General features: G+C 44.8%; 4 protein-coding genes and 1 long non-coding RNA gene across 9 annotated transcripts in view; 2 read left to right on the top strand and 3 right to left on the bottom strand.

The window, feature by feature from the left end:
* Positions 1-15,191, bottom strand: part of LOC308281843 (uncharacterized protein) — a 20,871-nt gene extending 5,680 nt beyond the window's left edge. The window contains exons 1-15 of the mRNA XM_080722165.1: positions 14,966-15,191; positions 12,227-12,246; positions 11,618-11,754; positions 11,192-11,318; positions 10,104-10,279; positions 8,853-9,012; positions 8,638-8,754; positions 7,657-7,821; positions 6,308-6,367; positions 5,173-5,319; positions 4,030-4,166; positions 3,497-3,623; positions 2,517-2,692; positions 1,220-1,379; positions 1,008-1,121 (exon numbers count right to left, since the gene is read on the bottom strand). Coding sequence (XP_080578291.1) covers positions 1,008-1,121; positions 1,220-1,379; positions 2,517-2,692; positions 3,497-3,623; positions 4,030-4,166; positions 5,173-5,319; positions 6,308-6,367; positions 7,657-7,821; positions 8,638-8,754; positions 8,853-9,012; positions 10,104-10,279; positions 11,192-11,318; positions 11,618-11,754; positions 12,227-12,239 — 1,816 coding nt within the window. The 5' untranslated portion in view covers positions 12,240-12,246; positions 14,966-15,191. The remainder of the gene's footprint in view (positions 1-1,007; positions 1,122-1,219; positions 1,380-2,516; positions 2,693-3,496; positions 3,624-4,029; positions 4,167-5,172; positions 5,320-6,307; positions 6,368-7,656; positions 7,822-8,637; positions 8,755-8,852; positions 9,013-10,103; positions 10,280-11,191; positions 11,319-11,617; positions 11,755-12,226; positions 12,247-14,965) is intronic.
* A 6,175-nt stretch (positions 15,192-21,366) lies between these two features.
* Positions 21,367-30,844, bottom strand: LOC308281847 (plasminogen-like). Its single transcript, XM_080722170.1, has 14 exons — positions 30,285-30,844; positions 29,789-29,937; positions 29,093-29,206; positions 28,691-28,989; positions 27,739-27,903; positions 26,442-26,577; positions 26,159-26,280; positions 25,409-25,544; positions 25,185-25,309; positions 23,697-23,832; positions 23,463-23,590; positions 22,863-22,998; positions 22,593-22,708; positions 21,367-21,893 (listed from the first exon to the last, which is right to left on the bottom strand). The coding sequence occupies exons 1-13, from the start codon at positions 30,393-30,395 to the stop codon at positions 22,594-22,596; spliced, it is 1,872 nt and encodes a 623-aa protein (XP_080578296.1). The 5' UTR covers positions 30,396-30,844; the 3' UTR covers positions 21,367-21,893; position 22,593.
* Positions 30,845-33,664: 2,820 nt separating this feature from the next.
* On the top strand, positions 33,665-69,338 carry LOC308281320 (apolipoprotein(a)-like). Of its 4 annotated transcripts, none has more exons than XM_080721471.1 (34): positions 33,665-33,813; positions 35,258-35,560; positions 35,679-35,984; positions 37,003-37,305; positions 39,214-39,519; positions 39,612-39,905; positions 40,196-40,531; positions 46,100-46,262; positions 46,387-46,511; positions 47,072-47,207; positions 47,804-47,928; positions 48,782-48,917; positions 49,038-49,162; positions 50,048-50,183; positions 50,893-51,017; positions 51,824-51,959; positions 52,075-52,199; positions 53,419-53,554; positions 54,743-54,867; positions 55,678-55,813; positions 55,929-56,053; positions 56,960-57,095; positions 58,271-58,416; positions 60,354-60,504; positions 60,647-60,771; positions 61,681-61,816; positions 61,987-62,111; positions 64,154-64,289; positions 64,968-65,086; positions 65,350-65,485; positions 66,785-66,909; positions 68,363-68,498; positions 68,640-68,764; positions 69,004-69,338. In XM_080721471.1, the coding sequence occupies exons 1-33, from the start codon at positions 33,744-33,746 to the stop codon at positions 68,758-68,760; spliced, it is 5,364 nt and encodes a 1,787-aa protein (XP_080577597.1). In that variant the 5' UTR covers positions 33,665-33,743; the 3' UTR covers positions 68,761-68,764; positions 69,004-69,338. The 4 variants fall into 4 exon arrangements, with proteins under 4 accessions (XP_080577597.1, XP_080577598.1, XP_080577599.1 ...); XM_080721472.1 differs by having other exon boundaries at positions 58,271-58,395; XM_080721473.1 differs by having other exon boundaries at positions 58,271-58,395; positions 60,369-60,504.
* A 1,110-nt stretch (positions 69,339-70,448) lies between these two features.
* LOC308281321 (scavenger receptor cysteine-rich type 1 protein M130-like) lies at positions 70,449-79,276 on the bottom strand. 2 transcript variants are annotated; one of them, XM_080721475.1, is made up of 7 exons: positions 77,099-77,231; positions 73,070-73,372; positions 72,400-72,705; positions 71,972-72,277; positions 71,475-71,780; positions 71,082-71,378; positions 70,449-70,861 (listed from the first exon to the last, which is right to left on the bottom strand). In XM_080721475.1, the coding sequence occupies exons 1-7, from the start codon at positions 77,163-77,165 to the stop codon at positions 70,851-70,853; spliced, it is 1,596 nt and encodes a 531-aa protein (XP_080577601.1). In that variant the 5' UTR covers positions 77,166-77,231; the 3' UTR covers positions 70,449-70,850. The 2 variants fall into 2 exon arrangements, with proteins under 2 accessions (XP_080577601.1, XP_080577602.1); XM_080721476.1 differs by lacking the exons at positions 73,070-73,372; positions 77,099-77,231 and adding an exon at positions 79,210-79,276.
* Positions 79,277-85,862: 6,586 nt separating this feature from the next.
* LOC308281268 lies at positions 85,863-89,751 on the top strand. Its single transcript, XR_013961828.1, has 7 exons — positions 85,863-85,970; positions 86,748-86,948; positions 87,084-87,248; positions 87,363-87,491; positions 88,088-88,204; positions 88,505-88,680; positions 89,189-89,751. It is a non-coding gene; the product is annotated as an uncharacterized lncRNA (long non-coding RNA).
* Positions 89,752-144,179: the final 54,428 nt, after the last annotated feature.

Below are 144,179 nucleotides of genomic sequence, written 5' to 3' on the forward strand. Positions count from 1 at the left end.
CAACTGTTACATACAGATCGCTTACAATAACTAAACCATATATATTGGTTAAAATAATGACTTTATAAAGGGGTAGTTCACTCAAATACAACTTTATAAACTCCAACTTTCGCACCTCGCCGTGCATGTGTAGCTCAATCAGAGCTCAGTCCCATGCTGTGCGCTAGGAGCGTTTTGCATCTGATCGCTGAACTGAAGCCATTTTATTTTGCTATGGTTATATTCCAACACTGTAAAAACAATGACACAAGAGTAAACAATACAAAGTACATGTAAGCTGAAATTTGGAGTTAAACAGATTTTTCATTAAGTTTCACTTTCAAGTTTGATCCCCGTTTGCTTCCATTAACACTTGGGGAGCCAAACTCGTTCAGGGACGAGTTAAGGCCACTAGATGTCACTGTGCCAAAAGGAAGTTATCTCGTTTACAGACGAGGCAACGAAGAGTTAACTCTACGAGCCTGCAGCTGCCCTCTGAATGACCCGAGTCCATTACGTCACCCGGGAGCTGCAGGCAGTTAGAATGGGGGAGAAATTGCGGAAGCACTTAACATTGCTTTAGATTCTACTTTGAAACATAAGAACGGCTTTATCTAAGAATGAGATGAAAACAGCCCCAGGGAAGCAGAGAGCTGATTGTTTTCACGGCGACACTTTACCGCGATGGTCGGTCCCGGTTTGGATTTTAGTTTCGCGAGCGTTTGTAAACAAATGGATTATCCTCCTCAATCTTCTCTGGACACGCACGTGCACACGCTCGAAGCTTGCGAGGCACGTCAAAACAAAGCGTAAGTCAATGGTGGCACCAGCAACAGCTATAAATGTTATAACCTTAGCAGCCCATGTGTTAAACACGTGAAGAATGTTGCCTTCTCTAATAGCTGTAAAGCGCGGGCTATACATTAACCCACAATCTGAGCGCATAAAGCCCCTCTCAGGATAAGTCAATGATTCATTCAAAGTCGTATTTGGGTAAATAAGTAAATAAGTCCTTGAGACATACTTACTGTATTTTTGGCTGAAAAGTGCTGTCACTTTTTTACTGAGATCACTTCTCTCTGATTTGGAACTTGCAGTTGCAGTTGAAAATGAAGCTGAAGTCGCAGATGGGAAGAGAACTCCTAGGAAATGCAATGGAGAAGAAAAATAAATGAGAAATGAAGAAACTCCCCCATAATTTTAGTTTCATTTGTCTGAATGAATATATCTCTCTACCAACCTTTACAATATGCAGCAAAATCATCCGAGGCGCCAGTTGCCTTGAGGAAACCCTCTCCTTTATTGGTAACGATCGTTTGTAGCGCCCTGATTGGATTTTGATTTTGAGGGTCAAATGCTAGTACCACAACCTCCATACCCACTGCCCGCAGCCCGGACACCTTAAATCACATTTAGAACAAAAAACATGAAATAAATCATAACAGTTCTGGGCAAAATACCAACAGAAGTATTATAGGTGTGCACGAGAGTTACCTGATTGTAGAAGTATTATAGGATTGAGGTTACTGGGAACCTTAGCATGTGTATGAAATAACCCCTGGCTTATAATAAAAAATCTGTTTATATGTGTATTGTGTATTGTGTATTGTGATTTAGTGCCATTCCCGCGATATCTCGTGAAAAGTACTCGAGTATTAGTAGTGCCGATCCCGAGATATCTTGTGAAAAGTAATATATTACTGTAACGGCGAGTACAATACCGAGTACAATGGCGGAAGGTCCGGAGACGAAATCCGTCGCTGATTTGTCATCATCACGGCTCCACGAGCACAAAATAGTCATTCCATAACATTGAGGTGGACGGGGGATCTCATCTTTAATGTCCATTATCTCAAAACTACACTTTAGAAGCGAAGATGGAGGCAGATGCTCGCTTATATAACACATGTATAAAAGCTCCGATCCGGCCGCCATTACACCACGTAAACAAAGATCGGTTCCGGCGCAGGATGCGATGACGTCAGACCGGAAGTGTTTACGCTATGGACTTCTGGCCTTCAAAATAAGATAGTGGCCGTTAATGGGGCCGGGGGGGGGGGGGGGGGGGGGGGCACTCTAGATATTTTAATCCGTTAATTTCTGAGGCTTTTAATGAGTTAACTCATTGATTGCCATTTTCAAAATGGCCGCCAAGTTCCTCACTGCCACGTTCCTAAATTTCTAGTGCACAGATCAATTTCTAGTGCACGGATCGTGCACGCCCATGCCTAGATGATGCACCATATGTGTAGTACTTTTTAACAGCTTTCAAACAAAAAAATCCGCTTGGAAATCCGTTCAGGCATTCATGAGATAGAAGCCTTCAAAGTCAGACAAAACAAACATTTTGCCATTTTGAAAGGGTCCTCGAAGTGTGTGTGTGTGTGTGTGTGTGTGTGTGTGTTATTGTGTGACCAACAGCAACAACATGGGATGGCATCAGCCTCGGTTTTCAAAGCAAGTCCTGGCTTATTCAAAGAATTTATATTTCCACAGACGTATCAGTAAGCATAGATATCTATCTGTTGATTTCAAACCTCTATGTCGATCTGGTTGAGGTGCCTTTTCACTTTACGATGTCTGTCAGCGGGGCTAAGGGGATGTGTGGGCTCTGCAGCTTTCACCTCCGCAGCCCTCTGCCGATAGAGACATTTATTGGCATCATCTAACGATGACCACTTAAAGGCCGCCTCATCAAAAGTATTGCTTCTGCCTGAGAATGAAGGGGAAAAGCACATTTAAGGATGTCTATGAAGTGCTAGTTTGACAGACAGAAGCATGACAGTTAAGTCTGAATATAAAGTAGATTTGAACACATACAACAAATAAATTACAGGAAGCAGTTAAATTTACTTTTCATAAAAAAGAAAAGAAAAGGAGGAGAGGAGCTTAAAGTTCTATAAAACCGACATGTTTCGACCTTACGGTCTTCATCAGGGCAAGAACTGAAGAAGAACTGCGCTGATGAAGACTGTAAGGAAACATGTCGGTTTTAACTTTAAGCTCCTCTCCTCCTTATTCTGAGTGCTCGGGTCCCCTCGTCCTTTTTTTTACTTTTCATTACGATGAACAAATGGTGACATGATGGCTTTATAGGGCTGGGCAATATACGGTGTCTGGTATCTATCCTGTGTTTCATGCTTACGGCAGTTGTTGGCTACTATGTTACCAGAATTTACTCTAGATATTCTTACATTCTGATTATTGTAATATTCTGATATGGTGCCATCTTCCTGGTTTAAAGGCCATATTTTGTTTGTATTTACCCAATTAATCTAGATTCACATTACTGACGATTACTTAAAGTGTTGACATTAGATTTTGTTTTATTGCCCGGTCCTACAAGAGCAGGAATGCATCTTAAAATGTTCAACAAAGGACAACAGAGACAACACACATAAGCAGTGCAATTTGTACTAAGACCAGTAGCTTTATTCCTCAATCCTTATAAACGATAATTCAAAATGGTGTATGATATGCTGCCTGCAATACACAGTTAAAAGGCTTATTCTCTCACCAGTGCTTAATTCTTCCCCAACGAAATAGTTGTAACCCGATTTGCCTTTGGTGTAAAGCAGTTTGTGTTTTGGTTTTGGCTTTGATCCAAGAGGTTTTAGGCGTCTTCTGTGATTCCCAATCCAGTTCTGAGACGACAAACAGTAGAATTAAGGCAAGTTAATACTGATTACCATTCAAAATCAAAATACACCACAGGTGAAACAGAGTGAAAGTGGACGATTTTAAGTATTTAGGGTCAATATTCCAGAACAATGGAGAGTGTAGAAAAGAGGTGAAGACAAAAAAAAAAAAAAAAGAAAAAAACACTGCAGTACAGTTAGGTTCTGTTGAGAGTGATTCCCCTGACATCACAGTGACGTCAGAGCATTATGTCGCATAGAACCACAGTGGCAGGCGTAATAGACAGAGATATATACATACGGACAAGCTGTGACCGTGACATACATACTAAACTTGCAAATAATAAGACAGTTAGGAATGCACAATTTAGATACAATAGATATATCTAATGTAACCACAGTGGAAACGTACTCTTATATGTCCAATTTCCAACCCAGTCCTCCGAGCTGCATCTTGAAGCAACTTATCGTTGGAAACACTTGACATCCCTGCTTCAAACAAGGACACCAAGATCGCCTTCTGCTCTGATGAAATTAATGTTCTACTCCCTATGGAATAATCAAGCGCGCACGCGCACACACACACACACACGCAGACACACACACACACACACACACACACACACACACACACACACACACACACACACACACACACACACACACACACACACACGCACACACGCGCGCACGCACGCACACACACACACACACACACACACACGTACTGAATAGTTAATTCACCCCCCCCAGGGTTTTTTACTTGGCCCCATCCTTGCAAGCTTGACCACAAAACTAGCCAATACAGTATCAAAGTAACAATGTAGAAACCTATTATTATGTTGATGCGGGACATGCATAACATGCTGGTGCTGGCTTCTATGGAATCCAAATCACTAGAATAATAAACAATATTATTACATATTTCACCACTCCATTATGACGACAGAATATAATAGTATAATAACTCTGTATGTTAAAAGCACAAGGACCAATGTTGAGGATTACTTGTCCAATTCCATGTTAGCAACCAATTACTAAGAAGAGGAGCCATGGCAAGCTTTGCTTCTCACCCATTGACTTGCATGTTATGACAGTTTTGTTCCCCCCATGTAAATAATCCATCATTTCAGTAGCAAAAGCTTCAAAATCTTTCCTAAATCTAGTCAACAAGGCCTGCAGTAGGCTATGCACTTGAAAATGAGCATGACATTATTTAAATAAACTAAAAACACTGGATGTACTCTGATAAAAATGGTGACCGATCGGATTAAAATTATTCTTATTAAATAATACGGAAGATAGGTAGCCTAATTCTGCTTCAGCGTACCATATTGTGACATCTGTGAGCCTTCAGTAAGTACAATCTGAACGTTTGTGGAGACGTATGTGTCGTAATGTGTCGCTAAACTGCTCAACAGCTGGTTGAGGTGGACCCACGGCGGTCGTGAGATATCAATTAAGAATGAATCCAAAACAAGCCAGCCCAGCAGCCGTCAACAAATCAGTGTATTATGATGGTGAAGTTGAGAGCGAGAGGGAGCATGAAACTTACTGGTGTCGAGGTGGTCTTCAGGTTCCTGTTTAATAGAAACGGTTCTGGTGTCCAGGAGGTCTTCAGGTTCCTGTTTAATAGAACCACTCCTGGATGGTTCTGGAGAACTCATCATCTTCTCCTGCAGACTGGACTCCACACACTGGTCTGAAATGAAAGAATTAGAATTTTTAGACTCCGACATCTTCGATGTGGATCTTCTTTTCCTTTCGGCTGTCCCCTTCAGGGGGCGCCACAGCGAATCATCTGCCTTTATATCATCCTGTCCTGTGCCTCCTCCTCTTCTTTCACACCGATTAACTTCATGTCCTCTTTCACAACATCCATAAATCTCCTCTTTGGTCTTCCTCTAGGACTCCTGCCTGGAAGTTCCAAACTCAGCATCCTTCAACCAATATACTCACTATCCCTCCTCTGTACATGTCCAAACCATTATCTCCAAAACATCTGACATGTCCCTCTAATGTACTCGTTCCTGATCCTATCCATCCTTGTTACTCCCAGAAAGAACCTCAACATTTTAGTCCTTGCCACGTCCAGCTCTGCTTCCTGTCTTTTCCTCAGTGTGACTGTCTCTAAACCATACAACATAGCTGGTCTCACCACCGTCTTTTGAGTCCTGAAGGTCAATGGTGACCATTTAGGCCTATGCTACACGAATCTGGATCTTTCTGAAACTGGACCTCTCTTTGTACGATTGGGGCTTGCAGCCACACAAAGCTGGAGATTTTGGCCTCTAAACTGGATCTTTTTGAAACCATATATGGACTGTTGGACACTCCATATGGCCAAGACAGAGTTAATTTGCAAATCAAGGCTGCTGACTATCATCACCTGGATATCCATATATGGAGCTGACCTCTATATCTGATTACCAGATGACGCCCTGTTAGGGCAACCACACTAATAGAATCCCTTTTATGCCCATCAATATTAAGACATATCTGGGAATGCCCATATTAATTCCGTCCTTGTCCCTTTTATGCCCTTATATGGAGATCCCTGCTTATATGGACACTCCAGATAGACCATCATCACTTTGGAATAACGCTAAACGCCCTTCTAACATCACCTAAATCAACCATTCAACCTAGTACAGACATGGACAATTACTACATAATAAAGAAAGACTAACCGTTGACAGGTGTCGGAACCGCCATACCAACTTCATGATTCTCCTCGGCCCACTGGTTGACTGCAAAGACACATTTAAAAAAATGTCACCAGTGCAATATAGGTTTAGATGTTTTCTCTATTGTAAAGCAGAAATAATTCTGTGTTCAGACACACCAAGAAGTCAACTACAACACCACATACAATGTGAAAATACTGAAACAGCAAGGTCTTCTCAGCTTCTTAACTCATTCTGTGCCAATGACTGCTTATGACGGTTTTTTTCCAATAGCCCTGTGTGCCAATGACGGCTTATGACGGTTTTTGTGTTTTTTACATAGAAAAAAAAAAAAAAAAAAAAAATCATTTTTTTTTTTCTAAAGATGTCAAAATGACCTGAGATCAGAGAGATGCTTTTCTCTGTTTGTGTGTTCGCTCCCTCGTTTAGCTGATAGAGAAAATGTGTGTTCATGTGTGTCCATTCTAGTGGATGGACACTTTTTTTCATTCAAACAGCTCTATCTCTGGAACCATTTGTCCGATTGCCAAAATTCTTTTTGCCACTGAATCACAACAACTGTGTCTGTTTCTGTGGGGAAAAAAATTATAAAAAAAAAAACTTTTTTTTTCATTGCATAGTAAAGAAAAACTTACAAAATCTCGGCACAGCTACCTTGGAGCCATTTTGGCATCTGGCACAGAATGAGTTAACCAACTTGGCAACTTTTTCCTTCTTACCAAGTACTGTATGTTGCAGCGTGACAGTAGTGCTATGCCCATGATAAACATTCTGTGAAATGTGTACCCAGATGTGCAGAAAAACCGTACTCATGTTGACGTAAGCATAAGGCGGCAATATAGTTTATTTCAGGGTCTAAGTTTATCAAGTCTGTAAATCAGGGGTCTTCAACAGGGGGTCTGGGACCCTTAGGGGGTCCTCAGAGTTACTACAGGGGGTCCTCCATAACTGAGTGATAGTGATTGAGTGTGATTGATAGTGATGAGTGATTTTTATATTAACCACTTGAACTCTAGTGTCCATATTCTGAGAACTTTTGCCAAAAATAGCCAATCTACAAGCTCACAACGCTTGTAGATCAGCTATTTTCATTCAGCAAAGAGGTTTGGTGTAGAGGGGAAAAAGAGCAGACTAAGTACAGAATGAAAGGTCAAGTTTATTAAGTATTGACGGTTCAAGTGGTTAAATATCTGAAAACACAAATTGACATGAATCCAAAACACACTGATGATTGTGCTGTCAAACATTGAAACTATATGGAAGCTATGAAAAGGTTATGGGGGTCTCTCCACTAAAGGGTCCTTGGCCTGAAAAGGTTGAAGACCCCTGCAGTAAATGTAAAAATCACTTACCTATTTCAAAAGATATTTTGTCAGCTGCTTTCAAAATCTTCTTCAGCTGCTCACCACCATAACGGTTGGCCTTTCTCAGGTTTAGGCCATCAGGAAGTCCGTTCACCTTGAGGTAACCTTTCATGGCTTTCATGTAGGGTAACAAACCCTCCCCCCTGGCGTCCCCTAAATGACACAGACGCCACACCGAAATGTAAACATACACAATATTCTGCATGCAACAGCAGTCTTCTCCAGAAAGACAATACAAATAAATAATAACTAGCACCAAAATACAATATAGATCAGTGGTTCTCAACCTTTTCAGGCCGCGACCCCCAAAATAATCATATTTTAACCCCCCAAAATAATTTGCGGACCCCCCTGGGGGTCCCGACCCACAGGTTGAGAACCACTGTGTTATTTGACCCTGGTCTACTCTACAACCACATACCAGAGTCAAATGTTCTTGAGTGTAAGACCCCACCTCCTGTAGATGCGCTGGTTTGACCAACTGTTACATACAGATCGCTTAAAATAACTAAACTATAGATTGGTTAAAATAATGACTTTATAAAGGGGTAGTTCACTCAAATACAACTTCATCAACGTGCATGTGTGGCTCAATCATAGCTCAGTCACATGCTCTGTGCTAGGATCGTTCATGCATGCATCTGATCGCTGAACTGAAGCCATTATTTTTATTTTGATATGGTTATGTTCCAACACTGTAAAAAGAATGACACCAGAGTAAAACATATAAAGTACATATAAGCTGAAATTTGGAGTTAAACACATTTTTCATTAAGTTTCACTTTCAAGTGTCATCCCCGTTTGCTTCCATTAAACACATTTTGCCTTCTCTAATAGCTGTAAAGTGCGGGCTATACATTAACGCACACTCTGAGCGCATAAAGCCCATCTCAGGATAAGTCAATGATTCATTCAAAGTCGTATTTGGGTGAACTACTCCTTGTAAATAAGTCCTTGAGACGTACTTACTGTATTTTTGGCTGAAAAGTGCTGTCACTTTTTTACTGAGATCTTTTTTACTCTCTGATTTGGAACTTGCAGTTGCAGTTGAAAATGAAGCTGAAGTCGCAGATGGGAAGAGAACTCCTAGGAAATGCAATGGAGAAGAAAAATGAATGAGAAATGAAGTAACTCCCCCGTAATTTTAGTTTCATTTGTCTGAATGAATATATCTCTCTACCAACCTTTACAATATGCAGCAAAATCATCTGAGGCGCCAGTTGCCTTGAGGAAACCCTCTCCTTTATTGGTAACGATCGTTTGTAGCGCCCTGATTGGATTTTGGTTTTGAGGGTCAAATGCTAGTACCACCACCTCCATACCCACTGCCCGCAGCCCGGACACCTTAAATCACATTTGGAAACAAAACACATGAAATAAATCATAACAGTTCTGGGCAAAATACCAACAGAAGTATTATAGGTGTGCACGAGAGCTACCTGATTGTATAAGTATTATAGGATTGAGGTTACTGGGAACCTTAGCATGTGTATGACATAACCCCTGGCTTATAATAAAACATCTGTTTATATGTATTGTGTATTAAATACATAATGATGTATTATGTGTATAAATGAAACCACTCCAGTATATATTGTGTGTACATCTGCACCAAAATGACTTTGTTTAGCAAGTAACTGATGATGTGATGAAGCCAAATTATGACTATTAACCACTTAAACAGCATCATTTTCTTCAGGTGTCAGGCTACATTGAGTCTAAGTGCCGGCCACACCCCATAAATTGAGATGGAGTCCCTCTGGGCTCTGGCTCTATTAGCCGGGGAGCCACGGGCCCAACATTTGAGAGGACCTGTGATGTCATGACATACTTTGTATTTTTGTTTTTTCTATTAATTTGGTCAATAAGGTTACACAGAATGAGTGGCCTGCTCTGCCGGAAACACTGCGAAAAAAGGTTATGGCCATTTGTATATTCACTGTCCCATCGACTTCACTATAGACGATCTACAAGCTCATGACTCGCGAAGCTACGACTCGCTACAAGCTCTCGACCTTTCAGAAAAGATTTCCCCAAATATGAATGCTGGGGTTAGAGAGGTTTATCAGTATCTGAAAGCTACTGTATGCTTAGATTCAACTATTGTATGGTCAATTATTTTGGGATGATGATTAATAAGTTAAAGCAGGGGGGGTCCCCTCAGGGGTTCTCGAAGTGTGTGTGTGTGTGTGTGTGTGTGTGTGTGTGTGTGTGTGTGTGTGTGTGTGTGTGTGTGTGTTATTGTGTGACCAAGTAGGACTTTATTTTAATATACCGGTATTTAAATTAAAAAGGAAACGCAAGGTTTCTGACCAACAGCAACAACATGGGATGGCATCAGCCTCGGTTTTCAAAGCAAGTCCTGGCTTATTCAAAGAATTTATATTTCCACAGACGTATCAGTAAGCAGAGACATCTATCTGTTGATTTCAAACCTCTATGTCGATCTGGTTGAGGTGCCTTTTCACTTTACGATGTCTGTCAGCGGGGCTAAGGGGATGTGTGGGCTCTGCAGCTTTCACCTCCGCAGCCCTCTGCCGATAGAGACATTTATTGGCATCATCTAACGATGACCACTTAAAGGCCGCCTCATCAAAAGTATTGCTTCTACCTGAGAATGAAGGGGAAAAGCACATTTAAGGATGTCTATGAAGTGCTAGTTTGACAGACAGAAGCATGACAGTTAAGTCTGAATATAAAGTAGATTTGAACACATACAACAAATACATTACAGGAAGCAGTTCAATTTACTTTTCATTACAAAAAAAAAAAAAAAACAGAACAACCAGGTGCTCAAGGGAGATAAAAACATGTTAAAAAGTATGTGGTGCTGCCAGGATCAGTGGGAAAAACACTGTTAAAAAAGGACGAGGGGATCCAAGCACTCAGAATAAGGAGGAGAGGAGCTTAAAGTTCTATAAAACCGACATGTTTCGACCTTACGGTCTTCATCAGGGCAAGAACTGAAGCCCTGATGAAGACTGTAAGGTCGAAACATGTCGGTTTTAACTTTAAGCTCCTCTCCTCCTTATTCTGAGTGCTCGGGTCACCTCGTCCTTTTTTTACTTTTCATTACGATGAACAAATGGCTTTGACATGATGGCTTTATAGGGCTGGGCAATATACTGTGTCTGGTATCTATCCTGTGTTTCATGCTTACTGCAGTTGTTGGCTACTATGTTACCAGAATTTACTCTAGATATTCTTACATTCTGATTATTGTAATATTCTGATATGGTGCCATCTTCCTGGTTTTAAAGGCCGTATTTTGTTTGTATTTACCCAATAAATTTTATATATCTAGATTCACATTACTGACGATTACTTAAAAAAGTGTTGACATTAGATTTAGTTTTATTGCCCGGTCCTACAAGAGCATGAATGCAAATAAGCACACATAAGCAGTGCAATGTGTACTAAGACTAGTAGCTTTATTCCTCAATCCTTAAAAAAGTGAACGATAATTCAAAATGGTGTATGATATGCTGCCTACAATACACAGTTAAAAGGCTTATTCTCTCACCAGTGCTTAATTCTTCCCCAACAAAATAGTTGTAACCCGATTTGCCTTTGGTGTAAAGCAGTTTGTGTTTTGGTTTTGGCTTTGATCCAAGAGGTTTTAGGCGTCTTCTGTGATTCCCAATCCAGTTCTGAGACGACAAACAGTAGAATTAAGGCAAGTTAATACTGATTACCATTCAAAATCAAAATACACCACAGGTGAAACAGAGTGAAAGTGGACAATGGAGTGTGGAAAATCAGTGACGTCAGAGCATTATGTCGCATAGAACCACAGTGGCTGGCATAATAGATAGAGATACATACATACGGACAAGCTGTGACCGTGACATACTAAACTTGCGACCTACGGTCGCAAATAATAACACAGTTAGGAATGCACAATTTAGATACAATAGATATATCTAATGTAACCACAGTGGAAACGTACTCTTATATGTCCAATTTCCAACCCAGTCCTCCGAGCTGCATCTTGAAGCAACTCATCGTTGGAAACACTTGACATCCCTGCTTCAAACAAGGACACCAAGACCGCCTTCTGCTCTGATGAAATTAATGTTCTACTCCCTATGGAATAATCAAGACCACACACACACACACACACACACACACACACACACACACACACACACACACACACACACACACACACACACACACACACACACACACACACACACACACACACACACACACACACACACACACACACACACACACACACACACACACACACAGAATAGTTAATTCACCCCCCCAGGCCCCAGAGTTTTTTACTTGGCCCCATCCTTGCAAGCTTGACCACAATACTAGCCAATACAGTATCAAAGTAACAATGTAGAAACCTATTATTATGTTGATGCGGGACATACCTAACATGCTGGCTTCTATGGAATCCAAATCACTAGAATAACTAATTCATAGTGACTGAGGAACTTTAATCTATGTGATTTAAGACTGCACATTTTACATGTCATTGCACTTTCATGATATGACAGGATATACTATATAGCCTACACATTATTCCCAGAGATCTTACCTTTTCCTGCCATATTGGACCTAAAACATAGAAAATAGGTGGTTAGATTAAATGTTTCGGTTTTTATTGCACAGATTAGAATGATAGTTATCTTTTTTGTTAAACTTAGCCTACTGATGTGAGAAGTCATGAAACGTTACATCTTAACCACCTTCTTTCGGACAGTTGAGCTACAGTATGAAATCAGAGAACAATACAGCTAATATAATCACAGTCTTTTTAAATACACTTTAGTAGGCTATATATATCATGCTTGATGACATTGTAGAGACATGCTCTCAATTAACATGCTGTAATAATGTTTGAACCGTGGTGCACTCTGCAGTCTGGGGAACCAAGAAGCGATGCACTGATGTCGATGCCGAAAATAAACAAACCTCCGTGAGCAGTAAGGTCAGGTGGATTACAAACAATATATAGCCTAATATTTTGAATGGTAAGTGCAGCTTCAACTCCCTGCCAGGTCGTTCGACAGGACAAAAGTCATCTACTGTCGATGTGAATTTATTTCACCACCAGAGTCCGTCTAGTGTAAAATACCACTTGTCAATACCACTAGCACAGAGCTAGCCTGGGATCACTTCCAATTTCGTGCTCCTGACCCGGTTGGGAGCAAAAACAGCCTAGCCTATGTCATTTTGTAGTCTTGACGGACTACACCGTAACTACCAAACCGGAATCAGTTTTAAGGGCCTTTTAGGTCCTACCCAATTAAACCCTTGATGCGGCATAGTTGTGCTATAGTTTAGCTTTGTTTAGGCATTTTGTTCAAAACGGACCAATCCTGCAAACTTTGGAAGCCAATGTAAGCCAACTAGGATGGAATATGAAATACCAGACAGGCCAGTCTTGATCACTTGACTATAGATGCTGTACTGACTTGTGTGATTGTTGGAACACATCTGAAGGAGTAATATCAAAAAATGTGTTTTACATAAGTCTGCCTCCTGGCAGCACTATAAAAGCAGATGTGAAAAAGGCAGGGCAAAGGTTTTTCCTTGGCCTTTAGGGAGTGTGCATACAAAGTTTTACACTGATAGGTGGAGTCATTGGTAAGGCCACCATGAGGCTGATTTGAACATGTTTAAGTGTGGGAATGTGCGTGCAGGATTTCACAGAAATCACACTGTGTTCATGATTTGAGGCATTTTGTTCAAAAGGGAGCACTCTTGCAAACTTTGGAAGCTAATCAGGATGCAATAAGAACAATCTTAAAGATAGAGATACTGTGAAATGATTTGTGTGATTTTTGGACAAAATCTGTAGGAGTACAGTCCAAAATGTGTTTTGCACAAATCCACCTCCTGGTAGCGCTATAACAGGCCCTTGCAAAACAATTGGGGGCAGAGATTCTGTTCTGGCACGCAGGAAGTGTGCATGCACAGTTTTGCTCCCAACCGTGCCAGAGATTAGCTGTCCAAAGGCAGACGGAAGGACACCCATGCATGCGCCTTTCGGCCTGGCGGAGACAATAAATGTATTTATAATTCAGGGGTTGCATTTGTAGTCCTAGACGGCCATGTTGAGGACCAACACACAGGTGTTTCAATTTGTCTGATTGGCATAGAACTGATGTTCTACACCAATCAGAAGAATACCTGTGTTGGTCCTCAACATGGCCGGTGTAGGACTACAAATGCAACCCATGAATAGAACACTTGGAGCAAGAAGGGAAGCACCTTATCTTCCTTATGATCTACCTTAGCATTTGAGCATGTTGGATGTTTGGAGCAATTGGGGATCAAACAAACGGGCTCAACAACAGGAATGCCAGAAAAGTCGACCTCTTTCAAAGTCGACCCCAAACTCGTTTCCCAACGGGTCTGAGGCCTTTAGCTAGATGCAGAATAGACAAAAATCAAATATTTGCTTCTGGGGGTCCCTGGAACAAAATATTTTGTGATGGGGGTCCGTAGCCAAATACATATCATTCTGGGGGTCCTTCACATGACAAAGTTTGAGAAACACTGATGGCCACATAAGTTTTTTTCAGAAAATTGTTATGATTTAGAAGACATTTGTAGAATGTGCCTATCAGTGGTTAAGGACCCCCAAAATGTATTTTTGGCCGTGGACCCCCATCTCAAAATAGTTTGTTCCACGGATGGACCCCTATTGCTAACCTTTTTGTTCCAGGGACCCCCAGAAGCACAGATTTGATTTTAGTCAAATCTGTGGCTAATTTTAGCCACAGACCCGTTGGGAAAAGAGTCTGGGTCGACTTTGAAAGAGGTCGACTTATCTGGCTACCAACACAACGAACAACAGTCCATGCATGGGCTATATAACTTCAAAATGTAAGTCATATTACAGGCGTCATTATCACTGGTTGATGTTGGAATTCTAGATTCAACATCTTTAAAAGAGTCGCATCTTTAAAATTCGCGGCTATCGTGTCCATTGTATGCTACCAGTGAGCGCACGCCACACACACGCACGCGCGCGCACGCACACACACACACACACACACACACACACACACACACACACACTCCCACTGTCTATAGCCATGTTTATCCTAGCCTTCCCTGGCTGTGATGTGTCCATGGACTATTTGTACACGCAACGCAACAACACTGTTTTTTTTTCCCTCCTTCCATATTTGGGACAACGGAATCCAAATACAAAAGGGTAGAATGGGTTCCGATTTCCGACAAGAGGCTGAAGTTATTTTTTTCTCGCTAGGACGGGATTAGCAGCTATGCTAGCTCACTATCCACTATGCTTATGAGTGTTTACCTTCAAGCCACGGATGTTGGCCGTCAAAGCGGACCGTTTGCGCTATGAATATTCCCTGTTTGAGTCGATCCCGTCTGGATCTTTGTTCCGAAGGATAACCACGTGAACCCGTGAAAAACAAAAGTCTGGTGAAGCGAGGTTACATGATGCGTAAACCCTGAGGTGATCTCGGTCACTTCAGTCAGTGGAGTGGAGTAAAGTAACTAAAGCCCCTTTTCCACTAACATGGCCCAACACCATGGCCCAACACCACACCACTCCACACCGCCCACTTGTGCCAGTTTTCCACTACAAGGATCTGGGTAGAGAGTGGTGTTAAAGTGGTACCAAACATGGTACAAAAAAGTAGGCTATCAAATCCAGAGTAGGTCTGAGCTAGGACAAACTAGTAATGACTGATCATCACTCACTGACTTTTCATCTAGACCAGTGGTTCTCAACCTGTGGGTCGGGACCCCCAGGGTCCCCAAAATTTATTTTGGGGGGTCCCCAGATGATTAACTTCTGAAACGTTGTTTTCTCACTCAACAGTAAAAAAAACAACATAACGTTTAAGTGTGTAAGCCTATGGGGTACTAAAGTGACAATTTAAGGACTTTTTAATACCTCTAAAATGGCAAATTAAACATTGGCCAAATTGTCAAATATTAGAGGGAGAAATTAATTGTGAAAATAGCCGATCTACATGCTCATGTAGATAGGCTATTTTCACAATAGAACCGTGTTATTATACAAAATGTAATTCCGCAACTCTTAGTACTCCTAAGGTGGGTGGGGGGGTCCCCAGTTAAAATATGATTATTTTGGGGGTTGAGGCCTGAAAAGGTTGAGAACCACTGATTTAGACCACCAGGATATAGTTGTTATGATAATAGATTCTATTGTGTTATAATCACTGTTATAGTCTATTATAGTTATCATAGTAATATCTATACTATAATTTTGCGAATGTCTGAGTGAGTGAGTGAGTGAGTGTCTGTCTGTCTGTCTGTCACAGCGTTTCTCCTCGGTGGCTGGAGCAATTGATCTGAAATCGCATCACCATCAGCATATGAACACACCTGACATAACTGTGAAGCCCGTTTGTCACTTTCACAAATCGTATGCTGTATATTAGCATTTTTATGGTGTATCTATATCTATTTATAGCCTACAGTACCTTTTGTGACCACACATGTTAAGGGAGGGGCGCTGTTGTTCAGGCCATGCACAATCACACACAAACCCACACACACACACACACGGGGGGGGGGGGGGGGGGGGGGGGTTGTGCAGGCAGGCGGGGGGGGGGGGGGGGGGGGGGTTCTGGCCCTGTTACAGATGTTGTCCAAAAATCAAGCAGATCGGTACACAGTATCTCTGTAGCCGTTAAATGGAACGGGTATTTCTTACATTGATGCTCCTACATATTAGCATGCAAGCACCAGTTAAAGTTACTTTCCATCCCTCATATACTGTGTGCACAGTGCACATCCCATAACCCACACACTGCACATCATTTCGGAGCTCATATCTTTGAACGGGTAAGGGCTAGTATTAATAATTTAAAGTGTATTATATTCGCAGTTATAATCTAGCGGCTAGGATTCAGAGCTTTTACCGCCGCGGCCCGGGTTCGATTCCCGGTCAGGGGAGCAGGCCTACACAAGGAACCTTGTGTAGGCTGAATTCTATGAACTGTTGTCAGAGAACCTCACGGCACATGTATTCAGTAGAATCAGTACATACTGTACTGTTAGATATGAATTATTATACATAATTCTATGTTTGTGTTTGAGTCTCATATGACCATATAATATATATATATGAACTGAACGTACAGTATGAGACCACATTTTGGTCGGATACTGTAGGGTCAGGCTAAAGATTACAGGTCATAATAACTTTAGACTATGAAATCATGATATACTGTATAAGTCACGAGTGGTGGAAAATAACCAGCACTACGTGGCACTTTCTTCCTGTTACTTCCTTGTTATGATATAGGAACGAATCAATGAGTTCCTACTACTTCCTTGTTATGATATGGGAACAAATGAATAAGTTCCACGACTTCTTACTGTCATAACTGTACTCTTTATATACATGTTAAACTTCCATTTTGGGAGAGAGAGAATCCTCTGTCCTGCCGTTAGGGTGGGGAGAGATTTAGAACTGTTTGTCTCCTCTGTCTGACTCCTCTCAAATACAACAATCTATGGACTGTCCTTTGGCTCGTGTCTCTTATTTTGGTTATGGATTTTATCCATAATCCATATTTATTTAACATTAATAATTTACATTTCAAATGGTCCTAATCGAGCCGGGATACTGTTTGCAACATTGGCCGACTGAGGGACGGATAAGTGTTCAGGGCTGTTAGCCATTTAAAGTTCACTTTCTCTCCCCCGGTGGAACAATGTTGCAACACGTATCTGAAACCAGCCAGGAAAATCTCTATAATTGCTGTATTTTCAGACAAAGGTTTTTATTTGGACAACAGTGTTATCTTATTTTGGATTAATGTGGACCCGCGTGGACATCCATCAGCACCGGACCGTGTGACGAAGGGTTGGATATCTCCACCGATGCTACCCGTGTGCGGTGCTATGGGATCTCCACGCTCGGCAAATTCCTAAGATGATTAAGATAAGTACATATTTACTTAGTCCCCGTAACGTGTCGTGTCTGTTGAATTTTGAATTAACGATGTTAATGTAATGATAATTGATATGATTTGTGAATTATGTTCTCCCTCCGTCGGAGGAATGTTTTGGTTTGACACGCGTCGTAAATTAAACCCTTATCTATAGATACAGTTGGTCGTAAAACTCTTTTGTTTCATCTTACAAAGTTTCGGGTGGTACGTAACACCTTATCTATTTTTATCTAATTCTCTGGTTCGTGCTCTTGCTCTCTCGATGAGGAGGCAGAGACAATACTGGTTTTCAGACTTTAACTTTTTCGGTACGGTCGTCGTTTTTGTCCACAAGTTGTTGTTCAACTCGTTCTTTTGTCAGTTTGTTTGGACCCTATGAATGGTCATTATATGTTGGGCTTATAACCTAGGGCGTGTGCTTTCTAGTCAGCCTGATTAAAACCGTGCTCATAGTCAGTTTGTGGTTATAGCTTGTTATGACTGGACCATATGAAATGGTCAGTATTTGTCAGTTATCTGTTTATGTACCGATAATACTGTGTTTATTTGGGTCTCTCACTTTCATGGCTTGGCGCCAAGCCATTTGGAAATTGAGAAACAATATTTTATCTTTAAGACTATGTTACTGACCAGTTCTGTTTTCTGTAATATTAAATACTTTTAAGACGTTTTAAAATGTCTCTGAGAAATTAAAGTTAAGATTTAAGATTTAGAATAACTAACTAAAATTATTGATGCCTAAATTAATTTAAACTGTTGTAACTTTAAGACTTTAGAGCCATCCATAGGACTATGGGTCGTTTACAGTATCGATAATTCCCGTTTACTCTTATCTGTCCCTCACTCCCTTGCTGCAGTCGCGATGCAGGCAGGGGAGTCAGGAACTAGCCTAAATTAATATAATATGTTGTAACGTTAAGTTTTAAAATCCTCCAGAGGATTCTGGCTGTGTATTATACTATAATTTCATTTATTTGATGACTTTTCTGTGAGAATGAATTTACCGTACTGTGTGTGTGTGCGAGCAGAAGATTTGTGCGTGTGGGTGTAAACCCCCCCTCTCTGACTCCCATCTCTGTGAGCCTGTGTGTGCGTGTGCGTGCGTGCACTTGTGTGCCGTCCCAATAATGTATGTGTGAGTGCGGGCAAGCGCCTGTGTGTGCGTAAATGTCGCTCTGACCCATATCTCTTTCACTCCCTGAGTGCGTGCGTGAGCGTGCGTGTGACTGTGATTCATGCCTTTTGAGGTGTGTGCGTATGTGTGCCTGTCTGAGAAACCACCTGGAGCCTTCAAGGTCAGATGGTCTGTGTGTGAGAGAATTGTTTTGGGAACATGTCTGTTTAGACTTTCCTTTCTCCTATTTTTCGTAAACGTTCTGATTGTTTACTGTCTATGGTATTTTGTTTTGGTTCTATCCAGTCTTGTTATGAATACATTTACTGTTAAAACTCCATTACCCATAAAGCTCTGTTGGGAACGTCATGTCCCAGGTTACCATAACAACCAAATTAGACTCCATTGTTGAGAAGGACACAAGGTCGCTTCTCGCCCCTGAGGCGTATTACTTATCACTGACAGTTTCAACTGACTCCCCTGTGCCCAAGCTGCTACTGTACTGTACTGTAGTGCATGAATTAAAGATTTAAACAATTTAAATTATTTTATTATAACTGTTATGTCACAACTATAAGTTGTAACAAAAGGGGAGTGTTTAAGGATTCATTTTGATTTTAATTTCATTTTGATTTGATTTTAATTTATTTAATTTGGTTTTTCATCGATTTAAGATTTATTTGAAACTTAATTTGAAATATTTCTGTTTCATGGGCTGACGCTGACGGAGAGAGGAGGAAGGCAGTGTGGGGAAGGAGGAGAATCGGGTCAACTGAGAACCACCTGACTGAGATGGGGTGCAGACGAACCACGACCTGAGGCCCGGCCAGACCAGTGCACGAGCCAATCAACCGCAGCGGCACGATGTAAAAATCGTGCCTTGTCGGTGAGAATTCTGTTGCACTGTTGTTGATGCCATGTGTAGTACAAACACTATCATGATGAACTAAATTGTTGTTGAAACAGTAAACTGGCCAAGTCTTCGTCCCCCCTAGGAATCACCTGAGAGACCCAGAAGAACGACCCCACATCAACTGCATCCTGCGTCCTCCTCCCTCACGTCTCTACAATGCCCCAACGTCAACGTCAACATCACAACGTCATCATCATCACCCTCATCATCATCATCGTCATCATCGTCATCCGATCAATGGTCATCCGATCAACTCATATTTTCTTTTTTCATTTTTCATTCTTTATTCTTTATTTTTATCTGTTTATTCAATTTTAATTCTGTCTTCATTCATCTGTAAGAAACGATGAATGATGTGTCACATTTCTTTAAACTTTAAGGATTTATTCCAGTTCCCTTTTAAAAAAAATATATTACAGTCCTTTTCGAAATTTGAATTTATAAATATTATTAAAGTCTTCATAATATTATTATTATTATTACCCTGATAAAATGTTTAATATGGAGGTCATATGAACCTCATACAAAAATGAAAAGGATAGATTGTTAGATATGAATTATTATACATAATTCTATGTTTGTGTTTGAGTCTCATATGACCATATAATATATATATATGAACTGAACGTACAGTATGAGACCACATTTTGGTCGGATACTGTAGGGTCAGGCTAAAGATTACAGGTCATAATAACTTTAGACTATGAAATCATGATATACTGTATAAGTCACGAGTGGTGGAAAATAACCAGCACTACGTGGCACTTTCTTCCTGTTACTTCCTTGTTATGATATAGGAACGAATCAATGAGTTCCTACTACTTCCTTGTTATGATATGGGAACAAATGAATAAGTTCCACGACTTCTTACTGTCATAACTGTACTCTTTATATACATGTTAAACTTCCATTTTGGGAGAGAGAGAATCCTCTGTCCTGCCGTTAGGGTGGGGAGAGATTTAGAACTGTCTGTCTACCTTGTCTGTCTCTCCTCAATACAGCAATCTATGGACTGTCCTTTGGCTCGTGTCTCTTATTTTGGTTATGGATTTTATCCATAATCCATATTTATTTAACATTAATAATTTACATTTCACTGTACCATGAGCCAATGATTTGGGATGATTACATTTGGGAAACGTAGCATGTCGCGTGACTAACCTTGTTTATCGGCCTGAATTGAACCTCTTAATGTACAACAATGGCTCTACATTTCATAGGAATTGATAGCAGATTGCAATGTTTGAAAAGGATCTCCCTGATGGTCTTGTGGTTAGGATTCGGCACTTTCAGCGCCTCGGCTGAAAGTGAATTGAACTGCTGTCAGAGAACTCACGGCACATGTATTCAGTACATGCATACCGTGAGCCAATGATTTGGGCTCATTACATTCGGGAAGCGTAGCGTGACAAGCGTTGTTTATTGGCCTGAATTGAACCTCTTACTGTACAAAGGCTCTACATTTCATAGGAATTGACAGCATATTGCACTTTGTGAAAAGCATCTTCTTGATGGTCTAGTCTAGTGGCTAGGATTCGGTGCTTTCACCGCCGCGGCCTGGGTTGGATTCCTGGTCAGGGAAGCAGGAACTAAATCAATATTTGCTGCAATCAACATTGGCATAGCAAAGGTATAGGATGACAGGAGTTGGTCGTAAGGTATTTTCATATTCAAATATGGCCTCTTTGGGGAAAAAAAGAAAAAAGAAAAGAAAAGAAACAATGACACCCCTGGTGTACTAGGTTGCATCACTTTAATGAACATTTTAATTTTAATTAACTTGAACATTATTCTGTTGTTACTTTCTTTATTTGTTTGTTCATTTAGAAGGGACAATGCACATCAATGAACATTCAATACATGGAACAGCATCCCATGTTAAACATGCCAGATTTAGCTCAAAGCTAATTTCCATCTGCAGTCCCCACTCTTTCTCCAATGAATCACAAAATTGGAATGTGGAAACATTTACTTTGATTTGCAATTGACCCAAACTTGTTTTTATTTCAAAGACACATCTCTGAGAGTGTACAAATACAAATGGAACCTTGAGTATGAGTTACAGACCTTTAAGGGTACACAAAGTACTCAAAGATCCTTTTGGGTCCCCGAACCCCACTTTGAGAAGCAAGTCACCCTGGATGAGTGTCTGCCAAAGGGCTAAACTGTAAAAAAAAAAAAAATCTCTCCAACCCTAACCCAGAAATCTGCCATGTGTCGGGCTCTCCACTTCTGCTGACATGATTCCCAATCCCATTAGTGGCTGAAACATAATTAAAATGTCATCAACTTCCATTAACAATGATTAAAACAGCTTGTTGCTATGAATCATCATACAACGATATGTTTGTATGAAGGTAGCAGAAATAGCCAATCTACAAGTTTAGTTCACAATATCTCATGTTGAGACAAAGCTTGATCCACCTACAATTACAAGCCTTTTTTTTTTTTGAGAATACGGCCTACGGTTTAAAGAGGTGGTGCCATGATTTCCCCCCCCTCTAAAACATGATTATCAGGTATTATGATTATACTAGGAGGAAGATTTTCTTCCAAAAAAGTATACAGAAAGAGTTAAAATTGGATTTTTATGTTGCCACACCCCCAGTTCATTAAGTATGCATGGATGGCATGGTGGGTGGTGACCCAGCTGATATAGCCACACCCCACAGTGTTGGGTGAATGGCAATTGGGGAGGAGTTGATACCGTGTGTGTCACAGTATCTGTGTTTTTTAACTGACACTTTTGACCACAAGGGGCAGCCTCCAAGAGAAAACAAACAAATACTAAAAGAATACATCATTTCTAAAAAAAAAAAACACACATCAGGGGGTCTAATGAAGTACTTTCAACCTCCTAGACACATGAAAAACAGAAAAAGTACAAAACTATGGCACCACCTCTTTAAGAGTTATAGGGGAAAAAAAGAAGAAAACGAAATGTGTTTTGTACATCACAAACCTCATACATCACATCTGGGGACCGGGCAGATCTCCCAGCGAGTCTCTGAGTCAGTGGTGTAACACCATGGACTCCTCTCACCATCTGGATTACGGCAGTAGTTGTTGTCTAGGCCTCTGACAAAAATACATAGGTAGATACAGTAGGTAGTACATAGACAGACAGACAGACAGACAGACAGACAGACAGACAGACAGACAGACGGCTAGATAAGAATGCTAGAGAGATCGATATAGGTAGATTGACAGATATTTGCCTGGGTGTTCTTACTTGCATGGGTGGTTGCTGTGTGTGCGGTCGTGTTCGTGAGGTGTCTGGGCCGACCATCTCTGGCATGTTTTCCCAGAGATCGTCTTGGCAACCTCCCCCCGATAGTTTCTTCCGTCACCAGTGTAGCAGGTCAGCTCTGGGACGATGGAACAGTAGGTGGGCAGGAAGAAGCAGATTGATGGAGAGAGTAAACACAAGATCCAGTGTTTTAGTAGATGAGAGCAGTTTGCACCCTGTGTCAAAGTATCCCTGAGCAAGAAACCTCTAACTTTACGGTGGTCTCCATACACATACATACATAGCATGACATTTCGTCATTCTCTTAAAGGCAGAGTGCACAAGTATTTCTAATTACTCTTAGCAACCATCAATTTAACACCCAACCGATTTTACCCTAGCAATTGCCTATCAACTGTATAGTGTCATTTTTGAGTACTTGTCCTTCACTGATGTTTCCCTAGAAACCACATACTACAGCCTAGCAACAATCTGTTTTGACCACTAAACATCCTAGAAACCACCTGTTGAATGATAGCAAGCCTTCTGAATGTAATCAATAAAATCACTGTCATGAACGTAAGTGGTCAAAGGCAAAGCTACCTCGCCTGGGAGCAACATCACACGTGGGTATCGGGCAGTACTCCCATCGTTTCTCTGAGTCAGTGGTGTAGCACCATGGCATCTTCTCATTGTCTGGATTACGGCAGTAGTTGTTATTGTCCAGGCCTCTGACAAAAGATGAGGTTGGATGATGTAGACAGATGATATTATGTCCAGATAGATGGACATAGAATGTAGATCTGCATAGACAGATATTTGACAGGGTATTCTTACTTGTTTGGATGGTTTTCGGGCATGCGGTCATGTTTGTTAGGTGTCTGGGCCGACCAGCTCTGGCAGGTTTTACCAGAGATTGTCCAGGCAACCTCCCCCCGATAGTTTATTCCATCACCGTTGTAGCAGGTCAGTTCTAGGACGAGGTGGACAGGACAGGACATGACAGTAACAAGTAGGTGGATGGAGGGAGTAAACACAAGGACCATAGAAAAGTATTGTATATAATCCATGAATCATTGATAGGCCTATATCTGTCTGTCTTGTATTACATGTTACCTGCTTATGTGGAGTTCTAGCGCCCTCAAATGGGCGTTTAAATTCAGTGCATAAAATAGCAAACTGCTGGTTTTTTGGGGGGTAATAATGCAGCCTACATCATGTTTTGCCACTAATATTCCTATATTTACTTTAGAATATTAGGTGGATTAATGTCTTAGTTTGCAAGTGCAAAATTGTTGTCCTAGTAACTGGGTGATTATATATTTACTATCACATTATAAGTGGGATTTGTAGTTATTTCTTATGTTCCCTAACAGGGATGTTTAGTTAATGTCAAGGCCCGTAGCAAATGGTATTGTGCATTTGTCAGTTGGTACTTCTGTCTTCTTAGCTATGTAAAACTCTGTGTTCTGGGTATTTCTCCACCATTAACCCATTTAGGCCTAACCTATTAGGCCTAAATCAGAATTTAGCCTAAAAAAAACAAATATGTTGCAACATACTGTACATATACTGTAAGCCCCTCCCATACACTAAAATGTGTACCCGGCCTGAATGGGTTGTTTAAGAAAATCCTCTTAAGTGAGATAAGTGACCTTTTTAGTCCACATTATCGTTTTGCTAATCTGTCCCAAGGGGAGATCCGAATAATTCAATAGTGTGTGCGATTGATTCGATAATTGGACATGTATACACCCTTTACAATCATCCTGGCTAATGTAGAATAAGATAGAGTAGCAAGGTAAGCATATAGCATGACTAGTCCTTCCTCTGGCTTGCTCGCTATTTCAATCGCCATGTGGAGGGGGTGAGATTGGTGGGCCCTGATGATAGCTGTATAAGGCTCAACCCTTTAAGCTTGTAGATCTGCTATTTTTGTTGTGTTTTTATGGTGTGCTGCTACTCTGTCATTGTACTATGTCTTGTGTTTTACGTCTGAGAGTGAACCAAGACAAATTCCTATCAACTATGTTGACATGGCAATAAAGTTATTGAATCTTGAATCTATTTTGCTGTTTGTTGTAGGATCGTGTAATAGCACATATGGTAAGTTGATAAAAGACTAAAATATATAGTGCCTGGTATGTAGGCTAATCGGTTGTTGGGAAACATATGGAAACGTGTTGTCTGTATATTGTCTGTATTCTTGGGAACGTCGACATCTATTGTTTTTTTTTTTTTTTTTTTTTTCGTGCAAACAGTACAGTGAGTCACATAGAGACATGAGGGTGTGTTATTCGTCCTCAGCAGGAAATAAAAAGTTACCTGGCCCGGGAGCAACATCACATGACGGGACATGGCAGTACTCCCAGCGTTTCTGTGAGTCAGTGGTGTAGCACCATGGCATCCTCTCATTGTCTGGATTACGGCAGAGGTTGCTGTCCAGGCCTCTGACAAAAAATATGTTGTTAGGTACAGTAAATAGGTAGGTACTGATGGACAGACTGACGGACGGACAGACAGGTAAAGATTTGGCTGGGTGTTCTTACTTCTGTGGGTGGTTTTCAGGTGTACGAGTGTGTTTATGAGGTGTCTGTGCCGACCAGCTCTGGCAGTTTTTCCCAGAGATCGTCCTGGCGACCTCCCCCCGATAGTTTCTGCCATCGCAAGTGTAGCAGGTCAGATCTGGGACGATGGTAGATGGACAGGACAGGAAGAATTAGATGGATGGCGAGAGTAAACACAATTTTTGTAGAGAAGGCCTCTAGGAAGCAGAAGGTCCCCGGTCTGTGCCCTGAGCAACAAACCTATCCCTTATTTACTGCTCCCTGGTTGCTGTATTAATAGTGTTAACTGTTGCTAATATTTAGGATGGATAAATGCAGGGAGAAAATAGCACATCTACAATCTTACAACATTGTGAGCTTTTAGATCTGCTATTTTCAGCAAATATATTCAATGTAGGGGGAAAGAACATACACTATTGTAGATCCATGAGGGTCTCTGCCCCAAGAACGTATGGAGATTAAAAGGATAGTTCACCCCCAAAAGATTTTTTTTAATCGATTACTCACCCCATAGAGACTTGAATTCATGGATATTTTGCTGTTTTTGTCGTATTCCTAAGACAATAATTTGAGGAGACTATTTGTGTCTCCATAGGGAACCATGGAGGCACTTTGTGTCTCCATAGAGAACCACTGCTGGTCATCAAATTATTGGCTTATTGGAATGCGGGGGGGGGGGGGGGGGGTATTTTTGAGCAACTATCGCTTTAGGGGTTAAGTGGTCAAAGCTACCTGGATCACCATCACATCTGGGGACCTGGCAGTACTCCCATCGTGTCTCTGAGTCAGTGGTGTAGCACCATGGACTCTTCTCACCGTCTGGATTACGGCAGTAGTTGTTGTTGTCCAGGCCTCTGACAAAAATATGTAGGTAAGTACAATAGGTAGTACGTAGACAGACAGACAGACAGACAGACAGACAGACAGACAGACAGACAGACAGACAAATGGCTAGGCAGCTAGATGGATTCATACAGTATGTAGGTACTGTAGATGTTTGGCTGGCTGTTCTTACTTGCCAGGGTTGTTTTCGGGCGTACGGGTGTGTTTGTGAGGTGTCTGAGCCGACCAGCTCTGGCAGGTTTTGCCAGAGAACGTCACGGCAAGCTTCCCCCGATAGTCTCTGCCGTCGCCAGCGTAACAGGTCAGCTCTGGGAAGATGGAAGGTGGACAGAACAGGAAGAAGTAGATGGATGGAGAATACGGATCAGAAAGAATCAGCTTTATTGTCACATCAGAGGCTTACAGAAGCAAAAAGGTAGTTGAAATTCATTTTTGTGCATTGTTCCCATCATATCATTATTCCCATATAAATTGTCCTTAGAAAACATTTGTCTATTACCATAGAAAATAAATGTTATGTCCATAGAGAGAATAAACACAAGGACAAGTGATTTAGTAGAAGCCAAACAAAAGATCCCCGGTTCACACCCTGGGCAATATTTTACCTAAGAAACACAATCGGCAATTGCTAAATACTTTTGCCCACATCATTTTCCTGTAAACCTAATCCACACAATTGTGACTATTTGTTTCACCAGTTAGCCTATAGGCTAATTAAGTAAAATAAAATTTAATTGAAGGTTCTGTGTTTGCACATCACACCATTCAGTTTAATTAATACATAACCCACCCAATTGTCAACCAATTGCTACAGCATAATTCAAAGTTATCTGTATTCACATTTGGTGTATCAATTATGATTTGATTACCACTCAAATCAAATGCTATAGATTGAAAAAGAAGTGTCAGTCTTTGAGTTTACGCATGTACTGTATACACTCTCACAGAGATGCAGGGAGAGAGAGAGTGTGATGCCCTGATATTTAACTGAAAATAAAATCATGTTATTTTGATTTTAGTTTAAAAAGTACAATTGCTCCTCATACAAATCTGTTGCTCTGGCAGTGCTATGTTTTGTTTTGTTTTGTTTTGTTTTGTTTTTCAGTGTAACCATCGATATACACCATTACTGTTAAATGTATTGGAATTTGTTCTGAAAGTGTTTGGTTCGGATGTGGAACAGTTCTGTGGAACAGCAATGCTTGCGTTCTCTCAATCTGCAGTTGAGCTACAGTAGCTTTGAATTTGAGGCCAATAGCTCCTCACTCACATACCCACCCAGCTATTTTTAAGCTGGAAGAAAGACGAGAAGAATATATTTCTTGAGCCAACTGACCCACTATTATATTATGCCAGATACCCAGAAGAGGAGGAGGAGGAGAAGGAGGAAGAAAAAAGAAGAAGAAGAAGAACCCTTACAGATACAATAGAAGAACCATGTTGTCCTCAAAAGCCTGTATCAAACCCACCGTAGATGTCTTGAATCCCTCGCATGTCATCTTCTGACAGCTGGAAGTTGTCAGTCTCCACCCACTTGTAGTAGGGAAGCATGATGGACGCTGAGCTGCTGGAGTGATCCAGACCCAGGCTGTGGCCCAGCTCATGGACCGCTACCAGGAACAGATGGATGGAACCTGGATGGATGGATGGATGGATGGATGGATGGATGGAAACAGGAAGAAGGGTGGGACAAAAAACACAGAGGAATTTGAGGGATGGACAGAGATAAGTAATGTGTTACTCAATGTTCTGCACCCAAAAGTAGCTCTGGTCCATAGCGTTAGTGGAATTCTCCCTAACACTATGTTCCTGCTGCTTGGCAAAACCGGAAAGCCATCTTGTCTGGTCCGAAAATAACAAAAACTGTTTGGCCCCTCACTAAACCAAAGGTATCAGTGGGGAGTTGAAAGCTTACTCTACTGGGTGGACACAGTCTGAGCCCCCCAACACAAGCTTAAAATACATTTCGATGGCAAAATGAAAAATATGGAGGCTCTGTTTCTTCTAGTTTTTCCACTATTTGTCGTCACCATCACGGTGCCAACTCACGACTAATGGCAAATAATAGATGATGTACAATTGGCCTTAAAATGAACGAATGTTTGGGTTGGGAAGTCATCTTCTAAATCCCTTCTGAAAACTCAACTCTATGGTAAATCTAATTCTTAGTATTCTTACAATTTAGTGATTGTGTCTGTGAATCTTATATAACTGATGTTCTTTAAAGTGCTTTTTTCCCTGTTTGGAAATGTGCTATTAAAATAAATTCATTAACATTGTCACCTCAGTTAAAAACGTTATCCAGTTTAGGTGAGCGCAGCTCACTGATATTAACTCTAAATCCATTTCAATCCATTGTTAATTAGTTATGCCAATCATTTCTACAACATTGCCAATCCAGATGTCACCACCTTCTTTTACCTTGCAGGTTCTGGTCGATGATGGTCCATGACTCGTCCGAGTCGAAGTGTGCATCACCATCACTGGGATAGAAGGCATGAGCTAGGACCCCACCTGGCCCATCGAACGGAAACCTGTCACCATGGGAAGCCGAACCGAAGGCGATCATGAAGTCGGCCTCATTGCGGCGTCCATTTTTTATTTCCTCGTATGGGATTTCCTCAAAGGTCAACGGGGTGACCTTCTCCCAGACTTTGAAGGCCCTCCGGATGGTTTCGTGTGTTTCACTTTCTCCAATCTTAGGTGTGTAGTTCTGGATACTACAGAGGCAGGGGAAGAGGGAAAGAGAGTCAAACTAAGAATAAAAAGCTGTCCAACTGGAATATTAACTGCCCACTGCACCACCCGAAGTCTCCTTTTTACCTGTAAGTGAGGTGATCCTTGCCCCACTTGCGTCCGGACAGTGCGTAGCGTTTCTGCCGTCTGCTGTTGGATTTACTATTGTCAGCAATGCCACAGCGAGGTCGCTTCATGGCTCTGAGGGAAGGGAGAGGAGAGGAGGAGGAGATAATATAGAAAATTCATACTGCAGTGGAACGGCACAGATATTCTGTACAATTTAACCAATGTGTCTGTGTATTTAGTGATGCGTCTCCGTGTAATCACCCTCTAGCATTTCGTAACACTTTCGCCGCCATTTACGCCAAAACGCGTTTTCAGATATTAACTCACTTGGACGCCATAGACGACAAAACACGTAAATCTGTATTTTCATTGTTTAATATCAGACTGATACACCCCGCAGTAACGCAGGGACTCAATTTCCCAGGATCCTTCGGCCGGGAGATGAGGCCACCCGGACATCTGATTTTCCATTCTAACAAATGGTAGAAAATTCAGTATAGTGGATTTATCTCGGATTCTAGTCCCAGATTGTGTTAATCGGACCATAACTAAAGAACTGATCGTCGTGGTCGCAATTTTTGATGTGTAACAGTTTACTGTCAGTCCTCAAAAGACGATCTGCAATATATTTGATGAGACACTGAATTGGCTCATGCGGTCTCTCTCCAACTAAGGTTTCGAGAATTCTTGACAATAGGTGGAGCTATAGCATACGTGATGGTTTGCTGGTCCATTTGTCCAGTGACCTCCAGGTTGTAGAACCTCTGCATGTCACTGATGGCATCAGACAGGATCTCGGGCGTAAACAGTGTTGCATGCTCTGTACTGGCCTGGGGCAGGTAGCCATACTGTCTCAGCCATGTCTGGATAGACACACAGGAACAAAGAAGTGATTGCATGCCTTTACGTAGCTCCCTTGTTCCACCCGGCATTTAAAATTTAAGTCGTCATAAATATTGGCGATACTTGATTGGAAAGTATATCAAAAAGTCTCTTATATTTGTGCAGTGTAACACACACACACACACACACACACACACACACACACACACACACACACACACACACACACACAAACAGGAAGCGGAGAGGGGAGGGGAGAGAAGAGAGTAATGAGGATACTTTGTAGATACATTTTTAATCCCCACAAATTAAGGGGATATAGAAGGAACACAGTTTGGTATTGTTTGAGCTTGATCAATTGTTTTACCAGTGAGTCGATGTCCTGCGAGGCACACGTCCTGAACACGCAGAGCCACAGCGCTGTGAGGCAGAACCGTCTGCAGGACAACCGGAACACACTGTCCCACGAGGAGCTCATGTTCCCCAGTGCTAACGCCAGCAGTCAAATGGAAATAAATGTATAAAAACTAAACAAAACAGGCAGAGATGAACAACAATGCAACAAGGACGTGTAGCCTTTCTGTTATTTATTACCTCTAGTGTGTGTGTGTGTGTGTGTGTGTGTGTGTGTGTGTGTGTGTGTGTGTGTGTGTGTGTGTGTGTGTGTGTGTGTGTGTGTGTGTGTGTGTGTGTGTGTGTGTGTGTGTGTGTGTGTGTGTGTACACGCGCGCGCGTGAAGTATATTTGAAATGCTCCCTAATTAGACTGAATTCTGAAAAGGTCCAGGGAGGATTTGAAAGATGAATGAAGGCAGTAGAGTTATAGAGTTGTTCCATAGATGTTCATTTATTGGCAAAGTATTGGTTGGTTTCCATGAGCCCGCTGCTGGAGTCAAACTCCCAGGAAAAACGGCAGCCTTCCAGCTTGTCGCTGGCTTCTCTATACTGAGGTATATTTCTAGTTATATTTTATAACCATTACAAGTGAAAACAGAGGAGGGATTTAAAAAGCCCCTCTGTCATAGGTCAAAGGTACAGACATTTGGTCTACTGTTGCAACAGAAGAACTGGTTTACAAAACAAAAGACTTAGCCCTTCAATGTCCTAGTGTTTTCGCACCATGGAGAGACCTCTCTCTCCTACAGAAAGATTACCATGTGTCTCATATCAGTCATGATATGTCAAACCTAAAACATGGGAATTAACTCAATTACAATTTAAGTCGTAATAAATATTGGTGATAGTTGATTAGAAAGTATATCAAAAAGTCTCTTACATTTGCGCAGTGTAACGCACACACACATGCACACACACACACACACACACACACACACACACACAAACAGGAAGCGGAGAGGGGAGGGGAGAGAAGAGAGTAATGAGGATACATTTCTAATCCCCACAAATTAAGGGGATATAATTGAGCCGGCTTGATCAATTGTTTTACCAGTGAGTCGATGTCCTCATGTGAAATGTCGATGTGAAACCTTGAAAAAAAAAAAAAAAAAGAAAGAAATTAGTTTGACTTAAAAAAAGATTAATGTTTAAGTAAACATTCTTTTTAATATTTATTTCGTGGCCAGTACAATTTTGAGGTACTTTTACTTTACTGGAGTATTTCCAAATTTCAATACTTCTGCTCCACTACATCGCAGAGGCAAATATTATACTTTTACTCCACTGCAATTATTTGAAAACTTTAGTTACTAGTTACTTTGCAGATTTGTATTTATTACAAAACATACATTACCCACTTTAGCCCTACAGTATACAGTATACTGTACATTGTTGGCCAAAAAGATTTGTTACTTGTAACGAAGTATTTCTACATTGCAGTATTGATAGGCTACTTTTAGTTAAGTAAAAAAATTGCCATCAGGGGTCTTCAACAGTCCGGGCCTCAGAGATACTAGGGGGTCCGCCAAATCGTTGTATAATGGTGAAAATAGACGATCTACAAGCTCAACGCTGCGAGGCGTTGTGAGCTTGTAGATTGGCTATTTTCAGAGAGTTTGCACATAGAGGGGAAAAGGGCAGACCAAGTACAGAGCCAATTTTCAAGTTGACTAAATATTGAGGGTTTAAAAAGTGAGACCCCTGCACTACATACTTTGTTACCGGGAATCCCGCAGGTCTCTGCACTTTGTCCCCTGCTGATTTATCCCCTCTGAACCAAATATCTCAGCTGAAAATAGGCGAAAGTTCACGGTGAGTTGCAAGCCTTTAGATCTGTTACTTTCCCCAAATGTTGTAAAGCAATGGGATACTGGCACTGCTGATATGCATGTTGTTTGACAACATCAATAGTTTTTACCCCATGAATAGGGTGTTGCCCCCAGTTTCCGTGAATCTTTTTACTATTTTTACTATTTACACATTTTTCTTCTCTTTGTTGTTGAAAGGAAAGTCTTAGAATTATACTTTAGTCGTTATTTTTGTCTCGGATCTGTTGAAAATAGCGAGGGACAGAAAATGCTCTGGGGACAGATTCTCCTCTGCCTACAAAATGATGTCACGGCTTAAAAGCCCCATACAGTATCGTCATTGTCAGGTGGAAAATTTGTTAGTCCAAAACCTTCCTTTTTTGTTATTATTTTAAACACAATTTAAAATAGTGAAAAAGGATGATCTACAAGCACACAAAGCCTCTGTGTGCTTGTAGATCTGCTTTTTTCACTAGTTTTGTATGGTGAAACAGGGCTTTACTTTATGAAAAAACGTACACATTTGAAACATGGAGATACAAGGTTTCTGCCTGACAGTAAATAGAGAAATCAGGTCATTAGGTTCCCATAGACCTCAAAATGACCTGATAGTTGTTCAAACCAAACTATCTGACACCTTTGGTTACTACTAGTTTGATTATTAATACAAAACATACGGTGCATTAACCACTTAACACACAAACAAACACACACACAAACACACACACTTTAAAGGAGTAGTACACCCTTCTATTGATTACTTACTGTACGCCATGGATATATAGTAACTACCCGTTCAAAGATGTACACACACACACACACAGCTGTGTAGCCCCCCCCCCACCCCCCACCCACCCACGCAGGCGCACACACACACACACACACACACACACACACACACACACACACACACACACACACACACACACTCCTCCCAGCACACAGCTGAGTCAACAAAGGTCTTGTAATCCAAAACATTTTTCTGAAAAACATATGCTATATATCAGTGGTTCCAACTGTGCCATGTCGAGGACCCCCAAAAAGATATGTGTTTGGCCGCAGACCCCATCTCAATCTGATTTTTTTCTTCTGGGACCCCCACCCCAGAAGCAAAGATTTTGGTTACAAATGTTGCCTCATGCTAGATGCATCATGCAGCATAGATATGCCTCATGCTAGATGCAGAACAGATATGCCTCATGCTAGATGCAGAATAGATTCACCATAAAAATGCTAATATACAGTATACTATTTGTGAAAGTGACAAACGGGCTTTTCAGTTATGTCAGGTCTGTTCATATGCTAATGGTGATGCGGATTCAGATCAATAGGTCCAGCCACTGAAGAGAAACGTTGTGACAGACAGACAGACAAACAGACAGACATTTGCATAATTATTATGTTTGATATATTATATATTGTTTTGTCTTAGGAATGTGACCATGCATTGGAGAAAAAGAAAAAAATCTCTCTCTCTCTCTCTCTCTCTCTCTCTCTCTCTCTCTCTCTCTCTCTCTCTCTCTCTCTCATGGGGTTGGTGGAAGGGTAGAACACTGTCAGACTGTGACAGTTGGTGAAGGTGGTTGGTACAGAGCTCCAGCAGACACAGGATCAGGCAGCAGTATGAAGAGGGTACTGTGGCTGAGTGTGACCTCTCTACTCCTGTCTTCCTTAACCTGCATGGCCACGGATGGTATGTAAATCTAACGCAGTGGTTCTCAAAATGTATTTCAGGGGCTCTATGGATTCCTGTGGGGGGGTCTAAATTGACTGTAACTCTGACAGTGTACCAAATAACGGGTCCATTTGTACACTGTCAGAGTTGTGGTCAGACCTTGAAATTTGAAAGTTTGAGAAACACTGATGTAACACACTGCCTCTGACCTGGGATCTAAACCATTCTCGGGTTTCTGATCCAGTACAGAGCTAAAATAACTTTATGTCACCAGGATTCCCCTATTTAGTTTGGTATAATTGTTTGGTTCTAAGGCTCATATGGAACAAAAAGATTCCCATGCTATGGCCGTAATTCTACTACAGACAGAGTTCAACGAAAGAATTTAAAAGTGTGTCGGCCTTGCGTTGTGAGGCATTGTCAACTTGTAGATCGGCCTATTTCACAACATGTGTCTCTTTCTTATATAATTTGACAGTTTGCCCAATGTTTGACGAGTTTTATAGTGTGTTGATTACCTTTGATGATATAAAGGTATGTGTGTGTGTGTGTGTGTGTGTGTGTGTGTGTGTGTGTGTGTGTGTGTGTGTGTGTGTGTGTGTGTGTGTGTGTGTGTGTGTGTGTGTGTGTGTGTGTGTGTGTGTGTGTGTGTGTGTGTGTATTAAAAAGTTACAATAAATGTACCCCCATTGATTCCAAAATTTGGAATCAATGGGGGTACATTTATTGTAACTTTATTTATTGTAACCCAAATGCATTTAATGCATTTGGGTCCCCTTCCGGAATCAATGTGGGTAACTTTACTTTTATCACATTTTTGTCCTCGGAATCCGACAACTACAATATATATATATATTATTTTATTGAACTCAAGTCTCCATGGCATGAGTAATCAATAGAAAAAAAGTCACTTTAGGGGTGAACTACTCCTTTAAATGTTCACTTCAGTGTCATCTGAGGACCCCCCAAAATCATGTGGCGACTCCCTCGGGGTCCCCACAGGTTGAGAAGAACCACTGTCCTAAAGGATAGCTATACCCCCTTGGAGGTAAAGGTGACAGTGTGACCAAATCACCATAAGAACCATCCATCCTCCATTGTTTATCTTACATTCATAACGGAATAGCTTTTGATATGTTTATCTTAGATATCATACAGTTATTCGTTCATACAGTTATTCATTCTCAATGTTAGCAGTAAACAGGAGGACACAATCTCTTGTATTTGAACATATAAACCAACCTCATGTGCTTGTAGATAGGATACCGGTATGTGTACTGATGTACCGGTATGCTTTTCTTTGTCTCTTAAGCTCTTCAGGTTCAACCAACACACCACACAACAGTTGAACAAATTGAAAATGCAACAAAGAATTACAGCTATAAGCCTGAAATGTTTTTATTATATTTATTTATTTCTTTTTTCCACTTTCTTAAGTGCTTATTCTATTGTCTCTGTACAGAGCCTGATCTCAGGTTGGTGGGAGGAACCAGTAACTGTAATGGTATACTGGAGATGAGACACCAGGGAGAGTGGAGACCAGTGGGTGGACTCTCCTTCTGGAACCTGAAGTCATCATCTATAGTGTGTAAACAGCTAGACTGTGGCACTACCGTTTCAACAAAAAAGAGTAGTGATTATCCAAGTAAATCTGTGTGGAAGATGACAGCTGCCTGTGTTGGATCTGAATCTTCACTGAGGGAGTGCTTAAAAATGGAGAACTCTGAAAATACCTCCTACTTCAGAGTGGAGATCATCTGTGCAGGTAACAAACGACTTCAACTACAAAGAAAAAACTAAAGGAAAAAGGTTTGAGGGGGGAAAAAACGGCTTTGAAAATGCCTTTCTCTTGCTCTCTCGCTCTCGCTATCTCTCTCTCCTAGAGTCTGTGAGGTTGGTGAATGGTCCTAGTTCATGTTCAGGCAGAGTGGAGGTGAAGTCTAATCAGTCATGGGTCTCGGTGTGTGAAGGTGACTTTGACCAGCAGGATGCAGAGGTGGTCTGTAGGCAGCTTGGATGTGGGGCTCCTCCAGTCCTCAAGGAGGTGCTTTATGTGGAAGCGAATGCTCCATTGTGGACCAAAGAGTTCCAGTGTGAAGGCAACGAGTCTGTTCTCCTGGACTGTAGAACCTCAGACTCAACTAGAACCACCTGCTCAAGTGACAAGACTGTTGGACTCACATGTTCAGGTAAAAGACGAAAAAAAAGAAAAATATTTAGTATTTTATTGCGACCGTAAGGTCGCAGTTTAGTATGAAAACCTCCACCGTCCGTCCGTCCGTCCGTCCGTCCGTCCGTCCGTCACACACGTCACACCTTTGCCCTGCTCAATGTATACGTGTAACGCCTGATACTGAGGTGATGTGTCACTGTGACATCACAGATACTGAGGTGATGTGTCACTGTGACATCACAGGTGAGATCGCAGTGATGTCAGATACTCAGAGCAGGGATCTCCATATTTAGGCATAAACAGGTGACATCACAGTGATGTCAGATACTCAGAGCAGGTATCTCCATATATGGGCATAAAATGGATTCTGTTAGGGATCTCCATACTGTATGGGCATAAAAGGGATTAGTGATGTCAGATACTCAGAGCAGGGATCTCCATATATGGGCATAAAAGGGATTAGTGATGTCAGATACTCAGAGCAGGGATCTCCATATATGGGCATAAAAGGGATTCAGATGGAGATTCAACTTCAATGAGTAACAATGGCAAACTGTCAACTGCCCGTATGTCTTGATAATTGGTAAAACAAACTTTTGGCCTATTTGTGGCTTATCATCACATCCAACCATCTTAAGATACTCAGCTAGTGGGGAATGCTCTCTTCCCTGGTGAGAATTGCCCCTTTATATAGGGCTTGTTTGTGTATTGTATGACATCACGCCACATCATCAGCTGTGGACTCTGTGATGTCATCGTATCTCCATATATGGCCATCTCCGTATATGGAGATATAAGTCGTCCATGCCCAGGTATGGGCTGGTGAGGTCAGACTTTGTGTGATGGGTAGGTTATCTCCATATATGGAGATTCAACATTCCAGGTGTAACTATGGCTGCCCGTATGACGTGAGAGGTGGAGGCTGTGATATTTGTGGAGATAAGCGACCAACGGTCGCTTATCTCCCGATTAGGGAGTCTTACTGGTAGTCAAAATATTATAACATTTTAACTGCCTGTCTTGTCCCTGTACAGAGCCTGAACAGCCTGTCAGGTTGGTGGGTGGGGTTGGTCGCTGTGCTGGTAGACTGGAGATGAAATACCAGGGAGAGTGGAGACGAGCAGATGAAGGCTCTGACTGGAACCTGAAGGCAGCATCTGTAGTGTGTAGACAACTGGACTGTGGCTCTGCTCTTTCAACGAAATGGGGTCCTTCTTCATCATATGGAAGTGTATGGTACATAGAATCTGACTGTGTCGGATCTGAATCTTCTCTGAGGGAGTGCGTGACAACGACAGGTGATACTTCCGGATTCGGAATTGAGGTGATCTGTTCAGGTAACGAGCAATCTGTTTCTAATAACATGCATACTTTTTGGGAAGTGTGGACAAAATCTATTTATTCTTTGATAATGGTACATTTTAACAATGCAATTAAAACTAGACTGCACTCTGTCGAGGTGCCAACTTGCGCCAATGTCGTCATTTCAGTGGCATGTGCCATTGGTGCTGTGGCGCCAGCAGAGCACGCAAGTAGGATGATGATAGCTGTCTGTGGGTATTTATGTGGGTATGTAGGCCTATGTACAAATTATGTAGCCATATTTGGCTATGGGGCCATGAGGAGCAAGTAACGCTAAATAGACAATATGAGTAGATGACTAGTCTCTAGTCTCTAACTTGTATCAGGTCGCACTTGTTGGTTGGTGGTGGTACTTACATACCCACAGACAGCTATGTTAGGCCTCATTGGCTGGGCCTTTAGCCAATGAGGGAGCAGCGTTCCCTCATTGACCACATACTACTGTACATACCAAGCCCCCAAAACCACGGTAGAACTTGGAAGCAGCCATCAGCTGGTGGTCAAACATGGGACTGCAGTTAAATGCTACTGCTCGTGCATATGCTAAAGCTACTGTGTGTCCTAGTGTGCCTGCTCGGTGCTTAACACCCACGCCTTCTATTATAGACTGTTTTCCCGACGCCATTTCTGCGGTGTAAACCGCAGCCAGTGGTGGAGTAGAAGTGAAATTATTAAAAATGGTAAATACTCAAGTAAAGTACAAATACTCAAAATTGTACTTAGGTACAGTTCTTAATTAAATGTAAGCTACATGTTACTTTACACTGCTGTTAACACCGCAGAAATGGTGGGCGGCGCCCTCTACAGGGTGTCGCTCAGGAAATCGCTCTCTATATTACCTCTGGTATATATGTTACAGTCATTTTGGGTAACTCAGTGAGACTGTGGTAAGAGCGCTCGTTTTGTAGTTCACCACACACTAATCACCACCAGATGGCGACGCAGCCATTCAATAGTGAAGGCGCTGACGTCACTCGTTTGCGACTCTCTTTCTTTATTTACTAGCCTAGCCTAGCCTAGCCTAGCTTAGCCATTAGCTCCATTGTAGTCACTTGGACAGGGCATTTATCGTGGGCTTGCCCAGGCCTTACGGCCTGGGCATAAATATAACGATTGCATTCACCACGGCTTCGCCGTGGTGAATGCACGGCGAAGGTGAATGCACGGCGAATGCACGCCGTGGTGAATGCACGCCGTGGTGAATGCACGGCGCCCCCGAGCGCCGAGCAGGACCAAGGTCCGCTGGCCTTCGCGCCGCTTGCAATGTCGTGGACAATCGAGCGGCTCCGCCTGGAGGAAGTTGTTGTGGCGACCGCTTGTTCCGCCCCGTGCGCTCCGTTTCTCTATCTCACCGTTTCTCTATCTAACGGTGACATATATACCCACATATCCATTTTTGAGTGATGCTCCTGTAAGGAGCTAACCACTCCTACAGCTGGCTTATCCAATTCAATTCAATTCAAAGGAACTTTATTGGCATGATAAAACATACGTTTACATTGACAAAACAAGTGTCATAATATAATAAAAACAGTTGAAAAGGGGGAACATAATATGTTCCGCTTTTTCAACAGTTTAAAAAAAAATGATATTATGACTGATACAGTTGGAGGGGCTATAGCATTGTGTAAACAGAGCTGTGTCACATTTTGTCATTATATACATGTCGTTATATATACTACACATACACAGGGTATAGCTTTTTGGAACACATAGTAGCAATCTTTTGCAGTCGCTTTATCCATGATTGAGACACATTTTGGGTGAACAAGTCATATGAACTTCTGATGTTCTGCCCATAGGTATAACTCACGTTGGTGAAGTAGCTTGACGGGTATCTGGGCACTGATTCTGTGAGTGTCTGTCTGTCTGTCTCTGTCCAGAGTCTGTGAGGTTGGTGAATGGGACAAGTATGTGTTCAGGCAGAGTGGAGGTGAAGTCTAATCAGTCGTGGGTCTCAGTGTGTGAAGGTGACTTTGACCAGCAGGACGCAAAGGTGGTCTGTAGGGAGCTTGGCTGTAGGGCTCCTTCAGTCTTCCAGGGGGCGCTCTATGGAGAAGGGAATTCTCCAATGTTGGCCGAAGAGTTCCAGTGTGATGGCAGTGAGTCTGTTCTCAGGGACTGTGGAACCTCAGACTCAGCTAGAAAAACCTGCTCACCTGACAAGACTGTTGGGCTCACCTGCTCAGGTGAAAGACAAACTACACTTTAGGTTTTGATTATTATTTTACAATCAATGTCAGATTACATTTCAATTGCATATTATATTGTCTCTCTACAGAGCCTGATGATGTCAGGTTGGTGGGAGGAACCAGTAGCTGTGCTGGTAATCTTGAGATGAAACACCAGGGAGAGTGGAGACATGTGACAACTGTCTACAATCTAAAGACAGCATCTGTAGTGTGTAGACAGTTGGGCTGTGGCTCTACTGTTTCATCAGAATTGAGATATGGTTCTACGAAAGTACCTGTTTGGCTTGTTACAAACACCTGTTTTGGATCAGAATATTCAGTTAGGGAGTGTATGACATTAGGATCTGTTTCTTCACACTGGACACTGGAGGTGATCTGTTCAGGTAACCAACAATGACAACAGTGATCTATATTCTCTTATTTCATGTGTCTGTAACTCTGTATGTCTGTCTATTCATGTAAATGAATGTCTCCAAATTCACTTATTTGTTGTTGTTGTTGGTGGTGGTGGTGGTGGTAGTGATAGTGATGATGATGATGATGATGATGATGATGATGATGATGATGATGATGACGACAGGTACACTGGAAATGAATCTCTCTCTCTCTCTCTCTCTCTCTCTCTCTCTCTCTCTCTCTCTCTCTCTCTCTCTGTCTCTCTATCTCCCTGCAGAGCCTGAGAGGTTGGTGAATGGGCCTGCAGAGTCTGTGAGGTTGGTGAATGGGACTAGTATGTGTTCAGGCAGAGTGGAGGTGAAGTCTGATGAGTCGTGGGTCTCAGTGTGTGGAAGTGACTTTGACCAGCAGGATGCAGAGGTGGTCTGTAGGCAGCTTGGCTGTGGGCCTCCTTCAGTCCTCAGGGGGAAACTCTATGGAGAAGTGAAGGCCCCAATGTGGACCAAAGAGTTCTGGTGTGAAGGCAATGAGTCTGTCCTCTTGGACTGTAGAACCTCAAACTCACCCAGAAACACCTGCTCAAATGACACGACTGTTGAACTCACTTGCTCAGGTAAAACTTCACTTTCAGTTTGGATTATTATTTTACAATTAAAGCAAGATTACCCTTTTATTGTGTATTATATCGTCTTTGTGATGGTGATGTCAGGTTGGTGGGAGGAACCAGTAACTGTCCTGGTAATATGCAGATTAGACACCAGTGAGAGTGGAGACAATGCATGATTACTGTAAGGCATTAAATGACAGCGGGCCCTATTTTCAGCCATGTCTTACCCCTTGTGCTTAAAATTCTTTTCCTTTTTACTGTTTTGAAAATAAAAATAAAATAAAATAAAATAGTTTAACTAGCCGATCTGCATCGTCACTTTGTGAGCTTGTAGATCCCCTATTTGAAGTAATTTAAAATCTATCTATTTAGTATCTCACTTGACATTTTGATATTTTTAACTTTTTCATGTATCACATTTATTGTCTCAGTTGGTATGCAAACATAAGAATTAACACCAGCATATCTGTGTCTCTGCAGAGAATGATGAGCCTCTGATAGCCTTTGGTTGTTGCATCAGCTGAATGTAGAAGTACAGTATGCGAGTAACAGCTTCTTTAATATGAACCTTGCAGTTGAGGAACATCAATCACAGCTATAATTTGTGTACCTGAGACGAATAACAGTCCATATATATTTTTAATATCAATATTTTTTGATTTACCAGACTGTAAGCCACAAACTAGCCATTTTCAATCTGTTAAATTGTTAATGCACTCCTCCCTCATTTTGTTCAATTGTCTGTTTTAATGTTATCTGCTCCCTTTGTCTGCTGAATATTGCTTGTACGGACTTATACTGTTCCACAAACTGTTGGAGATATACCGTTTTTCCACTTTCCATAAGTATTATGTCTTATAATTCCTAATATGTATGAGTTAAGTAAAAAAAAAAAAAAAATCTAATTCACCTAAATAAGGGGGGAGTGCATTAAGAATTTAACAGATTAAAATGTTCTAGTTTGTGGTTTACAGTCTGGCAAATCAAAAAATTATCTATACTCAAAGTTTTAAAATATGGACGAATAACAGACGAATAACAGTCTGTTATTCGTCTCAGGTACTCTATTGATGAAACCTTTTCAGGATCCTCAAATCCCACCAATACCAATTTCCAGACCATAATAGAGGCCTATCTGGGCCCGCCCCTTTCCCCCCTCCCCCTGAGCGGCAGCCATGATGGAGTTACTGCTGCAGCAGTGTGTTTCTATGTCTATGTCTATGGAGATGGGACTTTTAATGAAATTAGTCATTACCAGTCCCATCTCCATGATATTTAGATCTAATTCCTTCGCCAGTTCCATCCGCATGATTTGTAGATCTAATTCTATGAGTCCCATCCCCATGATTTGTAGGTCTAATACCATCGCCAGTCCCATCCTTATGATTCGTAGATCTAATTCTGTCTGTTCCATCTCAATTATGTTTAGGTCTAATTCCATCGCCAGTTCCATCCAAATGATTTGTAAATCTAATTCTATGAGTCCCATCTCCATGATTTGTAGGTCTAATTCCATCGCCAGTCACATCCTTATGATTTGTAGATCTAATTCTATCTGTTCCATCTCAATTATGTTTAGGTCTAATTCCATCGCCAGTTCTATCCGCATGATTTGTTGATCTAATTTTATCAGATCCATCCCAATGATTTTTAGATCTAATTTCACCACCAGTTCTATCCTTATGATTTGTAGATCTAATTCCATCAGTCCCATCTCAATTATGTGTAGGTCTAATTCCATCGCCAGTTCCATCCACATGATTTGTTGATCTAATTCTATATAGTTCCATCCTCATGATTTGTAGATCTAATTCCATCGCCAGTCCCATCCTTATGATTTGTTTATCTAATTCTATCAGTCCCATCTCAATTATGTTTAGGTCTAATTCCATCGCCAGTTCCATCCCCATGATGTGTAGGTCTAATTCGATACATTCCCAACTCCATGTTCTTTAGATCTAATTCGATAGTCACATCCCCATGATTTGTAGATCTAATTCCATCACCAGTCCCATCCCCATAATGTGTAGGTCCACTTCCATCGGCAGTTTCGCCAGTTCCATCTGTATGATTTGTAGATCTAATTCCATCAGTCCCATCTCAATTATGTGTAGGTATAATTCCATCGCCAGTTCCATCCACATGATTTGTAGATCTAATTCTATACAGTTCCATCCTCATGATTTGTAGATCTAAATCCATCGCCAGTCCCATCCTTATGATTTGTAGATCTAATTCTATCAGTCCCATCTCAATTATGTGAAGGTCAAATTCTATAGCCAGTTCCATCCCCATGATTTGTAAGTCTAATTCGATACAGTCCCATCTCCATATTCTTTAGATCTAATTCCCATGATTTGTAGATCTAATTCCATCACCAGTTCCATCCCCATAATGTGTAGGTACAATTCCATCGCCAGTTTCGCCAGTTTCATCCGCATGATTTGTAGATCTAATTATATCAGATCCTTCCCAATGATTTGTAGATCTAATTCCACCGCCAGCTCTATCCTTATGATTTGTAGATCTAATTCTATTAGGCCCATCTCAATTTTGTGTAGGTCTAACTCCATAGCAAGTTCCATCCGCATGATTTGTAGATCTAATTCCATACAGTCACATCCCCATGATTTGTAGATCTAATTCCATCACCAGTTCCATCCCCATAATGTGTAGGTCTAATTCCATCACCAGTTCCATCTGCATGATTTGTAGATCTAATTCTATCTGTCCCATCCCCATCATCTGTAGGTCTAATTCCATCACCAGTTCCATCTGCATGATTTGTAGATCTAATTCTATGAATCCCATCCCCATGATTTGTTGGTCTAATTCATACATACATACATACTCACAGAGATTTGTCACATTTATTGTAAGCAGATGAATTATGTGGATGGGACTGTATCGAATTAGACCTACAAATCATGGGGATGGAACTGGCGATGGAATTAGATCTAAACATAATTGAGATGTGACTGATAGAATTAGATCTACAAATCATGCGGATGAAACTGGCGATAGAATTGGACCTACACATCATGGGGATGGGACTGGTGATGGAATTAGATCTACAAATCATGACGATGGAACTATATAGAATTAGATCTACAAATCATGCGGATAGAACTGGCGATGGAATTAGACCTAAACATAATTGAGATGGGACTGATAGAATTAGATCTACAAATCTTAAGGATGAGACTGGCGATGGTATTAGACCTACAAATCATGGGGATGGGACTCATAGAATTAGATCTACAAATCATACAGATGGAACTGGCGAAACTGCCGATGGAATTGGACCTACACATTATGGGGATGGGACTGGTGATGGAATTAGATCTACAAATCATGGGGATGTGACTATCGAATTAGATCTAAAGAACATGGAGTTGGGAATGTATCGAATTAGACCTACACATCATGGGGATGGAACTGGCGATGGAATTAGACCTAAACATAATTGAGATGGGACTGATAGAATTAGATCAACAAATCATAAGGATGGGACTGGCGATGGAATTAGATCTACAAATCATGAGGATGGAACTATATAGAATTAGATCAACAAATCGTGTGGATGGAACTGGCGATGGAATTATACCTACACATAATTGAGATGGGACTGATGGAATTAGATCTACAAATCATAAGGATAGAACTGGTGGTGAAATTAGATCTAAAAATCATTGGGATGGATCTGATAAAATTAGATCAACACATCATGCGGATAGAACTGGCGATGGAATTAGACCTAAACATAATTGAGATGGAACAGATAGAATTAGATCTACAAATCATAAGGATGGGACTGGCGATGGAATTAGACCTACAAATCATGGAGATGGGACTCAGAATTAGATTTACAAATCATTTGGATGGAACTGGCGATGGAATTAGACCTAAACATAATTGAGATGGAACAGATAGAATTAGATCTACGAATCATAATGATGGGACTGGCGATGGTATTAGACCTACAAATCATGGGGATGGGACTCATAGAATTAGATCTACAAATCATGCGGATGGAACTGGCGAAGGAATTAGATCTAAATATCATGGAGATGGGACTGGTAATGACTAATTTCATTAAAAGTCCCATCTCCATAGACATAGACATAGACACACACTGCTGCAGCAGTAACTCCATCATGGCTGCCGCTCAGGGGGAGGGGGGAAAGGGGCGGGCCCAGATAGGCCTCTATTGAGAACTATCTTCTCTTGCTCATTTGATAGGAAATGGGTCAGATTGGCTTTTTTTTTTTTTTTTTTTTCATCCATTTCAATTAAGCTAAATACCCCTGTCTGGCTTCACATACTTGGTTTGGCATCTGCACTGTAGAGCCTTGAGGAAGTTTTTGGTTTTCTCTTGGAGAGGTTGTCTTTATTCTTTGTGACCAGTTGGTTCCTAAAAATTCAGTGATCTTTTTTTTTGCCAAGGTTCTCCAGTATCTTCTGAAGCAAACATTCTCCTATTGCAGCAACATCTAAATTTACCACTTTTAAGTATACATTGATGAAATGACCTAAAAATCTTTTTCAGGGACGTCAACCAGGCTAGAACACACGACAAGGGGTTAAAGATTAATACTGAAAAAGTTGTCAGCTTCTACCCAGAGATAGCTCTTGTCTCAATATCAGCTTTAGCTTACAGACTATAGTGAACTATTAATGCTACCTGTTCAGTTTTAAGTTTTGTTTTTGCTGAGTTTAGACACTGTAGCCATTTGTATCAGAAGCAAAGCAGAAAGTCAGCAGCAGTGATGATGACATTTTATTGATCTTGACCAAGTCCTGGATTAGTTATTGTGGTCAAAGTTCTCACAGAACCCTGATTAGCCCCCCCCCCCTCTCTCTCTCCGTGTGTGTGTGTGTGTGTGTGTGTGTGTGTGTGTGTGTGTGTGTGTGTGTGTGTGTGTGTGAGAGAGCGTGTGTGCGTGCGTGTGAGAGAGAGAGAGAGAGAGTTTACCTCTCTCCTAAAGAACTCTCCGACCAACCTCCGATCAACATCAAACTCGCGAGTGTTGTGAATGGTATTGCACAAAGGGGAACACATTCCAAACAGGCATTGCCCAGGCAGCCTATCTTATCTATAAAAGCACAACATGCCTGTCTGTCTGTCTGTCTGTCTATCTGTCCCCTGCATTATGATTAATACATGTATTATTTGATTTTGAAATGGTATAGCCTAGTTATTTAATGCCCTCACATTTTTTTAACACATTTATTGGATGTTAGAGCACATTGAGCTGGTCAAAATTATAATAAACAACATTGTGTGTGCTCATTTTAGCGATGCCTCAATACATAGACAGGAGAACAATAGTGGGGTCCCAACTCCTTTGGGATATTTATGGGTTTATTTGAATTTACATGAAACGTGTCCTATCTTCTGCATTAACCCATCCTAACCCATCCTAATTAGGAGCAGTGAGCGCAATTAACGCCGGGGGAGCAGTTATGGGTTAAGTGTATTGCGGCCAGGGCGTGAAACGGGGACCTTGTGTTTTACAGGCGGCCTCTCTACCAAAACAGTGATCCTTGTCTTTCCTCTCTACCTTCCTTCAGCATCAGAGCCACCTACCATTGTCCCAGAGCTGTCCTGTTTTACTGATGATGGCAGAAACTATCGGGGGGAGGTTGCCAGGACGATCTCTGGGAAAACCTGCCAGAGATGGTCGGCCCAGACACCTCACAAACACACCCTTATGCCCGAAAACAACCCGCACAAGTAAGAGCACCCAGCCAAACATCTATCTAGAGTATGTCTCCTTATGTCTGGCTTTATATCAAGCTGTTTGTCTGTCTTTCTGTCTACTACACACCTACTGTACCTACCAACATATGTTTGTCAGAGGCCTGGACAGCAACTACTGCCGTAATCCAGACAATTCGAGGATGCCATGGTGCTACACCACTGATTCAGAGATACGCTGGGAGTACTGCCAAGTCCCCTCATGTGATGTTGCTCCTGGGCCAGGTAGCTTCGACCACTTATGTTAATTATGATGAGTGTATTGATTTACTTTAAGGACATTTCTGCAGAGGATGAATAGTCAACCCTCATGTCTATGTGACTCACTGTACAATTTGCTCAGAAAGTGGCAATGCGTTTAGCTAGATGTCGATGTTCCCAAGCTTACCATTTACTGTTCTCCAAAATAAGAATATTCTAATGTTGTGTAAAAGCAAAAACTAAAATTTGCCATGGACAAGGACCAGTCTATTGATGACCACTTTTAATATCATACATTTCATGGTAGCTTTCTAGCTAGTCTGAGTAGGGTGGTTAGCAGGTGCCTCTCTCTGCCCCCTTTCCCTGTTTGTTTACCCCATTTTACTGTATATTTGTTTGAAATAAACAGAACATTTGTCCTCAGCATTTATTTTCCCATCCTGACCTTACTATTAGAGCAGTTAATAGTATTAGGCTAACAGCACCCAGGGGTCAGTTGGGGGTTTCCTAATCAGTGACACTTATTCCTTATTTTAACTCTCTCCATCCATCGACTTCTTCCTGTCCAACTACAATCCTCTCAGAGCTGACCTGTTACACTGGTGACGGCAGAAACTATCGGGGGGAGGTTGTCCGCACGATCTCTGGGAAAACATGCCAGAGATGGTCAGCCCAGACACCTCACAAACACACCCGTACACCCGAAAACCACCCACACAGGTAAGAACATCTGGACAAATATTGATCTATCTACAGTAGCTGTCTGTCTGTCCGCCTGCCTGCCTGCCTGCCTGCCTGCCTGCCTGCCTGCCTAATAGCTTTGGTCCATAGTGTTAGTGGAGTTTTCCCTAACGCTATGTTCCTCTACCTCCGTATTCCTTGGCAAAACCCAGCTGTCTGGTCCGAAAGTAACTAAAACTGTTTCGCCCCTCACTAAACCAAAGGTATCAGTGGACAGTTGAAAGCTTACTTTACTTAGTGGACGCAGTCTGGGCGACGACAAATAGTAAAAAACTGGAAGAAATGTAGTCTCCATCCGGTGGATTATTTTTTATTTCGCCCTATAAATGTATTTTAAGTGTGTGGAGACGGGGTAAAGACTGCGTCCACTAAGTAGAGTAAGCTGTCCACTGATACCTTTGGTTTGGTGAGGGGCCAGACGGCGGGGTTTTCATTTTTTTTTTTGCCAAGGAATACGGTGGTAGAGGAACATAGCGTTAGGGAGAACTCCAATAACGCTATGGACAAGAGCTACCTGCCTGCCTGCCTGTCTACCACACAGCTACTCTACACTCTACATTACATATGTTTGTCAGGGGCCTGGTCAACAACTACTGCCGTAATCCAGACAATGAGAGGATGCCATGGTGCTACACCACTGACTCAGAGACACGCTGGGAGTACTGCCCGGTCCCCTTATGTGGTGTTGCTCCCGGGCCAGGTACCACATATTTATTAATTATGATGATTTTATGTATTACTTTCAGTACATTTCTGCTGAAGATGAATAATAAACCCTCATCTCTATGTGACTCACTGTACAGTTTGCAGAGAAAGCGGCCATGAGTTTAGCTAAATTCTGATGTTCCAAAACGTACAGTTTACTTTTATGTTACTGAGCATTAATGAGCAGCTTTAGCAGCATTCCTGACTGAGGGAAAGACAATTGTGTATACACTCATTAAGGAGCACCATATTCTATCACAGTAATTATTGCTATAGAGTGTTTGTACAGTAACAGGAGTGTCCCTGTCTCTCCAGTTCTTTGACTAACACAATGTTGGTGTTTATCTGCAGTTAACCATAGCATAACTATGTAACATGATGTTACATCTGCACAAATAACAGTGTGGTGCAGATCACATTAGCCAAGGACACAGCAGATGCATTGAGTTGTACCGTATGTAACACAATTGACATCAGCATTTGATCACAGCAGGCGGGCAAGTCAACATACTTGGTACGAATGGCGGCTTTCTAGCCAGCATAGTTACGTCTTTGGTCTGAGTTGACTTTGTCCTTTCCCTGTCTGGTTATTCGTTTGGGGCATTTTGTCTCTTTGCACATACGGGAAATGTGTCCTCTGCATTTACTCATCCTAACTATTAGGAGCAGTGAACAGTATCAGGCTTATACACCACACAGGGATCAGTTCGTGGTTTCTTGTTCAGGGACACATGTACCAGGGACCTTCTTTTTCCTAGAGGGCTTCTCTATCAAAACACTGGTCCTTGTGTTTACTCTCTCCATCCATCTACTTCTTCTTGATCTGTCCACCTATACCATCGTCCCAGAGGTGACCTGCTACACTGGTGATGGCGTAAACTATCGGGGGGAGGTTGCCAGGACAATCTCTGGGAAAACCTGCCAAAGATGGTCGGCCCAGACACCTCATAAACACACCCGTACGCCCGAAAACCACCTGCACAAGTAAGAAGTCCCAGCCAAACACCTACAGTATCTTTCTACATCTATCTAGCTATTTGTTTGTCTGTCTGTGTTGGTCTGTCTACTACCTACCTACTGTATTTACCTACATATTTTTGTCAGAGGCCTGGACAGCAACTTCTGCCGTAATCCAGACAATGAGTGGATGCCATGGTGCTACACCACTGACTCACAGACACGGTGGGAGTTCTGCCCGGTCCCCAGATGTGATGGTGCTCCCGAGCCAGGTAGCTTTGACAACTTATGTTAAGTATGATGAGTTTATTTACTACTCTCAGGGCATTTCTATTGAGGATGAATAACCAACCATCTTCTCTCTGTAACTACTCTTTGCAGATAAACTGGCCATGGGTTTAGCGATGTTCCCAAGCTTATAGTTTACTATTCTGTTACTCTAAGCAAAGCAGTAGCCTATGCCAGCTTCAGGGATAGACAAGTGTGATTCCACTAATCAACAGGGATTTCCATATATGGGCATAAAAGAGACAAGGACGGAATTATGTGTGACTCATGTCACATCAACCACACTGGTTAGACTGAAACAATATGTCCAGATATGGGCTTAATATTGATGGGCAGGGCATAGAAGGGATTCATTCTATTGTATGGGAATTCCCAGATATGGGCTTAATATTGTTGCCCATAAAAGGGATACTATTAGTGTGGTTTGCCATAAAAGGGCATCATTTGGTGATTGATTTGCAAATTAATTCTGTCTTGGCCCTATGGAACATCCATATTTGGACATTGCCAAATATGGACTTAATATTGATCAGGAATCTCCATACATGATTGCCAGAACAGGCTGTCTTGGTCATTGAGAATCAACAATGTGATGTCACAACAGGACATTGAGGCATTACCTACTCACTGACGGACAGGATCTGCCGGGTTTCATATAAACTGCTCCCTATGGTCACAATTATTTGCACACACAGGTAATGTTTCCACTGCATGTATTCATCATATTGGGAGCAGTGAACGATATTCGACTAACTCAGGGACACTTTGACACATAGCGTGGACCGGGGACCTTATATTTCCCAGAGGGCTTCTCTATCATTAATCTCTCCATTCATCTCTTTCTTTCCATCCATCTACCATCATCCCAGAGCTGACCTGCTACAATGGTGACGGCAGAAACTATCGGGGGGAGGTTGCCAGGACGATCTCTGGGAAAACATGCCAGAGGTGGTCGGCCCAGAGACCTCACAAACATGACCGCACGCCTGAAAACAACCTGCACAAGTAAGAAGACCCAGCCAAACATCTATCTTCGGCAGTGATTCTCAACCTTTTTCAGGCCGCCACCCCCCAAATAATCGAGGCGTTGTGAGCATGTAGATCGGCTATTTTCACAATTTCTGCCTCTAATACTTGACAATTCGGACAATGTTTTATTGTCATTTTAGAGGTATTAAAAAGTCCTTAAATTGTCACTTTGGAAATTGTCATATAGGCCTACCCTCTATACACTTAAACCTTATGTTGGTTACTTTACTGTTGAGTGAGAAAACAATGTTGTACATTAAGTTAATCATCTGGGGACCTCCCCCTGGGGGTCCCGACCCACAGGTTGAGAACCACTGATCTACAGTATTTATCCTTCTACCGTTGGTGCCTATTGAGCTTGGCAGATTTCACTGCTGAAGCAGCCACGGGGTGGCGCTTCAGAGTCAGCAAACAGCAGCAGTAGAGACAACTTCTCATACAGAAGTTGCATTTGTTATTGTATTTTACAGTGGAAAATCACAGAAGTCATGTGTGACATGTAGGATCTGGGCAGCTTGCCCCAGAAAATGTGCCAAGCTCAGTAGGCACCAACGGTATCTATAGCTTTACATACTGTATAGCTGTCTGTCGGTCTGTCTGTCTGTCTGTCTGTCTGTCTGTCTGTCTGTCTGTCTGTCTGTCTGTCTGTTTAGTGTTTACTGTACCTAACTACATATTTTGTCAGAGGCCTGGACAGCAACTACTGCCGTAATCCAGACGGTGAGAAGAGTCCATGGTGCTACACCACTGACTCAGAGACACGCTGGGAGTACTGCTCTGTTCCTACATGTGATGATGCTCCTGAGCCAGGTAGCTTTGACCACATGTCAAGTATGATGATTATATCAAACAAAGCCACACTTTTCCATAACATTTAAATCATGTTGAAGTTGATATTAGCTGTAGATTTCTTTCAACCCAGCAAAGTTGCAGCTCTGGTAGGATAGTTAAAAGTTCACTACGAACCCTTTCCCTGTCTGATTATGCCATTCCTTTGGGGTATTTTTGTTACTGTATATTTGCACCAGGGGTCCAGTTGTCCGGATTTAACATGAAACAAACACAGAACTAAAGGTTCCAATGAATGGCCGCTAGTTATGCTGTTCTGGTACCAAAAGCAGTACAGTATGTGCTCCATAAGATTCCATAAACTTTCCCAGAACTTTTACATTTGATTTTCTTACCTTAATAAACATTGTCATAAATACTTTATGGTTCCTGTCGCTAGTTTAAAGTCTCGTTTCAATCACCATGTTATAGATTTCATGGCGGCTTTCTAGCCAGCATAGTTACGGCTCTGGTCTGAGTAGGATGGTTCAACATACAGTTAAGAAGTTGACTTTGTCCTTTCCCTGTCTGGTTATTCCTTTGGGGCATTTTGTCTCTTTGCACATAGGGAAATGTGTCCTCTGCATTTACTCATCCTATTAGGAGCAGTGAACAGTATCAGGCTTATACAGCACACAGGGATCAGTTTGTGGTTTCTTGCTCAGGGACACATGTACCGGGGACCTACTTTTTCCTAGAGGGCTTCTCTATCAAAACACTGGTCCTTGTGTTTACTCTCTCCATCCATCTACTTCTTCTTGATCTGTCCACCTATACCATCGTCCCAGAGGTGACCTGCTACACTGGTGATGGCGTAAACTATCGGGGGGAGGTTGCCAGGGCAATCTCTGGGAAAACCTGCCAAAGATGGTCGGCCCAGACACCTCATCAACACACCCGTACGCCCGAAAACCACCTGCACAAGTAAGAAGTCCCAGCCAAACACCTATCTTTCTACATCTATCTAGCTATTTGTCTGTCTGTCTTTGTTGGTCTGTCTACTACCTACCTACTGTATTTACCTACATATGTTTGTCAGGGGCCTGGACAGCAACTTCTGCCGTAATCCAGACAATGAGTGGATGCCATGGTGCTACACCACTGACTCACAGACGCGTTGGGAGTTCTGCCCGGTCCCCAGATGTGGTGGTGCTCCCGAGCCAGGTAGCTTTGACAACTTATGTTAAGTATGATGAGTTTATTTACTACTCTCAGGGCATTTCTAATTTTCTATTGAGGATGAATAACCAACCATCTTCTCTCTGTAACTACTCTTTGCAGATAAACTGGCCATGGGTTTAGCAATGTTCCCAAGCTTATAGTTTACCAGTAAGACTCCCTAATCGGGAGATAAGCGACCGTAGGTGGCTTATCTCCACAAATAGGGCAAAAATGTGTTTTTCCCAAATCTTCCTGATCCATGTTGATGACATGAGTGTAGACATGCTGTGTAGTGATATTCGTGATTTTAGGGCAAAAACTGTAGGAGCAGTGTCCAAAAATGTGTTTTAAAAATCGGCCTGAAGGTGGCGCTAGAATAGGGCCATGTGAGAAATGAGGGGTGGGGTCTCCGCGTTGCCTTGGCGGACGAATAGGTACCGGCCCCGGCTCTCTCGGACGCTCCTAGCCCGAGTTACGGCATTTTATGTGCGCTGCAGTGGCAGGGGGTCCTCCACTGCTTCAGGGATAGACAAGTGTAATTCCACTAATCAACAGGGATTTTCATATATGGGCATACAAGGGACAAGGACGGAATTAAGTGTGACTCATGTCACATCAACCACACTGGTTAGACTGAAACAATATGTCCAGATATGGGCTTAATATTGATAGGCTTAGAAGGGATTCATTCTATTGTATGGGAATTCCCAGATATGGGCTTAATATTGATGTGCATATTGGGATTCTATTAGTGTGGTTTGCCATGAAAGAGCATCATCTGGTGACTGATTTGCAAATTAATTCTGTCTTGGCCCTATGGAACATCCATATTTGGACATTGCCAAATATGGACTTAATATTGATCAGGAATCTCCATATATGATTGCCAGAACAGGCTGTCTTGGTCATTGAGAATCAACAATGTGATGTCACAACAGGACATTGAGGCATTACCTACTCACTGACGGACATGATCTGCCGGGTTTCATATAAACTGCTCCCTATGGTCACAATTATTTGCACACACAGGAAATGTTTCCACTGCATGTATTCATCATATTGGGAGCAGTGAACGATATTCGACTAACTCAAGGACACTTTGACACATAGCGTGGACCGGGGACCTTATATTTCCCAGAGGGCTTCTCTATCAAAAACACTGGTCTTTGTGTTTAATCTCTCCATTCATCTATTTCTTCCCGTCCGTCTACCATCGTCCCAGAGCTGACCTGCTACACTGGTGACGGCAGAAACTATCGGGGGGAGGTTGCCAGGACGATATCTGGGAAAACATGCCAGAGGTGGTCGGCCCAGAGACCTCACAAACATGACCGCACGCCTGAAAACAACCTGCACAAGTAAGAAGACCCAGCCAAACATCTATCTACAACAGTGACAACATTTTTAGGCCGCAACACCCCAAATAATCGAGGCGTTGTGAGCATGTCGCAGTTTCTGTCTCTAATACTTGACAATTTGGCCAATGTTTTATTTGTTATTTTAGAGGTATTAAAAAGTCCTTCAATTGTCACTTTGGAAATTTGCATATACCCTCTATACACTTAAAGGTATATTCAGTGATTGTATTTCATTCAAATAAAAATACAATTGGTACATTTTCCATTCATTCTCCTCACTAGAATGTGTGCTGACCATATAAAGACTTCCACCATGGCCCGTGTTACGAGCATAGCTAGATTCGGTTTTCAGAGGTGGCCAGCCAGTGCTCGACCAATCAGGGTAGAGTATGGCTGTAGTTATGTTATGATGTTTAGTTATGATGGTCAAAATAAAAGTTTTGGAAACCACAGTTGCTCTGAATTAAGAACGTCTGCTAAATGCCTAGATTGTAAACTACTGAACTCATGAAATGCCACAGTCTCGTAGTAAATCAGTATCATACATATCCTGAAGCTGGAGACGTAGGCCTACCGATATTCAGTGATTGGGTCTAATGATCAAAATGACATTATAATGGTGTAAAAAATCTATAAAAAAATAAACATTTCCACGCTGTAAGGCCAGTAATGGACAAGATGACCCCCGGCCACTTTCATTATCACTGAATACACCTTTAAACTTTATGTTGGTTACTTTACTGTTGAGTGAGAAAACAATGTTGTACATTAAGTTAATCATCTGGCGACCTCCCCCTGGGGGTCCCGACCCACAGGTTGAGAACCACTGATCTACAGTATTTATCCTTCTACCGTTGGTGCCTATTGAGCTTGGGGGTCGATTTCACTGCTGAAGCAGCCACGGGGTGGCGCTTCAGAGTCAGCAAACAGCAGCAGTACAGACAACTTCTCATACAATATATTTATTGTATGAGAAGTTGGATTTGTTATTGTATTTTACAGTGGAAAATCAACATCAACATGACATGCAGGATCTGGGCAGCTTGCCCCAGAAAAGCTCAATAGGCACCAACGGTGTCTAGCTTTACATACTGTATAGCTGTCTGTCTGTCTGTCTGTCTGTCTGTCTGTCTGTCTGTCTGTCTGTCTGTCTGTTTGTTTACTGTACCTAACTACATATTTTGTCAGGGGCCTGGACAGCAACTACTGCCGTAATCCAGACGGTGAGAAGAGTCCATGGTGCTACACCACTGACTCAGAGACACGTTGGGAGTACTGCTCTGTTCCTACATGTGATGATGCTCCTGAGCCAGGTAGCTTTGACCACGTGTCAAGTATGATGATTGTATCAAACAAAGCCACACTTTTCCATAACATTTAAATCATGTTGAAGTTGATATTAGCCGTAGATTTCTTTCAACCCAGCAAAGTTGCAGCTCTGGTAGGATAGTTAAAAGTTCACTACGAACCCTTTCCCTGTCTGATTATGCCATTCCTTTGGGGTATTTTTGTTACTGTATATTTGCACCAGGGGTCCAGTTGTCCGGATTTAACATGAAACAAACACAGAACTAAAGGTTCCAATGAATGGCCGCTAGTTATGCTGTTCTGGTACCAAAAGCAGTACAGTATGTGCTCCATAAGATTCCATAAACTTTCCCAGAACTTTTACATTTGATTTTCTTACCTTAATAAACATTGTCATAAATACTTTATGGTTCCTGTCGCTAGTTTAAAGTCTCGTTTCAATCACCATGTTATAGATTTCATGGCGGCTTTCTAGCCAGCATAGTTACGGCTCTGGTCTGAGTAGGATGGTTCAACATACAGTTAAGAAGTTGACTTTGTCCTTTCCCTGTCTGGTTATTCCTTTGGGGCATTTTGTCTCTTTGCACATAGGGAAATGTGTCCTCTGCATTTACTCATCCTAACTATTAGGAGCAGTGAACAGTATCAGGCTTATACAGCACACAGGGATCAGTTTGTGGTTTCTTGCTCAGGGACACATGTACCGGGGACCTACTTTTTCCTAGAGGGCTTCTCTATCAAAACACTGGTCCTTGTGTTTACTCTCTCCATCCATCTACTTCTTCTTGATCTGTCCACCTATACCATCGTCCCAGAGGTGACCTGCTACACTGGTGATGGCGTAAACTATCGGGGGGAGGTTGCCAGGGCAATCTCTGGGAAAACCTGCCAAAGATGGTCGGCCCAGACACCTCATCAACACACCCGTACGCCCGAAAACCACCTGCACAAGTAAGAAGTCCCAGCCAAACACCTATCTTTCTACATCCATCTAGCTATTTGTCTGTCTGTCTTTGTTGGTCTGTCTACTGCCTACCTACTGTATTTACCTACATATGTTTGTCAGGGGCCTGGACAGCAACTTCTGCCGTAATCCAGACAATGAGTGGATGCCATGGTGCTACACCACTGACTCACAGACGCGTTGGGAGTTCTGCCCGGTCCCCAGATGTGGTGGTGCTCCCGAGCCAGGTAGCTTTGACAACTTATGTTAAGTATGATGAGTTTATTTACTACTCTCAGGGCATTACTAATTTTCTATTGAGGATGAATAACCAACCATCTTCTCTCTGTAACTACTCTTTGCAGATAAACTGGCCATGGGTTTAGCAATGTTCCCAAGCTTATAGTTTACTATTCTGTTACTCTAAGCAAAGCAGTAGCCTATCCCTGCTTCAGGGATAGACAAGTGTAATTCTACTAATCAACAGGGATTTTCATATATGGGCATACAAGGGACAAGGACGGAATTAAGTGTGACTCATGTCACATCAACCACACTGGTTAGACTGAAACAATATGTCCAGATATGGGCTTAATATTGATAGGCATAGAAGGGATTCATTCTATTGTATGGGAATTCCCAGATATGGGCTTAATATTGATGTGCATATTGGGATTCTATTAGTGTGGTTTGCCATGAAAGAGCATCATCTGGTGACTGATTTGCAAATTAATTCTGTCTTGGCCCTATGGAGCATCCATATTTGGACATTGCCAAATATGGACCTAATATTGATCAGGAATCTCCATACATGATTGTCAGAACAGGCTGTCTTGGTCATTGAGAATCAACAATGTGATGTCACAACAGGACATTGAGGCATTACCTACTCACTGACGGACATGATCTGCCGGGTTTCATATAAACTGCTCCCTATGGTCACAATTATTTGCACACACAGGAAATGTTTCCACTGCATGTATTCATCATATTGGGAGCAGTGAACGATATTCGACTAACTCAGGGACACTTTGACACATAGCGTGGACCGGGGACCTTATATTTCCCAGAGGGCTTCTCTATCAAAAACACTGGTCTTTGTGTTTAATCTCTCCATTCATCTATTTCTTCCCGTCCGTCTACCATCGTCCCAGAGCTGACCTGCTACACTGGTGACGGCAGAAACTATCGGGGGGAGGTTGCCAGGACGATCTCTGGGAAAACATGCCAGAGGTGGTCGGCCCAGAGACCTCACAAACATGACCGCACGCCTGAAAACAACCTGCACAAGTAAGAAGACCCAGCCAAACATCTATCTACAACAGTGACAACATTTTTAGGCCGCAACCCCCCAAATAATCGAGGCGTTGTGAGCATGTCGCAGTTTCTGTCTCTAATACTTGACAATTTGGCCAATGTTTTATTTGTTATTTTAGAGGTATTAAAAAGTCCTTCAATTGTCACTTTGGAAATTTGCATATACCCTCTATACACTTAAAGGTATATTCAGTGATTGTATTTCATTCAAATAAAAATACAATTGGTACATTTTCCATTCATTCTCCTCACTAGAATGTGTGCTGACCATATAAAGACTTCCACCATGGCCCGTGTTACGAGCATAGCTAGATTCGGTTTTCAGAGGTGGCCAGCCAGTGCTCGACCAATCAGGGTAGAGTATGGCCGTAGTTATGTTATGATGTTTAGTTATGATGGTCAAAATAAAAGTTTTGGAAACCACAGTTGCTCTGAATTAAGAACGTCTGCTAAATGCCTAGATTGTAAACTACTGAACTCATGAAATGCCACAGTCTCGTAGTAAATCAGTATCATACATATCCTGAAGCTGGAGACGTAGGCCTACCGATATTCAGTGATTGGGTCTAATGATCAAAATGACATTATAATGGTGTAAAAAATCTATAAAAAAATTAACATTTCCACGCTGTAAGGCCAGTAATGGACAAGATGACCCCCGGCCACTTTCATTATCACTGAATACACCTTTAAACTTTATGTTGGTTACTTTACTGTTGAGTGAGAAAACAATGTTGTACATTAAGTTAATCATCTGGCGACCTCCCCCTGGGGGTCCCGACCCACAGGTTGAGAACCACTGATCTACAGTATTTATCCTTCTACCGTTGGTGCCTATTGAGCTTGGGGGTCGATTTCACTGCTGAAGCAGCCACGGGGTGGCGCTTCAGAGTCAGCAAACAGCAGCAGTAGAGAGAAACTTCTCATACAATAAATATATTTATTGTATGAGAAGTTGGATTTGTTATTGTATTTTACAGTGGAAAATCTCAGAAGTCATGTGTGACATGCAGGATCTGGGCAGTTTGCCCCAGAACATGTGCCAAGCTCAGTAGGCACCAACGGTATCTATAGCTTTTCATACTGTATAGCTGTCTGTCGGTCTGTCTGTCTGTCTGTTTACTGTACCTAACTACATATTTTGTCAGAGGCCTGGACAGCAACTACTGCCGTAATCCAGACGGTGAGAAGAGTCCATGGTGCTACACCACTGACTCAGAGACACGCTGGGAGTACTGCTCTGTTCCTACATGTGATGATGCTCCTGAGCCAGGTAGCTTTGACCACATGTCAAGTATGTATGATGATTATATCAAACAAAGCCACACTTTTCCATAACATTTAAATCATGTTGAAGTTGATATTAGCAGTAGATTTCTTTCAACCCAGCAAAGTTGCAGCTCTGGTAGGATAGTTAAAAGTTCACTACGAACCCTTTCCCTGTCTGATTATGCCATTCCTTTGGGGTATTTTTGTTACTGTATATTTGCACCAGGGGTCCAGTTGTCCGGATTTAACATGAAACAAACACATAACTAAAAGTTCCAATGATTGGCCGCTAGTTGCGCTGTTCTGGTACCAGTAACAGTACAGTATGTTCTGGTAACAGTACAGTATGTTCTCCTTAAGATTCCATAAATTTTCCCAGAACTTTTACATTAGATTTTATTACCTTAATAAACATTGTCATAAATACTTTATGGTTCCTGTCGTTAGTTTAAAGTCTTGTTTCAATCACCATGATACTGTATGTGTTTTGTGAAAATATGGTCCCATTTATTTTATAATTGCTGTAGGAGGGGCGTGGCTATCTTGTGATGCTTCTGATTCAACACCTCTCAAGACAATGTCCCAAGTATCCCTGCGGTTGCACGTGACCGTTGGCAGCCAGTAACATTCCTCTGGTACCATTAAAACAATGATGGTGGCACCCATACGAGGGCTAAAAAGAAAGTAATTTTCACTCTGATAGAGTGGGTCACGTGACAGTTCCCTCCGTCCATATTTTTCACGGCCTACGATTTGCACACGCAGGAAATGCGTCCTCTGAACGTATCCATCCTACTAGGGCCAGTGAACGGTATTAGGCTTATACAGCACTCAGGGATTCCTGTGGGTTCAAACATTGGAGCAGCATTGCAGTGTGTTTGTTACCTCTGCTTATAGATAACACCCCCTAAACATTATGCTGGTGTTCATATACAGTTAACCATATCATAACTCAACTGTTCCAGATCACATTAGCCATGTAGACGCCAGCTGCATCATAGAGTTGTATATGGCATAACTGGCATCAGCACTTGATCACAGCGAGCAGACAGGTCAACTGTCTTATGATAACATATTATAGCCTAGGTAAACAGCATTCAAATGTAATCTACATATTTATTTTTAGAGTACAAAGCCACCTTTCCCTCTTAATGTTTAACTTGTTTTAAGAGGTGGTGCCATAGTTTTCAACTTTTTCTGTTTTGTATGGGTCTATGGAGATAACATTATTCTAATAGGCCACCGGTGGGGTTATAATGTGCAGATGTGTCCTCCCCTTGTGTTTACTTTACTTCCTGAAAGCTGAAAGCCTCTTAGTCAAAAGGCCCAGTTGAAAAACACAGATTAAATGACTTCATATACTCATCCCCTCCCCTTTTACCATTCACCCAACACTGTGGATGTGTCTAACTTCAGCTGGGTCACCAACCACCTGACAACCAGGCATACTTGGCAAACACAATTTTAACTCTTTCTGTACACTTTTTTTTGGAAAAGATCTTCCTCCTAGTATAATCATAGGCCTAATGCCTGATCATCATGTTTTAGGGGAGAAACAAATCATGGCACTGCATCTTTAAAGTTAATATTATAGATTTCATGGTGGCTCTCCAGCCAGCAAAGTTGCAGCTTTGGTCTGAGTAGGGTGGTTCAACATAGAGCTTAGAAGTTGTCTCTTCCCCTTTCCCTGTCTGGTTACCCCATTCCTTCAGGGTATTTTTGTTACTGTATATGCCTATACTGTATTTGCACACACAGGAAATTTCTCCTCTGCGTGTATCCATCTTATTAGGAGCAGTGAACGATATTAGACTCATATAGCATCAGTTAGTGGTTTCTTGCTCAGGGACACCAAAACAGAGTGTGGAGTGGACCAGGGACCTTTTATTTCAGAGTGCTTCTTTACCAAAAACACTGGTATTTGTGTCTACTCTCTCCATCCATCTACTTGTTCTCGTCCAGCTACCATTGTGCCAGAGCTGACCTGCTTCACCGGTGATGGCATAAACTATCGGGGGGAGGTTGCCAGGACAATCTCTGGGAAAACCTGCCAGAGATGGTCGGTCCAGAGACCTCACGAACACGACCGCACGCCTGAAAACAACCTGCACAAGTAAGAAGACCCAGTCAAACATCTACAGTATCTATCTAAAGTATTTATCCTTCTGTCTAGCTTTATATCTAGCTGTCTGTCTGTCTGCCTGCCTGCCTGCCTGTGTGCGCACCTACTGTAACTACCTACGTATGTTTATCAGAGGCCTGGATAACAACTACTGCCGTAATCCAGACAATTCGAGGATGCCATGGTGCTACACCACTGACTCAGAGACACGCTGGGAGTACTGCCCGGTCCCCTTATGTGATGTTGCTCCTGGGCCAGGTAGCTTTGACCACTTAAGTTCATTATGATGATTGTATTTATTTACTTTAAGGACATTTCTGCTGAGGATGAATAATAAACCCTCGTGTCTACAGTATGTGACAGTATGTCACTGAATAATTTGCTGAGAAACTGGCCATGAGTTTAGCTAGCCTAGATGCATGCTTACATTTTACTGTTATAGTTAGTGAGCATCTGTCGTAGCAGTATCTCTTCTTCAGGAAAATTCACAGGTGTTTCCAAAATAAGAACATTATGTAAAACCAAAAAAGAAGAAGAAGAAGAAGAAATGCCATGGAGAAGTAAAAGTCTTGTCATGGACACCAATTGAAATCAATTGACACAGATTGAAACAAGTCAAAAAGCTTTTTTGAGGTATCCTTTTAGTTGTACCAGTGTATTGTCATGAAACTACATTTTCCAATGGAAACATCTAATAGTCTGAGCAATCCATCAATCCATCAATCCATCAATCAATCAATCAATCAATCAATCAATCAATCAATCAATCAATGTCTGTGTACTGAGGTACTGAAGACCACTTTTAATATTATAGATTTCATGGTAGTTTATTAGCCAGCAAATTGCAGCTCTGGTCTGAGTAGGGTGATTACCAGGTGTCTCTGTCCCTTTCCCTGTCTGTTTACCCCATTCCTTTGGGGTATTTTTGTTACTGTATATTTGTTTTGCATACACAGGACACTTGGCATTATTTAACTATTAGAGCAGTGAATATTATTAGGCTAATACAGCACCCAGGGATCAGTTGGGGGTTTCTTAATCAGGGACACTTTGACACAGAGCGCAGACCAGGAACCTTCTGTTTCTGCGTCTCTACCAAAAACGGTGATCCTTATTTTAACTCTCTTCCTCCATCGATTTCTTCCTGGCCACCTACCATCGTCCCAGAGCCGACCTGCTACGCTGGTGACGGCAGAAACTATCGGGGGGAGGTTGCCAGTACGATATCTGGGAAAACATGCCAGAGATGGTCGGCCCAGACACCTCACAAACACACCCGTACGCCCGATAACAACAGACACAGGTACTGTAAGAACATCTGGCCAGATATCGATCTGTCTGTCTGTCTGTCTGTCTTTCTGTCTGTATGTCTGCCTGTCTGTCTGTCTGTCTGTCTGTCTGTCTGTCTGTCTGTCTGTCTGTCTGTCTGCCTGTCTACCACACCCCTACTACTGTACCTACTTTGTTTGTCAGAGGCCTGGACGGAAACTACTGCCGTAATCCAGATAGTGGGAGGATGCCATGGTGCTACACCACTGACTCCCAGACCCGTTGGGAGTATTGCCCGGTCCCTTTATGTGATGTTGCTCCCGGGCCAGGTAGCTTTGACCACTTATGATGATTTTATCTATTACTTTCAGTACATTTCTGCTGAGGATGAACAATGAACCCTCACTGACCCCCCCCCCCCCCCCCCCTTAAAACTATGCTGGTGTTTATCTGCTTTGTCATATCTGCACAAATAGCATTGTGGTGCAGATCACATTAGCCATGGCCATGGATCGAGTTGTATGTAGAATAACTTACATCTACACTTGATCAGAGCGAGAGGACATAGATTAAATGACAGAAGAACTGAACCGTCTTGAATTACATATAGCCTACAAGGCAAACAGCATAAAAAAAATAAAAAATAAAACCTCGGTTCGAAGTGAAGCGGTGAACTTTTATTCTATGTATTCTAGAGTTATGAACTCTGTGATCTATACATCTATACAGTTATGGACTCTGTGATCTATTCATTCTTTATATATTCTGAATTCTACATTCTTTATATATTCTGAATGAATATACAAAGAATGGAGGGCCAAATTATCATGTGAAGCTTGACCAATCTTCAAAGTATCCATTCATCAGACCGGGAGGGACACTACACACATATTCTGGACAGATAAAACCTGTTCATTCTGAACTGAAATGGCCATATATGGACATGGGACTTTTTGAAAAAGCCTATTCATTCTGGACTGATATTCTGGACGTACGGGACAGAAAAAACCTATTCATTCTGGACAGGAGTGACCATATAGTGTGTGCCAGCGCCTACGTCATTGTAGTCCTTAGCGGCCATTTCTTGGGTAAAAACACAGGTGTTTCAATTGTTTGATTGCATAGCACTATGCTATATAGTCTAATCAGAACACCTGTGTAAGGCTGTGTTTACCCAAGAAATGGCCGCTCTTAGAACTACATTTGGCACACCCTATATGGACATGAGGTGACATACATTGTGTTTTTGAAATACCCTGTTCATTCTGGACTGAAATGACCATATATGGGCGTGGGACACACAAAGCCACTTATAGGAAGTGGTTTTCACCGCTTCAAAAATAAATAAAGAAAGAAAAATGCAAATGTGAGTAGGCCTATATATAAACTTTTTTATACTAGTAAGACACCTCAGGGCGACGTGCTTTGCCAACTGGCCAGTGATGTATATCGGACCAGTTACCCATACATGAAGACCCCTGGTACCCATATATCCATGTACTGTGTATGGAGATATGCTGTGAGAGCCCAAAAATGCTTACTCAGTTATTCGTTATGTGAAAGTCCTATGATGTCTATGACATCTGACAACATCATACCCTTTTATGCCCATACATGGAGATCCCTGTCATGTAGAACCAGCCACACAGATATGGGCTGTCTTGGCCATCTATGGATTATGTTAGTGTGGTATGTGGCCGATGTGGCCTCCATATATGGGCATTCCCATATGAAGTCCTGTTAGTCATTATGGGCTTAATATTGATGACATCAGGGAACTCCATAATATGGGTATGGTTGCCTAAAATGTCATGTGAAGCTTGACCAATCCTCGATCAAGCTTGCATACGGGCTCTCACTTCACCTCTTCACAATTTACAATTTAGGCATTTGGCAGACGCTCTTAATCCAGAACCACTTACAATAAACAAGGTAATAATATCATCAACATCAACACACCAGCATCAATACATTGAATGCATAGAAATAGTAATCTAAGAAAAAGCGTAGGTAGGCTAAGCACCTATTCAGTAAAAACTGCTATCTAACTTACATCTCCTCTCCTCTCCTCTCCTCTCCTCTCCTCTCCTCTCCTCTCCTCTCTCCTCCTCCTCCCCGGGCATATTGGACAGACAGTCTTCGGACAGACATTTGGTCGATTAACAGTTAGGCTGGGAGCAGTGAACGGTACTAGGCTAATACAGAACCCATCGATCAGTTAGGTTTTTCTTGCTCTGGGACACTTTGACACAGAGCACGAACCAGGGACCTTCTGTTCCCGCGCGGGATTCTATATCAAAACACTGGTCCTTGTGTTTACTCTCTCCATCCATCTACTTCTTCCTGTCCTGTCCACCTACTATCGTCCCAGAGCTGACCTGCTACACTAGTGATGGCAGAAACTATCGGGGGGAGGTTGCCAGGACGATTTCTGGGAAAACCTGCCAGAGATGGTCAGCACAGACACCTCACAAACACACCCGTACGCCCGAAGACCACCTGCACAAGTAAGAAAACACAGACAAACATCTATCTTTCTACATCTATCAACCCCTACAACCCCACCTGTTCATTCAGATCAGCCAACACAGGGATGCTGACAGAACCCTCGCTAAAAACCCCAGGACAAAAATCCACTCGTCCTAGACAATTTGACCTCCTGGCCCCCCAAACTGGGGAATAAACTCCCTGTCGCCCTTATAACTGCAGACTCACTCCCTAGCTTCCGCCGTGGACTGAAGACGCACCTCTTCAGACTCCACCTAAACCCATAGCACTCGTAACACTCATTGGCCATACATGAAGCTAGTTAGCATTATTTATTTTTTTGGTTTTAGAAACGCTTTTTACTGATTATGTGCATGGCCTACCTATGTTATTGTTTTTCTAGATTGATATTCCTATGCATTTGTTATATTGTTGTTGATGTATTGACATATTATCTTGCTTATTATAGTGATGTATTAACTGCTTATTGTAAATCGCTTTGGATTAAAAGCGTCTGCTAAATGCCTAAACTGTAAACTGTAACACTTTGTCTGTCTGTCTGTCTGTCTGTCTGTCTGTCTGTCTGTCTGTCTGTCTGTCTGTCTGTCTGTCTGTCTGTATGTCTATCTGTCTCTGTCTGTGACTGTGTGTTGGTCTGTCTATTACCTACCCACTGTACCTACCTATGTGTTTCTCAGAGGCCTGGACAGCAACTACTGCCGTAATCCAGACAGTGAGAGGATGCCATGGTGCTACACCACTGACTCAGAGACACGCTGGGACTACTGCCCGGTCCGCAGATGTGATTTCGAGCCAGGTACCGGTAGCTTCTTTGACCATTTCTGTTATTGTATACCGGTATGTGCACACACTGGAAATGTGTCCTCTGCATGTATCCATCCTATTGAGAGCAGTGTACGATATTAGGCTTACATTCACCCGTGGATCAGTTAGTGATTTCATACTTAGGGACACTTTGACACAGAGTGCAGACTGGGGACCTTCTATTTCCTTTTATTTCCTTGTATTTACTCTCTTGCCATCCATCTACTTGGTCCTCTCCACCTACCATCGTCCCAGAGCTGTCCTGCTTCACTGGTAATGGCAGAAACTACCGTGGGGAGGTTGCCAGGACAAGCTCTGGGAAAACCTGCCAGAGATGGACGGCCCAGAGACCTCACAAACACGTCAACACACCCGAAAAGAACCCAAATGAGTAAGAAGACCCAGTCAAACACATATCTAGCTACAGCATTTATCCTTCTATATAGCTCTCTATTAAGGTTTGGCGATATTCCAGACATCCCAAACTAGGCTAAATGTGTTCTCATTCGTTGTCGAACTGTCAATCTGGCAAATTAATGATTGTCATTCGCTGTGGGAGATGTGGGCTTCTAAAAGTGACCAACCATTGCTCTCAGATGCATAGACTAGGCACTAGGCTCTCATTCTGCTCATAGAACAGTAAACAGTTTTGACAGGTCTTGCTTTACACATGAATAAAATAACAGTACTTTACAACTGTCGGTTCTTTTTCGCTGGACATACAACTGGACATAGCTGCGTCAGCCAGCCTGTGCGACACTCTGCATCCTGCAGGCAGGCTGTTGTGTCTCAATATGAGAGTGACAGAACTTTCTCCCAAATTGGTAAGACCTCATGCTATAAATTAAACCGATTATATTAAGTCTAAAATGGTTCTGCCGCCGTGCAGAACCGTTTTTTTTAACCTTTTTTAACCGTTTTTGGACATAGCTGCTGGACATAGCTGCGTCAGCCAGCCTGTGCGACACTCTGCATCCTGCAGGCAGGCTGTTGTGTCTCAATATGAGAGTGACAGAACTTTCTCCCAAATTGGTAAGACCTCATGCTATAAATTAAACCGATTATATTAAGTCTAAAATGGTTCTGCCGCCGTGCAGAACCGTTTTTTTTAACCGTTTTTAACCATAGAAAAAACAGGTGCACGCGCGCACCGCAAATGCTGATCTCCAAGTTGGGATGTCTGATATTAGGAAAACCTTTGATATTCGATAACGTTGTTGAATACCTCGATATGGATATTACTCACGATATTAGTAAAAACAATTGCATTATATAGTTTTTAATGTTTTTTCTGCTTTAGGTCCACTGACTGCCTAACCCAGTTAACGAATATGCACACTGCACAGTGCACATAGAATAAAGAAATTAAACGCCTTATTTCCATTTTCCAACAATAACCACACCTGGTTACAGATGGACTGCTTTTCTGCGTGCTACGTGCTCCATAGTGTGTCTTAATTAATTTGACACATACAACAATACCTACAACAATACCTTCCTTCAAGCCGTCTTCGTCGATATGTACTGTATACCTTGCATGTTGATATCTCGATATCGGTATATTTTCAATATATTGCCCAGCCTTACTCTCTATCTATCTAGCTGTCTGTCTGTCTGTCTGTCTGCCTGCCTGACTGTCTGTTGGTCTGTCTACTACGTACCTACTGTACCTACCTACATATTTTCTCAGAGGCCTGGACAACAACTACTGCCGAAATCCAGACAATGAGTTGATGCCATGGTGCTACACCGCTGACTCAGAGACACGATGGGAGTACTGCCCGGTCCCCAGATGTGATGATGCTCCTGAGCCAGGTAGCTTTAACCACATGACATGTACAGTATGATGGTTCTCTTGATTACTGTTGGGACATTTATGCTTTCTTAAATGTACCTCATATTTCCCTTATATGAAGCTATTAATTGTATGTCATTATAGAGGCGAACTGCATTCAAATAAAACCAACATCTTTATTTGTGGCAAACAAAGCCATGCTTCCCCATGACATTTAAATCATTTTGAAGTTGATTAGCTGTAGATTTCGACCCAGCAAGGTTGCAGCTCTGGTAGGATAGTTAGAAGTTCACTCCGGACCCTTTCCCTGTCTGGTTAAGCCATTCTTTTTATTACTGTACAGTATATTTGCACACACAGGAAATGTGTAATCTGCATGTATCCATCCTGTAAGGGGCAACTGGTGCTGACCTATTAGGGGCAGTGCTGTATTAGGCTTATACAGCAACCATGAATTCCTGTGGGTGCAAACATTGGAGCAGTGTGTGTTACCTATTGTATGCTAATAGGTGACGCCTTGGTCTGGGGGAGATACTAGACTTTTGAGGCTTCAAGGCTGGGGCTGCGACTCTCTCCGTCACACTCACCCCCCTTTGACCTCCTCATACAGGGAAGCCCGGATCCGCGTCACGGCACCAATGTAACGGAGGCGAATCTGAACCTCCCCACCCGGTTTCGAACCCGGGTCTCCCACGCGAAAGTCCAATATCTTAACCACTAGACCTAAGAGACATCTCTTTGGTCTGGGGGAGATACTAGACTTTTGAGGCTTCAAGGCTGGGGCTGCGACTCTCTCCGTCACATATACAGTTCACCATAGCATGACTTTGTAGCATAATGTCACATCTGTACAAATAACCTTGTGTTGCAGATCACATTAGCCATGTTAGACGACGGCTGCATCATTGAGTTGTACAGTATGTTGCATATTAACTGCAGTCAGCACTTGATCACAAGTCAAAGTCAAACGTCTTATCATAACAAATTATAGCCTATAAGGCAAACTGCATTCAAATACAACCTACATATTTCTTCTTAGAATACAAAGCCACCTTTCCCATTAAGGTTTAACTTGTTTTATAGTTAATATTATAGATTTCAGGGTGGCTTTCCAGCCAGCAAAGTTGCAGCTCTGGTCTGAGTAGGTTGGTTCAACATAGAGCATAGAAGTTGTCTCCTGCCCCTTTCCCTATCTGGTTACCCCATTCCTTTGTGTTACTGTATACTGTATGTGCACACACAGGACATGTTTCCTTTGCATGTAGCCATCCTATTAGGAGCAGTGAACAATATTAGACTAATACAGCACCCATGGATCAGTTAGTGGCTTCTTGCTCAGGGACACTGACACCGAATGCGGACCGGGGACCTTATATTTCCTAGAGGGCTTCTCTATCAAAAAACAATGGTATTTGTGTTTACTCTCTCCATTCATCTACTTCTTCCGGTCCTGTCCACCTACCATTGTCCCAGAGCTGACCTGCTTCACTGGTAATGGCAGAAACTATCGGGGGGAGGATGCCAGGACGATCTCTGGGAAAACCTGCCAGAGATGGTCGGCCCAGGCACCTCACAAACACAACCACAGGCCTGAAAAACACCTGCACAAGTAAGAGGACCCAACAAAACATATATCTACAGACTAGTATTTATCATTCTATCTAGCTTCTAGCTGTCTGTCTGCCTGCCTGCCTGTCTACCACACACCTACTGTACCTACCTACAGTAATACAGTATGTATGTTTCTCAGAGGCCTGGACAACAACTACTGCCGTAATCCAGTCAATGGGAAGATGCCATGGTGCTACACCACTGACTCAGAGACACGCTGGGAGTACTGCCAGGTCCCCAGATGTGATGTTGCTCCCTAGCCAGGTAGCATTGACCACTTATATTAACAACACTGGCCTGTATTGGAAAACCGGATTTCTTGATTGAGTTATCTCCCGTTGCATTGTAGATCATGCTCTGATTATGGTTGTGTTAATTGGATGGATGTAATATACAGTATGCTATTTAACTTGTTTGATATTTGTGTTTTTTACTCTTTTTATTATAATCGTTATTATTGGTTTTCTTTTTTTATAATTAATGTCTAATCTCCTTCTTTTTAGATATTGAAGACCTGGTCGGATGATATATATATGCAGAACTTCCTCTGTTATTTAGAGCAATAATCTGTGATGCCAGAAAAGGGTGTTGTATTTAGACACTCTTGTTATTGCTAACACCCAATATTTTTATTTTTATTTGGGTGGATCATAATATGATGGTGATTGGTGTGCCTTTGGGGGTTTGGGATTTTTTTTCTTTTTTTCGCAGCCAATGGTCTGAATGAATGATGATGATGACCTAACACACTGTAGGTGTAGCCTTTACATGCCTGGTGGTTGTTGTGCCTTGTATGAAGGTCTAACCACTGAAACGTTGAATAAAGACGATCTTTTTAGCAAGTTGTGTGGGACCATTTTCTTTGATCTGATACCAAAGATGCCTTTCCTAACATTTAGACCTCCCAGGTTGTCCTGATACATGTCCCATATGATCTTAATTGCCAGTTATGATCAGTTATATCAGTTATACAATGTCTGAGAATGTTTAAGTGCAGCCCACTAGTGTGTGACAATCTTTTGTATGGAAAGAATGGGTCGAAAAGCTTTTTTTTAATAACTAACGTTTAAGTATTTTTAGTCAATGCATTTAATTGAAGTCGTTTTAAGTAAAAAGTACCTCAATATTGAACTCAAGTACAGTACTTGATAAATGTAATACTAGTTACAGTACTTTCTGTAATGATTAGCTAGCGTTACCAGCCAATAGGTGGCACTGTGGCTTAGATAGCACATTCTGTATGTTGGGGAGAGAACTCTGAATAAACAGGTGCCAATAATTCACTCTTGAGCAGCTAATGTTGTCAGACATCCACTCATTACACTTTCCATCACTGCACAGAATGTGTGTGAAAGTGAACAATGTCTATCTAAATAACATAACTAGAATCTACCTAAAGAACAGTGCCAATAGAGAGGCAACGTACAGTAATGCATTCAGCTCAGTTACTTTATTGTCACATTAGAGGTTTACACTGGCTGCTGTGTAAAGGTGAATTATTATTTGTGTTCAATCTTCCAGTTACATTAAAACATGTGGGAACAATAAATGGGTGATTTATGAATGCAGTTCTCTGTGCTGCATGCTCCTCATTGTGGTGACTGTCCCTCTCATGCATGATGATATGTGTTATAACTATTGTGATACATACAAATGTATAAAAGCATCGCTGTGTGTGTAGAAGTGGGTTACAGAATGGACCTGCTGGGCCCCAAAGCATCAACCAAGGCCAACAAGGTCATGGGGCCCCTAAGACAAGGTATCAATTACTCATACAGTAGTTTGTGTCACATAGTCAGTGTCCAGTATGCACAGTGTACATTGTACTATTCTTTAAATGCCACCAACAAAGACCTGTCTAGCAGTGACCAGCAGGTCAACAGAAGACAACACATTAGAATGCAATAGAAGAGTAGAAGAGTAAATGTATTCAAAGCTTTTCATCAGATGCTTTTTGAAAACTCTGTGATTTTTATTTTTTTATTTTTACTCTGATTATGTTAAATGTCAGACGAGAGGCGAAATCATAAAAGGAACAGCTATCAATTAAAAAAGCTGAATTCAGTAGAATGTCCATACGTTTTCTGAATTCATGTCACTTTCATGTTTGCCTGTTCGACTGAGGTTCAAATTGTGACTTGAAAAAGGGTCATTCTGGTTACAATGAGAGAGAGGAACTCGCTCTCAGAGGAGAAGTTATGATTACAAATATTGATGTGATTGACACAGCTGTAGATTCCATGGTGTGGTCAGCTGCAGGACACAGGAAGCAGGCAGAGCGATAATATTGGCTGCAGTCCCTGCTGCCTTTGAAATCCCATTTATTGAGGCGAAGATGGTGATTGTTGGCTTAAACGGCACCTGTAACAAGACAGGAGAGACTGGCTGAAAAAGCAGCTATGTGATGATGTTATGATGATGATGGTCATCATCATCATCATCATCATCATCATCATCACCACCTCCACCAACAACACACAAGTGAATTTTGAGACATTAATTTACATGAATAGACAGACATACAGACAAATGAAATAAGAGAATGCAGATCACTGTCACTGTGGTAGTCATTGTTGGTTACCTGAACAGATCACCTCCAGTGTCAAGGTTGAAGAATCAGATCTTAATTGTAGACACTCCCTTACTGAAGATTCTGATCCAAAACAGGTGTTTGTAGCAAGCCAAACAGGTACTTTCGTAGAACCATCGACGTGATGTGATGAAACAGTAGAGCCACAGCCCAACTGTCTACACACTACAGATGCTGCCTTTAGTTTATTACAACAGTTGTGAACTTGTCTCCACTCTCCCCGGTGTTTCATCTCAAGATTACCAGTACAGCTACTGGTTCCTCCCACCAACCTGATATCATCAGGCTCTGTACAGAGAAAATAGAATATGCAATTGAAAAGTAATCTGACATTGATTGATTGTAAAATAATAATCAAAACCTAAAGTGTAGTTTGTCTTTCACCTGAGCAGGTGAGCCCAACAGTCTTGTCAGGTGAGCAGGTGATTCTAGTTGAGTCTGAGGTAACACAGTCCCGGAGAACAGACTCACTGCCATCACACTGGAACTCTTTGGCCGACATTGGGGAATTCCCTTCTCCATAGAGCGCCCCCTGGAGGACTGAAGGAGCCCTACAGCCAAGCTCCCTACAGACCACCTCTGCGTCCTGCTGGTCAAAGTCACCTTCACACACTGAGACCCACGACTGATTAGACTTCACCTCCACTCTGCCTGAACACATACTTGTGCCATTCACCAACCTCACAGACTCTGGAGAGAAAAAGACAGACAGACAGACAGACAGAGAGACAGACAGACAGACAGACAGACATTGAAAAGACGAAATTGGTGCAAATTTAGTTTTAATTGCATTGTTAAAATATTACATTATCAAAGAATAAATATCATTTGTCCACGCTTCCCATAAGTATGCATGTTTTTAGAAATAGATTGCTCGTTACCTGAACAGATCACCTCAATTCCGTAACCGGAAGAAGCACTTTCCGTTGACGTCACGCACTCCCTCAGAGAAGATTCAGATCCAACACAGTCAGCGCGCGTGTACCATACACTTCCATATGATGAAATAGGACCCCATTTCGTTGAAAGAGCTGAGCCACAGTCCAGTTGTCTACACACTACAGATGCTGCCTTCAGGTTCCAGTCATTGCTTTGATCTGCTCGTCTCCACTCTCCCTGGTATTTCGTCTCCAGTCTACCAGCACAGCGACCAACCCCGCCCACCAACCTGACAGGCTGTTCAGGCTCTGTACAGAGACAAGACAGGCAATTAAAATGTTATAATATTTTGACTATAAAATACTATATATATATATATATATATATATATATATATATATATATATATATATATATATTTGTCTTTTACCTGAACATGTGAGTCCAACAGTCTTGTCACTTGAGCAGGGGGTTCTAGTTGAGTCTGAGGTTCTACAGTCCAGGAGAACAGACTCGTTGCCTTCACACTGGAACTCTTTGGTCCACATTGGAGCATTCGCTTCCCCATAAAGCACCTCCTTGAGGACTGGAGGAGCCCCACATCCAAGCTGCCTACAGACCACCTCTGCATCCTGCTGGTCAAAGTCACCTTCACACACCGAGACCCATGACTGATTAGACTTCACCTCCACTCTGCCTGAACATGAACTAGGACCATTCACCAACCTCACAGACTCTAGGAGAGAGAGAGAGAGAGAGAGAGAGAGAGAGAGAGAGAGAGAGAGAGAGAGAGAGAGAGAGAGAGAGAGAGAGAGAGAGAGAGAGAGATGCACCAACCAAGAAGAGACAACAAACGCAAAGGGAGAAGTAGCCGATCAGAGCGCTTTGCTTGGCCCAGAGGATGCAAACTTTAGATTTAAAAAAAATCACTTGATGATTCACTCGTACAACAAAATGTGTTTTACTTGAAAAAAAAATGCTTCTCAGGTCATTAAAATGCGATTAATTGCGATTAATTAATTACAAAGCCTGTAATTAATTTGATTAATTTTTTAATCGCATCCCAGCCCTAGTTTTTTGTTGTTGAAGTTGTTTGTTACCTGCACAGATCATCTCCAATCTGAACCAGGATGTATTTTCAGAGTCCTCCATTTTTAAGCACTCCCTCAGTGAAGATTCAGATCCAACACAGGCAACTGTCATCTTCCACACAGATTTAAGTGGATGATTATAACTACTTTTTGTCGAAACCGTATTGCCACAGTCTAGATGTTTACACACTAAAGATGATGACTTCAGGTTCCAGAAGGAGGTTCCACCCACTGGTCTCCACTCTCCCTGGTGTCTCATCTCCAGTATACCATTACAGTTACTGGTTCCTCCCACCAACCTGAGATCAGGCTCTGTACAGAGACAATAGAATAAGCACTTAGGAAAAGGGAAAAAAGAAAGAAGGAAACCAGTAAGACTCCCTAAATCGGGAGATAAGCGACCATCAGGTCGCATACACAAACTTTAGAAGGCAATGGTAGCCAATCAGGAGGAAATAATGGAAATGGAACAGATCCATGTTGATGGCTTTAGAGATATTCTGTGTGTGCCGGTTGAACCTGAAGAGCTGAAACTGTCAAATGATATAAGAAAGAGACAAATGGGTGGGTGACGTGACGTAACGTTTTCGCTGTCCTCGGTGTCAAACATGTATAAATAAAAAATATATTTGTCAAAAACCTTCTGAATATTGTGCAGGACATTAAGCTTTATGTGAATTTACTCAAGATTAAAACATTTCATTCCTCATTTCTTCAGAATTTTCAACCAAACATGGCAAAACTCATATGGTGTGACTGTCCTGACCTTGTTTCTCAAAGTGGGAACTTGAATAAAACTAAGAAAAAGAATTGCTAAAAATCATTTGAAAATGAATTTAGGCTAAAAAAATGTCTATTTGTGAGCCTATATCTTTTCAAAGTCAAAGCATAATGTTTTCAGTCATTTCTGATCAAAAACATTTTGTCCCCCAAACCAAAATCATTTGGTGTGACACTAGTTTGGACAAATTAAACAGGCAATTATTTGGACACCTATTGGCTAGAGAGGTCCTTCTTCTGTAAGGCTATTCAGCACTCCCAGCACAACTGCAAGACAGGTGTCTGAGGTGAGTTATGATTTTAACATTTTCATGAAATGCCATCTTGTTGAAACTTTGACAAACTCACCACTTTGGATGTCTGTTGGTGTGACACCTTTTCATTAAAAAAAGCTTAAGTTATTTGAAGTTTTGGTCATATTTCCATGTAGATCTAGGTTGCTTTGTTATAGCTAGCATGCTGTTAGCATGCTAATGTGTACATAGTAGCCTCAAGGTAAACCTAAATGCAGAAAACGTAATATGGTGTGACACTTAATCATAATGGTGTGACATGTCTGCTTGTCACGCCATATGACTTGATTGTCACACCATATGATTTATACTGTATTTAACTACAGATATAACAATAAATAACAAAGTTCCATGTTTCTTTTGTACATTTAAACATTTGTTTTAAACATTTTTACATAAAATGTAATTTAGCTTCATTCAGTGATACTTCAAATTCATCAGACAGAGCAGAAACCCCTTCACAGAAACCTTAACATATTGTTTCAATCTAAACAATATTTTCTCTTTGTCTTAAACTATACATTCCATTTTCTTTTGTCAGCTGGAAAATGACAAGTGCTGAGAGAACAAGAAAGTACAGGGAGAAACTAAACAATGACCCAGCAAGGAGAGAGGAGCCAAAGGGGCGAGACTGCATTTTCTACGAAGAGCAGGAGGTTGTCTGTAGCATAGCAGAACCGCAACAAGGCAGCCGGTTTGCTACCCTCACCAAATACGACTGGCTGATGTACAATACAGTCTAAATGTATAATCTAATCTGATCTAATACTTTTGTACTTTCACTCACTGGACTGGACAGTGGACAGTGTTAAGGTAGGACCCGAGACAAAACTAGCGAAAATAGCTGATCTACAAGCTCTCAACACGTTGTGCTGCGAGAGCTTGTAGATCAGCTATTTTCGGAGTTGCGCAACCCAGCACTCTTTAGCTAGTGGAGATGTGGTGTAATGTCATGATTCCTAATTACATTTGTTCAACACAAAATGCTGTGTTCAAGTTCAGGAGACTTCGGAAAAAAGCAATTTACCTGAATGCTGAGTTCTGTTTCCACTAATTGGTGTTAATAAAATGTTGCCTTGGCTCCAAGTGTGGCTATGCGCCTTATTGTCTCTTTAGGATCCTTCTGCCGTGGGCCGGCAGAAGACTTAGGTGTGCGTAGCATTCCTGTGCACATCCTCATCATCCATCTACTACTACAATTCTTTCTTATCCCATGTTAAAGCCCTACAATAATATCCTGTTCAGAAATATTAAGGCCATGTTATCCTGGGTAATTGTTTAATCAATCAGTAAAGTTCAGTACTCACTAATAGGTAGGTTAAAACACAGTTTGCTTTGACACATGAAGATATGATCATACGGTGTGACACTAAATCATTTGGTGTGACATTCCAAATAGTGAAAAATCATACCTTTATTAATGATTAAACCAAAAAAATGTTTATGGATTACATAGAGAATATTATCAGGAAGAGTCACAAATATTTGTGTAATTTTAGAGAAAGTTTTGACAGAATACATTTAAAATATGTTGTAAGATCATGAACATGGGCCTCACACAGAGTGTCGATTATCGGTTAGTTATGATAATGGACTTTGATAAAGTGAGTAACTTAAGAAAGATGTACTCCATTTTCATTTTATGAACAATTATTTTCATGTCACACCATATGACGATTTTAGGCACAAGTACAACAAACTGCTGAATAAAGTCTGATTCCAATAAAATATCTAAAAACAAAATGTATTTCCATAAGGTTGAGAGTGAGTAGAACAAAAGTAAATAACTTTTATGCCTGCAATTTAAAGTTTTTTTAAAAACACATTTTTTGGGGCGTCACGTCACTGACCCAAATATTGTGAAATTAGCCAATCTACAAGCTGACAATGCCTCGAATGCGAGACCGAAACACTCTTAAATTCTTTAGTTGAACACACACACGCACACGCACACACGCGCGCGCGCACACACACACACACACACACACACACACACACACACACACACACACACACACACACACACACACACACACAGGTCAGGAGAAAGTATGAAGGTCAACTCGCCAGGGTTCTGTGTGAACTTTGAACAAATGTCCGCGGTAAACAACAAAATCAAACACAACTGAACAAATACACATCATCCCTCTGGAACATAATGGGACATTGCAAACGAATATAATAATGTACTCTTTGACCTGCATGGGTGTTATGTCAGTTTAGTGCCATTGATTGGATAGTTTCATAATTTCATAATTAAGACGGTTCCATTTGGTTCCATTTGTAAACTGTACACACTCCGAGTTAAATTAATATTGGTTTGACAATATAAATTGGGGTCCCAGAGATAGAAATGCCATTAAATTGGGTTCCGTTAATACTAGGAACGTTTCTCATTTGATACCTTCGCTTTGATCGTGATCAATATCAAGACACAATTAAGAGTTTCGAGTTAACAGTAAATTACAAAAGTCACAGGTTTGTTTTCCCTTTGTTTCCCCTTTGTCCCCGGGTAGCAGGCTAATAATCATATTTGACGTCCAATTCATCAGTTTACAGTTTACAGTTTAGGCATTTAGCAGACGCTTGTAATCCAAAGTGACTTACAATAAGCAGATAAAACATCACAACAATAAACAAGATAATATGTCAGTACATCAACAGCAATATAACAAATGCAAATGAATATCTATCTAGAAAAAAAAAAGAAAAAAAACCAATATAATCAGTAAAGAAAAAAAGGTTTCTAAAAAAGAAAGTGCTAACTAGCTTCATGTATGGTCAATGATTTTTTCAGTAGTGCTAAGGGTTTAGGTGGAGTCTGAAAAGCTGAGTCTTCAGTCTACGGCGAAAGCTAGCGAGTGAGTCCGTTGTTCTAAGTGCGACAGGGAGTTTTCTAAAACGTTTTCTAAATGATATAACCGACGCAGGATAACAGAAATTAGATTTACTACTGTTACTGTACCATCCGTCGCCATGGTTAGGGAAGACAGGAGTAGAGGGGTCACACTCAGCCACAGTGCAATCATCATCCTGCTGTCTGATCCTGGGTCTGCTGGAGCTCCACACCACAGATACCTTCACCCACTATATTCTGACACTGTGTCCTCCCCTCCCCTCCCCTCCCCTCCACTTCCCTCCCTCACCCACACCCACACACTGTCCAAAGGGGTGGCCTGAGGTGGCAGTGATATTTGAAAGAACAGAGCCCAATCGCTGATTGACGGACTGCAGATTGGTTATAGAATTCGATTGTTTAGTAGTGCTAAAGCTTAGATTTGTGAATGAAAGGATTTTGACAGTGTGGGAAAACGGAACGATCAATGCTTTGCTATATGAAAATGTTTATATAAAAAATAAATAGATTGCTAATAGTGAAAATAGTAGAACATGATGTATTGCATTTGAGCTTGTATCAAAGCAACTGGCATAAACCCTACTAAAGTTAGCCTGGCGTTGCTGGATGATGAGTCGGTCTGGCTATACTAAACAACAACAGGAAAAAAGAGTTAGGGTCGATTCACACTGTAATAAGGAGCCTAACTAATTTCGGTTCGGCAATGTCCAGACCCAAATATGGGTTTCCCCTCCCGGTTCGGGTAGGGCGTCAACCGACTAAACTCTGCTCCACGGTGCTGCCGAAATGTTGTGACCTCCCGACTTAATTTCGGTACTCAGCGGTGTCTTCTCATTCATTCAGCCCGGCTCCAAGTTCATATGCTCGGCTGTGAAGCCAAGGAAACAGCGGTCGTTTGGGAGGGAGACACGCCGACTTCCAATGCTTGTGCGGCCGTGTATTGAGCGTCGCAGAGCGGATACATTGCCAGCTGGTTCCAGGCGCGCAGATCCAAGAAAAGCATAGCGGGGGACCACTCCGCGTCCGTGCGTGTGCGGCGTGCGCGTCCGTGCGTGTGTGCGCGCCCGATTTCGTTTTTTTTGCGTGCAGAGATCGGTTTTCGGGCGGTTTTCCCCCCTCATTTTCCTTCAGATACGGGCATTAACGGTTTTATGATGTATTATTTATTTACTTTTCAAGTTATCACCACTGCAATAACCAACACAACCAAAGCTTACATGAAAACACACTTCATCAGAAAGTCACAACTTAGGGAAAAAGTAAATAGTAACTTACCATTGTTGCTTGTTGGTCAACTTGGTCCTCCCGAAATGTACAGGTCCATTTACTGTAATTCCAATAAATGTACATAGCGTCAAATGTCATTGTCCAGATCCAGAAACAAGAAACAGGCAAAACCAAAGTTTGGAAACTTTGGAATTCCAAAAGTTTGGAAACTTTGGAATTACTTTTATTAATATGCGACGTCCTCAGTCAGTAGTTAAGTGCTTTAGTCCATTCCAGCTGTCCAATGAAAAAACGGCTTCAATTAGTAGTCACGATAGAATCCTCTCCCTGGTATTTCGTCTCCAGTCTACCAGCACAGCGACCAACCCCGCCCACCAACCTGACAGGCTGTTCAGGCTCTGTACAGAGACAAGACAGGCAATTAAAATGTTATAATATTTTGACTATAAAATACTATATATATATATATATATATATATATATATATATTTGTCTTTTACCTGAACATGTGAGTCCAACAGTCTTGTCACTTGAGCAGGTGGTTCTAGTTGAGTCTGAGGTTCTACAGTTTTTTTTTTAGGGCTGGGACTTTAACTGATTAATTGCGATTAGTTAATTACAGAAAATGAACGCGATTAAAAAAAATTACGCATTTTAATTGCACTTAGTTTTTGCATCACAGAAACTTCAGTTTCGGGCATACCGATCATAGCGATGCACCAACCAAGAAGAGACAACAAACGCAAAGGGAGAAGTAGCCGATCAGAGCGCTTTGCTTGGCCCAGAGGATGCAAACTTTAGATTTGAAAAAAATCACTTGATGATTCACTCGTACAACAAAATGTGTTTTACTTGAAAAAAAAAAAGCTTCTCAGGTCAAATATCAATATGCGATTAAAATGCGGTTATTAATTACAAAGCCTGTAATTAATTTGATTAATTTTTTAATCGCATCCCAGCCCGAGTTTTTTGTTGTTGAAGTTGTTTGTTACCTGCACAGATCATCTCCAGTCTGAACGAGGAGGTACCTTCAGAGTCCTCCATTTTTAAGCACCCCCTCGGTGAAGATTCAGATCCAACACAGGCAGCTGTCATCTTCCACACAGATTTACTTGGATGATTTAACTACTTTTTGTCAAAACCGTAGTGCCACAGTCCACACACTATAGATGATGACTTCAGGTTCCAGAAGGAGGTTCTACCCACTGGTCTCCACTCACCCTGGTGTATCATCTCCAGTATACCATTACAGCCCATTCTCACCCCCTCTCCTTCACCCGTCTGACGCATTCCCAACTCGCTTTCTGCTTCACCCGTGCGAGGCTTTGGGAACGCCTACTTACGGTCAGACACGAACGGAGATTTTTAGTACACATGCGCCGACATGTGTTTACTGGAATATTTTGCGATGACGGCCGACACAGGGAATCGAACCCCGGTCTCTGGATTTGCGTAACCATGCTCTACTGACTGAGCTAACCAGACGACTGGGGAATTCCCTTTTTTTTGTGCTTTTATCTTTGACAACGTGGATGATAACGTAGTCCCTTCTTTGAGCCGTATTCGGACGCGGAAGCAGTCCCCTGGTCAAAATGTACAATTCTGTCCATAACGGCACATAATTCGGTAACGCCGCTGAGTCGGCTCATGCGCCGTTCACACCGTTCGCCGCGGCGACTCGGTCGCTACCGCTCCCTCGGCGGTGTCTCACGGGGTTCATCGGCGCCTGAGACGACATGGCTCCATTGTTTATAGTGGCGTGAGCGGTAGCGATGGGTGGCTAGTAAACCAGTAAGCTCTTCAAAGCGGTATCGAATCCCGCTTCGGGAACTACTTTCTTTTTCTTTCTTCTTAGACCACCCAATGCGTCCAACCCGTGAAACAGTAGGCAATCCCAAAGCGTCTATCGTCCGACGCAGTACAGTACTTCACAACGCGTCGGTTGTATGACGCTTTAGGGGTGAGAATGTGTTGACCATTACAGTTACTGGTTCCTCCCACCAACCTGAGATCAGGCTCTGTACAGAGACAATAGAATAAGCACTTAAGAAAAGGGAAAAAAGAAAGAAGGAAACCAGTAAGACTACTTAAATCGGGAGATAAGCGACCATCAGGTCGCATACACAAACTTTAGAAGGCAATGGTAGCCAATCAGGAGGAAATAAGGGAAATGGAACAGATCCATGTTGATGGCTTTAGAGATATTTTGTGTGTGCCAGTTGAACCTGAAGAGCTGAAGAGACAAAGAAAAGTATACATCAGTACACATATCCTATCTACAAGCACAGAAGGTTGGTTTATAATATGTTCAAATACAAGAGATTGTGTCCTCCTGTTTACCGCTAACATTGAGAATGAATAACTGTATGATATCTATCAAGATACATCTAAAGCTATTCAGTTATAAATGTAAGATGGTAACAATGGAGGATGGATGCCTCTTATAGTGATTTCAGAGGGGGTATCCTTAAAGGACCTACACCATGAATTTTCACTTTTTCTATTTTAAAACCTTTTTTGGGGGTCCCACTGGCACCTTCTATCCTCACAAAGTCCTATTTCTGACCATTGTGTCTTTCTCTGGTTTTGGGAAGACAGAGATGAAAAGCTTTCCACGGGTTCTCAGAACAGTGCTGTTCTGAGAGTTGATCCGTGTGACGTCACACGGATTCCCGTTTTTTTTTCAGAGTAAAAAAAAAATGTTTTCAAAAAAAAAAAAAAAAATTTTTTTGAATTTTTTTTTTCAAAAATTTTTTTTTTTCAAAAGTTTTTTTTTTCATTTTTTTTCAAAAAAACTTTTTTTTCAAAAAACTTTTTTTCCAAAAAAAGTTTCAAAAAAAAGTTTTTCAAAAACTTTTTTTTTTCAAAAAACTTAACTTTTTTCTTCAAAAAACTTTTTCAAAAAACTTTTTTTTTTCAAAAAACTTTTTTTTCTCAAATATTTTTTTTCAAAACATTTTTTTTTTTTTTTTTACTTTTTTTTTTATACATAAATACAATGCAGGTGGGGTTGATTGTCTAATGTAGATTAACTTTATGTAATGTCTGGTCTAGCAACGGTCGCCCTGTGTCATTTGACAGTAGGCCTATAACATACAACATAGGCCTACAGTAGGCTATAATCAGAGCTGCAACATTATCCTATTTTTGTATTGGCCCAATATTAACATTATTTGTTGTCAACGTGGGGTCCGGGGAGGAGTGAAGAGGAGGGGAGGGGGGAGGGGTGGAAAAACCCCACTAGATGCGCCCCTGAGCAAACAGAGGCCGTTTTGGTATTGCAGCTGGAGAGCCTCATTATAGTAGAGCTAGAACAAACAAAAAGAATGGTCAGAGTGTTTGTTGAGGGTTAAAACCTGTCTAAGACTCAATTTTGAGCATATATTTATACAAAAAATATAGTTTTAAAAGCATGGTGTAGGCCCTTTAAGGACAGTGTTTTTCAACATGTGGGTTGGGACCCCCAGTAGAGTCGCCACACACACACACACACACACACACGCACACGCACACACACACACACACACACACACACACACACACACACACACACACACAGTCACACACACACACACACACACACACACACACACACACACACACACACACAGAGAGAGAGAGACCATATCATCAAAGGTAATCAACAAACTATAAAAACTGGTCAAACATGGTCCAAACTGTCAAATTATATAAGACAGAGACAAATATTGTGAAATTAGCCGATCTACAAGTTGACAGTGCCTCGAATGCGAGGCCGACACACTTTTAAATTCTTTAGTTGAACACACACACGCACACGCACACACGCACACACACACACACACACACACACACACACACACACACACACACACACAACACACGGGTCAAATCAGGAGAAAGTATGAAGGTCAACTCATCAGGGTTCTGTGTGAACTTTGAACAAACGTCTGCGGTAAACAACACAAAATCAAACACAACTGAACAAATACACATCATCCCTCTGGAACATTATGGGACATTGAAAACACATTTAATAATGTACTCTTTGACCTGGGTCTTATGTCAGTTTAGTGTCATTGATTGGATAGTTTCATAATTAAGATGGGTCCATTTGGTTCCATTTGTAAACTGTACACACTCTGAGTTAAATTAACATTGGTTTGACAATATAAATTGGGGTCCCAGAGATAGAAATGCCATTAAATGGGTTTCTGTAGCATGCATGTCAAACTGGGGGTCCTTCCTCAACCATTAAAATGGTTGGGAATCACTGGCATATCTTTTCAAATGGGGGTCCGTGGGCTAATAAAGCAGCCTCAAAAGATGTGCGGCGCTTCTAGCAACAGGTCGACAGCTGTAGTTCCGGTCACAGAACTTTCTTATGTTATTTGAGAATGCCGTTTTAGTAGTGAGTAGTTCACCCCCAAAATGACTTTTTTTCTATTGATTACTCATGCCATGGAGTTCAATAATATTTTTAGTTTTTTGTCACATTCCTAAGACATAAATGTGATAACAATAAATTTACCCCCATTCATTTCGGATGGTGACCCGTTTCGAAACGGGTCACCATCCGGAATCAATGGGGGTAAATTTACTCAAATCAAATTTTTGTCTTAGGAATGTGACAAAAACCAAAAAATATTATTGAACTCTACTCTCCATGGCATGAGTAATCAATAGAAAAAAAGTAATTTTGGGGGTGAACTACTGCCATACATAATGCCTACATCTCACTTTTATTTGCAAAATAATGTGCATATAAGTTTAATATAACACAATTTATCATAGTACTGCAGGTCACCCCGGTTGCTGGGGGGCCGACTTATGGCCTTTTTAGCGTGCTGCAGTGGCAGGGGTCCACCACTAGGTGGCGGTCTACGAATGGCTGTTTCCGCACCACCGAGGCGGACGCGTGGATACCGGCCCCGGCTCTCCCGGTCGCTCCTAGGCCTAGTTACGGCATTTTATGTGCACTGCAGTGGAGGGGGTGCCTCACTAGGGGGTGCAATCACTTTTGGATCTGTTCTGGAGCAGCTGGAGTCGGTGGCCCCCCGGGAATTCCCCATGAGCAGCCCTGTTGGGGTCATTTTTGCACTTTTTGGAAGCTGGAACAGGGGGCCCCTGGAGCTCCGGGGGTCCTGGGAGGGGTGGAGGTTGTGGTTTGCCAGGCAAGGACTGTGTGTGCAAAGTTTGGCATGGATTGGGGCATCGGTGGCAGAGATATGAGTTGGGGAAAAGTGTGACGTGACGGACAGCCAGCATTTTCACGCGACGGGACCAACTACATCGGACTCAATGTAAAAAATCAAGTCAGAATAAGTATATTTTATCTGAAAAAATATATAATTGATGCCGTCCAATTTTTTTTTATATAAAACTAATTATGTATAATACAGATTTATTAATATAATTATAGGCTATTAATTATATTATTAAAATTATATAGTATGTATTATAATTATAATAGGTGTAATAATTATTGTTATTATCATTATCAATCAATTTATTATCTAATCTAATCTTTGCATACAGTAAGTGTTGTTCATCACATGAGAAACAATGCATTGTTGCATCAGCAGTTATAGGGTTAAGTGCCCAAACTTGGTTAGACCAGTGACATCACACAGTGCTTTGACAGTGCTCTGCCTCAAGTATACCTGATTGCAGACCGGAGCACGGGGCGGACTGAACGCGGCAAGGGGAGTGCACGGGGCGGACTGAACGCGGCAAGGGGAGTGAACGCGGCAAGGGGCGTAGTGAACGCGGCAAGGGGCGGAGGCGTTTGATTATTGTCCACGACACTGCAAGCGGCGCGCAGGCCAGCGGACCTTGGTCCTGCTCTTCGCCCCCGAGCGCCGCAGGCGCGAGTGGCCGCGAAGAGCGGGCCAGGGCCGCGCGGCCGGCGGAGCGCCGCGCGAGTTACGAAGCCGTGGTGAATGCAATCGTTATATTTATGCCCAGGCCGTAAGGCCTGGGCAAGCCCACGATAAACATCAGCATTGATGGCTGAATGGATAGCGTCGCCGACTTGAGTGCCAGAGATCACTAGTTCGAATCTCACCGTTGCCCCACTGCACACGTCACCGAAGCCCACGATAACCGCCGCGTTCACTACGCCCCTTGCCGCGGTCAATCCGAGAGAGAGAGAGAGAGAGAGAGAGAGAGAGAGAGAGAGAGAGAGAGCCGCGGCCTGCAATCAGGTAAGGCTCCTCTGCCTTGCAGCAGACTGAAACTGGATTGAACCGGTTTGTTTGAATCGCTTTCAGTGACTCACTGCCAGTCTGCCACTGCCAGAGTGTGAGTGCAGGCTGAAGGCTCTCTCATGGACTACATTTATGACTACATTTATATCTCCTTTTGGTAGGTGAAATTTAAACAATACATAACCACTGGATAATGTAACTGTTACATGTTTGTTAAGAATGTTGTCTGTGGTGTTTTTGTCTGTGGTTTTTCCTGAAGGGCCCATGCTAACCAGTAGACAAATACAAAGCTAATGCTAACGCTAGCTGATGCTAAAGTTATTACAATACATCCTAAAGGAACTGAATGTTCCAACTGTGTTGAATAGCTTATACTATGCCCTTTTGATAGAAGTGGCAGTTATTTTGTTTAGTGTTATCAATGCTTTGCTGTGTACTGTAGTATGTGTGGCTAACAAAGCTAACATTAGTTAGCAACTGTTCCATGTTAGCAGCATGTGTTGTTTGTAGCTAACATAGCTAATGACAATTTGCTAGTTGTTCAATGGTAGCAGAGAGTGTACAAATGGAATCAAACAACCCCTAACAGGTTAATTTGGTTCCATTTGTACACTGTTAGAGTTAAGGGGAGACCTTGACATTTTAATCTGTTGTTGACTGTTAGCCATGCAAGCCCCCAAAATAATCACATTTGAACTGCATGGGGACCTCCCAAAATATTCAAATTTTAACTGGGGACCCTCCACCCACCAAGCTGCAGTGAGCTTGTAGATCTGCTATTTTCACATTTGTTGCCTCTTTCTTATATCAGCTGACAATTTGGCCAATGTTTGACCAGTTCTTATTTAGTGTTGTTTACTTTTGATATTAGATCTTATAGTGGAGCTGATGTTAACACCACTGACACTAGCCAGACAAAATGACACACATCTGACACTCAAAGGAGGCATGTGCTTGATCCATCATCATGTGTCAGATCATTTAATTGAATTTCTGGAATCAAATTTGTGTGTGTGTGTGTGTGTGTGTGTGTGTGTGTGTGTGTGTGTGTGTGTGTGTGTGTGTGTGTGTGTGTGTGTGTGTGTGTGTGTGTGTGTGTGTGTGTGTGTGTGCACTGTAGGAAGAGTCCTTCAAGGCGTGATAAAGAGGACTACGCAAATCATTGCCTTGTTTCCATACCTGGCCGATCCCCAGGGCACTTTGGGCTATGTAAGTACATAATACAAGTCTAACTTCTTTACTCCTCACTCCTGGAATTGCTCAAAAAGACAAGAGTGCGATTTAAACTAAATCTCAACGCATTTTCTATATGCTGACCCTTTCTCCTAACCCCAACAAGTCGATCGCCACAGATGTCAGACCTGTTGACCTTGACTTTAGCAATTCTCCAGACAAGGGCATGTGTTTAGTTTTTTAAGGAGAAAAAATAAAACAGGTTCTTGTTTTTTAGGAGCAGTATTACAATCCAGCAGATGGGAGTGGGTTTCTTGCATGGAGAGTGAAAACACTTCAAAACGAAGCCTCAGGGGGACAAAAGAAGAGAAGAAACACTCAGCCACTGACAGGTATGTGATTTTGATTATAGTTAGAATTTATTTATTTTTTAATGTGCATAGGCCTATAGTGCATTTTTTGCTACTGTGGTGGGCATCGCAAGGGGGTCCAGTAAAAAGACAAGTGGCCCTCTGGTGTAAGGGGTAAAAACTGTCTCAACGTTTTTGAGAAACTAAACCCAACATCACATTGTAGCAAATCGCGTGGGTGCCCACTAGGCCACTTGTTCCCAAGCAGTGGGTCGGGATCCATATGTGGGTCGCAGACACATTTTTTAACGTCCCTTATATTTGTATTGTTTTTTACATTTTTTTTTTTTTTTCAAAACATTTTCATAAACAGTCTCCAAAAAGCTAAGGTTTTCATGAAAAAAATAAATCAATACAATGATTTTACGAAGTAATTTCATTAAAGAAAAAAAAGTAGTTAGTGAAAATGGCCTAAACTAGTGAAAACAGCAGATCTACAAGCTCACAGTGCGTCGCACCGCATTGTGAGCTTGTAGATCTGCTGTTTTCACTAGCTTGGGTCCTGGGCAAATGTCTAATTTCTCTTGAGCTAATAGTTTGGGAACCACTGCTCTAAGCCATGGCCCATTGGTCAGAACTAGTCCCAAGTCCCAACATACCTTTCTCCTAACCCCAACAAGTACATACCTTTCTCCTAACCCCAACAAGTTGATCGCCACAGATATCAGACCTGTTGACCTTGACTTTAGCAATTCTCCAGACAAGGGCATGAGTTTAGTTTTTTAAGGAGAAAAAATAAAACATGTTCTTGTTTTTTAGGAGCAGTATTACAATCCAGTATATGGGAGTGGGTTTCTTCAGCTAACGACAGAAACCCAGTGTCTTGAGGGCATCGCACTGATGATGGTCAAGGAGAAGATGAAACAGACCTTCACCCATCGCCAAACAATGGTTCATGACCCAGTGAAGTCCTCTGAAATATTCACCACCTTAACAAGATTTCTTGACATCGCAGGAATGGTATGTCGCTCTTAAACTGTCATGCCTTAAAATCAAACTGAAATGAAAAATTACTTTAAACAGATCACATCCCTGGTCATAGGGTGAACCCATTAAAATGTATGCCATGTTGTCTGTATTCCATCCTGTCTGCAGATACAGGATTTCAGTCTGATGTTTGGTGATGACATCGCTGCAGAAGTGGCCTACTTACTCACTACATGCAGTAAGTCCTTGAACAAAGCTGTGGACTCAACCAAACAGGCGACCATGTAGATCTGCTTCATAACGCTGAATCCACAACAGAAGAACTGGAAAATGGTACGCTGGAATTAAAGGAATAATACTAATGGAAGAGGGAATTGGTTTTGAAACCAAAATGTAAACATATTTTAGTAAAAATGTCTTTGTTTCCCCCCACCCTTGTATTTTCAGGATGGGACAGTGAAATGTCCTCCATCTTGCCTTATCCACCAGATGCCACCCTCACCTCAAGGCCGCAACAAGAGACCAGGAAAGCTCTCAGCCCGACAAGCCATTGACCACCTTTTGAAGTTTATCTAGGTAAGGTTACAGTTCTATTAAAGTTTAAGATGGCTCACTGTACTGTCCCTAATATTCACCCTTAAAACTATACTTTTGTGAAATTATGCGATGACCATGCTCATCTGTAATCAGCGACTGCCCTGTGATATGTGTCTGCTTCTAAATCTAAATCTAAATACTGAATGAAGAAATTCAAAAACTGTCCTGGGTGTTCCCAAAAGCCTGATTAGATGCTAAAATGACAAAAAGTCATTTTAAAATTGGAATATCTCTTTAAGTTACTCTAGACCCCCGGGTGTGTTGTTATAAATATCCCCTACCCTGGCTGGGTCACCCACCATTCACAAAAAATGAAGCATAGTGTTGCAGTTGTCAATTATGTCAGCTCATTTCTTTGTCTCACTTGAAACTTTACATTTTCTGTTTACTGGAGAGATGGGGAGAGAAGGTTGCCGTTGAACATGACAATCCCTGCTACTGAGAAAAGAAATATTCCATAGCAATGGCATAGCAATGACTGTTATCAGAATGTAGCGCTATTTAACACTTATTTGTTGTTACTCAACCTTTGAATATGTTGGGATTGTCATAATATTTTTTCCTCTTCATTCCAGGCATTGAACACCTGCAAGCTCTACAGGGACTTGTTGAGATGGTTGGGGACATGGAGATGGCAGATCCAATGTGAAAAGTTTAGGTGTTGGCCATTGAGGTGCAAGAGCTATATCCAGGTATGTATAAATGTATTATGGATTTTACATTTTTGATGATACGATTATAGTCCAGGTAAAAATTTGGGAGGTAGACGAACATGTTCAATTTACATTTCACACTACAGTGAGAAGATTAACTATCTTAACTATATCCCATACTACGCTTTGTGATCTGTTAGAGCTAGAACATGAATAGTATAATTAGATCTCACAATGGTCTGTTTCCATGGTCCACTTGAAGAGCAGAAACTTTGTGAAATGTGTTAATCATGGAATCTCTGTTCACTGGCTGTGGACTCTGTGTTCTCGTTGGAACAGGCAGCCATTCACCACAGTGCTAAGAAGGACTGCAGTCGCCTGTCTCACCAGCTGTTTGACAAATTCTTCACAACTGAAGAACTGGAAGGATGCAGTTGTCACAGGGAGGCATGGTGTTGTTCCAGAGCTCGAGGGCAAACATATGCTGGACCCCACCCAAGTGGAAAAGATTCAAAGTAAGTTTATCTTACACTTGACTTTTATGAAGTATATTCAGATATACAGTATGATGTCACCATTGCATTGGTTATGTGGGAAATATGTGTCTGATACATTGTGCAGTAGTTGGTTAAGAAATGCAGCCCAGCTTCAACTTGATGTTGCAGTGGTGAGTCTCCCAGTCTAGTCAAATACTTTTTAATGTAATATTGTAACATCCCCCACTGACTGAGCAAAGGACCGAACATGGGGAAAACAGCCCCATATAGAACCTCACCCTCCGCTGCATACCGTTGTGCTCCTCGAGATGAGGTCCTATGTGGATATCCCTGGGCTGCAGTAGAATGCCTCCACGCCGAGGTAGAGGTTCTATCCAAAAAGTAAAGGTAGTTCCATGCTCCCAGAGTATGATTTTCCATCCCGCGGTGCATAACAGTATGCAGCAGAGGTTCTATATGGGCGAGGGGAAAACATGTTTAATGTGCCATTATAGCTAATTTAATCTTCTCTGTCTCCAATCTTAAGGTACAGCACCGAAGCTGGATGGAAGGCAGTATCGGTGGAAACATCAAGACTGGTTGGACAACGCTGAGGTGATTCACCGCAAGGGGAAGAGCAGGCTGTTCTTCCTGAGAAGACTGGGATCGTTTAGCCACCAAACTGTTATGGCAGTTTTTTTATTTTATTAATGTGGAATAACGTGCTGGGGAGGAACTGAGCGAGTGACACCTTCAACTCAACAGACTGGTGAGGAAGGCGAGCTCCGTTGTTGGGTTCTCCTTGTAGGGGTGGAGGATTGACCAGGGTGCAAATGGCTAGAAAGCTGGATACAAACTTGAAGAAACCCTCCCACCCCCTCCACCTTCCTTGGATAGACAGAGGATCCGATAGATTCATCTACCCAGGACTGAGATGTGAGAGACTGGGAAAGTCCTTTGTGAATGTTATACAATGAGAGACACTGCGGTCGTTTGGACAACTGTAACTTAACTGGAATAATTGTTACTGACTGTTCCGCGGCTTTGCTGAGAGTCCAGCCCATGCCCCTTCTGCTTTTTTGCACTGACCAATGGACATTTTGCATTCTCTGTAAGTATGTGCCTGTATGTTAATTACTGCCCACACAAAATGCCACACACACACACACACACACACACACACACACACACACACACACACACACAATGTGTGGCCATTAATGTGCCAGGCTACAGCAGTCGATATGTCGTCAGTTCAGTTTTCAAATGGAACATACAGTATCAGTGTCAGTTGAGTTCTGCTTGTATGTGAATAAATGCTAATAATGACTTCAAGATTGTGTGTTTTATTTTGTATTCCTGTAGGTATATATAGAGAGTATGGTATGTGTATCATTTAACACATATATGTACATGTATGCCACACATATATGTGCATGTAGCGTCACATATATGTGTGGCATACACGCATGTATATGAGTGGCATATATGCCCATATATGGGCTGCTTACATGTACATATATGTGTGGCATATATGTGATATATATGGCCATATATGTGCTGGACATATATGAACATATATGTATATATATGCACATGTATGTACATATAGGCGCCAATTTTGGGTTATGTGCATATATGTTTATACATATATGTGGCATATATAAAAAAAAATATATGTACATATATTTTCTTTCCGTGTGGTTAAGGGACTTGTTACTATTAGACACGAACTCTTCTGAGAAATACACCTCAGGCTTAATACTAGGAACGTTTCTCATTTGATACCCTCGTTTTGATCGTGATAATCATATTTGACGTCCAATTCATCGTTTTCTAAATTATATAAGCGACGCAGGATAACAGAAATTAGATTTACTACTGTTACTGTACCATCCGTCGCCAGGGTTGGGGAAGACAGGAGTAGAGAGGTCACACTCAGCCACAGTGCAATCATCATCCTGCTGTCTGATCCTGGGTCTGCTGGAGCTCCACAGATACCTTCACCCACTATATTCTGACACTGTGTCCTCCCCTCCCCTTCGCTCCCCCACCCCCACCCACACCCACACCCACACACAGTGTCCAAAGGGGTGGCCTGAGGAGGCACAAATCTGACTGGCCGACCCAGGTGCCACCCCGTTACACATTTTTTTGGATTTGTAAATACACTCTGATTGCAAACACTGACATTGGGCGTCTGAACATGTGGGACAAAAATGATGGATAAAGTCATAGCAATAGACTAGAGCAGGGGTCTTCAAAGGTTTTCAGGCTATGGAGCCCTTAGCTGAGAGAGACGAAGCAGGGATCCCCCATAACATGGGGATACACTATCATACTGTATACAATTGTGTTCATATTGTGTGTATATTACAATTGTATATCTTTTCTTTTTTTGACCAGGCTTAGCATTTTTATTAACAGAAATGTGTTTTGACAAATCAAATAGCCTATGATTGGTGCACACACAGTGGCCACGCCAGCAGGACTTGTATTCACAGTAACCCTAAGAACAAATGGGCTTATAATCTAGGCGCCAAGGCGCCAATTATAAAAAAATATGTTATTGTATACAGTGCACTGTGCCAGTGTGCCAGAGGCAGACATAAGTCCTACATAACATGTGTGCCAGAGGCAGACATATGTCCAACATAACATGTGTGCCAGTAGGCAGACATATGTCCAATATAACATTTGCAGCAACAGTTTAGTTGGCACAGCAGCCCGGCCATCAGAACAAAATAAAATACAATATGAATGAATGAATGAATGAATTTTATTTATATAGCGCTTTTCCAAACATAGTTACAAAGTGCTTTACAGACATATTAAAACAAGAGCAAACATTAGTAAACTAAGACAAATCAGAATGAAATAAAAGAGAAATTAAAACCCACATTTAAAACATTTGAGACACCATACCCTTAGGAAAAACACTTAACATAGAGATGAGTTTTTAAAAGCGATTTAAAAGAGTGCACGACTCTGCTAGCCTAAGGTCTAAGGGCAAGGCGTTCCATAGCAGAGGTGCCCGGGCCGCAAAAGCCCGGCCCCCCCGGGTGACACAGGAGGTGGTGAGAGGTTTGAGGAGGGACTTATCCGAGGATCTGAGGGCACGTTCGGGTTTGTATGATTCCAGCATGTCTGTAATGTACGTGGGGGCCAGTCCACGTAGGGCCTTAAAAGTGATCAATAAAATCTTAAAATCTATTCTATACCTCACCGGCAGCCAGTGAAGAGCAGCTAGGACGGGGGTAATATGGTTGCGTTTTTTTGTATTGGTGAGTAGTCGTGCAGCAGAGTTCTGTATGATCTGAAGACGGGATAGGGTTTTTTTTATTGATACCTGAGTATAGGGAGTTACAATAATCCAATCGAGATGAAATGAAAGCGTGAATGACTGTTTCAAGTTCTGAATATGACAAAAATGATTTTATTTTAGCAATGTTCCTGAGTTGATAGTGGCAAGACTGGACAGTTTTTGTGACTTGGGTGTTGAAAGAGAGGTTAGGGTCAAAGATTACTCCCAGGTTCCGGGCTGTGTGTGTGACGTTTGAAGCTAAGGTGCCGAGTCCTGAGAGAAAGAAGTGGGTGGAGTCTGGAATATAGGAGCAACTGTGGCCCATCAGAACACAACAGAATACAGTACATTAGTATTTCCTTAAATGGAAACTCCACGTCGTCCTCGCCCTCGTCCTCCTCCTCCGATCACAACAACTCTACAGTCACGGACTCATCAACTCTGGTACTTGCTGCTGAAGAACTTTGTTTTGATTTAAGCCCAGCAAAGAAATCAGTTATTTCGTTTCTGAGCCATGCTGTAAACTAAACAACCCTAACAGCTGACAGGAGAGAGCTTCATGTGCCCCACGTAAACAGGGAACAGCGGAGAGGTCACAAGTGTAGTTTAAGAATATTTATTTCTAAAGTAGGCCTATTTTCTTTTATCCCCAACCCTGTCACATTTTTTATTTATATGAATAACGTGATTTTTTTCTCTTCTTCTCCCCCACTCCTGGTTGGGGGGCAACTGCCTGCCCCACACACACACACACACACACGCGCACGCACGCACACACACACACACACACACACACACACACACACACACACACACACACACACACACACACACACACACACACACACACACACACAAAACTCTTTACTGTCCTTATTCACAGTCATTGTTTTAAAGTCTGTATGTGATTGTTGATTATTATTATTGCGACTGTAGGTCGCAGTTAACTATGAAAACCGGAACATCTTCTCCGTATCCGAGTCAGTGAGTAAGTAAAGGTCTTTACACACCGGAGGCGAATTTGCGAATAATTTGCTTAAAAAAACAATGCAAGCTTCCACACCAACCGCAAATTTCAGAAAAGCAAAAAAGCAGCTGTTATTTATTCTATCTTGCAGTGGTGAAAAAAGTACTCAAATGTTTAACTTAAGTAAAAGTAGCAATACTGCAATATAGAAGTACTATTACATGTAAGTCCGGAATTAAAAATGTGCAGGGTATAGAGTCGTGTCCGATGGAGATGTAGTCAGGGAATTTTAATAAAACCTTGGAATAAATTCCTTACCAAACAATTTCTTCACCAATGTGTTCCTAAAGGTGTCTAGTAACATATTTACACAGTACAATAAGGAAAAAAATCACTCCCAAAAATATAATTTAAGAAGCATGTTAGGGGTCTAAATTTTTGGCCCACGGAATGTTTTTCGTGCAAAACAAATGTGTATAGTAAGTAAGTGAATGAGACCCATAATTACCCTAGCTGTCAAACATTTTGCTAGGGATGTTGAATGGATGCCTCTCTCTCCCTGCTGCAGGGTGTAGAGTCGTGTCAGAGGGAGATAGTGCAACAAACCGCCAGGCTCTCAACGTCAGGATGGCCGAGCGGTCTAAGGCGCTGCGTTCAGGCTGGGGAACATTCGGCCAGGTGAGAGGGGGGGAAGAAGAAAAGGAAGGGGGAAAGAGAAAGGGGAGGAAAAAGAGAGAAAGAAGGAAAAAGTGTGGCTTTTCCAACCACGTCCTTCTGATAAATACCACTGTTCACTGTCTTTGCATGTTTTTGAAAATGCAGGTTGGGATTCGAACCGGTGCTTGTGTGAAAAGCTGTGGATTTCAAAAACACGTGACCCCAGAGGCTGAAAATGACGTCACCTCAGTGATGCTACAACTTGTCCACCCGGGGGCGCTGAGACTACTTTCTTTTCTTTTTTTTAACTTTTCATGAGTTGATTGATTGAATGAAGTAAACACAATGAAGCAATATCACATAAGGTTGTGTTATATGACAAATATAGTATAGCAATATATTAGTAAATCTGGAGACCCTTATTACCCTGCTTATTGATGTACTAATGTATTACCTTGCTTATTTTAAGTCGCTCTGGATTAAGAGTTTCTGCTTAATGCCTAAATTGTAAAGACTACGTTTTATGCAACTTAAAATTAAATGGATTAAATTGAATCAAATGTTGAGATTAAATGGATCTGAATGAAATATTTCATTAATTGCAGCAATTCAACTGTATAAAGAGACAGTTTAATTGTGTTTAGTTACCTTTTGGTTGAATAAAAAAAAAAACAACACAATGAAGCAACATCACATAAGAAGGTTGTGGTATAGGGCCAGTATAGTATAAGATAGATAGCCAAGCAAAAGACCAACAAGCCCATTTGTAGTTTGATTGTAGTTTTATTGTAATTGACAAAAGTTGCACACATTACAAATATATGCTTTTAAGAAATTGAATTTTATGAGATCCTGGATATACCTTCATAAACACGAACAAGCCCAGAAAGAAGGTTGGAGCATCCTTACTTAATCACAGCATCCTTACTGCTGCCACTCATTATACATTCTGCTCATGCTCAGGTGCCCCACATTCCAATAGATACCTGGCAATGGAATTCTTAAGGCTTCTTTCCACAGGTTACTCTTTATAGAATGTTACCGCGAGCTTCAAGATTGACAAGAAATGCTGACGAGACTTTTGCTCGCCTTTTTCTTTTTTTTTTTTAAAGTTCTTTTTCTTTCTTTTTTTAAGTTATTGTCATTTAACATCACGAGGACTTGGTAAACTGTAGTAAAATGCAGTATTTGAATCCAAACATTTAGTTGTATTGCTGCTATACAACAGTGATTTATTTTCCTTTTTCTGTTTGTATGCCTCGGACACCTGCACAGTGGAACTTAAGTGCAGTCAGTGAGCCATGTCATCCATAGTACTTTGCCCCTCCCCCCTAAGTCTTAATAGAATATCCTCACTGCTCACACACACACACACATTGCTTCTACTTCTATTACACCATGGACAAGCTACCACATCTACACGCTTAGCCCCCTTCCCCCTGCTCCCCTTACTCCCGGAAGAAGATTGATTCTGAAGTCTGTCTGATGTGCACAAGCAAGCTGGAGGGTCGGAAATCCAAAGACTGAACTACAATGACTTAGGCCGCTTGGGAAACTTGACTTTCATCTCTTCCTTCCATTGCTCTTTCGTTTGGGTTTCACTGAATGGGCAATAGACTCTGCCACACCACTGGCTGTGCCCTGTTTCCTGATTGCGAAATTGTCCACACTTTTTACACTTATTCGCCTCAACAGTCCTTTGGTATGGGCGTTTTGTAGGATGAGGGGGTGCTGTGGCAGGCTGTGGAGTTGGCAGGATCATGGGTTGTGGGGTCGTGTCTGGTGGAGCTGTGAGTACAAACTGGTACACTAATGGGGAAAGTGCTGAGGGAGCTTGGGGAGGAGGAGCGGGAGCGGCTGAGAACGCAGGGCCTGGGGGGGCTGGGGGAGCTACAAACAGCTGCCTTGTCGCCTGACCTTTAGGCTTGATGGCCCGTGGTGCCTGCTGCCGGGTCTTTGCCTGGCCTGCTGTGCTCTCTGGTAGATGGTATTGATGCTCCTGATGAGCTGGGAGGGGTTCTGCCCGCAGCGGTCTTGCATCAGGAAGAGGGTCTTCGGCAACAGAGATGGCTGGTGGGACCGTGGTGCCTTGTAGCAGCACAGACAGCTCCTGTCCCTTACCCCTGCTGTGGAACCAGCTGATCAGAGTGCTCTGGTTGACCTCCACAAGTTGGATTTCAGTCTCCTGCATGACCTTAGCATTGCCCACTACACGCTGCCTGATGTGTCTGTAGGCCTGCAAAACCTGTGACCACGATGACTCAGGCTCAGGCTTATTCTTCTTCCTCTTTGGGGCAGGGAAGAGAGTGCAGAGCCTAATGAAAATGCACTCCACCAGTCGACAACAATTTGGCCACTGCGCTGGCGCACTAGATGCACCAAGGAAGCAGCGTGTGGTGCTCTCCACTCCTGGTGTCGCTGAGGGCTTTTTTGGCGTCCTGAAACGTCCAGTCAAGAGTCGCTCCTGATGTCTCGCTGCATACACCACCCGGCGCTTGTCTCTGCTGTCCAGACTTTCCCACAGGTGAATGATTGTGTCTGCCTGCTTGTTGGTGAGACAGAGAGACGTCTCATTCCGCAGCCCAACCAGGTACTCTGCGAGCCTGTCGACGTGCTGGTATCCTGGCACATTGTGGTCATCAAAGGCCTGCAGAAATAGTTACACAATAAAGATTAATATTGAACATTACACAGAAAATAGAAAATATCAGTGAAATAGCATAATACTTTTAAGGGATTTAATTAATGCTTATCCCTGACATTGCATTTATTTTAATAAAAAAATATAATTCATTCTGTATGCCCAGTCTAAAAGCATCAGAACATTACTTACCAAATCTGCATCCTCAGACAAACTGACATGCTGAGGGTTGCTGGATGCCAAGCTGGGGCTGCTAGTTGCCTGGGTGGACGTGACAGGAGCTTTAAGTGCCAGGGGGGTGCCAGGTACTGCTGGTGGTGCCAGGGAGAGGCTGGGCGCTGCCAGGGGTGTGCCAGGTGCTGCCAGGGAGAGGCTAGGCGCTGCCAGGGGTGTGCCAGGTGCTGCCAGGGAGAGGCTGGGCGCTGCTGGTGCTGCCAGGGAGAGGCTGGGCGCTGCTGGTGCTGCCAGGGAGAGGCTGGGCGCTGCCAGGGGTGTGCCAGGTGCTGCCAGGGAGAGGCTGGGCGCTGCCAGGGGTGTGCCAGGTGCTGCCAGGGAGAGGCTGGGCGCTGCCAGGGGTGTGCCAGGTGCTGCCAGGGAGACGCTGGGCGCTGCTGGTGCTGCCAGGGGTGTGCCAAGTGCTGCCAGGGAGAGGCTGGGCGCTGCTGGTGATGCCAGGGAGAGGCTGGGCGCTGCTGGTGATGCCAGGTGCTGCCAGGGAGAGGCTGGGCGCTGCTGGTGCTGCCAGGGGTGTGCCAAGTGCTGCCAGGGAGAGGCTGGGCGCTGCTGGTGCTGCCAGGGAGAGGCTGGGCGCTGCTGGTGCTGCCAGGGGTGTGCCCGGTGCTGCCAGGGAGAGGCTGGGCGACGTGGGTCCAGGAATAAAATTAGGCACGAGAGAACTTGCAGCCTAATGCAGATCTCAGTCAAGACAAGCTTTAAGTCTCACAAAACAAATTACAGCAGCAGTGTAGTTTTTACTGTCCTGACGATTCAGCTGGGTCCTCCTGGGTCGAGGCATCTTCATCGTCCCTGGGACCACATTCAGTCCAAGAGCCGACGAGGAGCTGCTGTGCCTGCGAGCAGCAGGAGAAACTGGACCCTCTCTCAACTCCAAGTCTGGCACAGTGGGGTCCTCTGTCATGTCTGCAAAGCCCTCATCTTCCTCCACATCATGTTCCTCAACTAACTGGCCAGTCTCCACTGAGTCGGGGTTCATATCCTGCAGAGCCTTGCCAGTCTGCCGGAACAGATACTGAACCCCTATGAGCTCACCTGAAAGAAGTAGTATGAAGAGTTAGGCACAATAAAGGGAAATTCCTTAAGCAGTTCAATGAAATAAAATTCCCGGGCAAGACAGACGCAGTATTTGAGTATTTCATAGTAATATTAATGTCATGCATCTCATATGTAATATGATGACTGCACAATGGACACAGTTCTATTTCACAATTACTTTATCATTAAATTAACATTGGATGGGTCTCCCAAAGGAAAAAAGCACGTACTTAGCCTACGCACGTGCTTTGTGTCCATGCATCCCAATGGGCACAAAGCACGTGCGTAGGCCAAGTATGTGCTTTTTTCCTTTCGGAAACCCATCCAATGTTTTTACAGCATTCTTACCAGTGTAGCAGGCAGGAGGAGTAAACTCCTGTACCACCTTGCTGCCAAACAGCCGTTGATAATTTTGGTTCACACAGTGCACCAGGTCACTGGAGTAGCTCCTCAGCGCAGATGGCTCTGTGGCGAGTGCAGCAACACGCCGGTCCTGGTTCCATCTGTGAAGCCCTTCTAGCAGGTAAGCCTGAAAATTCAGGCTGTTGGCACTGGTCCCTGAATGTACATTGAAATATCATAAATGACACATCAGCGATTACCATGGGGAACACTTTTAAGCTACAAAAACATAACACTTGTCAGACACAAACCTGGAATGAAGCGAGCCAAGTTCAGATGAAACGACTCCAAGGATGTGGAGCCTCTCGCACACCTGTACACAGGGAGCCGAACACCTCCTTTCGTTAGCTCGCCTGTCTTGGTGTAGAGTTGAAGACCGGGGGGGTCCTGAATGCACTTCACATGCTTTCTTTGGACTCGCCAAATGTGCGCCATTCGCGCCGAGTCGAACAGCGGTACGCCCGCGGAGTCGTTGCCTTGTTGACCCGAGAGGGATTGCAACAGCTCCTCCAACTGTTGCACTGTGGTTTCCTCTCCCCTTGTCCTCCGCCGGCAGTGAAGTGCCATCTCATTCTTGTGGATATGCCTAGACAGACAGACAGACAGACTAAATAAGTATAAGGCACATGGCACACACACATACAAGAAAACAGTACCATTGCGATAAAACCAATGTTTGTGTACCAGATCAAAGGAATAGAAGCTGATAAAATTGGGCAAGGTAAAAGCTAAAACAACCAATACATTTAAAACCCAGAGTCCATCATGCACACACTGAGCATTCTCAGGTCAATGGAATATACCTGTCCACATTGTCAGTAGGGATGTCTTGGGATTGAAGCTGCTGTTTCTTCGCCTGCCGCAGCAGTGCCAAATCAGATGCATCCCACTCAAAAATGCATGCAGAGAGGCGCTGCATGAAAAGTGGGTACAATTGATGGGCATCGGTGCTGCATCCGAGGGCCATTCGCCGCATAAAATGCCAGATGTCGAGTCTGACGATGAGCCTCACCCAACCACTGAACCTCGCCTTCAGCTTTGTGGTGTCAGCCTTCTCAGCACAGCACCCACAGTCGACATACAGGGCAACAGGAGGATCCACACCAGCCTGCTGGTACCTACAGATGGAATGTAGCTTTAAGCAAAATCTGGTACACCAATCATTAAGGTTTTTTATCAACTAAATAATAACTTAAATTAACACACCAGCCTCATACCTCTTTACCAGGTCATTGGCCATCTGGTCCAATCCGGCTCCCTCCTGAGCAGTGAGAACACTGATGAGAATCTCACCAAACTCATTGCCCACAGATGACATCCAGAGAGCAGTTCCCTTGGCAGTACCAGCTAGCTTCTTGGTGATCTGAAACACACAAAATGTATACACCTTTAGTAAGGACAAACTGTATTTTCCATACAATAATTGAGACCAAAAGAATTAATATTATAATGGTGTTAATAGTATTATTATAGTAGATATTATTATTATTATTATTATTATTACCCGTATTAATTGTATCAGCCTAATCATTAACTCTCCCAACGCTTTGAACGTTCACGTTCGCCCGATTTCGCAAGACCTCTCCGCCAATACGGCGCTCGTTCGGTTCGTTCGTCTGATGACTGTAAGCTGATGAGGGGTCGCGCGGCCGCCTACTGTAAACACATTTTCCGCGGTGATGGTGTAAAAAATCCATTATGCGTTAACATCAACGGAGAACAATTCACTTCCTTGTTGATTTCCTCTGGCTGTAAGGCTCTGTGGCCAGTGACTGGTCTTCTTCTTCTTCAACACATAACAGGCAAATTCACATTCATTCTCGCATGACGCCGCCCTCTGCTGCCTGGCAGACCAAAGTGCACTATTGCACAACCAAAAAAAATAAAAATAAATAAATAAATGTCTGTCTGTCTATCTACTATAACGTCGCAAAGGTAAGCCGCTTTTTGATGGCACCAGACCCAATAAATAAATAAATAATCTGGCAGTAGGAGAGTTAATAGTTAATTTTAGTAACTTATTTTAAAGAACCTAAGATTTGTTTAACCTTTTTAGTAGAGTCAAACTTGAGGATGGTTCCATAGGTGGACGTGATATGAGCCTGAATGTCCGTCAGTCTGGTCAGGATGTCTTGGGTGTACACGGACAGGAGCCACTTGCAGCTTGGCACCACACCAGGCTCCGGAGGCTCTGGAAACGAGTGTGGCACCAGTGCAGGCATCTGGAGGAAGGCCGTACATTCTGTGGTGTACCTCGCCACTCGCTGCAACCATTCTTCCGAGTGGCTCTCCTTCAGCTGTTTGAGGACCCGTGTGGGGCTGTTCCCTAAGCCCCTCTCCCGCAGAAGCCGGATCACTCGAATGTCACAGGCAAACCTTGGTCAAAAATGAACAAATATCGGTAAAAATGTAACATAATTTTTCACAGCATAAGAGGAGAAACAGACACTACTTACTTTCGGGTCAGGATAACCCGGAACTCAAGCCTGTGAGACAAATTGAGCTCGACGAGCTGTTGCAGTATAGTCTGGCTCCAGGAGACGTAGGTTGCCTTGCATTGGGAGCAGCCCAGGTCCTCTCCCACCATAAAGTAGACCCGGTCGATGTCTAAGACCTGCCGTGCCCTCTTGTGCAGGCCCGCACCTGATACATAAACAGACAGAAAGACAAACAGAAACACACGTACAAACCCGTACACACAAACAGAGACACACACACAGACACAATTATTTGTCTTTTCATAGGTTCTAGGTGTTCACAGCCCATCAGAGAAACACATTACAAAAAAAAAAGACATCACAGTAACAAAAAAAAATCACACTCGTGGAACTGAGCAGTGGTGTGTGTGTGTGTGTGTGTGTGTGTGTGTGTGTGTGTGTGTGCGTGTGTGTGTGTGTGTCTGTGTGTGTGTGTGCAACAGCGCCCCTCCCTTAACATGTGTGGTCAGAAAAGGTTACTGCAGGCTACAGACCCGGAGACAGACAGACAGACAGACAGACCCACACACACAGCCACGTATAGGAGCGTTGTGACCACCGCTCAAAAAGCATTACCTTTGAGCTGTCTCTGCCCACACGCTGGGTTGATGCAGACAAACTTGACCTTCCAGAGCCTGTATGGCATCCACAGCAGAAGATCGTGTGTGAAGTACCGGGCAGGAGTCGGAGGCTGGTGGGAGATGTTGGCCGGTGGTGGGGGATGATACCACAGCTGCAGGTTGTCTTTCAGGTCTGTGGTGCCTGGTCGACACAGTGCTGCCAACAGCCACTTCCTGTCTTCCGGCGGGATATTTTCATCCCACAGACGGGGAAGTGACACGGGAGGATCCACAGCCACTACAGGCACTGTGGCTTGCACTATAGGAGCAGCTGTGGCCTGTTCCACTGTAGAATCCTGGGTGGAGGAAGCTGGAGCCTGTTGCATTGTCTCACAAGCAATGGACTGCTGCCCCGTTGGTTCCTGGCTTGAAGCTGAGGCTCGCACTGTGGGGTCTGGGGTGATGGACTGCTGGTGCACCACAGGCCCCTGGGGTTTAGCCTATAAGTAGATACAACACTTTGCAGTTAGTGGAGATAAACTTTCTATTTAAGTGCCTAATTCATGTGACCTTTATCTAACATAAAAAAATAATAATAATGACAGGGGTAACATGCAATAGCAAGATTGGATGGAGAAGATGCACTGTCTTTCAAGAATTAGGTTTACAAAGCTCACATTAGTCTATGTGACATGTAAGTAGCAAATCAGACAATACAATTTCTTACCGGGCTTGTTTTTCTGGCCAGACTTAAATTTGGCTTGGCAGCGGAAACATGAGCACCACCAAATCTTGGCTTGGCAAACTGTAAGTCAAAGCAAAGGGCCATGGTATGATTAGTTCATAATGTCAGGGAGTGAAGAGTGAAATATGTATTGTCAATAATTGTATAATTAATTACCATTGAGAAACTCAGTGGTGGCCTACGTCGTGCTGAGGAGCCATCACCAACCATCTGCGGTAGGGTGGAGCCAGAGGCTGCGGCTACTGCCGTCTGCGGTGCCGTGGAGCCAGACGCTGCTGCTGTGTGTAGCTCAGAAGAGCCTTGACTGGCACTGGCAGCTCCAGCCTGTTGCACTGCAGTGTGAGAGCCTTGACCAACTGCGGCCATACTCTGTTGTCCCCAACAATAAAACATCACAATTAATTTGTGTACTGTGATGAACCAACAAACAAAATGCACAGGCACAAGTTGTGAGAGGATTCGGCCAAGCCACACACACACACACACACACACACACACACACACACACACACACACACACACACACACACACACACACACACACACACACACACACACACACACAAATTACCTTGTAAGTGTGAAACCCACAGACACATGGTAGAGATTTGGTTTGGAACAAAGTTGTTTGCCTTCGTCGAGTCAATGGGCATTTGTCTATCTGTGAATATAAATTATATGTTCAGGTTTGAAGTGGTTAAGTCATTCTCTTTATAGTCAACACACGCACTATTAGCTGTTAAAATGTAACTATGAGCAATCAATAATAGACATACCTTCTGATAAAGATCATGCCACTTCTTTTGCCTTGGTGCTGGCCGGTTTCCTGCATTTGATGGCCATGTCCCAGTAGAAGCAAAACTTCTTAAACGGGACATCCATTCACTATCGGACATTCCTTTATGGGACTTTGAAGCCATGTCTGTGAAAACAAATGATTGTGTTCAAAATCAGGCAAAACAATTCACCTAGATGTTTTAATCCACTACCTTGTTCATATGAGAATGGGCTAGTTAAGTTGAGCTGAAGTTAAAGGAATAGTTCACCCCCAAAATGACTTTTCATTCATTCATTCATTCATTCATTCATTCTGGATGGGGACCCAAATGCATTTGGGTCCCCATCCGGAATCAATTATTGTCTTAGGAATGCGACAAAAAAAAAAAAAAAAAATGATTGTACTCAAGTCTCCATGGGGTGAGTAATCAATAGAAAAAGTCATTTTGGGGGTGAACTATTCCTTTAAGCTAGCTACAGACAGCTAAACTGTTGGCCACCCAACGGAGAAAAGAAAGAAAAGAACAGGCCTGATTATTATAAGCCCGTTCACACTCGTTTTTCCTCTGTCTTTTGCACTTCATTGACTTTGTAGCTCATTTCTCTGGCAAAATCTAGCCTTCAGTAGCGTGAAGCAACATCATCTTGCCCCTGCCAGATTGCGTGCACATGTCGCACTCACATCGGTGACCCATCGCAAAGGGTTACATTCCCAACGGTATAGTTCAGCTTTCTACCAATAATGAAACATCGCACACTAAACCTACTCTCACATTCTGGAATTCTAAGGTAAGCAACAGAAATGCGCGAGTAATAAATGTGCCCTTAAAAGTTTAACTACAATAAACTCCTCTAGCGGCACACATTTCAATGGGTCACAGATGAGGGTGTAAAACATGCATACAGAGAGAGAGAGCGCTCGCTACTCGTGGCTAGAAAACTAAATAAACAGTATGATGGTGCATGTATTACCTTCTTTGGCATGTAAATATATTCCATAATCATGCACACAGCCCAACTCCAAGGTGGGAAAAAAGGTCGACATGCACAAGTTTACCTTCACTTGCTGTTCAACAGCATTGCAAAAGCTAAAACGCCACTAATATATTATATATCCCTTTATTTTAGTAGCCTACCTGTGCGCTTTAACCAGCATGAGATAATGTAATCTTTCCACTCACCTAACAAGGAGGTCCGAATCGCTGGGTTCCTTTCGCCATTCTGTGCAGCGTCAACAACAGAACAGGTGGAAGCACTCCATTGAATATTCCCACTTCAAGATCTTCGGCCTCTGATTGGTCAATTAGCAGACAATGTTCATGCATTTTGATGGAGGAGAATGTTCATGAATGTTGACGGGGAAGAACTCTTGATTGGCCAATGACCAACTTTGATCAACTTTCCAGCCGGCCGATCCGAAGGCACCTGGCGTTCAGGTCGCAGTCTCCCCTGGAGGCGTGGGTTCAAATCCCACTTCTGACAAGACTTTAAGGCAGGCGAAGGAACTCGTCTGAGTCAATGCAGTTGTTTACTCCGCACAGACATGGCACGTGTCCAAGTCGACCGTGCCTCTCTCCCTGCTGCAGGGTGTAGAGTCGTGTCAGAGGGAGATGGTGCAACAAAGAACAGGGCTCTTGACGTCAGGATGGCCGAGCGGTCTAAGGCGCTGCGTTCAGGTCGCAGTCTCCCCTGGAGGCGTGGGTTCAAATCCCACTTCTGACAAGACTTTAAGGCAGGCGAAGGAACTCGTCTGAGTCAATGCAGTTGTTTACTCCGCACAGACATGGCACGTGTCCAAGTCGACCGTGTCTCTCTCCCTTCCGCAGGGTGTAGCGTCGTGTCAGAGGGAGATGGTGCAACAAAGAACAGGGCTCTCGACGTCAGGATGGCCGAGCGGTCTAAGGCGCTGCGTTCAGGTCGCAGTCTCCCCTGGAGGCGTGGGTTCAAATCCCACTTCTGACAAGACTTTAAGGCAGGCGAAGGAACTCGTCTGAGTCAATGCAGTTGTTTACTCCGCACAGACATGGCACGTGTCCAAGTCGACCGTGCCTCTTTCCCTGCCGCAGGGTGTAGAGTCGTGTCAGAGGTGCAACAAAGTTGACTGGGGTACCCCGAATTGGCATAAATAGGTACAATCCTCTGTGCCACAAATCAACACTGCCCCCATTAACAGGTGCTGCTGGTTCCTCCCACCAACCTGACATGATGGAGCTTGAGAATTCTAATGATTAAAAAATTTCAGAATAATAGAAAAATATCAAAATCGTCAATCTTGCAGTCTTAATTGAAGACTTAATGGGGCACAGGTTGTCGTGGCCGAGCGGTTAAGGCGATAGACTAGAAATCTATTGGGGTCTCCCCGCGCAGGTTCGAATCCTGCCGACAACGTAATAGCTTTTGTACATATTGGAAGTTACTAGGGGTGAAACAAAATTTCAGAATAATAGAAAATCATCAAAATCGTCAATCTTGCAGTCTTAATTGAAGACTTAATGGGGCACAGGTTGTCGTGTCCAAGTCGACCGTGCCTCTCACCCTGCCGCAGGGTGTAGAGTCGTGTCAGAGGTGCAACAAAGAACAGGGCTCACGACGTCAGGATGGCCGAGCGGTCAAAGGCGCTGCGTTCAGGTCGCAGTCTCCCCTGGAGGCGTGGGTTCAAATCCCACTTCTGACAAGACTTTAAGGCAGGCGAAGGAACTCGTCGGAGTCAATGCAGTTGTTTACTCCGCACAGACATGGCACGTGTCCAAGTCGACCGTGTCTCTCTCCCTGCCGCAGGGTGTAGAGTCGGGTCAGAGGTGCAACAAAGAACAGGGCTCTCGACGTCAGGATGGCCGAGCGGTCTAAGGCGCTGCGTTCAGGTCGCAGTCTCCCCTGGAGGCGTGGGTTCAAATCCCACTTCTGACAAGACTTTAAGGCAGGCGAAGGAACTCGTCTGAGTCAATGCAGTTGTTTACTCCGCACAGACATGGCACGTGTCCAAGTCGACCGTGCCTCTCTCCCTGCTGCAGGGTGTAGAGTCGTGTCAGAGGGAGATGGTGCAACAAAGAACAGGGCTCTCGACGTCAGGATGGCCGAGCGGTCTAAGGCGCTGCGTTCAGGTCGCAGTCTCCCCTGGAGGCGTGGGTTCAAATCCCACTTCTGACAAGACTTTAAGGCAGGCGAAGGAACTCGTCTGAGTCAATGCAGTTGTTTACTCCGCACAGACATGGCACGTGTCCAAGTCGACCGTGCCTCTCTCCCTGCTGCAGGGTGTAGAGTTGTGTCAGAGGGAGATGGTGCAACAAAGAACAGGGCTCTTGACGTCAGGATGGCCGAGCGGTCTAAGGCGCTGCGTTCAGGTCGCAGTCTCCCCTGGAGGCGTGGGTTCAAATCCCACTTCTGACAAGACTTTAAGGCAGGCGAAGGAACTCGTCTGAGTCAATGCAGTTGTTTACTCCGCACAGACATGTGCGTGTCCAAGTCGACCGTGCCGCTCTCCCTCCCGCAGGGTGTAGAGACGTGTCAGAGGTGCAACAAAGTTGACTGGGGTACCCCGAATTGGCATAAATAGGTACAATCCTCTGTGTCACAAATCAACACTGCCCCCATTAACAGGTGCTGCTGGTTCCTCCCACCAACCTGACATGATGGAGCTTGAGAATTTTAATTATTAAAAAATTTCAGAATAATAGAAAATCATCAAAATCGTCAATCTTGCAGTCTTAATTGAAGACTTAATGGGGCACAGGTTGTCGTGGCCGAGCGGTTAAGGCGATAGACTAGAAATCTATTGGGGTCTCCCCGCGCAGGTTCGAATCCTGCCGACAACGTAATAGCTTTTGTACATATTGGAAGTTACTAGGGGTGAAACAAAATTTCAGAATAATAGAAAATCATCAAAATCGTCAATCTTGCAGTCTTAATTGAAGACTTAATGGGGCACAGGTTGTCGTGTCCAAGTCGACCGTGCCTCTCACCCTGCCGCAGGGTGTAGAGTCGTGTCAGAGGTGCAACAAAGAACAGGGCTCTCGACGTCAGGATGGCCGAGCGGTCTAAGGCGCTGCGTTCAGGTCGCAGTCTCCCCTGGAGGCGTGGGTTCAAATCCCACTTCTGACAGGCGAAGGAACTCGTCTGAGTCAATGCAGTTGTTTACTCCGCACAGACATGGCACGTGTCCAAGTCGACCGTGTCTCTCTCCCTTCCGCAGGGTGTAGCGTCGTGTCAGAGGGAGATGGTGCAACAAAGAACAGGGCTCTCGACGTCAGGATGGCCGAGCGGTCTAAGGCGCTGCGTTCAGGTCGCAGTCTCCCCTGGAGGCGTGGGTTCAAATCCCACTTCTGACAAGACTTTAAGGCAGGCGAAGGAACTCGTCTGAGTCAATGCAGTTGTTTACTCCGCACAGACATGGCACGTGTCCAAGTCGACCGTGCCTCTTTCCCTGCCGCAGGGTGTAGAGTCGTGTCAGAGGTGCAACAAAGAACAGGGCTCTCGACGTCAGGATGGCCGAGCGGTCTAAGGCGCTGCGTTCAGGTCGCAGTCTCCCCGGGAGGCGTGCGTTCAAATCCCACTTCTGACAAGACTTTAAGGCAGGCGAAGGAACTCGTCTGAGTCAATGCAGTTGTTTACTCCGCACAGACATGGCACGTGTCCAAGTCGACCGTGTCTCTCTCCCTGCCGCAGGGTGTAGAGTCGGGTCAGAGGTGCAACAAAGAACAGGGCTCTCGACGTCAGGATGGCCGAGCGGTCTAAGGCGCTGCGTTCAAGTCGCAGTCTCCCCTGGAGGCGTGGGTTCAAATCCCACTTCTGACAAGACTTTAAGGCAGGCGAAGGAACTCGTCTGAGTCAATGCAGTTGTTTACTCCGCACAGACATGGCACGTGTCCAAGTCGACCGTGCCTCTCTCCCTGCTGCAGGGTGTAGAGTCGTGTCAGAGGGAGATGGTGCAACAAAGAACAGGGCTCTCGACGTCAGGATGGCCGAGCGGTCTAAGGCGCTGCGTTCAGGTCGCAGTCTCCCCTGGAGGCGTGGGTTCAAATCCCACTTCTGACAAGACTTTAAGGCAGGCGAAGGAACTCGTCTGAGTCAATGCAGTTGTTTACTCCGCACAGACGTGTCCAAGTCGACCGTGCCTCTCTCCCTGCCGCAGGGTGTAGAGTCGTGTCAGAGGTGCAACAAAGAACAGTAATCTCGACGTCAGGATGGCCGAGCGGTCTAAGGCGCTGCGTTCAGGTCGCAGTCTCCCCTGGAGGCGTGGGTTCAAATCCCACTTCTGACAAGACTTTAAGGCAGGCGAAGGAACTCGTCTGAGTCAATGCAGTTGTTTACTCCGCACAGACATGGCACGTGTCCAAGTCGACCGTGTCTCTCTCCCTTCCGCAGGGTGTAGCGTCGTGTCAGAGGGAGATGGTGCAACAAAGAACAGGGCTCTCGACGTCAGGATGGCCGAGCGGTCTAAGGCGCTGCGTTCAGGTCGCAGTCTCCCCTGGAGGCGTGGGTTCAAATCCCACTTCTGACAAGACTTTAAGGCAGGCGAAGGAACTCGTCTGAGTCAATGCAGTTGTTTACTCCGCACAGACATGGCACGTGTCCAAGTCGACCGTGCCTCTTTCCCTGCCGCAGGGTGTAGAGTCGTGTCAGAGGTGCAACAAAGTTGACTGGGGTACCCCGAATTGGCATAAATAGGTACAATCCTCTGTGCCACAAATCAACACTGCCCCCATTAACAGGTGCTGCTGGTTCCTCCCACCAACCTGACATGATGGAGCTTGAGAATTCTAATGATTAAAAAATTTCAGAATAATAGAAAAATATCAAAATCGTCAATCTTGCAGTCTTAATTGAAGACTTAATGGGGCACAGGTTGTCGTGGCCGAGCGGTTAAGGCGATAGACTAGAAATCTATTGGGGTCTCCCCGCGCAGGTTCGAATCCTGCCGACAACGTAATAGCTTTTGTACATATTGGAAGTTACTAGGGGTGAAACAAAATTTCAGAATAATAGAAAATCATCAAAATCGTCAATCTTGCAGTCTTAATTGAAGACTTAATGGGGCACAGGTTGTCGTGTCCAAGTCGACCGTGCCTCTCACCCTGCCGCAGGGTGTAGAGTCGTGTCAGAGGTGCAACAAAGAACAGGGCTCACGACGTCAGGATGGCCGAGCGGTCAAAGGCGCTGCGTTCAGGTCGCAGTCTCCCCTGGAGGCGTGGGTTCAAATCCCACTTCTGACAAGACTTTAAGGCAGGCGAAGGAACTCGTCGGAGTCAATGCAGTTGTTTACTCCGCACAGACATGGCACGTGTCCAAGTCGACCGTGTCTCTCTCCCTGCCGCAGGGTGTAGAGTCGGGTCAGAGGTGCAACAAAGAACAGGGCTCTCGACGTCAGGATGGCCGAGCGGTCTAAGGCGCTGCGTTCAGGTCGCAGTCTCCCCTGGAGGCGTGGGTTCAAATCCCACTTCTGACAAGACTTTAAGGCAGGCGAAGGAACTCGTCTGAGTCAATGCAGTTGTTTACTCCGCACAGACATGGCACGTGTCCAAGTCGACCGTGCCTCTCTCCCTGCTGCAGGGTGTAGAGTCGTGTCAGAGGGAGATGGTGCAACAAAGAACAGGGCTCTCGACGTCAGGATGGCCGAGCGGTCTAAGGCGCTGCGTTCAGGTCGCAGTCTCCCCTGGAGGCGTGGGTTCAAATCCCACTTCTGACAAGACTTTAAGGCAGGCGAAGGAACTCGTCTGAGTCAATGCAGTTGTTTACTCCGCACAGACATGGCACGTGTCCAAGTCGACCGTGCCTCTCTCCCTGCTGCAGGGTGTAGAGTTGTGTCAGAGGGAGATGGTGCAACAAAGAACAGGGCTCTTGACGTCAGGATGGCCGAGCGGTCTAAGGCGCTGCGTTCAGGTCGCAGTCTCCCCTGGAGGCGTGGGTTCAAATCCCACTTCTGACAAGACTTTAAGGCAGGCGAAGGAACTCGTCTGAGTCAATGCAGTTGTTTACTCCGCACAGACATGTGCGTGTCCAAGTCGACCGTGCCGCTCTCCCTCCCGCAGGGTGTAGAGACGTGTCAGAGGTGCAACAAAGTTGACTGGGGTACCCCGAATTGGCATAAATAGGTACAATCCTCTGTGTCACAAATCAACACTGCCCCCATTAACAGGTGCTGCTGGTTCCTCCCACCAACCTGACATGATGGAGCTTGAGAATTTTAATTATTAAAAAATTTCAGAATAATAGAAAATCATCAAAATCGTCAATCTTGCAGTCTTAATTGAAGACTTAATGGGGCACAGGTTGTCGTGGCCGAGCGGTTAAGGCGATAGACTAGAAATCTATTGGGGTCTCCCCGCGCAGGTTCGAATCCTGCCGACAACGTAATAGCTTTTGTACATATTGGAAGTTACTAGGGGTGAAACAAAATTTCAGAATAATAGAAAATCATCAAAATCGTCAATCTTGCAGTCTTAATTGAAGACTTAATGGGGCACAGGTTGTCGTGTCCAAGTCGACCGTGCCTCTCACCCTGCCGCAGGGTGTAGAGTCGTGTCAGAGGTGCAACAAAGAACATGGCTCTCGACGTCAGGATGGCCGAGCGGTCTAAGGCGCTGCGTTCAGGTCGCAGTCTCCCCTGGAGGCGTGGGTTCAAATCCCACTTCTGACAGGCGAAGGAACTCGTCTGAGTCAATGCAGTTGTTTACTCCGCACAGACATGGCACGTGTCCAAGTCGACCGTGTCTCTCTCCCTTCCGCAGGGTGTAGCGTCGTGTCAGAGGGAGATGGTGCAACAAAGAACAGGGCTCTCGACGTCAGGATGGCCGAGCGGTCTAAGGCGCTGCGTTCAGGTCGCAGTCTCCCCTGGAGGCGTGGGTTCAAATCCCACTTCTGACAAGACTTTAAGGCAGGCGAAGGAACTCGTCTGAGTCAATGCAGTTGTTTACTCCGCACAGACATGGCACGTGTCCAAGTCGACCGTGCCTCTTTCCCTGCCGCAGGGTGTAGAGTCGTGTCAGAGGTGCAACAAAGAACAGGGCTCTCGACGTCAGGATGGCCGAGCGGTCTAAGGCGCTGCGTTCAGGTCGCAGTCTCCCCGGGAGGCGTGCGTTCAAATCCCACTTCTGACAAGACTTTAAGGCAGGCGAAGGAACTCGTCTGAGTCAATGCAGTTGTTTACTCCGCACAGACATGGCATGTGTCCAAGTCGACCGTGTCTCTCTCCCTGCCGCAGGGTGTAGAGTCGGGTCAGAGGTGCAACAAAGAACAGGGCTCTCGACGTCAGGATGGCCGAGCGGTCTAAGGCGCTGCGTTCAAGTCGCAGTCTCCCCTGGAGGCGTGGGTTCAAATCCCACTTCTGACAAGACTTTAAGGCAGGCGAAGGAACTCGTCTGAGTCAATGCAGTTGTTTACTCCGCACAGACATGGCACGTGTCCAAGTCGACCGTGCCTCTCTCCCTGCTGCAGGGTGTAGAGTCGTGTCAGAGGGAGATGGTGCAACAAAGAACAGGGCTCTCGACGTCAGGATGGCCGAGCGGTCTAAGGCGCTGCGTTCAGGTCGCAGTCTCCCCTGGAGGCGTGGGTTCAAATCCCACTTCTGACAAGACTTTAAGGCAGGCGAAGGAACTCGTCTGAGTCAATGCAGTTGTTTACTCCGCACAGACGTGTCCAAGTCGACCGTGCCTCTCTCCCTGCCGCAGGGTGTAGAGTCGTGTCAGAGGTGCAACAAAGAACAGTAATCTCGACGTCAGGATGGCCGAGCGGTCTAAGGCGCTGCGTTCAGGTCGCAGTCTCCCCTGGAGGCGTGGGTTCAAATCCCACTTCTGACAAGACTTTAAGGCAGGCGAAGGAACTCGTCTGAGTCAATGCAGTTGTTTACTCCGCACAGACATGGCACGTGTCCAAGTCGACCGTGTCTCTCTCCCTTCCGCAGGGTGTAGCGTCGTGTCAGAGGGAGATGGTGCAACAAAGAACAGGGCTCTCGACGTCAGGATGGCCGAGCGGTCTAAGGCGCTGCGTTCAGGTCGCAGTCTCCCCTGGAGGCGTGGGTTCAAATCCCACTTCTGACAAGACTTTAAGGCAGGCGAAGGAACTCGTCTGAGTCAATGCAGTTGTTTACTCCGCACAGACATGGCACGTGTCCAAGTCGACCGTGCCTCTTTCCCTGCCGCAGGGTGTAGAGTCGTGTCAGAGGTGCAACAAAGTTGACTGGGGTACCCCGAATTGGCATAAATAGGTACAATCCTCTGTGCCACAAATCAACACTGCCCCCATTAACAGGTGCTGCTGGTTCCTCCCACCAACCTGACATGATGGAGCTTGAGAATTCTAATTATTAAAAAATTTCAGAATAATAGAAAATCATCAAAATCGTCAATCTTGCAGTCTTAATTGAAGACTTAATGGGGCACAGGTTGTCGTGGCCGAGCGGTTAAGGCGATAGACTAGAAATCTATTGGGGTCTCCCCGCGCAGGTTCGAATCCTGCCGACAACGTAATAGCTTTTGTACATATTGGAAGTTACTAGGGGTGAAACAAAATTTCAGAATAATAGAAAATATTCAAAATCGTCAATCTTGCAGTCTTAATTGAAGACTTAATGGGGCACAGGTTGTCGTGTCCAAGTCGACCGTGCCTCTCACCCTGCCGCAGGGTGTAGAGTCGTGTCAGAGGTGCAACAAAGAACAGGGCTCTCGACGTCAGGATGGCCGAGCGGTCTAAGGCGCTGCGTTCAGGTCGCAGTCTCCCCTGGAGGCGTGGGTTCAAATCCCACTTCTGACAAGACTTTAAGGCAGGCGAAGGAACTCGTCGGAGTCAATGCAGTTGTTTACTCCGCACAGACATGGCACGTGTCCAAGTCGACCGTGTCTCTCTCCCTGCCGCAGGGTGTAGAGTCGGGTCAGAGGTGCAACAAAGAACAGGGCTCTCGACGTCAGGATGGCCGAGCGGTCTAAGGCGCTGCGTTCAGGTCGCAGTCTCCCCTGGAGGCGTGGGTTCAAATCCCACTTCTGACAAGACTTTAAGGCAGGCGAAGGAACTCGTCTGAGTCAATGCAGTTGTTTACTCCGCACAGACATGGCACGTGTCCAAGTCGACCGTGCCTCTCTCCCTGCTGCAGGGTGTAGAGTCGTGTCAGAGGGAGATGGTGCAACAAAGAACAGGGCTCTCGACGTCAGGATGGCCGAGCGGTCTAAGGCGCTGCGTTCAGGTCGCAGTCTCCCCTGGAGGCGTGGGTTCAAATCCCACTTCTGACAAGACTTTAAGGCAGGCGAAGGAACTCGTCTGAGTCAATGCAGTTGTTTACTCCGCACAGACATGGCACGTGTCCAAGTCGACCGTGTCTCTCTCCCTGCCGCAGGGTGTAGAGTCGGGTCAGAGGTGCAACAAAGAACAGGGCTCTCGACGTCAGGATGGCCGAGCGGTCTAAGGCGCTGCGTTCAAGTCGCAGTCTCCCCTGGAGGCGTGGGTTCAAATCCCACTTCTGACAAGACTTTAAGGCAGGCGAAGGAACTCGTCTGAGTCAATGCAGTTGTTTACTCCGCACAGACATGGCACGTGTCCAAGTCGACCGTGCCTCTCTCCCTGCTGCAGGGTGTAGAGTCGTGTCAGAGGGAGATGGTGCAACAAAGAACAGGGCTCTCGACGTCAGGATGGCCGAGCGGTCTAAGGCGCTGCGTTCAGGTCGCAGTCTCCCCTGGAGGCGTGGGTTCAAATCCCACTTCTGACAAGACTTTAAGGCAGGCGAAGGAACTCGTCTGAGTCAATGCAGTTGTTTACTCCGCACAGACGTGTCCAAGTCGACCGTGCCTCTCTCCCTGCCGCAGGGTGTAGAGTCGTGTCAGAGGTGCAACAAAGAACAGTAATCTCGACGTCAGGATGGCCGAGCGGTCTAAGGCCCTGCGTTCAGGTCGCAGTCTCCCCTGGAGGCGTGGGTTCAAATCCCACTTCTGACAAGACTTTAAGGCAGGCGAAGGAACTCGTCTGAGTCAATGCAGTTGTTTACTCCGCACAGACATGGCACGTGTCCAAGTCGACCGTGTCTCTCTCCCTTCCGCAGGGTGTAGCGTCGTGTCAGAGGGAGATGGTGCAACAAAGAACAGGGCTCTCGACGTCAGGATGGCCGAGCGGTCTAAGGCGCTGCGTTCAGGTCGCAGTCTCCCCTGGAGGCGTGGGTTCAAATCCCACTTCTGACAAGACTTTAAGGCAGGCGAAGGAACTCGTCTGAGTCAATGCAGTTGTTTACTCCGCACAGACATGGCACGTGTCCAAGTCGACCGTGCCTCTTTCCCTGCCGCAGGGTGTAGAGTCGTGTCAGAGGTGCAACAAAGTTGACTGGGGTACCCCGAATTGGCATAAATAGGTACAATCCTCTGTGCCACAAATCAACACTGCCCCCATTAACAGGTGCTGCTGGTTCCTCCCACCAACCTGACATGATGGAGCTTGAGAATTCTAATTATTAAAAAATTTCAGAATAATAGAAAATCATCAAAATCGTCAATCTTGCAGTCTTAATTGAAGACTTAATGGGGCACAGGTTGTCGTGGCCGAGCGGTTAAGGCGATAGACTAGAAATCTATTGGGGTCTCCCCGCGCAGGTTCGAATCCTGCCGACAACGTAATAGCTTTTGTACATATTGGAAGTTACTAGGGGTGAAACAAAATTTCAGAATAATAGAAAATATTCAAAATCGTCAATCTTGCAGTCTTAATTGAAGACTTAATGGGGCACAGGTTGTCGTGTCCAAGTCGACCGTGCCTCTCACCCTGCCGCAGGGTGTAGAGTCGTGTCAGAGGTGCAACAAAGAACAGGGCTCTCGACGTCAGGATGGCCGAGCGGTCTAAGGCGCTGCGTTCAGGTCGCAGTCTCCCCTGGAGGCGTGGGTTCAAATCCCACTTCTGACAAGACTTTAAGGCAGGCGAAGGAACTCGTCGGAGTCAATGCAGTTGTTTACTCCGCACAGACATGGCACGTGTCCAAGTCGACCGTGTCTCTCTCCCTGCCGCAGGGTGTAGAGTCGGGTCAGAGGTGCAACAAAGAACAGGGCTCTCGACGTCAGGATGGCCGAGCGGTCTAAGGCGCTGCGTTCAGGTCGCAGTCTCCCCTGGAGGCGTGGGTTCAAATCCCACTTCTGACAAGACTTTAAGGCAGGCGAAGGAACTCGTCTGAGTCAATGCAGTTGTTTACTCCGCACAGACATGGCACGTGTCCAAGTCGACCGTGCCTCTCTCCCTGCTGCAGGGTGTAGAGTCGTGTCAGAGGGAGATGGTGCAACAAAGAACAGGGCTCTCGACGTCAGGATGGCCGAGCGGTCTAAGGCGCTGCGTTCAGGTTGCAGTCTCCCCTGGAGGCGTGGGTTCAAATCCCACTTCTGACAAGACTTTAAGGCAGGCGAAGGAACTCGTCTGAGTCAATGCAGTTGTTTACTCCGCACAGACATGGCACGTGTCCAAGTCGACCGTGCCTCTCTCCCTGCTGCAGGGTGTAGAGTTGTGTCAGAGGGAGATGGTGCAACAAAGAACAGGGCTCTTGACGTCAGGATGGCCGAGCGGTCTAAGGCGCTGCGTTCAGGTCGCAGTCTCCCCTGGAGGCGTGGGTTCAAATCCCACTTCTGACAAGACTTTAAGGCAGGCGAAGGAACTCGTCTGAGTCAATGCAGTTGTTTACTCCGCACAGACATGTGCGTGTCCAAGTCGACCGTGCCTCTCTCCCTCCCGCAGGGTGTAGAGACGTGTCAGAGGTGCAACAAAGTTGACTGGGGTACCCCGAATTGGCATAAATAGGTACAATCCTCTGTGCCACAAATCAACACTGCCCCCATTAACAGGTGCTGCTGGTTCCTCCCACCAACCTGACATGATGGAGCTTGAGAATTTTAATTATTAAAAAATTTCAGAATAATAGAAAATCATCAAAATCGTCAATCTTCCAGTCTTAATTGAAGACTTAATGGGGCACAGGTTGTCGTGGCCGTACCCTCCACCGAATGGCCAGCAAAACAACTCCCTAACAATTCCTAACAATTCCTAACATCTCCTAACAATTCCTAACATCTCCTAACAGTTCCTAACAAAGTCCTAACAATTCCTAACCGAATCCTAACAAGTCCTAACAAGAGGGGGCAAAAGAACCAATCATATGCTTGGAAACAGTTGAGGTCATATTATTTATTTAAGACACTATTTTATTTAATTTAATTTAGTTAGGATGTGTTTACATTATTCTGAGAACTATGATTTAAACGCGGAACATGATTAACATTTACAAAAAAAAATTATACAGTTTATGACACACCACCATAGCTGGATTTCCTTTCTTGAGGAACCCCTGGAACACTCCCAAGAGTGGTCCTCTGTCTACCAGGTACCTCCGGCACCACCAACAGCTCACCCTCAAGGCTTGTCCACTTGCCAGCCGCGGCCAGAACACTCCCATGATTGGCCCGCAACTGTGGGCTACCAACCACACTCCACATCCAACCAGGGCTGGTCTGCCGACATACCACCACCTCCAGCAGCAACTCATGGATGGTCCTCCTCCCACCAACCACCACCTCCAGCAGCAACTCATGGATGGTCCTCCTCCCACCAACCACCACCTCCAGCAGCAACTCATGGATGGTCCTACACCCACCAACCACCACCTCCAGCAGCAACTCATGGATGGTCTGCCACCTCCCACTCTTCTGACCCACCACCCCTAGGTCCAACAGCACAGAGTGGGCCCTCTCACCAAGCACTTTATTCTGTTAATCGGCAGCGTGAATGGAGGCTACGCAAGGCGGCCCTCGAGAACGAAGAGCGAGAGAGAAGAGGTGAGCCGCCAAAGAGGATGAAAATTAAAGAGACCTATCACTACGAGTGTAAGCTATGTGGTCAGCCAAAGAGCAAACAGACTGGCCACTCTCAGCTACGGGGAAAATGGTACTGCCCTGCATCTGGACAGACCCTTCAGGAGTGGAAAGCTTCTTTGTAATTGTACTGTAAAAGTAATACTGTTTTATTTATTTTATTTATTTTTATTTTTTTACAGTGTAAGGTTAGTTGCTGTTGCAACTATTAAAAAAAAACTACTTGAAAATATGTCTTAAACAGAGTTTAGTTGCTCTTGCAAAGTGAAAAGTACTTGAAAATATTCCTTAAGCAATGTTGCTGCAACTATTTATTATTATTATTATAATTATTATTATTGTAATTTTTATGATCAGGTAAGCCAAGGTAACAGGGGTGGACTGAGACCACAATTAGGCCCTGGCGCTGTTGCCCAGAGAGGCCCCAAAATGCCCTAAAATGCCTAAAAAATCGCCTATACGGTGAATCGCATGCTGCCCCGCTGCCGCCGGGCGGCATGCGATTCACCATAGGCCTATAGCTGATTTTTTAGGCATTTTTAGGGCCCCAAAGGACATTTTAGGGGATTTGGTGCATTTTCATTGCCCCTAAAGTCATTTAAGGGCATTTTGGTACATTCTTAGGGCCCCAAAAGTCCCCAAGCGGCCCCAATACTGAACAGCCCACCGGGCATTTGCCCTGTACGCCAGATGGCCAGTCCGCCCCTGCAAGGTAATATATGTTTTTCAATGTGTCTTAAACAGAGTTGCAACTTAAAAACAATAAAAAATAAATAAACAGATCTTGTGGTGGGAGATTCAGGTGCAAATCCTGGTAAGAGTGTTCAGATTGTTGGTCAAACCGAAATTATTATATCATTTACATTCTTAAAAAAAAGTATGTGTTAGTATTTTACTATAATTAGAATAAGTTAGAATGAGTTGTTTTCTCTCCTTTCTCTTTTTTTCTTTCTCCCCCCTTCCCCCCTTTCCCCCCCTTCACCCTCTCATTTTTTTTTCTTTCCCCCTTCAAGCAGTCCATTATGCCCCATCTTTGGCCGAGCGGTTAAGGCGATAGACTAGAAATCTATTGGGGTCTCCCCGCGCAGGTTCGAATCCTGCCGACAACGTAATAGCTTTTGTACATATTGGAAGTTACTAGGGGTGAAACAAAATTTCAGAATAATAGAAAATCATCAAAATCGTCAATCTTGCAGTCTTAATTGAAGACTTAATGGGGCACAGGTTGTCGTGTCCAAGTCGACCGTGCCTCTCACCCTGCCGCAGGGTGTAGAGTCGTGTCAGAGGTGCAACAAAGAACAGGGCTCTCGACGTCAGGATGGCCGAGCGGTCTAAGGCGCTGCGTTCAGGTCGCAGTCTCCCCTGGAGGCGTGGGTTCAAATCCCACTTCTGACAAGACTTTAAGGCAGGCGAAGGAACTCGTCTGAGTCAATGCAGTTGTTTACTCCGCACAGACATGTGCGTGTCCAAGTCGACCGTGCCTCTCTCCCTCCCGCAGGGTGTAGAGACGTGTCAGAGGTGCAACAAAGTTGACTGGGGTACCCCGAATTGGCATAAATAGGTACAATCCTCTGTGCCACAAATCAACACTGCCCCCATTAACAGGTGCTGCTGGTTCCTCCCACCAACCTGACATGATGGAGCTTGAGAATTTTAATTATTAAAAAATTTCAGAATAATAGAAAATCATCAAAATCGTCAATCTTGCAGTCTTAATTGAAGACTTAATGGGGCACAGGTTGTCGTGGCCGAGCGGTTAAGGCGATAGACTAGAAATCTATTGGGGTCTCCCCGCGCAGGTTCGAATCCTGCCGACAACGTAATAGCTTTTGTACATATTGGAAGTTACTAGGGGTGAAACAAAATTTCAGAATAATAGAAAATCATCAAAATCGTCAATCTTGCAGTCTTAATTGAAGACTTAATGGGGCACAGGTTGTCGTGTCCAAGTCGACCGTGCCTCTCACCCTGCCGCAGGGTGTAGAGTCGTGTCAGAGGTGCAACAAAGAACAGGGCTCTCGACGTCAGGATGGCCGAGCGGTCTAAGGCGCTGCGTTCAGGTCGCAGTCTCCCCTGGAGGCGTGGGTTCAAATCCCACTTCTGACAGGCGAAGGAACTCGTCTGAGTCAATGCAGTTGTTTACTCCGCACAGACATGGCACGTGTCCAAGTCGACCGTGTCTCTCTCCCTTCCGCAGGGTGTAGCGTCGTGTCAGAGGGAGATGGTGCAACAAAGAACAGGGCTCTCGACGTCAGGATGGCCGAGCGGTCTAAGGCGCTGCGTTCAGGTCGCAGTCTCCCCTGGAGGCGTGGGTTCAAATCCCACTTCTGACAAGACTTTAAGGCAGGCGAAGGAACTCGTCTGAGTCAATGCAGTTGTTTACTCCGCACAGACATGGCACGTGTCCAAGTCGACCGTGCCTCTTTCCCTGCCGCAGGGTGTAGAGTCGTGTCAGAGGTGCAACAAAGAACAGGGCTCTCGACGTCAGGATGGCCGAGCGGTCTAAGGCGCTGCGTTCAGGTCGCAGTCTCCCCGGGAGGCGTGCGTTCAAATCCCACTTCTGACAAGACTTTAAGGCAGGCGAAGGAACTCGTCTGAGTCAATGCAGTTGTTTACTCCGCACAGACATGGCACGTGTCCAAGTCGACCGTGTCTCTCTCCCTGCCGCAGGGTGTAGAGTCGGGTCCGAGGTGCAACAAAGAACAGGGCTCTCGACGTCAGGATGGCCGAGCGGTCTAAGGCGCTGCGTTCAAGTCGCAGTCTCCCCTGGAGGCGTGGGTTCAAATCCCACTTCTGACAAGACTTTAAGGCAGGCGAAGGAACTCGTCTGAGTCAATGCAGTTGTTTACTCCGCACAGACATGGCACGTGTCCAAGTCGACCGTGCCTCTCTCCCTGCTGCAGGGTGTAGAGTCGTGTCAGAGGGAGATGGTGCAACAAAGAACAGGGCTCTCGACGTCAGGATGGCCGAGCGGTCTAAGGCGCTGCGTTCAGGTCGCAGTCTCCCCTGGAGGCGTGGGTTCAAATCCCACTTCTGACAAGACTTTAAGGCAGGCGAAGGAACTCGTCTGAGTCAATGCAGTTGTTTACTCCGCACAGACGTGTCCAAGTCGACCGTGCCTCTCTCCCTGCCGCAGGGTGTAGAGTCGTGTCAGAGGTGCAACAAAGAACAGTAATCTCGACGTCAGGATGGCCGAGCGGTCTAAGGCGCTGCGTTCAGGTCGCAGTCTCCCCTGGAGGCGTGGGTTCAAATCCCACTTCTGACAAGACTTTAAGGCAGGCGAAGGAACTCGTCTGAGTCAATGCAGTTGTTTACTCCGCACAGACATGGCACGTGTCCAAGTCGACCGTGTCTCTCTCCCTTCCGCAGGGTGTAGCGTCGTGTCAGAGGGAGATGGTGCAACAAAGAACAGGGCTCTCGACGTCAGGATGGCCGAGCGGTCTAAGGCGCTGCGTTCAGGTCGCAGTCTCCCCTGGAGGCGTGGGTTCAAATCCCACTTCTGACAAGACTTTAAGGCAGGCGAAGGAACTCGTCTGAGTCAATGCAGTTGTTTACTCCGCACAGACATGGCACGTGTCCAAGTCGACCGTGCCTCTTTCCCTGCCGCAGGGTGTAGAGTCGTGTCAGAGGTGCAACAAAGTTGACTGGGGTACCCCGAATTGGCATAAATAGGTACAATCCTCTGTGCCACAAATCAACACTGCCCCCATTAACAGGTGCTGCTGGTTCCTCCCACCAACCTGACATGATGGAGCTTGAGAATTCTAATTATTAAAACATTTCAGAATAATAGAAAATCATCAAAATCGTCAATCTTGCAGTCTTAATTGAAGACTTAATGGGGCACAGGTTGTCGTGGCCGAGCGGTTAAGGCGATAGACTAGAAATCTATTGGGGTCTCCCCGCGCAGGTTCGAATCCTGCCGACAACGTAATAGCTTTTGTACATATTGGAAGTTACTAGGGGTGAAACAAAATTTCAGAATAATAGAAAATATTCAAAATCGTCAATCTTGCAGTCTTAATTGAAGACTTAATGGGGCACAGGTTGTCGTGTCCAAGTCGACCGTGCCTCTCACCCTGCCGCAGGGTGTAGAGTCGTGTCAGAGGTGCAACAAAGAACAGGGCTCTCGACGTCAGGATGGCCGAGCGGTCTAAGGCGCTGCGTTCAGGTCGCAGTCTCCCCTGGAGGCGTGGGTTCAAATCCCACTTCTGACAAGACTTTAAGGCAGGCGAAGGAACTCGTCGGAGTCAATGCAGTTGTTTACTCCGCACAGACATGGCACGTGTCCAAGTCGACCGTGTCTCTCTCCCTGCCGCAGGGTGTAGAGTCGGGTCAGAGGTGCAACAAAGAACAGGGCTCTCGACGTCAGGATGGCCGAGCGGTCTAAGGCGCTGCGTTCAGGTCGCAGTCTCCCCTGGAGGCGTGGGTTCAAATCCCACTTCTGACAAGACTTTAAGGCAGGCGAAGGAACTCGTCTGAGTCAATGCAGTTGTTTACTCCGCACAGACATGGCACGTGTCCAAGTCGACCGTGCCTCTCTCCCTGCTGCAGGGTGTAGAGTCGTGTCAGAGGGAGATGGTGCAACAAAGAACAGGGCTCTCGACGTCAGGATGGCCGAGCGGTCTAAGGCGCTGCGTTCAGGTCGCAGTCTCCCCTGGAGGCGTGGGTTCAAATCCCACTTCTGACAAGACTTTAAGGCAGGCGAAGGAACTCGTCTGAGTCAATGCAGTTGTTTACTCCGCACAGACATGGCACGTGTCCAAGTCGACCGTGCCTCTCTCCCTGCTGCAGGGTGTAGAGTTGTGTCAGAGGGAGATGGTGCAACAAAGAACAGGGCTCTTGACGTCAGGATGGCCGAGCGGTCTAAGGCGCTGCGTTCAGGTCGCAGTCTCCCCTGGAGGCGTGGGTTCAAATCCCACTTCTGACAAGACTTTAAGGCAGGCGAAGGAACTCGTCTGAGTCAATGCAGTTGTTTACTCCGCACAGACATGTGCGTGTCCAAGTCGACCGTGCCTCTCTCCCTCCCGCAGGGTGTAGAGACGTGTCAGAGGTGCAACAAAGTTGACTGGGGTACCCCGAATTGGCATAAATAGGTACAATCCTCTGTGCCACAAATCAACACTGCCCCCATTAACAGGTGCTGCTGGTTCCTCCCACCAACCTGACATGATGGAGCTTGAGAATTTTAATTATTAAAAAATTTCAGAATAATAGAAAATCATCAAAATCGTCAATCTTCCAGTCTTAATTGAAGACTTAATGGGGCACAGGTTGTCGTGGCCGAGCGGTTAAGGCGATAGACTAGAAATCTATTGGGGTCTCCCCGCGCAGGTTCGAATCCTGCCGACAACGTAATAGCTTTTGTACATATTGGAAGTTACTAGGGGTGAAACAAAATTTCAGAATAATAGAAAATCATCAAAATCGTCAATCTTGCAGTCTTAATTGAAGACTTAATGGGGCACAGGTTGTCGTGTCCAAGTCGACCGTGCCTCTCACCCTGCCGCAGGGTGTAGAGTCGTGTCAGAGGTGCAACAAAGAACAGGGCTCTCGACGTCAGGATGGCCGAGCGGTCTAAGGCGCTGCGTTCAGGTCGCAGTCTCCCCTGGAGGCGTGGGTTCAAATCCCACTTCTGACAAGACTTTAAGGCAGGCGAAGGAACTCGTCTGAGTCAATGCAGTTGTTTACTCCGCACAGACATGGCACGTGTCCAAGTCGACCGTGTCTCTCTCCCTTCCGCAGGGTGTAGCGTCGTGTCAGAGGGAGATGGTGCAACAAAGAACAGGGCTCTCGACGTCAGGATGGCCGAGCGGTCTAAGGCGCTGCGTTCAGGTCGCAGTCTCCCCTGGAGGCGTGGGTTCAAATCCCACTTCTGACAAGACTTTAAGGCAGGCGAAGGAACTCGTCTGAGTCAATGCAGTTGTTTACTCCGCACAGACATGGCACGTGTCCAAGTCGACCGTGCCTCTTTCCCTGCCGCAGGGTGTAGAGTCGTGTCAGAGGTGCAACAAAGAACAGGGCTCTCGACGTCAGGATGGCCGAGCGGTCTAAGGTGCTGCGTTCAGGTCGCAGTCTCCCCGGGAGGCGTGCGTTCAAATCCCACTTCTGACAAGACTTTAAGGCAGGCGAAGGAACTCGTCTGAGTCAATGCAGTTGTTTACTCCGCACAGACATGGCACGTGTCCAAGTCGACCGTGTCTCTCTCCCTGCCGCAGGGTGTAGAGTCGGGTCAGAGGTGCAACAAAGAACAGGGCTCTCGACGTCAGGATGGCCGAGCGGTCTAAGGCGCTGCGTTCAAGTCGCAGTCTCCCCTGGAGGCGTGGGTTCAAATCCCACTTCTGACAAGACTTTAAGGCAGGCGAAGGAACTCGTCTGAGTCAATGCAGTTGTTTACTCCGCACAGACATGGCACGTGTCCAAGTCGACCGTGCCTCTCTCCCTGCTGCAGGGTGTAGAGTCGTGTCAGAGGGAGATGGTGCAACAAAGAACAGGGCTCTCGACGTCAGGATGGCCGAGCGGTCTAAGGCGCTGCGTTCAGGTCGCAGTCTCCCCTGGAGGCGTGGGTTCAAATCCCACTTCTGACAAGACTTTAAGGCAGGCGAAGGAACTCGTCTGAGTCAATGCAGTTGTTTACTCCGCACAGACGTGTCCAAGTCGACCGTGCCTCTCTCCCTGCCGCAGGGTGTAGAGTCGTGTCAGAGGTGCAACAAAGAACAGTAATCTCGACGTCAGGATGGCCGAGCGGTCTAAGGCGCTGCGTTCAGGTCGCAGTCTCCCCTGGAGGCGTGGGTTCAAATCCCACTTCTGACAAGACTTTAAGGCAGGCGAAGGAACTCGTCTGAGTCAATGCAGTTGTTTACTCCGCACAGACATGTGCGTGTCCAAGTCGACCGTGCCTCTCTCCCTCCCGCAGGGTGTAGAGACGTGTCAGAGGTGCAACAAAGTTGACTGGGGTACCCCGAATTGGCATAAATAGGTACAATCCTCTGTGCCACAAATCAACACTGCCCCCATTAACAGGTGCTGCTGGTTCCTCCCACCAACCTGACATGATGGAGCTTGAGAATTTTAATTATTAAAAAATTTCAGAATAATAGAAAATCATCAAAATCGTCAATCTTGCAGTCTTAATTGAAGACTTAATGGGGCACAGGTTGTCGTGGCCGAGCGGTTAAGGCGATAGACTAGAAATCTATTGGGGTCTCCCCGCGCAGGTTCGAATCCTGCCGACAACGTAATAGCTTTTGTACATATTGGAAGTTACTAGGGGTGAAACAAAATTTCAGAATAATAGAAAATCATCAAAATCGTCAATCTTGCAGTCTTAATTGAAGACTTAATGGGGCACAGGTTGTCGTGTCCAAGTCGACCGTGCCTCTCACCCTGCCGCAGGGTGTAGAGTCGTGTCAGAGGTGCAACAAAGAACAGGGCTCTCGACGTCAGGATGGCCGAGCGGTCTAAGGCGCTGCGTTCAGGTCGCAGTCTCCCCTGGAGGCGTGGGTTCAAATCCCACTTCTGACAAGACTTTAAGGCAGGCGAAGGAACTCGTCTGAGTCAATGCAGTTGTTTACTCCGCACAGACATGGCACGTGTCCAAGTCGACCGTGTCTCTCTCCCTTCCGCAGGGTGTAGCGTCGTGTCAGAGGGAGATGGTGCAACAAAGAACAGGGCTCTCGACGTCAGGATGGCCGAGCGGTCTAAGGCGCTGCGTTCAGGTCGCAGTCTCCCCTGGAGGCGTGGGTTCAAATCCCACTTCTGACAAGACTTTAAGGCAGGCGAAGGAACTCGTCTGAGTCAATGCAGTTGTTTACTCCGCACAGACATGGCACGTGTCCAAGTCGACCGTGCCTCTTTCCCTGCCGCAGGGTGTAGAGTCGTGTCAGAGGTGCAACAAAGAACAGGGCTCTCGACGTCAGGATGGCCGAGCGGTCTAAGGTGCTGCGTTCAGGTCGCAGTCTCCCCGGGAGGCGTGCGTTCAAATCCCACTTCTGACAAGACTTTAAGGCAGGCGAAGGAACTCGTCTGAGTCAATGCAGTTGTTTACTCCGCACAGACATGGCACGTGTCCAAGTCGACCGTGTCTCTCTCCCTGCCGCAGGGTGTAGAGTCGGGTCAGAGGTGCAACAAAGAACAGGGCTCTCGACGTCAGGATGGCCGAGCGGTCTAAGGCGCTGCGTTCAAGTCGCAGTCTCCCCTGGAGGCGTGGGTTCAAATCCCACTTCTGACAAGACTTTAAGGCAGGCGAAGGAACTCGTCTGAGTCAATGCAGTTGTTTACTCCGCACAGACATGGCACGTGTCCAAGTCGACCGTGCCTCTCTCCCTGCTGCAGGGTGTAGAGTCGTGTCAGAGGGAGATGGTGCAACAAAGAACAGGGCTCTCGACGTCAGGATGGCCGAGCGGTCTAAGGCGCTGCGTTCAGGTCGCAGTCTCCCCTGGAGGCGTGGGTTCAAATCCCACTTCTGACAAGACTTTAAGGCAGGCGAAGGAACTCGTCTGAGTCAATGCAGTTGTTTACTCCGCACAGACGTGTCCAAGTCGACCGTGCCTCTCTCCCTGCCGCAGGGTGTAGAGTCGTGTCAGAGGTGCAACAAAGAACAGTAATCTCGACGTCAGGATGGCCGAGCGGTCTAAGGCGCTGCGTTCAGGTCGCAGTCTCCCCTGGAGGCGTGGGTTCAAATCCCACTTCTGACAAGACTTTAAGGCAGGCGAAGGAACTCGTCTGAGTCAATGCAGTTGTTTACTCCGCACAGACATGGCACGTGTCCAAGTCGACCGTGTCTCTCTCCCTTCCGCAGGGTGTAGCGTCGTGTCAGAGGGAGATGGTGCAACAAAGAACAGGGCTCTCGACGTCAGGATGGCCGAGCGGTCTAAGGCGCTGCGTTCAGGTCGCAGTCTCCCCTGGAGGCGTGGGTTCAAATCCCACTTCTGACAAGACTTTAAGGCAGGCGAAGGAACTCGTCTGAGTCAATGCAGTTGTTTACTCCGCACAGACATGGCACGTGTCCAAGTCGACCGTGCCTCTTTCCCTGCCGCAGGGTGTAGAGTCGTGTCAGAGGTGCAACAAAGTTGACTGGGGTACCCCGAATTGGCATAAATAGGTACAATCCTCTGTGCCACAAATCAACACTGCCCCCATTAACAGGTGCTGCTGGTTCCTCCCACCAACCTGACATGATGGAGCTTGAGAATTCTAATTATTAAAAAATTTCAGAAAAATAGAAAATCATCAAAATCGTCAATCTTGCAGTCTTAATTGAAGACTTAATGGGGCACAGGTTGTCGTGGCCGTACCTGCCGCCGAACAGCCTGCCCGACGAAGCGACCCCCATGCGAACGCTTGCGAACCCCGTTCCGAACGCCCCGTTCGCTTCCCGGGCGGATGCGAACCCGATCCGAACACTTCAAAGGGAATCCGAACGCAGATGCGAACGCAATGGAAGGCCAATGCGAAGGGGCCAGTCGGAAAGGGGGAAAGGGGGAAGAGAGCCAATCGGCGCTCGGGGCGAAGGGGGGAAGCGGGCCAATCAGCTCTCGGAGGCTGATCACGGGGGGGGGGAGGGGGAGGGGGCGGGGGCGACGCTACCTTGCGCAGCCGTGTGTTGATCTGATGTTTGGCCAGACAAGTTTGGGTCGCCGTATGATACACATGCACACACGTACTGATCGCGAGTAAATCTCAATAAAGAAAAAGAGTTTTAATCAGAGAGCAGCGTCTTCCACGATCCTCGGAGGATTCCGCGGTCTGGGTCATCCTGCGGGCCTACGTCAGCACGGACACAAAAACAAAAGTAAGTTTGTCGTCTTCTTGAGCGGAAAAAAGAAAAAGAAAACACAAAATCGAACTGTGCACGCGTGCTTCGTTTGAAAGGAAAACGTGCAGACTTCTAGGGTAAATGCTACATCGTTAATAATGGTATTAAACTTAGTAGGCCTATCGTCAACGTTGGAGTGTCGCGCGAATCATCATCTACCAGCAGTGACCGTTACACATTTAGCAGGATCTGGTGCATCTTCACGGCCCTCTCTCTCTCTCTCTCTGTGTCTCTAACAATAACAATGATATAAACTTTATTGTCCCCGAAGGAAAATGCCCGTGAAAATCTGTAAAAACACGACGCAAACGTATTAAAAACACAGCTAGGTCGATCGATCGTCGTGCCCCCGCGACGCTCGTCGTGGGGGGATGGGGTCGTAGTGGGGACACGCTCAGAAAAGTTGAAACCACTCTATGTAGGCTACAGTACAGTATGCTTTAGATTTTTACAGGCCTAACTGCAATCATTATTACTGCCTTTATACCAACTGGGCGACGTTAAAGTTCACGTTGCTTCACCCTGTCTTTGCACTTTATAAAAAGTCGAGGTTTAGAGGGGAAATGGTTTGAGCGACAATTAATTGACATATCATTTTATTGGGACTTAAAAAAAGTTCACGAAGAAAGAAAATCGAATCCACCGTACCAAGGGTCTTCAACAGGGGGTCCGGGACCCCTAGGGGGTCCTCGGAGTTACTACAGGGGGTCCTCCGAATCTTTGTGTGATAGAAAAGATTGTTTCTCCTTTTTTATTTTAACCACTTGAACCCTAGCGTCCATATTCTGAGGACTTTAGCCAAAAATAGCAGATCTACAAGCTCACAACGCCTCCTGCCAGGAGGCGTTGTGAGCTTGTAGATCGGCTATTTTCAAGTTTATTAAGTTCAAGTTCTGAAAACACAAATTGACGTGATTCCAAAATACACTGACGATTGTGCTGTCAAACGGTGAAACTATATGGAATCTATGAAAAAGTTGTGGGGGTCCCTGCTTCATCTCTCTCTCTCAACTAAGGGGTCCTTGGCCTGAAAACGTCGAAGACCCCTGCACTATACGATCAAATGTAACACCTATTAGAGTTGAAAATGACCACTCCAGTGGCAGTGTCTATTATAGCCTGATAACCACACTCCCCGATTTGTTCTTCTTCTTTTTTTATTTCTTTCTTTATAATAACTACAATAACATCATAGATCAGTGGTTCCTTTCAGGCTGCGACCCCCAAAACAATCATATTTTAACTGGGGACAAACAACCCCCCCTTGATATCAATCATATTGGCATAGATTTGTCATCCAGCACATTTTTTGGGGGTTGTGGTAGATTTTAAGTGAGGAGTGCAATAAGGCCAGAGAAACCATGTCATTCTCTCATTCAACTGCTGGCTGTCAGCCAGAGGGGGGGGGGGGGGGGGGGGGGGGTGTGCGTGTGCGCGCGTGCATGCGTGCGCCTCAAGGTATAGTGTCAATTGTGCTCTCCTGTAGAGATGGGTAACTGAGTATGTAAAGTTATTCGTTTTCTCTTGGGAGTATTTAATTATTTTTCCTACCTTTATTGAATATTTCTTTGTGGAGATCCTATTTGGACTTATCCTTTGTTTGCCACTGCATAATCTATTGTATGTTTGCCAATGCATAATCTATTGTATGTAATCTGTTATCCTTACTATTTCTTTTCTTCTCCCAGCTTATGCAAAAACTTATGTTTCACCCTGAAAATGTCTTAATGTCTGGGATTGTGGCATTGGAGGAATTAATTCATTTGACATTTTTGACCCTTGTATCTGTAGTGCCAAAGAAGACACCGACCGATGCGCACTGGAGAGGAGTCATGATGCTGTACGCCAAGGGACAGTACAGGTTTACCCCAGGAACGCATCCGAAGAAGCGCCAATGGGTGGGCACCCTAGACCGGATCAAGAAATGTCCCATGACCCCAAAAAGATTCAACGCTCCTGTCAATTATATGGACATGTTTGGGAAGAAAATCAACTGCACTTGTGGATATCACGCTGTAAGCAAAATTCACAGTTTCAGTTTTAAAGTATACTGATAGTAACTATTCACTTAAAGTAACTATTCACTTAAAAATGTGTCTGTGCATGCATGGGAGGGAGAGGTGGTGGTCGGACACATTTCTAGTGTCTGATATGACTTCATGACAGTGTTAAAGTTATATTCCAGTTTATGTTATTCTTCCCCCAATTTTAGTTTTTAGTTTTTCCATTTAGGCAAATTATCCCTCACAAAGTGCAAGAACAAAGCATTCCTGAACTCGATGTAAATGTTCTCTAGACAAAATTACCTAATCTTAACCCTAACCATAGACATTACCCTGCATATCCCTCTTAGACATTGGCATTTCTTCCATAGTGGCAGGGGACAGACTGGGTTGCTGGCACTCCTATGTACATTGATGTAATCAAGTTTTGAAAATGTTAAACTTCTTTCCAGTCAGATCCTCCTCAAGCGTCCAGTGCAGCCAGCCAGCAGCCATCCAGTGTCGCCGGCAGTGCAGCCAGCCAGCCCTCATCCAGTGTCGGCAGCAGTGCAGCCAGCCAGCCCTCATCCAGTGTTGGCAGCAGTGCAGACAGCCAGCCGTCATCCAGGGTCCCCAGCAGTGCAGAAAGCCAGCCGTCATCCAGGGTCCCCAGCAGTGCAGAAAGCCAGCCGTCATCCAGGGTCCCCGGCAGTGCAGAAAGCCAGCCGTCATCCAGTGTCCCCGGCAGTGCAGACAGCCAGCCGTCATCCAGTGTTGGCAGCAGTGCAGCCAGCCAGCCGGCATCCAGTGGCGCCTTCACCTTTGAATGCTTTGCATGCGAGACTTTGCTGACGGCAGATACACAGAAGGCTCATTATTCAGACTTTCACACACCAGAACAATGCGATCGCTGTGGTACTGACGTCTGTGGAACAATAGCGCTAGTGGACCACATTTCAGATTGCTCCAGATTGAGACCTCCTGCTGCTCCCACACCAGCACTGACTCCAGCTCCAGCAGCACCTCAACCTCAAGCTGCGAGTGTTCGACCTGCTGCTCCCACACCAGCACTGACTCCAGCAGCACCTCAACCTCAAGCTGTGAGTGTTCGACCTGCTGCTCCCACACCAGCACTGACTCCAGCAGCACCTCAACCTCAAGCTGCGAGTGTTCGACCTCCTGCTGCTCCCACACCAGCACTGACTCCAGCAGCACCTCAACCTCAAGCTGCGAGTGTTCGACCTCCTGCTGCTCCCACACCAGCACTGACTCCAGCAGCACCTCAACCTCAAGCTGCGAGTGTTCGACCTCCTGCTGCTCCCACACCAGCACTGACTCCAGCAGCACCTCAACCTCAAGCTGCATCATACAGTTTTGCTGCTCCTGCACTGCTGTCATTCCCTCTGCAGCCTCCCAAAGTGGACTGGGTGAGCTTTTTGCCTAAACAGTTCAGAAAAGTCATTAGGCCAGCAGACCAGGAGTGGATTGCACAAATTCTCTATCACTCCACTGGGGTCCTTAAGCAGGAGCAACCGGACCAGAACTGGTATCATCCACCAAAGCCAGCGAAGAAGTCAGCGTCACCCCCCGACCCCACCCATTATTTCAGGCAGCGCCTTTTCTACTGGGCACCAATGAGGATGTGGCAGTTTGCTATAAAGTGCCCTGTGTGTAACACGCCAATGACCCACTCTGGTATCTACCCAAAGGCTCGAGAGGTCATCGATTTCCAGGATCGCTATTACTTGGTGGGCGGAGACCAACCCAGGTGCCCCAAATGCAAGGTCCCTTCCTGCCCGTGGAACCAGGACATCTTGAAAAGGCTCGATCGCTCACACCGAGACATATTTCCAGCTGTCCTAACCTCTAAAGCTGCTCTGGACAGGAGCTGTATGTCACTGATGAAGCCCAGGACTTTGGGGAACAGCTCCAGCTACGCCCAACAAGTGCTGGAGGAAAACCACAGCCAAGAGTGGGCAAGGCGGAGCGTCAACTATCTGGAGGCTTGCAAAACCCACAAAAAAGGTTGTGCCCTGACGGGCCAAAAGGTTGACTACCTTCCACCACCGCCCTATACCCCCGTTCCCCTGGCCCAGTGGTTTGAAACTGCACATGGCAATGAGGTGCTGGTACATCGGGACGAAATGAAAGGTGTGATCACATCAACCTTTGGCAGAATCCTCAAACTGGACTCTACTAAGAAGGTACATGTGACACTACATGTGACACTAACTTATACTTTTAGTATTAAATTATGGGTTCATGCCATGGATATGTGAGCTTCATACATTACAATATTTATTTGGAATTATGCTTTACAACTGTTTCTCTCATTTGTATTCATCTCTATATAGATCACAAAAAAGCTGGCAGGTGACATTGGAGAGACCGCCGCGTGGATGACAAATATTGGGAACGAGTTTGGGCAAGTTCTCAATTCTGTCTTGACCACCGGTGAGGGGCCTGGCATTGAGGAGCTGTGTCAGGGCGTCGTCCAGCGCTACAAGGATGCTGGGGAGCAACCCCCAGATGCCATTTATGTGGACCGAGATTGTTGCAGCGAGACGGGTATGTGTTCTTGTTTTGATATCACATTTTATTTTGAGTATTTTTTAAAAATGTTTTAACCCATGTAATCGTTGACACATTTAATCCTACCATCATCCTAATACTGGCCCATTTTTGACTGTGGCTTAAAGTGGCAACATCCTGTGAAAAACCTTACCTTATTAGCTCTTGTCTATATACATGTCCACATCCTGTGAACACACTGCAGAAATAACATCGAGACTGGAATGTCATTGTAAATGTCCAAATTATCTTGTGTTTTTACAGGTGTAACGCCAGTTCACAGATGGTTTCGCCCATGGACACCAGCAGTAAAACTGGACGCTTTCCATTTCATGCGGCGTTTCACACGTGGCTGCACAACTGAGCACCATCCACTGTATGGCACATTCTGTCACAGCCTGACTGCCTGCATCTTTGAGTGGGACAAGGACGACTACGAGCGCCTGAAACAGGCAAAAAAATCGGAGCTTGTTAAAAAAACTCCAGGTCACGTTCCCACAGACGCTGAGGTTTTGAGGAACATCACTTCGAGTGAGAAGGCCAAATATTGCCGCCGGACAACCAACGGTGTCCAGAAATGCCGTGAGCAAATCCAGCGGCTGCTGGATTCCTCCTGGGAGCTGACTGACTCAGCAGGCGTTCCCCTGATCAACAAGGAGAGCATGTCCAATGTCTGGGAGGCACAGCAGAAACACCTGGGCTGCATCCAGGATCCTGTGGGCGTTCCCCTCTACACCAAGACTGGAGTCACGGTCCAGAAAGGAAACAAGACCCTCGATGTGCTGAGGTGTGCCCGAGGTTCCTCTTCACTGGAGAGTTTTCATAAGCACCAGTGTAGTTTTATTCCAGGTACTAAACATTCTCATGTCATTTTTTTTCTCCTTTTCTTTTTTGACACAAGATTTAAAACTAACTACATATTTTTGTCTTAAAGGGACGCGATCCAATGCTCTGCATACGCAGATGTATCTTCTGGAGGGTACAGCTCGGTGGAACATTGACCGTGCTCAACAAATGCTAAATGTTCATTCATCTGGCACAAGAATGTACGACATTCATTTGATGAGCAACGTCAATGATGCCAGCCGCAGTGTCCTTGGACAGCCCCTCTTGCCGGAATTCATGCCTCCTAGAAAACCCACTGGTAAGATTTTCAAGGAAAAAAGAGGAAACAAGACATTATCTATGTGACCTAACTTGCAATTGCAATCAATGATACATCAATCTTTGTGTGGATGTGTGTTTCCCGCTTCTCTTACTGGCAGGTGAGCGCATTGGGGTCGAGTACCTCCTGAACCAGACTGGTAGAGGAGACCTGCTGACCCCTGTGCAGAGTGATGCTGGTGCCATTCTGCCAGAGATCCAACGGGAACTTCAGGAGGAGGATGACACTGATCCGTTCATGCCACAGGTGGACAACAAGCCATTCACGTCAGACAATTCTGGTTTAGTGTAGTGACCGATAATCCTATCATTAAAATTGTACTACTTGGGGTTTATTTTTAATAACTGTTTTTGTCATCTCACAGTATGAACGTGACCTGCTGGACACTGTGCAGAGTGACCCTGCTGCCAATCTGCCAGGGTTGGAAGGGAACGTTCAGGAGGAGGATATCACTGACACGATCTTAACACAGGTAATCAACATGCCATTCACAATGGACAAGTCATATGACATGGTGTAATAACTGATAATTATATCAGTAAATTGTATTGACTTTTTTTCTTTTTTTCTTTTTTTTATTACATCAGTCTGAAAGTGAGCTGCTGGACACTGTGCAGAGTGACCCTGCTGCCAGTCTGCCACGGTTGGAAGGGGACGTTCAGGAGGAGGATATCCCACAGGTAGTCAACATGCCATTCACAATGGACAATTCATATGACATGGTCTAATAATTGATAATTCTATCAGTTAAATTGTACTACTTTAGGTTTTTTATATTACTGTAATTCTATCAGTTAAATTGTACTACTTAAGGTTTTTTATATTACTGTTCTCTTCTTCACAGTCTGACCTACTCGACCTCGACCCTACTCGACAGAGTGACGATGATGACTCTGGCAGTATGGACACTGGGCCTGGTGGCCAAAGCCCATCAGCTCGGGTAAATTAACCAGTATATGAACATCATCAAAAAAAAATGTTTTGCTGCTTGTCTGAGTTGGTTTAAGAAGTTTGTTTTGTCTTGTCGTTTGTCTTCAGTGTGATTCAAGTGGCGTACCAGGGTATGACAAGGTTGAGGAGTTGGCAGAGTACCTGGTCTGTCTCAACCGCACGATCACAGCCTTGTCTAATATTGAAAAGGAGGTGATATTGCGGCTGTACAACAGTTTGGATGCTGTTGACCAGGTACCACCAAAATATGGCCTCAAATCCAAGAAGAGCACCTGTTCTGGAATGTGGAGAGCATCGCGAAAGCGCAGTGGCTCTGCACCTAGTGTGCAATCATCTGAAAGGTAATTAACACCCGGGGATGTGTTATATTTCATATCGTCACTGTCGGGCAGAAACCTCGTATCTCCAAGTTTCAAATGTGTACACTTTTTCGCAAAGTAAAGCCCTGCTTCATCACACAAGGCCGTCCCACAAAAGCAGTGAAAACAGCCAATCTACTCGTTGTGTGCTTGTAGATCGGCTGTTTTCACTAGTTTAAATCATTTTAAAAATGAAAAATACAAAACAAACGGTTTTGGACATACAAGGTTTCCACCTGACAATGACGATATGTCATTGTGTGTTTGTCAGTGACTACCAAGAGAACAGCCCACCCTACAGGCGTGTTACCAACTCTTGACTGTGCTGAATTAAAAAGTATACACACTGGGATGTGCATCACTGAATCACTTCATTTATTTAACCCTGGCATGCCTATATTAATATTTATTCATCTGTCCACAGAATGTTCATGGCTGGCAAGCAGGTTCCCCACCCTCCTGATAAAAACAGGATTTCTGCCTGCGTCTGCCTAAAACTTTTTAAGGAGTTCACCCTAAAAAGAAATAGGCCAAAGGACCGCGATGGCAAAGTCTTGCCGATTTCCCAGTCAATTGTTTTGACCTATAGTCACATCAGGCAACTGATTGAAGACTGTAGGGAAATTCAGGCTACCAACTTGGTGCTGGTACTTATCAACATCTCAACAGTGAGCAAATGGTGAGTTACTTCCTTATTCCCAGATACCTCCCTTGAATATGTTTTATTCTAAATGCATTCTAAATCCCCCAAAATATTTGTGCTCCTCCAGGCTGGGAAAGCAGCAGAAGACGACTACCCTTGGGCTCTTGCTTAAAAGTGTGGAGCTTCCAGGCACCCATACAGCTGAGGAATCCCTCGTGGAGGCCAGGGATCCCCCATCTGCGCCTGTTCAACATGAACATGGACTCATGGTATTCGATGAGCCAGAAAACCGTGAGGGTGAAGCTGTAATCCGCCAGCGTCGCAGTGTCAGAGGCCGAACAGTGTCTTTTGCTGCACACACAGACACTGGGAGTTCTACCCAAGCGGCACACGACTGGCATGGAGCACAGCACTCTGGGTGGGCTGCTTTCCCTCAGTCGGGCCCCTCCTATAATCCGCAGCACTCTGCTCCAACTCCTCAGGATCCGGCGGGATGGACATCATCCTATCCATCAACGGCTCCCGACCCTCAATATCAAGCTGGATGGCCGCCATCCTATCCATCAACGGCTCCTAACCCTCAGCATCCGTCTGGATGGACGCCATCTCCCTACCCTCAATATCAGGCTGGATGGCCGCCATCCTATCCATCAACGGCTCCCAACCCTCAGTATCCTGCATGGACACCATCCCATCCATCAATGGCTCCCAACCCTCAGTATCCTGGATGGACACCATTCCAGCCACCACCTGCTCCCTTCCCTCTGCATCAGAGTGGGTGGTCTGGACCATCGCCAGCGCCCAATCTCCAGTCTCAGGGAGGGGGTGCTTCTCATCAGCCACCTCCTGCTCCCAATCCCCAGCCACAGGACGGTTCAGAATCCGATCGAAATCGCCGCCGTGAGTGGAGACGGCAAAGGGCAACTCGGGAGGATCAGCAGCTAATGGAGAGCGGAGAGCCTCCAAAGAAGCGAGTCACCAGAGAGTCTTACAAATGCAAAGTTTGTAATCTGCCAAAGAACAAGTCGACTGGCCACACTCAGGTAAAGGGCAAGTGGTACTGTCCTGCATCTGGCCTTAGTGTCGAGGAATGGAAGAGTGCAAACCCCTAGTTTTGCTCTTTTTAGATGTGTTTTATTTTAAAAGTGTTTGGTTTTTCCTTTTTAGATGTGTTGTTTTATTTTAGAAGTGTTTTAAATATTCTGGTTTTGATATTTTTGATATTTGATATTGTGTTTTCGTTCAAAACTATTGTGAGTAAACACAGCCATCCTATGGGTGATATTGTTTCATCCTATGGGTGATAATATTGTGTTATTTTGGTGTTGACATTGTTGTACATTGCTTATTGCTGTAAAATAAAATAAAAAAAAACTCTTGTGGTGGAAAGTAACACAGCCATCCTTTGGGTGGAAGATCCAGGTGCGAGTCCTGGCAAGAGTGGCTACCGATATCTTATCGGTATTTGTTGAAGTGGGAATAGATCCAGGCGCGAGTCCTGGCAAGAGTGGCTACCGATATCTTATCGGTAATTTGTTGAAGTGGGAATAGTGTTTATTTCGACACAACCAGAATCAGTGTTAAAAAAGGAAGAGATCCGAGCACTGAAAAGTCACGAGGAGCTTAAAGTTAATACAAAGTTTATTCTATAAAAACCAACATGTTTCGACCTTAAGGTCTTCATCAGGGCAAGATCTGGAGCAGCAAACATGCAAAACCATTAAATAGTGGCTATTCACGTGACGTTACAGATGAACAGGCACTTAATGACCATTGTTACCTAAAAGACACACCCAACTATGCAAGTGTGTGTGTGTGTGTGTATGCACAGCACATAAAGCCCTGCTTCATCATACAAGACTGTCGCACAAAACTAGTGAAAATAGCAGATCTACAAGCAGGTGCGAGGCGTTGTGTGCTTGTAGATCAGCTATTTTCACAGTTTAAAATAATTTGTAAAATGATAAATACAGCTATTTTCACAGTTTAAAATAATTTGTAAAATGATAAATACAAAACGAACGGTTTTGGAGTTGGACATACAACTTGGTTTCCACCCGACAAAAATGATATACCGTAGGACATGTTGTCTGCACACACACCCGCAGTACGCACCTACTGAGCATAGAGATTCTGAGCCTGTGCAGGAGACATAATCACACAACTGATTTATATATCAAGTATCAATAAATTAAAGAAAATAAATGCAAACGATGATAAATAGGTAACTCAAAAAGAAAAGACATTGCATATCATGGGTGATATTGTTGTTTTATTGTGGTGCTTTATAAGTGTTGTTGTACATTTCTTTCTCAAAAAATCTAAAACAACGAGGAGAAAAAAAAACAACAAACAACAAAACGTAACTCTTGCAGCGGAAAGTAAACAACAAGTATGAATCCTTCTTGATTATAACTGTTTATTTCATCCCAAACGCAACTAGAACCATTTTGGTCAATCTGTCCCAGCCCGGATTTGAACCCACGGCCTCGCGTTAACAAACAGCAGAACATGACTCTTGCGGTCCTTTGTTTGGGTGGAAGATTCCATGTACGAATCCTGGCAAGAGTGTCTTTGTTTGTCTGATCAGTAATTTATCGAGGTAAGGAAGAGTCGTCCTTCCTGATTACAACTGTCTATTTCGACCCAAACACGACCAGAACCAGTTTGGTCAATCTGTCCCAGCCCGGATTTGAACACGCGGCCTCGCGGTTTTCCTCTTCTTTCCCCTCCTCCTCCTTTCCCCTCCTCCTTTCCCCCCTCTTCCCCCTTTCCTCCCCTTTCTTCCCCCCCCAGGTAGTCCATTTAACCCCTTTTTTGGCCGAGCGGTTAAGGCGATAGACTAGAAATCTATTGGGGTCTCCCCGCGCAGGTTCGAATCCTGCCGACAACGTAATAGCTTTTGTACATATTGGAAGTTACTAGGGGTGAAACAAAATTTCAGAATAATAGAAAATATTCAAAATCGTCAATCTTGCAGTCTTAATTGAAGACTTAATGGGGCACAGGTTGTCGTGTCCAAGTCGACCGTGCCTCTCACCCTGCCGCAGGGTGTAGAGTCGTGTCAGAGGTGCAACAAAGAACAGGGCTCTCGACGTCAGGATGGCCGAGCGGTCTAAGGCGCTGCGTTCAGGTCGCAGTCTCCCCTGGAGGCGTGGGTTCAAATCCCACTTCTGACAAGACTTTAAGGCAGGCGAAGGAGCTCGTCTGAGTCAATGCAGTTGTTTACTCCGCACAGACATGGCACGTGTCCAAGTCAACCGTGCCTCTCTCCCTGCCGCAGGGTGTAGAGTCGTGTCAGAGGTGCAACAAAGTTGACTGGAGTACCCCGAATTGGCATAAATAGGTACAATCCTCTGTGCCACAAATCAACACTGCCCCCATTAAAAGGTGCTGCTGGTTCCTCCCACCAACCTGACATGATGGAGCTTGAGAATTTTAATTATTAAAACATTTCAGAATAATAGAAAATCCTCAAAATCGTCAATCTTGCAGTCTTAATTGAAGACTTAATGGGGCACAGGTTGTCGTGGCCGAGCGGTTAAGGCGATAGACTAGAAATCTATTGGGGTCTCCCCGCGCAGGTTCGAATCCTGCCGACAACGTAATAGCTTTTGTACATATTGGAAGTTACTAGGGGTGCAACAACATTTCAGAATAATAGGAAAATCATCAAAATCGTCAATCTTGCAGTCTTAATTGAAGACTTAATGGGGCACAGGTTGTCGTGTCCAAGTCGACCGTGCCTCTCACCCTGCCGCAGGGTGTAGAGTCGTGTCAGAGGTGCAACAAAGAACAGGGCTCTCGACGTCAGGATGGCCGAGCGGTCTAAGGCGCTGCGTTCAGGTCGCAGTCTCCCCTGGAGGCGTGGGTTCAAATCCCACTTCTGACAAGACTTTAAGGCAGGCGAAGGAACTCGTCTGAGTCAATGCAGTTGTTTACTCCGCACAGACATGGCACGTGTCCAAGTCGACCGTGTCTATCTCCCTGCCGCAGGGTGTAGAGTCGGGTCAGAGGTGCAACAAAGAACAGGGCTCTTGACGTCAGGATGGCCGAGCGGTCTAAGGCGCTGCGTTCAGGTCGCACTCTCCCCTGGAGGCGTGGGTTCAAATCCCACTTCTGACAAGACTTTAAGGCAGGCGAAGGAACTCGTCTGAGTCAATGCAGTTGTTTACTCCGCACAGACATGGCACGTGTCCAAGTCGACCGTGCCTCTCTCCCTGCTGCAGGGTGTAGAGTCGTGTCAGAGGGAGATGGTGCAACAAAGAACAGGGCTCTTGACGTCAGGATGGCCGAGCGGTCTAAGGCGCTGCGTTCAGGTCGCAGTCTCCCCTGGAGGCGTGGGTTCAAATCCCACTTCTGACAAGACTTTAAGGCAGGCGAAGGAACTCGTCTGAGTCAATGCAGTTGTTTACTCCGCACAGACATATGTGCGTGTCCAAGTCGACCGTGCCTCTCTCCCTCCCACAGGGTGTAGAGACGTGTCAGAGGTGCAACAAAGTTGACTGGGGTACCCCGAATTGGCATAAATAGGTACAATCCTCTGTGCCACAAATCAACACTGCCCCCATTAACAGGTGCTGCTGGTTCCTCCCACCAACCTGACATGATGGAGCTTGAGAATTCTAATTATTAAAACATTTCAGAATAATAGAAAATCATAAAAATCGTCAATCTTGCAGTCTTAATTGAAGACTTAATGGGGCACAGGTTGTCGTGTCCAAGTCGACCGTGCCTCTCACCCTGCCGCAGGGTGTAGAGTCGTGTCAGAGGTGCAACAAAGAACAGGGCTCTCGACGTCAGGATTGCCGAGCGGTCTAAGGCGCTGCGTTCAGGTCGCAGTCTCCCCTGGAGGCGTGGGTTCAAATCCCACTTCTGACAAGACTTTAAGGCAGGCGAAGGAACTCGTCTGAGTCAATGCAGTTGTTTACTCCGCACAGACATGGCACGTGTCCAAGTCGACCGTTTCTCTCTCCCTTCCGCAGGGTGTAGCGTCGTGTCAGAGGGAGATGGTGCAACAAAGAACAGGGCTCTCGACGTCAGGATGGCCGAGCGGTCTAAGGCGCTGCGTTCAGGTCGCAGTCTCCCCTGGAGGCGTGGGTTCAAATCCCACTTCTGACAAGACTTTAAGGCAGGCGAAGGAACTCGTCTGAGTCAATGCAGGTGTTTACTCCGCACAGACATGGCACGTGTCCAAGTCGACCGTGCCTCTTTCCCTGCCGCAGGGTGTAGAGTCGTGTCAGAGGTGCAACAAAGAACAGGGCTCTCGACGTCAGGATGGCCGAGCGGTCTAAGGCGCTGCGTTCAGGTCGCAGTCTCCTCTGGAGGCGTGCGTTCAAATCCCACTTCTGACAAGACTTTAAGGCAGGCGAAGGAACTCGTCTGAGTCAATGCCGTTGTTTACTCCGCACAGACATGGCACGTGTCCAAGTCGACCGTGCCTCTCTCCCTGCTGCAGGGTGTAGAGTCGTGTCAGAGGGAGATGGTGCAACAAAGAACAGGGCTCTCGACGTCAGGATGGCCGAGCGGTCTAAGGCGCTGCGTTCAGGTCGCAGTCTCCCCTGGAGGCGTGGGTTCAAATCCCACTTCTGACAAGACTTTAAGGCAGGCGAAGGAACTCGTCTGAGTCAATGCAGTTGTTTACTCCGCACAGACGTGTCCAAGTCGACCGTGCCTCTCTCCCTGCCGCAGGGTGTAGAGTCGTGTCAGAGGTGCAACAAAGAACAGGGCTCTTGACGTCAGGATGGCCGAGCGGTCTAAGGCGCTGCGTTCAGGTCGCAGTCTCCCCTGGAGGCGTGGGTTCAAATCCCACTTCTGACAAGACTTTAAGGCAGGCGAAGGAACTCGTCTGAGTCAATGCAGTTGTTTACTCCGCACAGACATGGCACGTGTCCAAGTCGACCGTGTCTCTCTCCCTTCCGCAGGGTGTAGCGTCGTGTCAGAGGGAGATGGTGCAACAAAGAACAAATCCCACTTCTGACAAGACTTTAAGGCAGGCTTCTGACAAGACTTTAAGGCAGGCGAAGGAACTCGTCTGAGTCAATGCAGTTGTTTACTCCGCACAGACATGGCACGTGTCCAAGTCGACCGAGCCTCTTTCCCTGCCGCAGGGTGTAGAGTCGTGTCAGAGGTGCAACAAAGTTGACTGGGGTACCCCGAATTGGCATAAATAGGTACAATCCTCTGTGCCACAAATCAACACTGCCCCCATTAACAGGTGCTGCTGGTTCCTCCCACCAACCTGACATGATGGAGCTTGAGAATTCTAATGATTAAAAAATTTCAGAATAATAGAAAATCATCAAAATCGTCAATCTTGCAGTCTTAATTGAAGACTTAATGGGGCACAGGTTGTCGTGGCCGAGCGGTTAAGGCGATAGACTAGAAATCTATTGGGGTCTCCCCGCGCAGGTTCGAATCCTGCCGACGACGTAATAGCTTTTGTACATATTGGAAGTTACTAGGGGTGAAACAAAATTTCAGAATAATAGAAAATCATCAAAATCGTCAATCTTGCAGTCTTAATTGAAGACTTAATGGGGCACAGGTTGTCGTGTCCAAGTCGACCGTGCCTCTCACCCTGCCGCAGGGTGTAGAGTCGTGTCAGAGGTGCAACAAAGAACAGGGCTCTCGACGTCAGGATGGCCGAGCGGTCTAAGGCCCTGCGTTCAGGTCGCAGTCTCCCCTGGAGGCGTGGGTTCAAATCCCACTTCTGACAAGACTTTAAGGCAGGCGAAGGAACTCGTCTGAGTCAATGCAGTTGTTTACTCCGCACAGACATGGCACGTGTCCAAGTCGACCGTGTCTATCTCCCTGCCGCAGGGTGTAGAGTCGGGTCAGAGGTGCAACAAAGAACAGGGCTCTCGACGTCAGGATGGCCGAGCGGTCTAAGGCGCTGCGTTCAGGAGGCGTGGGTTCAAATCCCACTTCTGACAAGACTTTAAGGCAGGCGAAGGAACTCGTCTGAGTCAATGCAGTTGTTTACTCCGCACAGACATGGCACGTGTCCAAGTCGACCGTGCCTCTCTCCCTGCTGCAGGGTGTAGAGTCGTGTCAGAGGGAGATGGTGCAACAAAGAACAGGGCTCTCGACGTCAGGATGGCCGAGCGGTCTAAGGCGCTGCGTTCAGGTCGCAGTCTCCCCTGGAGGCGTGGGTTCAAATCCCACTTCTGACAAGACTTTAAGGCAGGCGAAGGAACTCGTCTGAGTCAATGCAGTTGTTTACTCCGCACAGACATGGCACGTGTCCAAGTCGACCGTGCCTCTCTCCCTGCTGCAGGGTGTCGAGTCGTGTCAGAGGGAGATGGTGCAACAAAGAACAGGGCTCTTGACGTCAGGATGGCCGAGCGGTCTAAGGCGCTGCGTTCAGGTCGCAGTCTCCCCTGGAGGCGTGGGTTCAAATCCCACTTCTGACAAGACTTTAAGGCAGGCGAAGGAACTCGTCTGAGTCAATGCAATTGTTTACTCCGCACAGACATATGTGCGTGTCCAAGTCGACCGTGCCTCTCTCCCTCCCACAGGGTGTAGAGACGTGTCAGAGGTGCAACAAAGTTGACTGGGGTACCCCGAATTGGCATAAATAGGTACAATCCTCTGTGCCACAAATCAACACTGCCCCCATTAACAGGTGCTGCTGGTTCCTCCCACCAACCTGACATGATGGAGCTTGAGAATTCTAATTATTAAAACATTTCAGAATAATAGAAAATCATAAAAATCGTCAATCTTGCAGTCTTAATTGAAGACTTAATGGGGCACAGGTTGTCGTGGCCGAGCGGTTAAGGCGATAGGCTAGAAATCTATTGGGGTCTCCCCGCGCAGGTTCGAATCCTGCCGACAACGTAATAGCTTTTGTACATATTGGAAGTTACTAGGGGTGAAACAAAATTTCAGAATAATAGAAAATCATCAAAATCGTCAATCTTGCAGTCTTAATTGAAGACTTAATGGGGCACAGGTTGTCGTGTCCAAGTCGACCGTGCCTCTCACCCTGCCGCAGGGTGTAGAGTCGTGTCAGAGGTGCAACAAAGAACAGGGCTCTCGATGTCAGGATGGCCGAGCGGTCTAAGGCGCTGCGTTCAGGTCGCAGTCTCCCCTGGAGGCGTGGGTTCAAATCCCACTTCTGACAAGACTTTAAGGCAGGCGAAGGAACTCGTCTGAGTCAATGCAGTTGTTTACTCCGCACAGACATGGCACGTGTCCAAGTCGACCGTGTCTCTCTCCCTTCCGCAGGGTGTAGCGTCGTGTCAGAGGGAGATGGTGCAACAAAGAACAGGGCTCTCGACGTCAGGATGGCCGAGCGGTCTAAGGCGCTGCGTTCAGGTCGCAGTCTCCCCTGGAGGCGTGGGTTCAAATCCCACTTATGACAAGACTTTAAGGCAGGCGAAGGAACTCGTCTGAGTCAATGCAGTTGTTTACTCCGCACAGACATGGCACGTGTCCAAGTCGACCGTGCCTCTTTCCCTGCCGCAGGGTGTAGAGTCGTGTCAGAGGTGCAACAAAGAACAGGGCTCTCGACGTCAGGATGGCCGAGCGGTCTAAGGCGCTGCGTTCAGGTCGCAGTCTCCCCTGGAGGCGTGCGTTCAAATCCCACTTCTGACAAGACTTTAAGGCAGGCGAAGGAACTCGTCTGAGTCAATGCAGTTGTTTACTCCGCACAGACATGGCACGTGTCCAAGTCGACCGTGCCTCTCTCCCTGCTGCAGGGTGTAGAGTCGTGTCAGAGGGAGATGGTGCAACAAAGAACAGGGCTCTCGACGTCAGGATGGCCGAGCGGTCTAAGGCGCTGCGTTCAGGTCGCAGTCTCCCCTGGAGGCGTGGGTTCAAATCCCACTTCTGACAAGACTTTAAGGCAGGCGAAGGAACTCGTCTGAGTCAATGCAGTTGTTTACTCCGCACAGACGTGTCCAAGTCGACCGTGCCTCTCTCCCTGCCGCAGGGTGTAGAGTCGTGTCAGAGGTGCAACAAAGAACAGGGCTCTTGACGTCAGGATGGCCGAGCGGTCTAAGGCGCTGCGTTCAGGTCGCAGTCTCCCCTGGAGGCGTGGGTTCAAATCCCACTTCTGACAAGACTTTAAGGCAGGCGAAGGAACTCGTCTGAGTCAATGCAGTTGTTTACTCCGCACAGACATGGCACGTGTCCAAGTCGACCGTGTCTCTCTCCCTTCCGCAGGGTGTAGCGTCGTGTCAGAGGGAGATGGTGCAACAAAGAACAGGGCTCTCGACGTCAGGATGGCCGAGCGGTCTAAGGCGCTGCATTCAGGTCGCAGTCTCCCCTGGAGGCGTGGGTTCAAATCCCACTTCTGACAAGACTTTAAGGCAGGCGAAGGAACTCGTCTGAGTCAATGCAGTTGTTTACTCCGCACAGACATGGCACGTGTCCAAGTCGACCGTGCCTCTTTCCCTGCCGCAGGGTGTAGAGTCGTGTCAGAGGTGCAACAAAGTTGACTGGGGTACCCCGAATTGGCATAAATAGGTACAATCCTCTGTGCCACAAATCAACACTGCCCCCATTAACAGGTGCTGCTGGTTCCTCCCACCAACCTGACATGATGGAGCTTGAGAATTCTAATTATTAAAAAATTTCAGAATAATAGAAAATCATCAAAATCGTCAATCTTGCAGTCTTAATTGAAGACTTAATGGGGCACAGGTTGTCGTGGCCGAGCGGTTAAGGCGCTAGACTAGAAATCTATTGGGGTCTCCCCGCGCAGGTTCGAATCCTGCCGACAACGTAATAGCTTTTGTACATATTGGAAGTTACTAGGGGTGAAACAAAATTTCAGAATAATAGAAAATCATCAAAATCGTCAATCTTGCAGTCTTAATTGAAGACTTAATGGGGCACAGGTTGTCGTGTCCAAGTCGACCGTGCCTCTCACCCTGCCGCAGGGTGTAGAGTCGTGTCAGAGGTGCAACAAAGAACAGGGCTCTCGACGTCAGGATGGCCGAGCGGTCTAAGGCGCTGCGTTCAGGTCGCAGTCTCCCCTGGAGGCGTGGGTTCAAATCCCACTTCTGACAAGACTTTAAGGCAGGCGAAGGAACTCGTCTGAGTCAATGCAGTTGTTTACTCCGCACAGACATGGCACGTGTCCAAGTCGACCGTGTCTCTCTCCCTGCCGCAGGGTGTAGAGTCGGGTCAGAGGTGCAACAAAGAACAGGGCTCTCGACGTCAGGATGGCCGAGCGGTCTAAGGCGCTGCGTTCAGGTCGCAGTCTCCCCTGGAGGCGTGGGTTCAAATCCCACTTCTGACAAGACTTTAAGGCAGGCGAAGGAACTCGTCTGAGTCAATGCAGTTGTTTACTCCGCACAGACATGGCACGTGTCCAAGTCGACCGTGCCTCTCTCCCTGCTGCAGGGTGTAGAGTCGTGTCAGAGGGAGATGGTGCAACAAAGAACAGGGCTCTCGACGTCAGGATGGCCGAGCGGTCTAAGG

The sequence above is a fragment of the Nannobrachium achirus genome, assembly GCF_963921795.1.
Source record: "Nannobrachium achirus genome assembly, chromosome: 3".
Taxonomy (NCBI): Eukaryota; Metazoa; Chordata; class Actinopteri; order Myctophiformes; family Myctophidae; genus Nannobrachium; species Nannobrachium achirus.

Bases quoted from the DNA above. Each gene is read 5' to 3' on its own strand.
- LOC308281847 (XM_080722170.1), bottom strand. From the start codon at position 30,395: ATGAGCTCCTCGTGGGACAGTGTGTTCCGGTTGTCCTGCAGACGGTTC. The intron at 28,990-29,092 runs GTAAAAAGGAGA...CTGCCTCTGTAG, and splicing joins AAGGATCACCTCACTTACAG to TATCCAGAACTACACACCTA. The intron at 27,904-28,690 runs GTAAAAGAAGGT...CCATCCATCCAG, and splicing joins CATCGACCAGAACCTGCAAG to GTTCCATCCATCTGTTCCTG.
- LOC308281320 (XM_080721471.1), top strand. From the start codon at position 33,744: ATGAAGAGGGTACTGTGGCTGAGTGTGACCTCTCTACTCCTGTCTTCC. The intron at 52,200-53,418 runs GTAGCTTTGACA...CCATCGTCCCAG, and splicing joins TGGTGGTGCTCCCGAGCCAG to AGCTGACCTGCTACACTGGT. The intron at 65,486-66,784 runs GTAAGAAGACCC...ATATTTTCTCAG, and splicing joins CCCGAAAAGAACCCAAATGA to AGGCCTGGACAACAACTACT.
- LOC308281321 (XM_080721475.1), bottom strand. From the start codon at position 77,165: ATGATGATTGCACTGTGGCTGAGTGTGACCCCTCTACTCCTGTCTTCC. The intron at 72,706-73,069 runs GTAACAAACAAC...TCTCTCTCCTAG, and splicing joins ATTGGAGATGATCTGTGCAG to AGTCTGTGAGGTTGGTGAAT. The intron at 71,379-71,474 runs GTGAAAGACAAA...TTCTCTGTACAG, and splicing joins TGTTGGGCTCACCTGCTCAG to AGCCTGATGATATCAGGTTG.